Here is a 140,909-nt window from a genome sequence, read left to right on the forward strand (position 1 = left end):
CTCCTCTTCAACATAGTCCTAGAACCCTTAGCCAGGGCAATAAGGCAAGAAAAAGACATTAAAGGGATCCGCATAGGGAAAGAAGAAGTGAAACTATCCCTTTTTGCAGACGACATGATACTATACCTCCACGATCCCAAAAACTCCATCCCCAAACTTTTAGAAATCATAAGTCACTTCGGCAAAATAGCAGGATACAAAATAAACCCACAAAAATCAGTTGCCTTCCTATACACTGATAACGCACAGGAAGAGAGGGAAATAAAGGGAGCAACCCCATTCACAATAACCTCCCCAAAAATAAAATATTTAGGAATTAACCTAACCAAAGATGTAAAAGAACTATTTAATGAGAACTATAAAAAGTTAAAGAAAGAAATTGCAGAAGACACTAGGAAATGGAAAGACCTCCCATGCTCCTGGATAGGCCGACTTAATATAGTAAAGATGGTGATACTTCCAAAATTAATATACAAATTCAATGCAATTCCTATTAAAATCCCAATGACGTACATCACTGAAATACAGAAAACAGTCCAAAAATTTATATGGAACAACAAAAGACCTAGAATAGCCAAAACAATTCTAGGGGATAAAGACAATATGGGAGGGCTATCCATGCCGAACTTCAAACTCTACTACAGAGCTATAATCACAAAGACAGCATGGTACTGGCACAAAAACAGACCCGAAGACCAATGGAACAGAATAGAAGATCCAGATATAAATCCACAGGCCTACAGCCAGCTGATATTCGACAAAGGAGCCAAAGACATACAATGGAAGAAACACAGCCTCTTCAACCGCTGGTGCTGGGAAAACTGGGCAGCCACATGCAGAAAACTAAAAGTGGACCCCAGCCTATCACCATGCACCAACATCAACTCAAAATGGATTAAAGACCTTAACATTAAACCTGAATCTCTGAAACTACTGCAGGACAGAGTAGGAGAGACACTTGAACTAATAGGCACAGGAAGGAACTTCCTGAACAGAGTCCCAGGGTCACACCAAGTTGGAGAGAGACTCGACAAATGGGACTACCTTAAAATAAAAAGCTTCTGCACAGCTAAATCTATCGCAACTAAGCTAGAAAGACAACCAACTAATTGGGAAAAAATATTTACCAGCAATATATCAGACAAGGGGTTAACATCCTGTATATACAGGGAACTCAAGAAACTAATCCCTCCCAAACCTAACAAACCAATTACTAAATGGGCAAGGGAACTAAAGAGGGACTTCTCAAATGAAGAAATAAAAATGGCAAAGAAACACATGAGGAAATGTTCATCATCCCTGGTGGTGAAGGAAATGCAAATAAAGACAACCCTGAGATACCACCTTACCCCAGTCAGAATGTCCCACATCCACAAATCAGCCAACGACAAATGCTGGAGGGGATGTGGAGAAAGAGGAACCCTATTACACTGCTGGTGGGAATGTACACTTATACAACCACTTTGGAAAGCAGTCTGGAGGGTCCTTAGAAAGCTAAAGATTGACCTCCCTTACGACCCAGTCATACCACTTCTAGGCATCTACCCTGAACAACAGGAACCAATATACAAGGACACGTGCACCTCCATGTTTATTGCAGCACTGTTCGCAATAGCTAGGATATGGAAACAACCTAGGTGCCCCACCACAGATGAATGGATCCAAAAATTGTGGTATCTATACACAATGGAATATTATGCAGCCATTAGAAATGACAAAATAATGGCATTTGCAGGGAAATGGATGGAGCTAGAAGGAATCATGTTGAGCGAGGTAAGCCAAGAACGAAGAGACAAACGGTACATGGTCTCCCTCATAAGTGGATGCTAAATCCAAAAGGTTAGTGATACGACAAAACTAACAGGACTTAAGAAACAAAGAACTCCCGCTCATCTGGTTGAACCACTACTAAATATCCTCATGCTGCTGATCACAAATATGGTATATAACATGTGAACACTGTTATATATTACAGACTGTGGTAGACAATTTGCTCCAGGGAAGTTAGAATGAACTTGTGACTTTGAAATTATGTAATCATTTAATCACAATCAAAAAAAAAAAAAAAAAAAAAAAAAAGAACCTCGGGGAAGGGAGGGAGGGAGGGGATGGTAGGGGGAAAACAATGGAGGGGGTAACAATGTTCAAGAGGAAGTGTACTCATAACCTCACTCATGTAACTGTGACCCTCTGTATAGTAGCTTTACAATAAAAAAAAAAAAAAAAAAAAAAAAAGTCAGTTATGTCCCTTCTGCTTGAACTGCCCCTGGGAGCAAGGCATATGGGAAACCCAGAGATACTACCCTGGCATTGAGGTGCCCATTTCCTGCCTTTGAGAAATGAATAAAACAGGCACTGAATCAAAGTGCAAGAGACCAGCTAGGAATGGGACATGGTTAAGGCTTTGTGTGGGAGTGAAGAGGTAGAAACCTGTGAGTGATATAGCACTGGAGGTGTGGAGGAATCCAGGGCCTTCCCTGGGGAGACCTGACATATGGGAAAGACAATTCCTTTGTGTTATCTATACACAAAGCTTGATGGACCAGGCAGTAGTGTCAAAATGATGACAGAAAAGCCTCTCATTTGTGCAGTTCAGATGCAGTTTTGATTTCCTCTCTGCCCCAGCCACTAGACCAATAGGGAAAGAGTTGGGTGACAGAGATCTAGACCCCCCCCCACACCTTGTGACCCCACCGAGTAAGACCTGAAAGGCAGCCACAGTGAACCCGGTGGGTGGATGGCTGTGGCAGCTGGGCAGAGAAGCTAGGAGGCTGTTTACCAAGAGCCAGGTGAATGAATCACTGTGTGTGGACGTTTGTCACCACACCCGAGGTGTCTGAGGCAAAGGACAAAGACAAGCAGCCATTACCAGTCCCTTTCTGCTCCTCCCTCCAGAATAGTGCATACACCTCTCCCCATTCCACGCCTGAGTTCCTAGACATGATTTTGACCTGCATATCCCTGGAAAGGGACAGTAACAGTTTCCCTGGAGTCTCTCTTCTCCAAGAAGCCTTGTTGGCTGTCCGGCACACAGATCTCCATTCCCGATCTGATTTAACCGGCAGCAGCTCTGCAGCTCCTGCTGCCCCGGACTTCTGAGGCCCTGGGCTGGATGCCTGGTGCTGCTTTTGACGGAGGATGGGTATCTTACCTGTCCAGTCTAACCTGCCGGACACCTTGTCCACGTGCTTAGAGTGACTGAAACTCATTTCCTCTTTCAGTGGGTCTTAGAGGCGGGGCAGGGTGGGAGGAAGGGCAGTCATTCTTCAGTACCCTGACTGTGGGAGGTGAATATAAACACTCCTGGGATCCAGTGACCCTGGGAGGGTTCAGCTGACCTCCAGCTGCTGGCTGGACAGGTGGGGGCGGGGAGGGGAGGGAGGGGTAGCAAACAGGGCCCCCAGTGTGCTAACCTTGGTTTTTGTTGCCTCTGTCACTGTACCTGTGCATCTCCCCCAATCTTAGAATGTGGGGCTGTCAAACTGAGAGGAGGCAGATTGTTAGCTCTGGGTGGTTGGCTGGTCAGTCATCGGGTCTGTGGACAATGTGCTCTGGGCTGGAAGAAGGGAAGAAGCAGCCAGGAGGCCTGGGGGAGCTGCAAATGGCTCTGAGACACATGCTGTGCCCTTCTCTCTGACAAATGTCCAATTCCTATCTCCAATGACACCACGCACACACCTGGGAGCTGGTGCTGCCAGTGCTGGGTATCTGACCGGAGGACCTTCCCATCTCCTCTATCCTATCACCACTGTGTTAGCCAGTCTGGGTCTGGTAGAAACCCAAACATATGAGGTCATAGTACTTACAAGTTTTCTTCCTGTTCTCTCTCTCTCCCTCCTCTGGTCCTTGACCAGTGAAGAGCTTGTTCCTCTCAGCCTGTATGGCAGGTCAGCCAGGTATCATTCCCTGCTGTCTTCTTGGAGGAGTGTTTTGCCAGCAGCTGGGTGCTGGTGGCTCATTATTATAAATCTAGCTCCTTAACAGACTAAGATTTGAAGATTGAAGTTCAAAGCCAGCCAGAGCAGGAAAGTCTGTGAGATTCTTACCTCAACCAGCAAAAAGCCAGAAACAGAGGTGTAGTTTAAGTGGTAGAGTGCCAGCCTTGAGTGGAAAAGGAAAGATTGTGAGAGTGGAGGGAAGATCAGAGCTAAGAGCGTCTTCCCCTCAGGTTTGGGTTTGACTCCAAAGTTAGACTCGGGCTACTTCTGCTCATGCCTGTCAGGCGACCTGAGCACAGTTAAATGCTGTCCCTGCTCAAAGCCCTAACCCAGGTCTAACATTGTATTACAAGCTCTATAACTTTGTGTTTATCTCTTTATGACCTGGTCTACCTAATTGTTCTGTTTCCTCCACCTGCCCCAGGGCCCTTATAAACATCCAACATTCCAGTCACAATGGGGTAACCTGTAGCCCCTAAACATGCCATGACTTTGAGACCCTGACATCTTCGAGACCCTCACAGCTGTTTTCTTCTGTTGATACTTTGTTCTCCTATGCCTCCTTCTCTGACTATCAATCCAATATATACTCAATGCCATTACCTTCCTATAAACCTGCTTAGGAAGGTATCCTCTTGCCTCAAAAATACCTAAAGCAGCTGGGTGCTGGTGGCCCAGACCTGTAATCTTAGCTACTCAGAAGGCTAAGATCTGAAGGAAAGTCTGTGAGACTCTTATCTCCAATTAACTATCAAGAAAAGGCTCAAGTGATAGAGCACTAGCCCTGAACAAAAAAGCTCAGGAATAGAAACCAGGCCCTGAGTCCAAGCTCTGGGACCAGACCATGCACGCATGTATACACACACACACACACACACACACACACACACACACACAACCTAAAGCCGTTCAGCAACAAAATATTTCCTTTGTATTATTATAGTGCTTAGTAATATAATACTTCCTTTATATTATTATGGTGTGCTTTGAAACCGAGTCACACTCAACTTTGGACCCCTAAAGTACCTACCACATGTCTGGCACAATTTAAGATTTGTGTGTGTGCCAGTTTTGGGGCTTGAGCTCAGGGTTTAGGTACTGTCTCTGAGCTTCTTCTGCTCAAGGCTAGTGCTTTACCATTTGAATTACAGCTCCACTTCTGGCTTTTTATTTATTTATTTATTTTGCTGGTGAATTGGAGATAGGAATTTCATGAACTTTCCTGCTTGGGCAGTTTCAAACTGTGATCCTCTGCTCTCAGCCTCCTGAGTAGCTTAGGATTACAAGCAGGAGCCACTGGCACCTCGCTTACAAAGTAAGTTCTCAATAAATCTTTATGGACATGTATTAAGCCATAAGTTGAATGAAGGGAACAGTTCCTCAAGAAGGGAAGATGGTACCAAAACAATAGAATGCTGTCCTGCCCTGTCTCCCCACTTCCCACATTCAGTAAGTATGTACAACTTACTAAACAGGCTCGTCGCACACTGTTGCTGCCTTCAGTTCCAAGTCTGAGGCAAAATGCCTGTCTTCTGATTTCCTACAGTGTAAAGGAAGCAGTACTCACGACTGGCCAGCATAACCTGTAACTCTTCAAGTCAACAGCACTTCCTGAAAAACTTTGTAGCCTCAGGTTTCTGCTAGGAACTGTGAAGGACAACAGTTGTCTGGTCCCTACCCTCAAGGTAGTGAAAAAAGATCAAAAGATGGGAGACGTTTGCCGTGGGAAGGACTTGGGTAAGCAGAGCATGGCAAGAGCAAGGAAGAGGAAGGCAACAAAGTGAAGGGCCTCCTGCAGGGGACAGATTATCTAGGCTATAGCTTTGTTTGTTCAGGAGGTAAAGGTGATCTGTTAAGGTAGGCCCATGGAGGAATACCTTGAAATCTCTTAAGTGTGAAGTTAATGCTTTTGCAGGCGAGACAACATTGCAGGGCTCACCCCATCTGCCAGATGAGTGAAATTTAGCAGTGTGAGGGAGGGGAAAGTCTGGAGGTTACAGAAATGGGGCCAGCAGCAATCTAAGACTGCTGTTCTGAGGGTCTGAAGAAGCCGGTGAGTCAGTAAACTCTGGATTGGGAGTCAGTTTTAGTCCCAGCTCTGCAACAGCACCTAGAACATGTAGCTTCCCTGTTCTTCACACTTCCTTAACTGTAAAATTTTAAAACCATTCCAACAACCTTTGAAAACGGATGGCCCACTGGGAACGAGTGGAGCCTTAAACTTGAAGCTGAGAAATGAAAGGAAGTGGTCAGTCTAATAGGCCCTTAGGAGTTCAGAGGGAGCTCAGAGATGAAATTTAGGAGTGTGTGACGTGAGCCCAGCCAGATACAATGGGGAACTGCCAGGGTCAGGGACTGCCAGCTGTCCTGGTGTTTGATTTGGCAATCCCATTTCCAGTTCCCCTTTTTCTTTGCTTTTTTTTTCTGACTTAGCCTCACCGTATTTGGGGAGGGCAGGGCAAAACAGGGCACCCCCTCACCCACCTCATCCCTACTAACCTTCCCCTTTTCTGGCCCTCACAAGATCCTCTTCTTCCTCTGACTTCCCCCAGAGCTAAAGTAGAAATCAGCCTTGCATTGAGTCATCTTCATTTTCAGCCTCCCTCCTAGATAACACTGAGACCTCATGTGTTCCAGGAAAGATGCTGAAAACATGAATGCATTTTTTTTTCTTTTACAAGAATCCTAGCGGGCGATGACTATCTTACTTTATGGATGAACAGAGACTTACAGATCTTAAGTAATCTACACAAGGCCATACACCTGCCATTTGGTGATGCTTTGGGCTGTGACACCCTTAGGCAATAGATGAGAATTCTTGAGGCCTCGCCCCTGCTCACGTGACTTTACCCTTCTTTCTTTCCCCCTCCCCCCTCCCCCCCCCCCCGCCCACGGCACCGCTCCAGCCCCGCCCCTGGCGCCCCAAGCCGCCCCTGGACAACAGGTTGGGGCGGGCGGAGGGACCGGGCCGATGGGGGCGTGCCCCGGAGGGGGCGTGACCGGAAGCCTTAAAGGGGCCGGGGCGGCGGAGCTGGCTGTACCGGCAGCGGGCCTCCGTTCTCTCCTGGTGTCTGAGCTGGTCGCGGTGTCACCATGTCCCTGGCGGCCTCGGCGGGCAGGGGCCCGGGGACCCTGTGGTCCCCAACCCACGTGCAGGTGACGGTGCTGCAGGCGCGGGGTCTGCGGGCTAAGGGCCCCGGGGGAACGAGCGACGCGTACGCGGTGATCCAGGTGGGCAAGGAGAAGTACGCCACCTCGGTGTCGGAGCGCAGCCTGGGCGCGCCGGTGTGGCGGGAGGAGGCCACCTTCGAGCTGCCGCCGCTGCTGGCGTCCGGGGCCGCACCCGCGGCCGCCGCCACCCTGCAGCTCACCGTGCTGCACCGCGCGCTGCTCGGCCTCGACAAGTTCCTGGGCCGCGCCGAGGTGGACCTGCGCGAGCTGCACCGGGACCAGGGCCGCAGGAAGAAGCAGTGAGTGCGGGCCGCAGGCGAGGCGGGGGTCCCGGGACCCCGAGGGGCGAGCGGGGGGTCCCGGGCGGCGGGGAGCCAGGCCTATCGGGGGGGGGGGGACTCGCCTCAGCGAGGTGGCACCGAGCTCGCGCGTCCTTCCGAGGGCGCGCCCCGCCTCTCTCCCCGGGCCTGAACCTTCTGGGCGCCCCGACGCACGGTCCACCTGAACTGAGTTTTTGATGAATTGAAATGGTCTGTGGGCAGCAGACTGCTTAGGTATTACTCGTTTTACCATCAGGGTATTTTACAGAGCAGCACCCTTGAGCTGACGGACCCCTGACCTCGGGGAAAATGAACTGCAGGAGGGCCATCCCATGGTAATGGCCCCCAGAGTAGGGCCATTACCGTGGGGGGGCGGCTGGAGGAGGGGAGGCAGGGGAAGGTGGAAAGCCACCAGTCTGCTTGGCTAACTCCCGCCCCTACCTAAGTTTGTTCCTTCAGCAAGAATAGTTTGGTATTTGCCCCCCAGTTCCAAATTAGTAGGGATTTCACAGCCGATGGATGGCCTCAGTGCCCATCTCTGGGCTGGACTGAACTGGGTATTGGTCCTCTTGGGAGTCTGTCCTACTCTTGGTCTAGGCTGCTCTCTCAAAGTATCTCATTACACCAGAAAGCTGGGCAAAACCCAGCCAAAGCTCACAGTTAGGGATTTATTTATTCTCATTGGCAGGTGTTTGGAAAGGGCAGTGCTCTATCCCATGGAACATCTGTTTATCTAGTGTACCAAAGCTGGTCATGATTCGCCTACCTAGTTACATTGCTTGACCTAAAAGCTACCAGCTAGACATCTCACCACCTAAAACCTTGCAGGGTATTTGAAGCACACTGACTCACCCATTGTGAATTAGATAGAACACTTGTGGTGATTGGAACAGAAAAGGCTGGAGGCTTCCTAGTTACCCTGAGCCTTACTTTAGGGTGGACTTAGTTTCAGGGAGTGTGTTTGGACATGGAATATCTGATCCACTTATCTGGGCACAGATGAATAGGCATTTCTGAACTCAAATCAGATAAAAATGGAGACTCTTGTGAAGATGGAGGGATTATCTCATAGCATCACCGTACAAGTCAGAAGGCTGTTCAGTGTCTTTGCGAAGGAGCAGGTGAAGCAATGCTAATTTTCCATCAGATTAAATGACATTTTGGGGCCTTGGTTGTTGGCTATTGGCCATTCTTTATCTTGCCTCATCTTAAAATGTAAGTATGTTATTCACTTCCGTCTTTGCCATCTGTTTCTCTGTGAATATTTCATCTCTTTGACAGATAGATCACATCTCCCTACCAGAGATGGGGATTTCAGAGTCCTGAGTCTGGTGTCCTCTGTGAACCTGACTCATTGTTGGCTTGCTCAGGCTCACCTGTTTCCCTATTTCTAAATAGAGCATGTTGCCAGACTTAATTGATGTTTGTAAGATGTTTCTGCGATTCTGGACTCAGGAAGCTGGTGTTAAGATTCAAAAGGTTCTGTACTGCTTTGTGAGAGATAAAACCTTTCTAAGCTGTCTTTAAGTTAAGTCTCTACATCTCCATTTTGCTCATCTTCATGGTAATCCTAAACCTACATAGTCACTCCTGTTTCTATTACAAGAGCTGACTGCTACTTAGTCACAGTATGACTTGCTGGAAAAATAGTGCTTAGTTAATGTGTTTGGGTTTTTTTTTTTGTCACTTCAGTGGAAGGCTTCCTGCTCCTCTACGAGTAGTAGATGAAATCATAAGCTTTCCATCTACCACTTCCTGGGGCTTTCCAAAGAGTTGGTGGAACCCAGTTAAACTGAGTTGCTTTCATGCCTCAGTTTATCACTAGGGTACCCTATGTCAGCTGAGATTTGGAGAGTAAGATATGTTCTCAAAGGCAAAAGTTTTAACAGAAAGAAAACAGTTGACCTGGGAAAGTCATTCAAACTAGTTATTAATGGTTTGACTTAGACATTGCAAACCTTAGACATTGCAAACCGGAAACAGAACAAAAACTAAAATCCTGGTCTCTAGATTGTGTGTGTGTGTGTGTGTGTATGTGGGTGTGTGTGTGTTGTGTTACTCCCTAGCAAAGAAGAGTTGCTTCAACAGAGCATGACTTTTGTCATGGGTCCAGTTGCTGAAACTCAAGAGTCATTTGAGCATTAAGAGCCAACTGTGCTAATGTTCCCACTTACTTTCTTGTAAAAGCCTCCACCTATCAAATTAATTTGGAGTCAAGAGAATGTACTTTTTATATCATTTCAAGTTTGGAGTGATGACACACACCTTTAAAACACTAAGGTAACATAGCTGTGATGTATTTAATAGGGTGTGACCTTTAGGTTTGAAATTCATTGTCACATCTGGTAGAGAGTAGGGTCTCAGAGGATCTTTGTTAAATGGGAATCAGTGAAGTACCAGGACCTCAAACAAGGCTCAAGGATATTCTAAAATGTAGCTATTTGAAAGAATTGGATATTCTAAAGTGTAGATAATTGAAAGAACTGTAAGTGTACTCAGATGTTGGAGTAAGTTGACAGTTGAAAAATTGGGGTTACTAAAAAAGAAATAGGAAATTGAATTATGTAACTTGAGGGTAGGGACAGGAAAGGGAAAATGGGAAAAATGATAGAAAAGGTGGCAATGATTAAAATGTATTGTACTCATAGCCTGACTTATGGAATTGTACCCTCTTTGTACAACTATTTAGTAATAAAAATGAAGAAGAAAAGAAATAGGGCTAGGAGGTTGTTTTTCTAGGACAGATTCAGAGAAATGGCTTAGATGTCTGTAGAGATAAATAATTCCCATGATAAGCAATTGGGGTTTGTGCTTATACTTTTAGGTTTTCTCTGCTTAAATTTTTGTAACAGGTTGGAAATTTTAAGCAGTGTTCTTACTGAGTTTGTTTTGTTTTGTTTCCTTTCTTTCTTGGAATTTCTTTTAAAGATAGTATTGGGCTTTCCTGGAAGCCCTCCTACTTATCAAGCCCCACCCACTTCACTGGAGAAAACTAAGCTTGGTGCGCAAGATTGAGTGTTCTGTAGGTTCTGGGGTAAACAACCTTACCTTGCTACGACCAGTAGAGGAGAGTATGTCAAACTTGTCATTAGTTGAGGTGTGAGAAGTTCCTTGTGGTTTTTTTGATGATGATACCTAGCATTTTGTTTGCAAGACTTTCATTTAGCATGGAGGAACTTCCAACTGCTTTTTCATTTCTTTCTCATTTTTACAGTTCATTTAAATACATTTTAATACCTACTATGTATGTGGCAGGTGCTGTATATGCAGAGTAAACCAGTGCTGAACAAGGCAGGCATGGTATTTGCTTTGGAGAAGCTCAGAGCCTTGTGGGGAGTAGACTTTAAACAAATGAACATAAAAATAATCATGAATTGTGATAAGTCCAGTGGAGGAAAAGAACAGGCTATCACAAAAGAGAAGGAATGTTATGATTTGAAGAAGGAGATTATGAAGTGGGGTGTGGTGGATGAAGCCTAGAGTCTCAGTTATTCTAAAGATTGAGGAAGGGAGATTATTTGATCCCAGGAGTTCAAGCCCAGTCTGAGCAGAGGAGATTGCAAGATAGCTTTTGGCATATATCTGAGGAATAAAGAGGACTTCTTCTACTGAAGAGTAAAGCAAGTGGGCCTGGTAAGAAACCTGTGCAAAGGCTCAAAGGCTGGGGCACCTGGGAACTTAGAGGATTGTGTAGGGTGAAGCTGAACAGAAAGGGATAGCTTTATTTAAGAGGACTAGAGCCAGGCCCTAATGCTTAAGCCTGTACTTCTAGTTACTCAGGAGGCTGAAATCTGAGGATCAGGATTCAAAGCCAGCTTGGGCAAACAAATCTGAGATTTTTTTTTTTTAATCTCCAATTAACTAGCAAAAAGCCAGAAGTGGAGGTATGGATCAAGTGGTAGAGTGCCAGCTTCAAGTGAAAAAGCTAAGGAAGAGCTTGAGTTCCCGAGCTCAAGCCCCCAGTACCAGCACCAAAAAAAAAAAAAAAGGAAGAAAGATAATGTAATCCAGTTGTGGATTTCAGAAGTACTTTATGGGTTTAATTGGCCTAACTGACAGACTGAAGTGGTAGGGGGTGTGAGAGAGGAAGTAATAAGAATGAACAAGTAAAATAAAGAGAGCGTGGTGTTGAAAGTGAACCAGGAAGTGTCAGCTGCTTTCTTCCCCCAACAGTCACTTTGTTACTAGGGTGAGGTCAGCATGATTGACAACTTGGGCAGTGCCATTTGGAAGTTGCCTTTCCTATTGTAGCAAATGACTAGGACATGCCATTGAAACTAGGGTGTGTATAAGTCTCCCAGTAGTTACCATTTTAGTGCAGGCCAAGTCTTTTGTTCTGTAATCCAGAAGCAACTGTAATCTTGTTGGAGTACTCTTATGTAGCTGATGATGTCACTGCTTCAGGGACTATAGGACAGAGGAAAAGAAGTAAGATGTAACAGTAGGTGCCAGGAATTGGTGGCTCATGCCTATAATCTTCACTCCTCAAGCTGCTGAGATCCAAGGATCATGGTTCAAAGCTAGGCTGGATAGAAAGTCTGTGAGACTCTTCTCTCCTGTTAACCACCAAAAAGCAGGAAATGGAGGTGCTGTTGAAGTGATAGAGCTCCAGAGCCTTGAGTGAAAAAGCTAAGTGAAAGCTTGAGACTCTGACTTCAAGTCCCACTACTGGCTGGCACACACACATCACCCACCGTCCCCCCTCCACAAAGGATATAAACCCTTGAGTGACAAGTAAAACTCTCAAATAAATGAACCACTTAATGTCATCAACTCTAACATGTATTTTTTGGCATATCTCTTCCTCCCTTTAACCGTATCTTAGATAGCTAGTAAACTCCTAAAGTATTAGTTGCTGTGTATCCTGGAAACTCATACTTTTGAAGGAACAAGTACTCTCTCTGGCTTAGCTCTATCAGGACCTAGGAGCTCAGGCCATATAAATACAAGACTGATAGGAGGTCATCAGAGGCCTTATCTTCTTTTCAGAGCAATTCCCAGGCTGCTCTTTGGTTCTAGATCTTGGCAGGTCTCTATACCTTGAGGTTCTTTGAATTCCAACAAAACCAACACCCAGCCTTTGTGTTGGCAAATGAGTCCTGCTTCCTCTAAGGTGTTCTGTGTTGGCTTTCATGCCATATTGGACTCAGAAGACCTAGCCTGACTTTTGCCATTTTTTCCTGAGGCAGGGATCATTTCTATCTGTTCTTTGCTCTGTGACCTAATGCAGGGGCTCAGTCAATGTCTCTGGAGTGTCTGAGTGGTTGGGGGTGTCCTACAGGCCAGGTGGCAGTTTGCCTGGGTGAATTGCTCAATCTTACATTTAGCCAGTGGATTCAAGACTGGAAATGGTGGGCAAAGTCAGGGACAAAGCTCTGCCTGTTTCAGTTTCCCAGCCTGGGATTCAGGTCTGTGATTGTTTACTGCCCTTTCTTAACACTGAAGAAGCAAGTTTACCTCTGTGACCATGTGGGTAATGATGCCTTTTGCAAAAGAGTCAGTTTGACCCACTAATGAGAAGAGAAATTCTTTCCCTGCTGGGAGAGGTATGTTGATAATCTAGTAAAGAAAAATCGAGGGCTTGAGTCTCCAGGGTATCCCTGGGGGAATACTTTTAGGAATGTGCCTGTGGAGAGAAAAAAGGCAGCTGTGATGATCTGTTTTTGAATTTGGGCCCTTGAATTGCCCAGAGGAAAGGCATTTATGAGAAATATTTCCAGAGGCGTGACTGCCTCTTACATCACTTTTGTAGTGCATTTTTATGAATAAGGACATGGCTAAGCTCTAGATAAGACAATAAGGGTTCTAGATATAATGGTCTGAAAGGGCCTCTTGTCATAGAAGTCATGTCTTCTGTGTGAGCAACTGTGAGTGCAGTTCCATGTTTTGAACTTCTTCTGGGATGTGACCTCCTATAGCACCTTTCCTTTCTTGGTCAGAAAATGTGATTGGTGTACACTGCAACAAAATGAAACTTTTCATTTTACTAATAATTTATTAAAGTGAAATTAAAAATTTTTTTTTCCTGCTTTGGACTTAGTGTGATTGCAAGATAAATCACAGATTCTCTGCTCCCTTGCCAGGAACTCTCAGAAGGGAGTACGTAAGTCTGTTTATGGGGCGAGGAGAGTGAACTGAATGTTCTTTGATGTTGGTCATGCACGTTTGTTTTCTTTTGTCTTGGCCCAGAGATGTGAGTCAAACCATTGGGTTTTCTTTCCCATCCTTAAAATCTCTTCGCTTGAGAACCCCACAGTTGGCAAGCTGTTCTTTGATAGATCAAATATAATGCATCAGTGGCCCTTAGGCCTGGCCAACAGGTAAGATCCTGGATCTAATGGTAGAGTATTAACTTCTGTGTCTTTTTTGAGATATGATCAAACCTTGCAAGTAGATAATTACAGGCACAATAGGCTTACATGTTTTAAAATGAGTTAATTTTCCTAATTCTTAGAGAATCTTCAAATAGTTTTTCCTTCAGTCCACTGAAGAATCTACTGTTGGTTTCTTGGAAACATTGGTTCACATACTTTAGCAAATTTTGCCCTGGAATGTCTGAGTGAATGGGAGCCCTGTTTCTCATCTCTTTTCTTTGCTTAGAAACTGAAGGATTCTGTGAGAGTGGCTATGTATCTCTCAAGAAGTGACAGGAAATATATTCCAATCATAGTGTTTTTTTAAATCCTTATAATTTTGGAAATTATATAATACAAACCAATGTGTAGGTAAGTCTTTTCTTACTCCTTTCAAAGGAAAAATCCATTGTTACTTACATTTGATGACTAAGTTTAAATATTAGAGAGTATAGTCGGAATTATTCATACCTTAGGCTGTGGACATGGTTCAAGTGCTACATAGTGCTTGTCTAGAAAGTACCAGGCCCTAAGTTCAAACCATAGTACTACCAGTGCATACATTTGCTATCCTAAATTCTCTTTCCGCAGCAATCTTCTGAAGGGAAACTGGAATATTTGCACTTCACAGAGTATCATAGTCTTTAGACTCAATGATACCGAGACTATAAGGCAAGCACATGTCATGTGCTACAGACAAAATGACCCGTGCACATAAGTTAAGCTAAAGAATAATTATGACTACAGCTTACAGTCAGACACTGTTTCAAACACTTCTCATGTACTAAACCATCTGATCTTCATGACAGCCTCATGAGGTAGGTGTCCTGAAGCCTGTTTCAGAGAAACAGCTGAAGCCAGAGAAACAAAAATAATTTGCCTAAGGTCTCTTAGCTAATGACTGGTTAGGTCTTGGCAAGAAGAAGAAAATGTATAAAATAGTAATAGATTAGTATGGGATTCAGTGAATTAAATTTTTTCTTCATTTTTGTAAGATGTTTTGATTTAAATTTTTTAAAATTTATTTTGAAATAAGGTCTCACTATGTAGCCTGTGATGATCTTGAACTCTCTGTCTTCCTGCCTCAATCTCCTGAGTGCTGATTCAAGCCAGCACTATGATACTTGGCCATGTTTTAATTCTGAAAGAATTTCTGTACTGGGTGCTTGGTGGCTCAAGCCTATAATCCTAGCTACTCAGTAGGCTGATATTCAAGAATCATGGTTCAAAGCTAACCTAGGCAGAAAAGTCCCTGTGAGACTCTTACCTGTAATTAACCACTCAAAAACCAAAAGTGGAGCTTGGCTTGAAGTAATAGAGCACTAGCCTTGAACAAAAGAGCTCAGGGACAGTCCCCAGGCCCTGAGTTCAAGCCCCACAACTGACTGGAAAAAAAAAAAAAAGAATTTCTATAGGCCCCAGAATGTTTGAAACCTGTTTATATTCTCTTCCTTACCATGTCATTTACCTGTTCTTAGCATTTAATTTAGGTATTCTTCCAGGGCTACTGAGGTACTGTTTTAGAGACCAGGGTGAGAAATGAACATGATTTGTCCTCTGCTCTCAGGATCAACCAGTTCTTCCAGCAGTTGACCATGGGTGAGGGAAAGGTCTAGGGAGGAAAGGTTGGTTGATGGGGCTGATGGGTAATTCTATACTCAAAAGTTAGGCACTAATAGCCAGCTACTTTATTCTATAACAAAACTTGTTAAACTGCATAGCTTTGGTAAAATACACTCTGCCAAAGTTTTATAGGTTTTTTTTAATAGGTCATGTTTATACTTCTAAGCTAATAGGGGAAGAGACTAGGCATTGCAACTCAATCCAAATGGACATAGTGCTCTTTTTAGCTCCCTTTTGGGTTCTTCACACACTAACCATTTAATTAATTAATTAATTAATTCATTTTAAAACTTTATTTTGTGCATGCATTTGCATGCACCAGTGCTGAGGCTTGAACTCAGGACCTCACATTCTCATTTATCTTTATTTTACTCAAGTCTGGTGTTCTACCACTTGAACCACAGCTCCACCTTCGGCTTTTTGGTGGTTAAATGGAGATAAGGGTAGCCAAGGTAGGGTTCAACTGGTAATCTTCAGATCTCAGCCTCCTGAGTAGCTAGGTATGATCCACCAGCACCCAGCACATATTATTTATTGTTTGTTCATTTTTGTATCAGTACTAGCACTTAAACTTGATGCCTTTGAGCTCTTGCTTGACTTCTTTTGTTCATGGCTAATGTCACTTGAACCAAACCTCCAGTCCTCTGCTTTATTTCTAATCCCTGCTGCAGATGGTACCTGAACCCTTTTGTAAAGCACCTCAAGTGAGGCCTGGCACGTACTCTGTACATGAGGTACTACTCTGTTCTTCCTGCTTCTCTTCTCACCTGAGGCCACAATCCCCTGGATGTAGATCCTTCGTTACTGTGGGAATGACTCACACCTCAGGTTGTATTTGAGGTTTGGCCTAAAAAGGAAAGTAGGCAGCCCACACTGATCCTGGAGTCCAAACTGCACACATCCTGTGAGATGTACACTGACCCATCTCAAATATGGCAACCACGCGAAGAGCTGCCTGCCTCATTGGCTTTCCCTTGCCTGGAGCTTCCTAGAGTTTGTTTGAGGATTTGTAGTTATTTATTTTGCTAAATAGTCTCTAGGTAGGTGGCTCTGGTAGCCCCGTTGGGATTTAAACTAGCTGAGAACCTTATGTGCCGTGAAATTGTGTACTTGCTCAGAGTGTCTTTTCCGGTGAAATTATTTTTGTATGCTTCTCAATGACAAAAGTTGCCTTGCAATTATCCCGATGTTCAAAATGAGAAACTAGGCAGTAGTTGTATCAGTGTAGCTGATACTTTGTGATGTGCAGTAACCCACTGTGTAGTCAGTCTACCAGAAGGTAAGCTTGTATGAGCTTCTTCATCGCCGTATCTCTAGTTCCTGGCACGTAAGCATGTGTGTACTGAATCTCAGAAGCCAACGTTTCTCTATATGGGTCTGCCCTCCAGAATATTTTGAAGGAAAAACATGTTTTCTTCAGTTGCAGAAAGACATACCAGACAGCCCTTTGCCAACTAGTATGAAAATCCTATCTGTCTGCAGGGATGCATCAGGAGACTGTATTTCCCTGTCTAGGAATCACATTGCCTGGTCCAGTGAGAGGCCCCTGGATCTGCTTTTTTGTTGTTGTTGGTTGTGGGCACTATACCTGAGCTTTTGTGTTGAAGGTTAACACTATCCCTTTGAGCTACAACTCTACTTCTAGTTTTCTGGCAGTTCTTTGGAGATATTCGTCTCATGGACCTTCCTACCCAGGCTGGCTTCAAACCACAACCCTCAGATCTCAGCCTCCTGAGTAACTAGGATTATAGATTTGAACTACTAGTGTCCAGTCTGAGATCAGCTTTCTGTGTGAGATGTCGGCTGTCTGTTCTTCTGCAAATGGGCCCTAAGGATTGAGTGTTTTGGGGTCCCAGAATGACTGATAGGAGTCCTAAAAATGTTGAGCTAGCCTACTCAATAGGCATGTCCTGGGTCCAAAGCCTGTTTCTCCATGTGGACACCCAACATGTGTGTCTTTTTTACCTCTCTCTGCATTGCTTCCTTTTTTTCCTTTTATTTCTCTTCTCCTCCCCCCTCCATTGTTTTTGTTTGTTTGTTTTGTTTTTGAGACAGGGTCTCAATATGTAGAGGCTGGTCTTGAACTTAAAATATGCCTGCTTCGACCTCCTAAATTCTGGGATTACAAGTGTGGTTATTTCTCTTCTCATCCCTTTCTGAACTATGGCCTTGAGCTTGCTAGACAAGTCCTCTATCACTTGAGCTGGGCCCTATTACTCTCCCTAGTCTCTGTCCTATTACTCTCTTTGAAAGTATAAGAAAATATAAGAAATGTAAATGACTTTCTGTGTATTTTTAGCTATTGCCTTGTCTTCCCATTGCCCCCTAAATCAACACAAATGACAGCAATAGAGTAGGCCATTTGGATGACACAGTTTTGCTTGTATATGCCAAGACTGTTACTTGGGAGAATATAGAGTTGATAACAATTATCTCTGCGAAGAGGACTGAGGGGCCAAAGGAATGAATAGTTCATTCTGTGTGGTTGCAATTTTTACCCTATACCTGTTATTACTTTAACAGAAGGTTATGGGGCAGAAGGTAGGGCTCAGGGATAGAGTGTATACTCAGCTACCACTCACAGGGCCTGAGTTTCATCCCCAGCAAGACCCCAAAAAAGACATAAATCACCTGTCAATTTTGTATGTTCAAAGATCTTTATAATTTTTTTTTTTTAACTCAGGGCCTGGGTACTGTCCGTAAGCTTTTTTGTTGAAGGCCAGTGCTCTATCGAGTATGCAACAGCTCCACTTCCGGCTTTTTTTTTTTCTGGTTATTTGGAGATAAATGCATTTTTCCTGTTTAAGCTGGCTTCAAACCAGTTCAGATCTTGGTGCCCTCTTGGTGCCCTCAATAGCTAGGATTACAGGCCTAAGCCACCCATACTTGAGGAGCAAAAGGCTGGGTTTTAAGTATAAGTTAAAAAAAAATACTGATTTATAGAAAGGACCATTTAATTAGGTTTTTTTTTTTTGAGGGGGGAGGAGAGATGGATTGAAGGTTTTTTTTTTCTTTCAGATTATAGGCTTAAAAATAAACTTGTTATCTTGCGATTATACCTTTCTTTCTGTACTCTGCCCTTTGGACAGGAAAATGAACCCAGCCTTGATTTCTGAGATAAGTCAAGCTTTGTGGGTCTGTGTGAAAGGAGTGCCGGGCACGCCCATGCTGCCACCATATGCTGGGTAGCCATGCTGTGACTGCATTATTTATAAATTGCTCTTCTTATGTGAACTGGAAGACACAGAGACACTGAGAAACTGAACGGATCTTTTTTTTTTTTCTGTCGGTTTGGGGTCTGAACTGTGGGCCTGGGCCTAGGCTCTGTCCCTGAGCTGTTCAGCTCAAGGCTAGCGCTCTACCACTTGAGCCAACGTGCTACTTCCAGCTTTTCCTGCATATGTGGTGCTGAGGAATTGAACCCCGGGCCTCATGCATGTAAGGCAAGCACTCTCCCACTGAGCCACCTTCCCAGCCCCCTGAATGGATATTAATGTGAAACCTACAACCTGCTGTTGATTTGGGATTTCTAGGGTGAGACATTCATGGACAGTGGCCTACACTTGTCTTCTGCAGTTGTGTGTGTGACAGACATCTGTCACTTAGCCTATCTTTCCCTATCCATCTTTAATGAATCCAACACAGAGTTTAAGTTGAACGATTTCCTGGAATGCCTATCTGCCTATGACTCCTGGTCTGTTTTGCCATCCTTACAACCACTATAGCTATACTTGGCTGCTTGGTGTTTGGTTTTAGGTTTGCTTGGGACAATTGACAGAAAGAACTGGTTGAGTTTCTGGTTGAACCTCTTAGTGGTCCTGGAAGCTTTCTAATTTAATTTCACCTTATGGGTGAGGTTGGGAGAGATAGTAGAGAATGATGGAAGGGGTGGCATTGGTCATGATGCATTGTACTTACAAATTGAATCCCCTTGGGTCCATGCCTGTAATCCTAGCTTTTGAGGAGGTTAAGATCTAAGGATCAGTGTTCAAACCCACCCTGGCCGGGAAAGTCCATGATACTCTCCAAAAAGCTAGAAGTAGAGTTGTGGTTCAAGTTAACCTTGAGGTGAAAAAAAGAAAAGACAAGGACAGTGCCTAGGCCCTGAGTTCAAGCCCCAGTATCGGCTTGTATACACATGTATCACACACACACACACACACACACACACAGCCTCTCTCTTTCTCTCTCTCAGATAATTAAAACAAAAGAAAATAAATCCCACTTTAGTGCCCAACCAAAGCATATGGCAAAACTAGCTCCTACGCAAGATTCTGGGCTTGATGGTAGGTTTGCTCAAAAGAGACACTGGCCCTATAACTTTTAGAAAGACAGACCTGGTTCCCGAAGTGGTCAGGTGGCATTCTTAGAAGAACTGTATAGTTTCATCTCTGGGGAGAAGGGCTGGCAGAAGCCGGTGGGGAAGGGCTGGGGAAGGGCTGGTGGGGAAGCCCTGCAGCCCCTCTTCCCTGGGTGGAGGATGTGAGGCCTCTGTTCCCTGTGGCCTATCTCCTTTGCAGGGGCCTACAACTGGTGTTTACAAAAGCCAAACCCCCTTCATCACCAAGCTACTGTGAACCACATGACCACCAGAGGAGAAAAATACAAATAATCCTCTCAACATCTAAATGACAAATATGCAAAGTATTCCAGGCCAGGTCCTAGAAAACACAAGGCTGATTGGGGAGAGAAATTGGCTCCAGAGACCTTGTATCTTCTAATACTGAATACTTTTCTCTCTTTTTTCTCATAAAAGCTTCAAAATAAAAGGTTCAAAATAGTAGTTCACATCTTGGCTGTATTTCGTCACTTTACATTTATGTATGTATGTATGTCGGTATGTCGGTTGTGGGGCTTGAACTCTGGACCTGGGTGCTGTCCCTCAGTGCTTCAGCTCAAGGCAAGTACTCTACCACTTGAACCACAGTGCCACCTCTGGTTTTCTGGTAGTTAAGGATGTTCCTGCCACGTCTGGCTTTAAACCACGATTCTCAGATCTCAGCCTTCTGAGTAGGTAGGCATGAGCCACCGGTGCCCTACTTTACTTTAATTTTTTAAAGATAGTGTATTAGGCTTTATATAGTCATATGATTTATTATTGATAGCAGTTATAATGGGGTTTTCAAATTCTTTCCTTACTGGGGGCCATTTAAATTAAGCTTATAAGCTAGAGGTGGTAGAGCACTTGCCTAGCATGCTCAAGGCCCTGAATCCCATACCCTGAAGAGCAAAACAAAAATTTGAGCCATGCTCCAGTATCACAGACCTGTAATCCTAGCAACTGTGGAGGCTGAGATCTGAGTATCATGGTTCTAAGAGCTTAGCCAGCAAAGTCTGAGACTCTTATCTCCTATTAGCCACCAAAAAGACAGCTTTGAGTAAAATAGCTAAAGTTCAAGCTCCAGTAGCAGCACAAACAAAACAAAAACCATGTGAATATACACACAAATCTTAAGCTTCTTCAAAAAGAGTTGAAATTTGAGACTTCTCCCTTTTCTCTGCTACAAAAGATGGATTAGGAGAGGATTTAAAGTAGAAGCCTTGGTGGGGAGAAAGAAGAGCTTTGGAAAAATGCAGAAAGGATTTAGAATCCTAGCCGTCTTCATACTAGCCATGGGATTTTGTACCAATGAGCCACTTTGTGAGCTCTGATTTCCTCATTGGGGAAGTGGGCATAATATCCACATTGTGTTATTCTTGTGAGACTTATAGGAGGTTGTCTGTTAAGTGCATATTGTACCTGGTATGCTGTCAGTGCTGGTCAAGTGTTAGCTTTCTACTTTCCTCTGCCCCTTGCATTTCTGTATAGAACAAGCCAACTATTGGGGCCTGCAATCTGCCCTTTGAGCCTGCTGCAGCTGAAAGTGAGAGAGGAAGTTATATTCATTTGGACAAAACCATCATTTCCTTAAAGCCCATCGCCATTGGTTCTTAAATAGGTCACTGAAAAAAAAAACATCAGAATGTAGGTTCTCCATTTGCAAGGTGACCTGTGGATGGCCCTTGTTAGGCCAGGTTATTTGGTCTTGGCTGTCCCTTAATGGTTCTGTTGGCAGATAGGCCTCATGGTTCACCAAAGGTGTTGAGTTTCCAGCTGGAAAATGGATGCCAAGGAGATTGCTTTTCCTGAAGTTTTCTTGTCATCTGAGTGGGGCTGCTATAATGTCATTTACCACATCTTGAGGTAGTTTGTTAAGTGATTAAGTGAAATACTTGAATGATATTTGAAATATTCTTTTTTTTTTTATAATAGTAAGCCAAAGTGTACTACCTTCTTTCTAGTTTCTTCCCCCTCCCCCCACACCAAATTATGGTAAAATAATTTAGCCTTTTGTAGTACTGAGAATAGAACTCAAGGCCTTGTACCTAATAGACAAAAGCAATAGCACAGAGCTACACTGCTAGCCATTTTTGTTTTTGAGAAAGTGTCTTACTAACTTTTGCTGAGACCGGCCTCAAACTTGTGAATCTACTGCCTTTACCTCCCAAGTATCTAGGATTATAGTTGTGTGTCATCCTGCCCTGCCCAGCTTTTTAATATTTATTGATTTATTTATTTAGTGCAGTCTTGGGGCTTGAACTCAGAGCATGGGAGCTGTCCCTGAGCATTTTTTTTTTTTTACTTAAAAAATTGTTTTTGTGTAGTTGATATACAAAGGGGTTACAGTTGTTACAGTTACATGACTCAGGTACAATCAGTACAATTCCTTTTGAACCATTTTTCCCTTTCCGTGGCTCTCTCCCAATCCTTCCCTTCACTCCCCACCCATAAGATATCTAGTCATTTTCTACATAGTGTCTGGGTGAGTATCACTGTTGTATCTGTTCATCTTTGTTCCACCTTTTATGTGCCTTCCTTTACTCTTCCAATGCAAACCAACTCACATTACAAAAGAAGAGAATGAAAACAGCAACAATAGCAACTAAAGAGTGTCTCTTGTTTCCTTTTTTTGGAGTTCATTTCATAAACTATTATTTTATATGATCATCTGTCCATAACTATTGAACCTTTGCCTACTACTATGCTTGGCTTCCTTGGGCCTCTGAATGTGAATGATTAGGGTCCTATATAATTTATCATGTCCCAATTTTATTCATTTGTTTTGGTCATTCAGTAGATTTATAGGCACATTCTAGTTACCATAAGTAAGGGAAACCATGTAGCCTATATTTCTTTGGCTCTGGCTTACTTCACTTAATATAATTTTTTTTCCAAGTCTATTTCCTTACAAATGAATGGTACAATATTATTCTTTCTGATGGATGAGTAGAACTCTATTGTATGCACACACACACACACACACACATACAAATTTTCTTGTTCCATTTGTCCACTGAGGGCCATCTAGGTTGATTCCATATCTTGGCTATGGTGAACAATGCTGCAAGAAACATGGTTGTGCTGGTGGCTTTACTTTGGCCTGGTTTGTGATCCATTGGATAAATGTCCAGGAGTGGAATTGCCAGGTCATAGGAAAGCTCTTGTTTCCTCTTTTAAAGAACCTCCATACTGCTTTTCAGAGTGGTTGAACAAATTTACATTCATACCAACAGTGTAATAAGGTTCTCTTTTGGCCATATCCCACCAACATTTGTTATTGTTGGTTTTCCTGAAAATGGCTATTCTAACTGGAGTAAGGTGAAATCTCAATGTTGTTTTGATTTGCATATCTTTTATGGGCAGAGATGTTGAACATTTCTTCAAGTGTCTATTAGCCATTCTTTTTTCTTCTGGAGAAGTCTCTCTTTAGGTCTTTGGCCTATTTATTGACTGGATTATTGTGGTTTTGAGGGTTTATTTTGGGGGAGGGTTAATTTTTTGAGCTCTTAAGTATATTTTGGATATGAGGCCCTTGTCAGATGTATAGCTAGTGAAGCTTTTCTCCCTTTCTGTGGGCTTTCTATTTATCTTGCTAGCTATGTCCTTTGTTAAGCAGAGGCTTTTCGGTTTGATACAATCCCATGCATGCAGCCTTTCTTTGATTTGTTGTGATTCTGTGATTTTGTTCAGGAAGTTTCACTCTGCCTAGAAGCTTTAGGGTTCCCTACCTCTTCCTGTAATATTTTTTTTCTTTTCTTTTTTTTTTGGTCGGTCGTGGGACCTGAAATCTGGATCTGGGCATTGTCCCTCAGCTCTTCAGCTCAAGGCTAGTGCTCTACCACTTGAGCCACAGTGCCACTTCTGGCTTTTTCTGCTTATGTGGTGCTGAGGAATCCAACCCAACCCAGGGCCTCATGCATGCAAGGCAAGCACTCTACCACTGAGCCACCTTCCCAGCCCCTCCTATAATATCCTCACAGTATCTGATCTTACATTGAGGTCTTTGATCCATTTAGAGTTGATTCTGATGCAAGGGGATATATGGGTTTCTAGCTTCAGTTTTCTGCATGCAGATACCCAATTTTGCCAGCACCACTTGTTGAAGAGGCTGTCTTTCTTCCAACCTGTGTTTTTGGCTCCCTTATCAAATATTAGGTGGCTGTATATTTGTGAGCTTTTTTCTGGCTCTTCTATTCTGTGCCATTAGTCCTCAGGCCTATTCTTGTGCCAGTACCAAGCTACTTTTATTACTATGGCTTTGTAATAAAGCTTGAAGTTTGGTACTGGTATTCTTCTACCACTGTTCTTCCTGCTAAGGATTGTGTGGGTCTTTTATTATTATTCCATATGAATTTTTGGATTGGTTTCTGTATTTACTTGAAGAAAGTTGTTGGGATTTTTATGGGTATTGCATTGAATTTGCATATTGCTGTGGGCAGAATTGCTATTTTTACTATGTTAATTTTTCTCAAGGCTAGTGCTCTACCACTAGAGCCACAGCTGTACTTCCTACCTAGCTGATTTTGAACTGTTACCCTCAGATCTCAGCCTCCTGAGTAGTTAGAATTATAGGTGGGAGCCACTGACTCCCAGTCCAGCTTTTTATATTAATTAATTAATTAATTTTGACAAGGTCTTGCTCTGTTGCTTAGGCTGGCCTGAAATTTCTATGCTCAAGTGACCCTCTGTTTCAGAATCCAAGTTAGTTGAGATTATAAGTGTGACCCACTGTGCTCAGCTTTTTAGTTTTAGAAATAGCTTTTAATGGATCAGGATTTTAGATGATTATAAGGGCTGGAGGTATAGCTCCAGCTTAGCATGCTCAAGGCCCTGGGTTCATCACCAGCACACAAAAATCAATTAAGAAATAAAGGTACAAATTTTGCCCTCAGCACCCATTTCACCAAAGAGAAAGCCTAAAAATGCATTTGTTGAAGAGGTTGGAGGAGCAAAGAGGAGAGGCCCGTTAATGGGGATCATAAGCACTGTTGTAAACTCTTGCGCCCAAAGGTAACCTCTCAGCCTCTCTTCCCTTTAGGTGGTATACCTTAAGATCTAAGCCAGGAAAGAAGGACAAAGAGCGTGGAGAAATTGAGGTGGATATCCAGTTCATGAGAAACAACATGACTGCTAGCATGTTTGACCTCTCAATGAAAGACAAACCTCGGAACCCATTTGGAAAACTGAAAGACAAGATCAAAGGGAAGAATAAGGATAGTATGTCTGATACGGCCTCTGCCATTGTCCCCAGTGTGACACCCTCCATAGACAGTGATGATGAATCTTTTTCAAAAGACAAGAAAAAGAAATCAAAGATCAAGACTTTGTTTTCCAAATCGAATTTGCAGAAAACACCGCTTTCCCAGTCTATGTCTGTCCTGCCTACTTCAAAGCCAGACAAAGTGCTACTTCGGCCTGGAGACTTCCAGTCTCAGTGGGAGGATGATGACAATGAAGACGAGTCCTCCTCCGCCTCAGACAGTAAGTCCCTGCTGCTGCTTCTCATTTGGCTTCTCTTTTCATTTCCACCTTGGCCTCCCTTGCAGTATCAGATGTGCAGAGAAAAGACTTTAACTCAGCATTTTAGTTCCTGCACTGATAGTGGTGGTGTTGGTGGTGGTAGTAATAGAGATGGCGGTGATGTCAGTTTTGGTTGAGAGCCATCTTTATTTCTAAGTACTGTGGTTTCTAAGAATGTGTAAATGCCTTCTCCAAAATATCTGGCTCTGCATCAGTTTGGAGCTCATAGAATGAGTTCTTTATGTTCAGGTTTTACTTTTTTTTTTTTTTATGTTGTTTTGTTTTTAAGGTAAAGCCATAGAGCCACCAGTGCTGGTGGCTCATACCTATAATCCTACCTACATAGGAAGTAGAGATCTGAGGATCCCAGTTTGAAACCAGCCTGAATAGATAAATCTGAGACTATTATCTCCAGTTAGCCAGTTAAAGGCCAGAAGTGGAGGTTCAAGTAGTAGAGTGACACCTGTGAGCTAAAAGAGAAGTGAGAGTAAGAGGCCCAAATTCAAGCCAAGAAAAAAACAACCAAAGACCTGGGCATTAGTAGCTCACACCTGTAATCTTAGCTTCTCAGAAGGCTGAGATCTGAGGATCATGGTTTGAAGCCAATTTGGGCAGAAAAGTGTATGAGACTCAAATCTCTGCTAGACTTGAACAAAAGGGCTAAGGGACAACACTCAGGCCCTGAGTTCAAACCCCAGGACCAGCACACATACATGCACATGTGCATGTGTGCGCTAAACAAATGAAAAAACAAAATATGGAAACTTGTAATTCTATTTCATTAATTCATTCAGTAGTTACTGAGCTCTGTTATGGGCTTAAAACGCTGAGATACATCCCTAATGGAAGCTCAGGAAATCCTGTTCCCTTAACACAAAATTAATTGTGTATTTTTGAACTTTAACTTATTTTAATATTCATATTTGCATTTTGTTTTTGAATTTCAATTTCTTGAACTAATTAATTGTTTTTCTTTTCTGTGTGTGTGTGTGTGTGTGTGTGTGTGTGTGTGTGTGTGTGTGTGTGTGTGTGTGTGTGTGTGTGTGTGTGTGTGTGTGTGTGTGTCTCCTAGGACTTAAAACTCAGGGTCTGCCTTTTTGCTCAAGGCTAGTACTCTACTACTTGAGTCACAGATCTACTTCTGGCTTTTTTGTTTTTGTCAGCTGTAGGGCTTGAACTCAAGGCCTGGATGCTGTTTCTGAACTTTTTTTTTTGGGCGGGGGAGGGGATCCAGTCGTGGGACCTGAACTCTGGGCCTGGGCGCTGTCCCTCAGCTCTTCAGCTCAAGGATAGAGCTCTACTACTTGAGCCACAGCACTACTTCCAGCTTTTTTCCTTTTTTTTTTTTGCTTATGTGGTGCTGAGGAATCGAACCCAGGGCCTCATGCATGCAAGGCAAGCGCTCTACCGCTGAGCCACCTTCCCGCCTCATGTTTCTGAGCTTTTTTTACTCAACTCTGGTGCTCTACCACTTTGAGCCACAGCGCCACTTCTCGTTTTCTGGTGGTTAATTGGAGATAACCGAGTCTCACAGACTTCCCTGCTCAGGCTAGCTTTGTACTATAATCCTTAGATCTCAGTCTCCTAAGTAGCTAGGATTATAGGCGTGAGCCACTAGCACCTGGATACTAGTGACTTTTTGATGATTAAATGGAGATAAGACTCTCCCAGACTTTCCCGTCCAGGCTGGCTTCAAACTATGATCCTCAGATCTCAGCCTCCTGAGTTGCTAGGATTATAGGTGTCAACCACCAGCACCCAGCTTAACTTATTTTGGGGACCAGGTCTCCCTGTAAAGTCCAGACTGGCCTCAAAGTCATAATTCTACTGGAATTACCATTATACTTGGCCTTGAACTTTAATTTCAATGGCTAAATTTCTGCTGTTTGAAAAAGGCTGCCCTTTTTCATTTTTTAACAAAACTGTATCCAGCAACTGACAAACGTCTGCCCATTGTAAATCACTCATTTTATTCTTTTATTCACCCTTTCCTTTTTTACTGGGACTCAAACCCAAGGCTTTAGGTATCCTAGGCAAGGACTTTACCAATGTGCCACCTCTTCAGTCCCCAATCATTTAATTCTCTGTCCCCTCTCTGCATTCCTTCCTAGTCATGTCCCAAAAGAGAGCAGTGAGTGCGGATCCGAAACAACTGAACCAAATCAACTTCAGCCTTCCCAAGAAAGAAGGGTTGTCCTTTCTTGGGGGCCTTCGGTCCAAGAACGACTTCCTTTCCCGCTCTAACATCTGTATCAATGGGAACCATGTTTACCTGGAGCAACCAGAGGCCAAGAGTGAAACCAAGGACAGTAGTCCATCTAATTCCCCATCACCCCAGGGCTTCCGGAAGAAGCATTTGTTCTCCTCCACTGAAAACCTTGCCATACGGTCTTGGAAGGAGGCTGGGGAAGGTGACAGCACCTCTTCAGACAGGCGGCTGTCTGAGACCTCCACCAAGGGCTCTCCAAAGTCCACGGACTCGCTGAAGTCCATGTCTCTGCCATCCTACCGTCCTCTGGCCAGTGGGGACATTAGGGAAAACATGGCTCCAGTGAACTTGGAGGTTGTCAGAGAAACCAAAGATAGCAAAAAACCAGAGAGCAAGAAATCCTCTTTGCTTTCTCTGGTGACAGGAAAGAAGGATGTAGTGAAGGGCAGTGAAAGTGAAAGCCCTCATGCTGTCCCCTCCAAGGAGAAGGAAGGCATGCTTGTAGAAGCCCAGCCCAAGGAGGAAGACCCGGTGAGAAGGTCGGAGAAAGATGCTGCAGATGTTGCCTCCAGACAGGGCAATTCCCTCAACCCCTTTGAAGACGTGCAGATCTCAGAGCCAGAAGTGGGACAGGAGACCACGTGTGAACCAAAGCCACCCATTCCTTCTGCGAGGGCTCCGCAGACCAAAGCTGTGAAGCCTCGGTGAGTCTTGACTCCTCTCACACCGGGCTTGCCCCTTTTCTCTGTGGGACTTAGAGGAAGGCCTCTTTCTACTAGAGCAAACCTGGCCTGTCCCATGATGGCACAAAGATTTGCCAAAGGTTTGCTGTCTGTTTTCCCTAGTCCCTACTGAGGACCAGCCTGGGCTTGCCTAGGCTGCATGAAGGCAGCATGTTTCCCAGCGCAAAGCTACCACCCAGTAGGTGTGGCCTGTTCTCAGTAAGCCAATAAGAGCCAATGCTGAATTAGAATGCAAGGCTGGGGTTGTGGGGTACACAAACTGTGTTTATTAAGTTTTTATTGAGCGTTTCCCTTGAGGAAGATGCTGTCTTTGATTGTACAGTGTCATTGCTTTGCTGGCATGAATGACCTTTGAGTGTGCCTGTGACAGCTTTCTGTGTCTCCTCTGTGCCCGGATCTCAAAACCTTTGTGAGCCTGGATAGCCTTCTGCTTTCTCACGTGACACGTTCATGCTCAGTGTTTCTGTAGTCTGGGAAATCCAACCTTTTTTTGGAGATCTACTTTCCTTGGACACACACGCATGCACACATGTCCTTTCTCTTTGAAATCCAGACCTGTTGCCTTCTGTTACATTTCTTACTGAACTTTTTAGATGAACTTTAAATTTATAAAAATTTTTCATTTTTAGGGCTGGGAAGGTGGCTCAGTGGTAGAGCGCTTGCCTTGCATGCATGAGGCCCTGGGTTCGATTCCTCAGCACCACATAAGCAGAAAAATTTTTTTTTTTCATTTTTAGTATCTTTATTGTAAAAGTGATGAACAGGGGCTTGCAGTTACATAAGTAGGTAATGAGTACATTTCTTTTTAAAAACTATTACTCTTCTCATTTTCTCCTGTTTACCCCTCCCTACTCCCTTCTCCCCCAACTTGTATAGTTCATTTCCAACATAGTGTCAAGTGAGTATCATTGTTGCATTAGTTCATCTTTTGCCCTGCTGTTTCTGTGATTCCCTTTCCCTTCCACGGATTGAATAAATTTATATATAAGACAAAAGGTACAGCCAGGCGCCGGTGGCTCATGCCTGTAATCCTAGCTACTCAGGAGGCTGAGATCTGAGGATCACAGTTCAAAGCCAGACTGGGCAGGAAAATCGTTGAGATTCTTATCTCCAATTAACTACTAGAAAACCAGAAGTGGCGCTGTGGCTCAAGTGGTAGGTGCTAGCCTTGAACTAAAGAGCTGAGGGACAGCACCCAGGCCCAGAGTTCATGCTCCACAACCAAAACCAAAACAAAAATCAAATAAAACAAAACAAAAAGAGCCAAGACAAGAGTACAGAAAATTAAAACAGAAAAAAAAATAGAAATAACTGCATACAGGACATAATAAGAACCTCCTGTTTTCAATTCTTGGAGTTCATGTTGATACACTTAGATGAACTTTTTTTGTCCTGCCATAATCAAGTAGTAATCTGGAATTATTGGCTGTTACCTTGGCTGGATTTTTCCATTCCTACTGCAGTAGATGTTGGTGTGGCAAATGTGCTTGGTGATAAAGGTACCTTTTATGTATGCTGGGAGCATATAAAGCTCAGTTGCAGAGTGTGTGCTTAGCATGTGTGAGGCCCTATGGAAATGAAAAGTACATTTTTTGTATGGGGTGGGTATTCCCTAACTTTCTAACATAACCCCAAGTATATATTAAAAATCTCTCCCTCGTAGAAAAATTTTAATTTTACATGTTTTTTTGTCTCTCACAATGCATCTGCAACTGACCGGCAGATTTTATTTTGTCCTTTTTGCAGACTGGAAGTGTCTCCAGAGGCTCAATCTAAAGCCAGGTTTCCTTCTTCCCCCAACTCTCCTCTTCTTTCCTCTGCTCTTCTTCCCAGCTCTGGTCAGACACTTGACCTTTCTGAATTAGGACATGGTTCAGAGACAGACTCCTCTGAAAGTCCCTCTGTCTCCTCATCTTTCTCATCCCCCATTACAGCTCCTATTTCTACATCCACTCCAATTGAACACTGGGCCCCCACGGGCGAGGGCCAGATCAGTTCTGAAGAACCACCTTTGCTCCTTAAGGCAGGCTGGCAAAAGGAGAGTTCAGCACCAGTTCCAAACACTGGCTCCTCTGCGTTGGGATCACTTTGCAAACAGACACCCATCGCAGTGTGGGAAAAGACAGGAGATTCTCCAAGGAGCAGGAACAGTGAGTCTGACCTGGTAAGGGAAGCTAGCAGTGATGAATCAGGAAATCATCTTCAGGAGCAGCAAGAGGCTCTGAGGGTTTCCTGTCAAGAACAAGAGGACTGTGTCCACTGCCCTGAAGAGGCTCACAGAGCACCATTTGCTGTTTTCCTCAGCAGTGGCACAATCACAGGTCTTTCCCAGAAGTCTGTAGCTGAGGGAGATATAGACGTTGGAAATCAGTCTAGATCTTTGAGGGAGAACAGAGTTAGGGGTGGTGGATTGACTCCTATAGTCAAAGAATTAGCATCTCCCCTTCAGGTGGAAGAAGTAGCCCTCCCATTGGACACCATGACACAGAAACATGAAGAGATGGATCTGAACACCAGTGAGGCTCCAAAGAAAGTAAAAAAGCGTGTGTCCTTTTCTGAGCAGCTCTTTACACAAGAGGAGGTGGAGAAACCCACAGGATTAGGAGCAGAAGACAAAAGGCATCCCCAGAAGTTGGCCTGTGAGGAGGCTGTCCCGGGAACCACATCTAGTATGGAGTCCCTCAGCCTTCCTCACACAGATGATACAGAGAAGGAGCCTGTGGACACAGAAGATCAGCTCCTCATCCCCTCTCATGAGGAGAGCTCCCAAGACCCCACGAGTGAAGCAAGCTCAGTAAAAGGCAGCCTACTTTTCCAGATAGAAGGGGATAATACCCTCACAGCTCAGTATCAGAGCAAAGCCAGCGATCACGAAGGCCTATTGTCTGATCCCCTGAGTGGTCTTCCATCTGCCTCTGATGTGAAACCTCCCCCTATGGCTGATCTGAACTTGTCCCTTCCTTCCATTCCTGAAGTGGCCTCAGATGATGAAAGAGTAGATGAGGTTGAAGGTATGAGGGAGACAGCAAAGCCAAGAGTGCCAGAAGTAGAAGCTCCATACTTCGGTGGGTCTCCTCCCTTTCCTGCGGAGGCAGGGGGGCTGAATGGTGGGGTGTCTGGGTCTTCTTCCAAAGAGAATCTGCTTGTCCTAAGGCTACAAGCCTCCAAAGCAGACAGCAGACTGTCTGTAGAGCAGACAGTAGCTTTGGGAATTCATAAATCACATCTTGACATAGATGAGCAGCTGCCAGGCCCTGATACTTGTGAAGAAACAAAGGCCAAGGAAAGTGGGATGCCGAGTCAGCCTGCTGGCTCATCTCTGGACTCTCCTGTACTCAGCCCCTCCCTCTCTGAGACCTTTCCTGCTACACATTCTTTCCCCAGCTCTCCACATTCCCACACTCACCACACCATTGCAGCAGAATCTCAAAAACAAGCAACAGCAGAGGGCTCCGCTGCTAAAGTTGACAATTTTGGCAAGAGGAAGCCGCTTCTTCAGGCCTGGGTCTCACCCTCAGAAACACATCCAGTCTCAGCTCAGCCAAGCACAGGAACGGGGGCAGCCAAGCACAGGTGAGAGATGGGGAGACTGTAACTCTTTGCTTTTATCTGCAGTGGTCTTGGCTTCCAACCACCGAGCTCCTGAGCCCCCAATGTGCCTACCTGGCTGAGAGGGCCTGTCTTACAAAAGCTGTGGCTTGTGGTGGGAATACCTGAAGACCATCGCATGAGTAGCAAGATCATGGTAGGAGTTCTCAAAAATAGCTTAGGAATCCTGCAGAGTCAGGAGCCAGGAATCAGATTCTGGAGCCCTCCATCTGTAGAAATGTTCCTTGAAGAGGGTCAGGAAGAAGCCAAGATGGAGCAGTAGAATCACATGGTGTTGAAGTCTGTCCAAAGAGCAGCTGTTGTGCTTGTTCTGAATTGTAAGCCCATTGGAGTCTTAGTGACAGGATATAGTTACCTTCACATATAAGAGACTTTCTGAGGTCCTTTTAGGTAGATGTGTTTGGGATTGAACCCAAGACCCATGTGTGCTTGGTACTTGCCTTGCCACTGAGTTTCACCCCAGGCCGTAAAGTCTGTCTTTAATCCCTCCTGATTGTCTTAACCTGGCAAAAAGCTAATGAGAACATCAAGATACCTGGCCCAGGATGTGCTTTGCTGGCTTGTGTGTGGCAGCCTTGTCCTGTCTGCTTTCGATTCCACAGGAGCTGAAACATTGGAATGGATCCTGGACGACAGATGTGAACAAAGTGTATTCTACTCTCTCCTCTCTCATCTGTTTTGCCAGCTGCCATCTTTGAGATGGGCAGTTCTCAATTTTGTGGTTACAGGAAGGTTTCAGAATCTTCTTTCCCTTTTCTTTAGACTCCAGCCTGTGAAACCAATGAATACAACAGCCACCAAGATCACCAACTCCAGTTTGGGAACTGCCACCATCATCAGTGAGAACCTCATCAATGAAGCAATGATGAAGGTATGGCATGTTGGCATGTTACAGACCTATAGCTATCATGTGTAAAGTCATCATTATAGCTTAGCATGGCAGTTCAGGCCTATAATTCTAGCTACCTTGGAGGCTAAAGGGAGAGAATTACTTGACTCTATTAGTTTGTGACTAATCTAGGCAACACAGCAAGATCCCATCTCAAAAGGAAAAATGAGCCAGGTACTAGTGGCTCATGCTTGTAATCTTAGCTTCATGGGAGGCTGAGATCTGAGGATCAAGTTTGAAGCCAGCCTGGGCAGAAAAGTTTATGAAACTTATCTCCAACTAACTATCCAAAAAGCCAAAAGTAGATCTGTGGCTCAAGTGGTAGAGTGCTGGCCGTGAGCAAAAAAAAAGCTCAGGGACAGTGCCCAGACCATGTTCAAACTCCTGGACTGGCTCCCTCCCCCCCCCCCCCCCCCCACACACACACACACAAAGTGCTTGCTAGCATACATGGACAATGCCTTGGGCTTAAATCCTAGCACCAAAAGTCACCATTGAAGACATCTCTTTGAACACCAGGCAGTGGCAGGAGTTACCTAATAATACCAGCTGATGGCTTTGGGACTTTGGGGTAATTTCTGGGAGCTCCTAGACTTTCCATTGGATGAATAATTGCTTATTCTTATATTGTTATCTATTGCTTTTCTTTGTGTGTCAAGCTGATGCTGGAAATCTTGTTCATCCATTCATTTGGTCATTCATTTTATCTTTTTTGAGCCACCCTCCCAGGCCCTGGTACTTCTTTTTATTCAGAAGAAAAACCTGGCCTGTTCATGTCAGATGCTTTCTTTCTTCCTGTTTCCTTTTTATCTCTCATGGGAAATGTAAAATTCTTGAATTGTAATTTATTCCATAGATGACTTGTTTTGTAACTTTGTCTTGAAATTATTTCAAACATAACAAAAGTTGCAAGAACAGTACAAAGAATCCTTGTAAACATTTCCTCCGGATTCACCAACTGTTCACATTTGACCAGGTTTGCGTTATCTCTCCCCCTTTCAACTTCCTCTCCCTCCCCTGCTCTCTGTGTATACAGACAGCCATGCGCTTGTCTTTTTCTCCCTGAATTATTAGAAAGTAAGTTGTATAAATACAGGACATTCATCAAAATCTGGAAATTTAACCTAGACATAGCACCAATTTGTCATCTGCAGTCATATTTAGGCTTTTGCCAGTTGCCCCAGTAGTTTTTTTCAGTTCTGTTTTTTTCAGTCCAAGAACCAATTTAGGACCCCTCAGTAATCATAAGAAATAATTGCTGAAAACAAGTTAGCATCATCTAGCCCCTTTGCTCTCTTGATGAACATGCTAATAGGGCAAGTGGTAAGCATTGTTCTCAAAAATATTAGCCACTGCCAAAACTATGTACCTACTACATTAGCCTAGAAATTTATCCTTACTATAAGTCTATCCCCTGGGCTTTGGTGTCTCTGTAGTCATCGCAGGTAGAAACATCAACACTATCTTCCTAGAATTAATAACATTTATCAGGAAATGAGGCCAAAGAGCATCACCAAGGTGGTGATAATGGAAGACGGTCATTTACCAGCCTCCCATCCTCCCTTTTACGTGGAATGCTTTGTGGTCCTTTCTGATTATATTTTTACTTTTTTTTTTTTTTTTTTTTTGATGCTGGGATTAAACCCAGAGAGAAACAAACACCTCTTTTCCGGGAAATTAGCAAGACTCTTGGCTCCCATTTTATTTAGTCTGTAAATTGCATTTAAACCAGGGGCTTATCTCCTAGAACAGATAAAGAGAATAATTTACCTCCAAAAGTAAGGCAACTCTGCTTATTCTTGCTTATGATTTGTAAGCCTGGCAGCTACCCCTCCACCTTCCACAAATCTCTTAGTCCTAGATCCTCCCTAAGAAATGTTCTGGAAAGTTCCCTGGGGACTGTTTGTGGCTTTTTTTGTATAATGGGTACTTTGTACTAAACCTAAAACAGTACTTAGAAAAATAACTACTCTTCAGAATGTTGCAAAATAAGGGAGAGGCTGGAGAAAGAAATTGCATAGGTAAAGTTATGGAAAGCTACCTGGATCATTGCTACCATGATTTCTCCCCCAAGCCCTTGAGCTATTGTTTTAGGATCCCATTTTTCATATCTGGTTTATTTTTTACCCAGGTGGTTTTTCATATCTGGTTTATTTTTTACCATATTATTTACCCAGGTGGCATTAAGACTTCAATTATGAAACAGGAAAGCCAAGTAGATCCAAACATTTTCAGTTTTATTGAAAAAGTTGGACACTCATTTTAAATGTATGTCATTATTGCAACTATGTAAAAAGTAAAATTCAGTGTAAAAAATCCTGGTAAGAAGTGCATGACAGTGAACACCAACCTTTCTTGCATTGGTGAATATTTTCTCTGTGCTTTAGTTTCTCCATAGCCCTCTTATTTTCTATAAGGCTGGATTGTTTTACATATTTTAAAAAACCCATAACTAGGGTCTTCTAATGATTTTGAAGTCCTGTATATCTTCTTTCCTCTTTGCTTACAAATTCCACGGTGAGTAGTCCACCTCAGTTGGTTGACAGTTTGTATGCGGTGACTTAATATGTTTGCCTTTTCAATCCTAGGTATTTATCTTAGAGAAATATTTAGAGATATGACCAAAGTGTTTTGTTCATGTTCTTTTTTTGTGTGTGCCAGTTTGGGGGCTTGAACTCAGAGCCTGAGCACTGTCCCTGAACTTTTTGCTCAAGGCTAGTGCTCTACCTCTTGAGCCATAGCTCCACTTCTAGCTTTTTTTTTTTTTGGTAGTTAATTGGAAATGAGAGTCTCATGGACTTTGCTGCCCAGGCTGGCTTTGAACCGCAATCCTCAGATCTCAGCCTTCTGAGTAGTTAGGATTATAGGTGTGAGCCACCAGCATCTATCTCTGCTCATGCTTTTTTTTTTTTTTTTTTTTGGTCTGTCCTGGGGCTTGAACTCTTGGCCTGGGTGCTGACCCTGCATTCTTCAGCTCAAGGCAAGTGCTCTACTGCTTGAACCACAGAACCACTTCCAGTTTTCTAGTGGTTACTTGGAGTTAAGAGTCTCACAGACTTTTCTGCCAGGGCTGGCTTTAAACTGTGATCCTCAGATCTCAGCCTCCTCAGTAGCTATTACAGGCATGAGCCACCGGCACCTGGCTCTGCTCATGCATTTTAATAAGGCTATTTTACTTATAGAGGTTGAAAACAACTGAAATATTTAGCAATATGTTGAAATCTAATGGCATTATAAGTAGTAAAACAATTTTAACTGAAATTTAATGATGGAAAAATACAAACTAATAGTAATTTTCAAAAATTATCAAACTCTTTATCTCCAATAAACCACTCAGAAAACTGGAAGTGGCTCAGTGGCTCAAGTAGAGCACTAGCCTTGAGCTGAAGAGCTGAAGGACAGCACCCTAGGGCCCAGAGTTCAAGCCCCATGACCGACAAAAAAAAAAAAATCAAACTCTATTATATTTGATACTGTTTTACCTTGTGAAATATACTATAAAGAAACCCAAGGTATGAAAAGAGAAGCTTCTGTGACTGGTTAGAATTCTGGGGTAGAAGCATGCTGGAACCATGGTATTTGATACATTCTGACTCCTGAAAAGATTTACAGCCTAAAAAAGGTGTTATTCCATAAGTCTGGCCTTTAGTTGGTGAAGATACAGTTTAAGAGTACTTGGGGCGGGCTGAGAAGGTGGCTCAGTGGTAAAGCGCTTGCCTTGCATGCATAAGGCCCTGGGTTCAATTCCTCAGCACCACATAAGCAGAAAAAGCCAGAAGTGGTGCAAAAAACAAAAAAGTACTTGAGGAAAATAAAAGTAATATTTCTTTTTGTTTTGTCAGTTGTGGGGTTTGAATTCTGGGTCTGGGTGCTATCCCTGAGTTTGCACTGAAGAGTGAAAGGCTAGTGCTCTACCACTTGAGCCACAATGCCACTTCCAGTTTTCTGGTGGTTAATTGGAGATAAGAGTCTCTCGGACTTAACTGCCAGGGCTGGCTTTGAACTGCAATCCTCAGATCTCAGCCTTCTGAGTAGCTAGGATTACAGGCATGAGCCACTGGTACCTGGCTAAAATTACTATTTCTAAGGGGAAAAAAAAGAAACCCATGAAAAATAAGAAAGGGACTCACACAGTATTTGTTGGAATTATGGATAGTAGTTTTGTCCTTCTGTATTTGAGATTTTTCACCATGAACAATACTTTTCTTTTTCTTCTCTTTTCTTCTTTTCTTTTTTCCTCCTGCCCTCTCTCCTCTCTTTCTTCTGTCTTCCCTTTCCCTCCCTCCCTCCCTCCCTTCCTTCCTTCCTTCCTTCCTTCCTCCACAGGGTCCCACTTTGCTAAATGTAAGATTCTTTAGCCTCAGCTTCCCAAGCGCTGGATTATATGCATGCTGTGTCATGGTTAAATATTCCTTTTATAGTTAAAAAAATGTTTTTGGAGGAGAAATGAACCTTATTTATTTTGAAGTTTGAGAGATTGAACCCAAAATCTCACACATGCTAGCCAAGTGCTCTACTACTGAGCTAAACCCCAATTCATTGTCAGAGTCTGGTTCAGACAGCACTTCTTTGAACTTGTCTTGGGCACCTGGGGAGCAGTGATGTTGCTTGTCTAGGCTTCTAGAGCACATTACACTGCCTGGACTCTTACCTCTGACCCTGTATTACAGTCATTCGGTGCCTGAGTATCCCAGACAGTGCTTCCTCATCTCTCTGCCTCTAAATTCCCTCTGTAAACTAGCTTGTGCTTTTTTTTCCTTTTGTTTTTTCCTTTTTTCTTTCCTTTTTTTTTTTTTGGTTGGCTGTGGGACTTGAACTCTGGGCCTGGGTGCTGTCCCTAAGCTCTTCAGCTCAGGCTAGCACTCTACCACTTGAGTCACTCATCACTTCCTGTTTTCTGGTGGTTTATGGAGATAAGAATCTCACAGAAGGGGCTGGGAAGGTGGCTCAGTGGTAGAGAGCTTGCCTTGAACTGAAGAGCTGAGGGACAGTGCCCAGGCCCAGAGTTCAGGCCCCACAACCGGACCCAAAAAATAAAAAAATTAAAAAAAAGAATCTCACAGACTTTCCTGCCTGGGCTGGCTTTGAATTGCAATCCTCAGATCTCAGCCTCCTGAGTAGCTAGGATTACAAGCATGAGCCACTGGCACCCAGCTTTTTCTTTCTTTTAAGAAATAATGCCAGGGGCTGGGAAGGTGGCTCAGTGGTAGAGCGCTTGCCTTGCATGCATGAGGCCCTGGGTTCGATTCCTCAGCACCCCATAAACAAAAAGAAAAAAGCCAGAAGTGGTGCTGTGGCTCAAGTGGTAGAGTGCTAGCCTTGAGCTGAAGAGCTGAGGGACAGCGCCAGGCCCAGAGTTCAAGCCCCATGACTGAGGCAGGGAGGGTGGGGGGAGAGAAGCTCTGGCATTATTTCGTGTGTGTGTGTGTGTGTGTGTGTGTGTGTGTGTGTGTGTGTGTGTGTGTGTGTGTGTGTGTGTGTGTGTGTGTGTGTGTGTGTGTGTTTTGGGCCTGGGCGCTGTCCCTCAGCTCTTCAGCTCAAAGCTAGCACTCTACCACTTGAGCCACAGCGTCACTTCAGGATTTTTCTGCTTATGCGGTGCTGAGGAATCGAACCTAGGGCCTCATGCATGCAAGGCAAGCACTCTACCACTGAGCCACCTTCCCAGCCCCCAATATCAGAGCTTTAACCCAAAGCCTCACACATGAAAACTATGTGCTCCATCACTAAACTACATGCTCAGTCCCTAATAAACATTTTTGGATATATACAATCCTTATAGAGTAGAGGTGTAGTCTAAAAAACATTGAGGGCTAGGCATGGTGGTATACACCTATAATCCCATCACTCAGGAGTCTGAGGCAGGAGCATCTCAAGTTCAAAGTCATCCTAGGCTACATAGGGAGATCTTGTCTCAACCAAAACCACCAATCGAAACAATAACAACAATAAAAACTCCTTGAAATATTCTTGGCCTTTATTGGCAAAAATGTTTTTTTCTTGATATGAAATATAATTAGACATGCAATCTGCTATAATTAATATATGAAATATAATGAGACATGCAGTTACATGTACTGTAATTTTTATTACGGTAAAATGTAATACAAAAATGTACCATTTAAGTTTTCTAGAGCTATTGTGCGGCCAGTCTCCAGAACTCTGCATGCATGCAACTTTTTGGTTGTATCTAGTTTCAGAAGTCACAAATAGAGTGGGCTAAGGACGTAGTTCAGTGGTATATCACTTGCCTAGCCTGCACAAGACCTGAGTTTGATTGCCAGCATGCCAGAAAAAGAAAACAGTAAGTGAGGTTCAAAGGATATACCCTGTGAATGTATGCTTTCAACAAATTTAAAAGGGAGACAAAGGAAAAGCAGTTTTGAAGCAAGTAGTCCAACATCTCACCTACTTATGTACACCCTGATTTGGGTTCAGACCCCAGTCAGATGAAAATACCAATGTGTGTTTCCAAGATAGCATTGTCATCATTGAGCTTTTTCTTTTTCTTTTCTTTTTGTGCTAGTTGTGGGGCTTGAACTCTGCCTGAGCACTGTCCCTGGGCTTTTATGCTCAAGGCTAGTGCTCTACCACTTGAGCCACAGTTTCACTTCTGGCTTTTTGGCGGTTAATTGGAGATAAGAGTCTCATTGGCTTTCCTGCTTGTGCTGGCTTCAAACCAGGACCCTCAGATTTCAGCCTCCTGAATAGCCCAGATTACAGGTCTGAGCTACTGATACCTGGTGAAATCATTGAGCGTTTATTCCTGGCTGCAATGGGAGGATGAAACTCCTTTCCCTGATTTCTGGATTGTATGCAGGCAGTTTGCGTCAGTGACTGGGACAGGGCCTCCCATCATGCTCTTGAACGGTGATTCTGCCCTTGACTGACCTGCTTAGAGAAGGTCTCTCATTGACCCTTGGGTCAGTGAAACTGATACTCCCTTTGAGTTCTGAGGCAAAACCCATTTATAGTTTCTTTAAATCTTATTTCTTTCAATTTGCAAATCTCACAAACAACAGGTTATCAGAAATTTTTCTTCTTATTTCTTCCTGGAGTCCTGATACAGAATGTTACTTCTAAAACAGATTATCAGAAATTTCACTTATTCCTTCCAGGAGACTTGATACACCATGTTACTTCTTCAACAGAGTATCAGAAAATTTACTTATTCCTTCCTGGAGACTTGATACAGCATGTTACTTCTTGTTGTGTTTCCTTTCATGGTTCAGCTCTCTTTGGCTTGCAGTAGGACTCATATCATCCCATCATCCCAGATTATAAGTGTTGGTTAAAAATTACTGTTCAGGGTGCTTGCTCTCATCTGAAGAAGGAACACTCAGTTCCAGGACGGGCCACTGTGTACCCAAAGAATGTCCTTGGTAGCTGTCAGAGATGATAGACCTGGTAGCGCTTGGCTTTGACTCTGCAAGTTTTTGCCCATATGAAATGAATTTTTTGGAGAGGTGTCTCTGAGTGGTCACTCCATTCATCTGATCACCAGATTCTTCTGCGGTGGTTTTCTCTGTCTCTCTCTCTCATTCTTGCTATGTCTCCCAGCTGGTTTCTTATGCCACAGCCTCCCAAGTAGCTAATGTAGCAGATATGTAGCACCATGCCTGGCTGATTACATTTCTTTTTTTTTTTTTTTTGTCAGTCGTGGGGCTTGAACTCTGGGCCTGGGCGCTGTCCCTCAGCTCTTCAGCTCAAGGCGAGCGCTCTACCACTTGAGCTACAGCTCCACTTCCTGATTACATTTCTTTTTCTCTTTCTTATCTAGTTTTTGGTGGCACTGGGAATTGAACTCAGGGCCTCATGCATACTGCCATCGAACTACATTCCAGCCCTTGATTTTTATACTTTTGAAGGATCATAAAACAAAATAAAGAAGTACATACAAACCTGGTTGTTGGTGGCTCACACCTGTGATCCTAGCTACTCAGAAGGCTGAGATAGGAGGATGAAGGTTTGAAGCCAGCCTGGGCAGAAAGTCCATGAGACTTTTTTTTTTCCCCAGTCCTGGGGCTTGAACCTAGCACCTGGGTACTGTCCCTGAGCTTCTTTCGCTCAAGGCTAGCACTCTACCACTTGAGCCACAGCACCACTTCTGGCTTTATATCTTTATGTGGTACTGAGGAATCAAACCCAGGGCTTCATGCATGCATGCTAGGCAAGCACTCTACCATTAAGCCACATTCCCAGCCCCAACTCATGAGACTCTTATCTCCAACTAACCACCATGCCCAAAAACAAAGTGGAGCTGTGGCTCAAGTGGTAGAGTGCTAGACTTGAGGGAAAAAAAAAAAAACACAATGCACAAAACAGCTCAGGGATAGTGCCCAAGCCCTGAGTTCAAGCCCTAGGATTTGCACACACACACACACACACACACACACACACACACACACAAAACAGACAAAGAAGTACATACAACAGGAGCTAGAGGTGGTTTTCAAAGTCTGAAATATTTGCTCTCTGACCCTATATAGAAGCTTCATAAGAGTCAGCCATCAATGACTCGTTTCTGTAATCCTAGCTACTCAGGAGGCTGAGATATAAGGATGAAGATTTGAAGCCAGCATGGGCAGAAAAGTCCGTAAGACCCTTACCTCCAATTAGCAACCAAAAAGCCAGAAGTGGAGGCATAAGTGGTAGAGCCTTCCATGATTCGGGGAGGGGAGGGGGGCGGGAAAAGCCTGGCAAGAGCTGAAGGCTTTGATTTGAAGCCCTAGTACTAGAATAACAAGAAGAGAAAAGAGAATTCCCAAGAAACTCAGATTACTAATAATATTTTCCTCTTTTGTTTTTGTTTTAGGTAGTTGTGTCTATGCTAACTTTATAACCATTTTCCCCCTTTCTTCTCTCTCCAAAGAAATACAACCCTTCAGACCCTGCCTTTGCCTATGCACAGCTGACTCATGAAGAGCTGATCCAGCTGGTCCTCAAACAGAAGGAAACCATAAGTAAGAAGGAGTTCCAGGTCCGAGAGCTGGAAGACTACATTGACAATCTGCTAGTCCGGGTCATGGAAGAAACTCCTAACATCCTTCGCGTTCCGGCTCAGGTTGGCAAAAAAGCAGGAAAAATTTGAATCACCAGAACCAAACACCTAGATGGTTTTGTGAGCCTGTTTCTACCAGCACTTGATATCAGGCCTTGGACTGTCTCATAACCAGCCAACAGACAGCCTACCAGTCACCATCTCCCTTGCATCTTATCTGGAGAGAGTTAATTCTACCAGCTGAAGTCAGATTAATTGTTACAACAAATCTTTTATTGTATATTCCCAGGGTTTTAGTTTTAAATGCCACTGTGCCTTTAATTGGGTTAGAAGTACTTTATGCCCACCAGAGATATAGTCAATAAGAACTGATCCTGAGCCAGAGGTTCGGATGGTACCAGAAGTACTGATATTTTAACACTGAAGTGATTATTCTTCCATAATGAAACTTTTTGAATACTAATCTCCAGCCATTAAAATTTAGAATGAAATGAGAAAGTGCCCCTGAATTTGGTGCTGAGTTTTGCCTACTTTCTTGTTCTTTGAGCAGCTCAAGTATGTGACTTTTCTGCTGTAGATTTAAATTTTTGATACCAAATAAATTGACTAGGCTTCTCAGAATTTTTTGGGGGGGGCTAGGAAGGGACTGGAAAAGAACTTCTGTGTGTGTGCCTCTTTCAAACATCAGTAGCCATCATTCTCTAGCCTTAACATATGAACCACAGGATCTTCTCCTAGATACTTAGAGAAGAATAAGGCATTAAAGAATTGCTTTCACTCGGTTGGGGGGGAATTCAGTGAAAGCTCTCCTCTGGTGACAGGTGAGTATCTGCTGGCTCCACTGGCCTGTTTAGTGCCTTCACCCTCATAAGGGATGGGTAAGCCTACTAAGACAGTTCTAGGTTATAGAGAACTATTTCAATAAGTCCCTTTAGCTATTTCCATTAGTGTTTTTGCTTGGCCCGAGCAGCATTTCCTGGAGGGCAGCGGGGCCCATTGACTCCTCTAGATGAAGGGTGGGCCAGGCTGAGGAGGTGGCTCAGTAGTAGAGAGCTTGGCCAGTATGTGTGAGGCCCTGGGTTCCATCCCCATCATCACATATCTTGCCTCCTGAGTACCTTGCTTGAAAGGAAATCCAAGTTATGTCTTGGATATAGAAGAAGTTACAATGAAGGATTTAATATAGTTAGTAAAATTTAAAAGGCAGTAGAGAACAGAAATGCCTCAGCTTTTAAATGGTTGCATCTTTTTAGATAATAGATTCACAGATATTTTACTCTGGTTAGAGGAGCAGGGCTGGGGTATAGCTCAGCTTACTTATAATGGCGTGAAATGCTGGATTTCTCCCTAGCACCATAAAAATCATAAAAAAAATTACAAGTAGCAAGAAGATGATACTTATTTTTCAATTGCTACTTTTTGTTTTGAGTCAAAGATTTACTATTAGGCCAGGCTAGCCTCAATGGATGCTCCTGCCTCGGCTTCCCAAGTGCTGGAATTACAGGTGTATGTCATACACTTGGTGGGTTGCTATATTTTACAAACTAGGTTAATATACATGTATATTTTTAACTAGGGCACTGGGCCCTTTCTTAATAGCACCGCATCAGATTTTTAAGATAATAATTTCACTACTGGTCACCTCATGCTTGAATTAGAAAGTTTTGTTTTGTTAATTTTTTTTCCCTCCTGGTTGTGATAGAATCTCAAGTCTTGACAATTCTCTTGGGAGAAAAATTATGTCAGACCAGTGTCGAGGGCAGGCTTTAGAGTAAATTTAGAATCTCTTCTGGAATGCTCTTGTCATGTAGAGGGTAGAAAGCAAGATGGCTGGCAGCCTAAACCCTTTTCAGGATTGTGCTTGCCATGACATTGTTTAGATTGGAGCACTTTAACATGAAGGTGACACTGTATGTTCATCTAGCTTACTGGCTTTTAATGACACACAGCTATTTAATTTAACTTAATTCTCTCCTACAGTACCAGGGAAACACTGTAAACTTCTCAGATGACTTGTATTTTTATAGTGCTATGAAAATTATTGATAAGCCTGTAATGAAAATTGTATACTCGCTTGAACTCTGAAAATGTACATGGATATGTATCTGTTCTGCATCCTGTTTTTTGTTTTTTTTTTTACTTGATATAAATATATTTGACTGTGACAACCCAAGGGCACTGGGGAGCAGGTGTGCTTAGCTTCTCTTCCTTGGAACAGATGAGGTATGGACCTGCCTTGTTCATTAGGAGCTCAGAGATACCTGCTGCTAGGATCTGAGTATGTGGAGAGTCATCTAGCTGGAGGAGTGAATTCCTGTGCTCTGAAATGCCACTTGGGAACTCTGAAGAATGAAGGACAATTTACTTCATGGGTGTCTGGCTTCTGCCAGAGCTGGAAGAAATTCGTTAATAGCATTCCTGTTACCATATAACATAGATAACCTGGAGTTGCTAACTGTTGATTCATTGTGGGCCCTGGGGAAGGGGCTTATCTAAGAGAAGCTGTACCTTGCTCTGCTAGCAGCAGAGGTCTGTGAATTGGAGTGTTGGAGCTCCTGGATCTGGCATATGCCAGTGAGCTTCATTTGGATGTCATCTTCAAGAAAAATGTCACCTATGGCCCACTTGTTTCATAGCATCTTATTCCTTAGCAGATGTCCTGTTCTCCCCTTTTGGTTTTTTTTTTTTGGGGGTCCGGTCGTGGGGCCTGAACTCTGGGTCTGGGCGCTGTCCCTCAGCTCTTCAGTTCAAGGCTAGCCCTCTACCACTTGAGCCACGGCGCCACTTCCGGCTTTTTTCTTTTTGCTTATGTGGTGCTGAGGAATCGAACCCAGGGCCTCAGGCATGCAAGGCAAGAGCTCTACCACTGAGCCACCTTCCCAGCCCTCCCCTTTTGTTTTCTTTCTCTTTCTCTCACCCTCCCTTCAGTTCTGGAGCTTGAACTTGGGGCTTTGTGCTGTTCCTTGGCTTTTTTTGTTCAAGGCTAGTGCTGTACCGCTTGAGCCACAGCTCTGCTTCTGGCTTTTTGCAGGTTAATGCGAGATAAGAGTCTCATTGATTTTCCTGCCCACGCTGGTTCTGAACTGTGATCTTCAGATCTCACCATCTCCTAGTAGCCAGGATTAGAGGCATAAGCCTCTAGCTCCTGGCTCCCTCTCCTTCTTAATGTGGTCATCTTAATGAGGTGATGTGCTCAGTAGCTGTGGACCAATAGAGGGCTGTTCATGTGCACCTGTGTGAATGAGGTGAGCTATCTGCCTCCCAGCCGGAAGTACAGCACTGCAGAGAAAGAGTCCATGATGCTTTACCACATATTGTATTGAGTCAAAGACCTGTTAATGTTGAAATAACATAAGATCTTTCTTCCTTGCATCCCTTCTCCCAGCCAGCCTTTTCCCTCTTTCCTTTCCCTCTGGGAGTTGAACCCAGGGCTCTGTGTAAGCTTAAGCACATGCTATACCACTGAGCTACACCTTAGCTCCAATGTCTGTTTGTTTTTCTTCTATAAGGATCCCCAATGCTGAAAAATTGTTTTAGATGGAGAACTCAGTCTCCTAGTATCTGTACCATTCTCAATTCTGGATTCTCCTATTTACTATGTAAGTTACTAAATTGACTTTCCCTTCCCTACATTTGAAGGATTGCCCAGTGTTTTTGGATTATAGGATTATTATTTTCTGCTTTATTACTTTGGGAGGTTTGAATTTCTTTTTTTTTTTTTTTGGTCGGTCGTGGGCCTTGAATCCTGGGCCTGAGTGCTGTCCCTCAGCTCTTCAGCTCAAGGCTAGCCCTCTACCACTTGAGCTACAGCACCACTTCCGGCTTTCTGGTGGTTTATTGGAGATAAGAGTTTCACGGGCTTTCCTGCCCGGGCTGGCTTTGAACCGTGATCCTCAGATCTCAGCCTCCTGAGTAGCTAGGATTACAGGCGTGAGCCACCGGCACCCCGCGTGAGGTTTGTATTTCTTTGGTTGTGTTTGTAAGAAGTAACCTAAAGTTTCCTATAACACTAAATAAAATGGTACTACCTTTCGAAGATCTGTGTTTGCATTTTAGTGTATGTGTGATGTTTCTTCTGCCTTGCTGGAAAACTTCTTGGAGTGATGTGTGACAAGTTTCTCATCCCATGGGGATCTGTCACTTGAGCTGCTTCTACTTTGTACCAGGGTACCTCCACCTCCCACCCTCCAACTCAACTGTTTGTTTTGGTTTGGGGGTGTTTTGGTGCTGAGATTGAACCCAGGGTCTTTTGCATACTAAGTAAGTGAAAAGGTAAAGACAAAGTAAAGAAAGACATAGATACCTGTAGAGTTTTCTAAGTAACATCATAACATGTTCTTGGAAAAGAGAATGAACAACAAAACTTGAGAGGTGCTACTCCCATCTCTCACCAAGGCCAAAGGGTCAGCAGTACAGTCATCCTTAGCCCTTGAGTCCAAGCCCAGTATCTAAACAAAAGATCAGGCACCATCTTTTGGGCCTGGGAGTCTTGCTTTCTGATAGGGCTCCAGCCATCACTTCCAACTCAAGACTGGCTTTCTTGGCCCTGTGAGGCTACCATCTCCCAAGCCCCAAAATTCTTGAGGCCAATGTCCTCAGCCTTTTGACTCTCCACTATTTTACACAGAAACCTGTTTATTGAGCCCTGCGAAGTGTTTCCTTGGTAACACAGACAGGCTCTCACAGTGTTGTGGAAAGGCTGCCTTTATCCATATGTATCAAATATTCTCTTTAGGTTAAGCCTTGACTGCAACAGGAAGACTAGAAGGCCAATATGACTTCTTGCCATTTGCTTAGCACCTAACTACTATTTCTAATACTTGTCATGATAAATGATGATCCATTAGGCATATAAGAAAACTGAGAAGGTTAACTCTGAATGTTAGTTGGTTGAAGCACACCAGAGCAGTTAAGTAAGGATTTAGCATGCTGTGTGTCTGTGTGTGTGGTCTAGGAGGGGAAGATCAGGATAAATGATTCATAAAAATAATTCAGAAGGAACTATGAGGACAGTAAACACAATATAAGAAATCCTGGGGCTGGGAAGGTGGCTCAGTGGTAGAGCGCTTGCCTTGCATGCATGAGGCCCTGGGTTCAATTCCTCAGCACCACACAAGCAAAAAGAAAAAAAGCCGGAAGTGGTGCTGTGGCTCAAGTGGTAGAGCGCTAGCCTTGAGCTGAAGAGCTGAGGGACAGTGCCCAGGCCCAGAGTTGAGGCCCCATGACTGGACCCAAAAAAAAAAGAAAAAGAAAAAGAAATCCTGGTCACGTACTATGATTCCACACCTAGTTAGTGTTGGGAAGAATGAGTGTCACCGAAGAGCCAAGGTGGTGGGAAGGAAATCTAGTGAGAGGCTCCAAGGCCTGCCACAACCACCAGGCTCAGGGTAACAATGAGAAAGTTTATTCCGTGCTCAGAGTGAAACTGGGTTAGTCACAGTTTCAGTCAAGTGAGCTGGGAGGAAGTCAGAGGTGGTGCCTGGTTACAACCCTTGAGGATAGCCAGGCTCAGTCTCAGAGATTACCTACTCTAGATTAGAATGATCCTACCCCTTAAGAATTCCATCAATTTGGTGCTTCCACCTAAGACAGGTTTTCACCAGAGTGGAACATTCTTTTGAATTCTGGCCTTCCCCATGATGAGAAACCCAGGGAGGTCCCACACAAAGACTTGCAGATGAGAACATCAGCCAGGCCAACAACTCAGTGGAATATATACACACCTCACCAGTGGAGGCTGGGCAAAGCTTCCTTCGGGTGGTAGTCCACCCTCCTTCAGTGCCTCCCTTTCTAGTCTTCACTCCAGAAAGTCCTGACTTCAAGGCCAACATTGCACATCTGCCTGTTTGGACTTTGGCAACAACCCTTCTTGAATTCTGGGCCTCAAGCTTTTGCTTGGCTTATTTTGCTCAAGGCTGGAACACTAAACACTTGAGCCATATCTCCACTTGGGAGATTAACTGGACATAAGAGTCTCAAACTTCTGGGCTAGCTTCAAACCTTTATCCTCAGATCTCAGCCTCCTGGGTAGCTAGGATTACAGGCCTGAGCTATGGGCACTTGAGGCACTAGTACTTGTGCCTGGAAAAGATAATTGTTCTTCGAATCTTTAAAGTTGTTGGTAGGAGGATCATAAAATTGCTATTCCACCTTATAATAGAAAGAGTAGAACGACTACAATGTAAAAATCCTGGATTTTGCATGCCAATTCTAGGACTCAAACTCAGGGTCTTGACAAGGTTCTTGAACTTTTTTGCTCAAGGCTAGCTCCCTACCAGTTGAGCGATAGCTCCACTTCCAGCTTTTTGGTGGTTAATTGGAGAGAAGAGTCTCATGGTTTTTCCTGCCTTGGCTGGCTTTGCATTGTCATTCTTATATCTCAGCCTCCTGAAAAGCTACAATTAACAGGCATGAGCCACTGGCACCTGGCAATCCTGGTCTGTAATTTTTTTTCTTGATATTCAAGATGTACACATGAAAATCACACCAAAGAAAGCATCACAGTGTTCTGCTGCTATTCTGTGGAACAATGTAAAGAAATACTTCCTGTGCTAATTACATTGTTTTTAGGGACATGTTTCTCCTCCCCAGTAAGAATGTTGAGCTTGCTAAAATGAATGGATGTCCCTGAGGGGTGATATGTCTTAATACTGACCTGCTAGACAACCAGCTATCAATCATCATCCATAGCAAGATCCATCCATGGGGCTGGGAAAGTGGCTTAGTGGTAGAATGCTTGCCTAGCATGCATGAAGCCCTGGATTCAATTCCTCAGTACCTCATAAACAGAAAAGGCCGGAAGTGGCGCTGTGGCTCAAGTGGTAGAGTGCTAGCCTTGAGCAAAAGAAGCTCAGGGACAGTTCAAGCCCCAGGACTGGCCAAAAGAAAAAAGAAAAAAAAAAATATATCCATCCAAGGCTACTGTGCCGAAGCCCCTTTATAGTGTGGACAACTGATTCAAATTTAGGGAAGGTTTGTCGGGGATTACTGTATCCCTCAGCCAGTTGGAGGGAAAAGGAGCCTCCCATGCAGTCAAGCTCCATGACAGTGGGTGAGAGTTCTCTTAAAAGGAGTGATTCTCACAATGAGTAAGCAATCTCTTGGGAAGGAAGTATGGATGTAGACTAGAAGGGATATGTTTTAAAATTTTCTTTTCTAGGTTTGTTTTGTTTTTGAGACAAGGTTTTGTTATATAGCCCAGCTTGGCCTCCTATCTTTCTACCTCAGCCTCCCAAGTGCTAGGATTATCATGCTTGGTATTGGTGTTTGTTTTGGTTTTTCATGTGTTCCTCTTCAACTGTGAAGACTATCTTCTGAAATGTTTTGTCTTAGAAATACTTTTCAACAACATTCTTCTACGTTATGCTTCTCAACCCTTCATCAAAGGCTGTTAGCAATCTCACATAATCCTTATATGGAAAATTTAATGATGTCAGTTTAAATGCTTTGTGTTCATGGGTCAACAGAGAACATCCAGTACATGAATTTAGGACCACATACAACACATTTGAATTTTTTTTTTTTATAGTAGGTCGTGGGGCCTGAACTCTGGGCCTAAGGCTAGTGCTCTACCACTTAAGCCAAAGCACCACTTCCGGCTTTTTCTGCTTATGTGGTGTTGAGGAATCAAACCCGGGGCCTCATGGATGCAAGGCAAGCACTCTACCACTGAGCCACCTTCCCAGCCCAAAAGATTGTGTTTTTTTTGTTTTTGTTTTTGTCAGTTGTGGGGCTTGAACTCTGAGCCTGGGCGCTGTCCCTCAGCTCTTCAGCTCAAGGCTAGTGCTCTACCACTTGAGCCACAGCACCACTTCAGGTTTTCTAGTGGTTTATTGGTGATAAGAGTCTCATGGACTTTCCTGCCCGGGCTGGCTTTGAACTGCAATCCTCAGATCTCAGCCTCCTGAGTAGCTAGGATTATAGGCATGAGCCACCGGCATCTGGCTAAGATTGGTTTTTATTGGAGGCTTTGTGGTGTACTATAGTAACTTTGGAATTACAATCTTGGAACATCTTGTTTGTAGTGGTTTGGCAGTCCTGGACTTTGAACTCAGGGCTTTACATTTGCTAAACCAGTATTCTACTCCTTGAGCCAGGCCTCCAGCTCCCCCTTTTTTGGCTAGTTCCTGGGGCTTGAATTCTGGTCCTAGGCTCTGTCCATGAGCTTCTTTTGCTCAAGACTAGCGTTCTACCTCTTGAGCCACAGCACCACTTCTGGCTTTTTCTGAGTAGTTTATTGAAGATAGGAGTCTCACAGACGTTCCTACCCAGGTGCCTCCAGCCCTTTTTGCTCTCATTATTTTTGAGATATAGTCTTGATTTTTGCTTGGCCAACCTAGAACCACAATCTTATTTATGCTTCACATGTAGCAGGAATGAAAGATGAGCAACACTGTGCCCTTTTGCTAGGTTGGGATGAGAGTCTTGTGAACTTTGCTTCCTGGGCTGGCTTCAAACCACAGTCCTATCAATCTCAATGTCCCAAAAGGCTAGGATTCTAGATTATTATGTGAGTCATCACACCAGATTGGATTTTGGATAGTCTTAAAGCTCAAAGTTTTAAATGCATCTGAATAAATCTGCTTGCACCCTCCATTTTGCCAAAAGCCTAACTACACCAAATTATTTCACTTCAAAGTCCATTTAGGCATTCCCTTCCTGGCCTCTGAGGCCATCTTGAATTTGCCACTCCAGATTCTAATTCAATTCCCTCAATTTACAGTTGAGAAAAACAGACATTTAAGAACAGAAGATGAGCCGGTGGCTCCGGCCTGTAATCCTAACTATTCAGGAGGCTGAGATCAGAGGATCCAGGTTCAAAACGAGCCCGTGCAGGAAAGTCTGTTGGACTCTTATCTGCAATTAAGCACCAGAAAACCAGAAGTGTCGTTGTGGCTCATGTGCTCACCTGGTGCTGAAGAGTTTAGGGATTAGCGCCCCAGGCACAGAGTTCAAGCCCCACCATCCACATAAAAAGAAAAGAAAACAGACAAAAAATGGAAGAAGCTGGGTGCTAGTGGTTTACTGAAATTTGGGGATCATGTTCGAAGCCAACTTGGGCAGGAAAGTTCGTAAGACTTTAATCTCTAATTAGCTATCAAAAAGCCAGAGGTCAAGCGGAGCTGTGGCTCAAGTGGTATCGTATTAGACTTGAGTGAAAAACTGGAGGACAGCGCTCGGGCCCCAGAGTTCAAACCCCAGGACCGGCAGGAAGGAAGGAAGGAAGGAAGGAGGGAAGGGGGGAAGGAGGGAAGGAGGGAAGGAGGGAAGGGAGGGAGGAAGGGAGGGAAAGGTAGAAAGGAACTTACCTATGCAAACAGCTCGGGAAAACAGAGCACAATTTCTCTTACTACCGCACTCTACTTTTAGCGATTTCCTACTAAGACCAAAATCAACATTTGTTACCACAGACAATTGAAAACCTGCGATTCCACTAGCGCTTAAAAAAAAGAAAGTGTGTCAGGAATGTCAACAATTTCCTGTAGGTGCCTCTAGTCCAAGTAGGTAGAAAGTTTATCCAAATTCCAGCCCCAGGGCGATGCCTCAAACTACTGAGGGCCGAGAACCTGACACGCAGCTCAGGACGGGAACCTCCTTTCCTAGCTCCGGTTTCTCTCCGAGTCCTCAGACGCGTAAGACCGGAAGTGGCGCGCGCAAGCGCGGGGCGGGGCGAACGCTCGCGTTCTCGCTCGGGCCGGAAGCGTTGCCGCCTCTCTCGGGGTCTTCCCTGGTTCCTGTCGTCGCGCGGTTCCTGTTGGGGAAGTAGGAGTGGGCGAGCGGGGGCTTCCGGGGCGCTGGGCAGGTAGGAGCGATGCCGAAGGGCGGCCGCTGCCCGGACTGTGGCTCCGCTGAACTCGTGGAAGACTCGCACTACTCGCAGAGCCAGCTCGTGTGCTCCGCCTGCGGCTGCGTGGTCACCGAGGGGACCCTAACCACTACCTATACCGATGAGGGCAACCTTCGAGGTACCTACCCGTGCCCCCATTTCCGGGCCTGGGGCCGTGGAGCCACTAGCCCCAGATTCCCCATTCTATCCCCTTCGAGACCCTGAAACGCAGTCAACCCCCCTCCCCTAGAACAAATCTGCAGCCGGGAAAATTGCCTAGCTTGGATGATTGGGAATTTAGATAGACTGGAGCTGTTGGAGTTCGTTCACTGTGGAACTAAACCTTCACTTTGTGGATTTGGTACTGCCCTGAACTCAGAAAACCAGACGGGCCTTTTCCTGTGCATCCTTGAGCATCTTATATGAGACAGACAGCAGATGCACACTGATTTGAATTCTACTTTCTGACCTTGTGTAGTGGGAGAGCATAGGACTAAATGTACTATTGGTTGTTCATTACTTTTACAGAAATACTGGTTTTTTTTTTTTCAGAAATAACATATTCTTTTTTTTTACAGAAATAACATATTCTCGAAGCACCGGGGAAAATGAGCAAATTAGTCGCAGCCAGCAACGAGGTGAGAGTCAACTTTTTACAATACAGTAGTAACTTTAAAGAAATGATCCTGAAGCCAGGGGCTACTGGCTTATGACTGTCATCCTAGCTACTCACGAGGCTGAGATTTGAGGATCTCAGTTCAAAGCCAGCCCAGGCAGGAAAGGCCATGAGACTTTTATCTCCAGTTAACCACCAGAAAACCCAAAGTGGAGCTGTGACTCAAAGTGGTAGAGTGCTAGCCTTGAGTGGAAAAAGCTCAGGGACAGTTCCCTGGGCCTTGAGTTCTAGCCCCATGGCCACAACCACCACCACCAAAAATCCTGATGGTCTTTTCTATCTTAGTGCATTTCCTGGTGTGAGGTGGATTAGAAGAGAATAGTAATTAGAAATAAAGATTTGGTAGCACGAGTAAATCTGAGAACATTGTATCCATATGTGGATATGTTGAAATGAAATTCCCTTTGAGCAACTAAATGATGCTTTAAAAAAAAAAACGTAAAGAGAAAGCTGGGTGCCAGAGGCTTATGTCTGTAACCCTAGCTACTCAGGAGACTGAGATCCGAGGATCTTGATTTGAAGCCAGCTAAGGCAGGAAAGTCCATGGGATTCCTATCTCTAATTAGCCCCAAAAAGCCAGAAGTGGAGCTGTGACTCGAGTAGTAGAATGCTAGCCTTGAGCAAAAAAGCTCAGGGACAGTGCACAGTGCCCAAGCCCTGAGTGCAGGTCCTAGGACTGGCACACATACAGGCACACAAAAAAGGAAAAAGAAAAAAATTGGAGTATCTTGGCACTGTGGTACATTCCTATAATCCCAGCACTTGGAAGTCTGGAGCAGGAGCAAGAACCTCAGGTTTGATTCTAAACAAACAGTAACAAAAACCATAACATTAGAAAAGAGAAAGAGGCAGGCACTGGTGGCTTACACCTTTAGCTACTTGGGGCTGGGATCTGAGGATCATGGTTTGAAGCCATTCCAGACAGGAAAGTCCAAGAGACTCTTATCTTCAATTAATTACAAAAAAAGCCTGAAGTAGTGCTGTAGTTCAAGTGATAAAATGCTGGTCTTAAGCAAAAGGAGGTAAGATACAGCACCCAGGACAGGGTTCAAGGCCTAGGACCAGCAAAAAAAAAAAAAAGTAAAAAAGCAAAGCAGAAAGAAAGAATGGGGGATGGTTCTAAGAGCTGTGGTAATCAAGTATAGGATGTTTGTGGTAGCCTCAGGAGCTTGGCTAAAAGTTTGCTAGGGCTGTTGCTTACTGGTAGATGGTGTGCCTAGCATGAATCCCCAACGCCTAAAAGTGGATCAGCTACAAATAAAACCAGCCTCCGAAAAATGGTGGGTTGAATATGACTTCTCTTTCCCCAAATATTTCTGTACCAGTGAGAGCTAGAATGTAGCTATCTTGGTGGTAGTGAGCTTGTATAGCATGCATGTGGTTCTGGGTTCCACTATCACCCAAGGGGAAAAAATAAAACCATTAAAAAAAGAACTGGCCGGGCGCCGGTGGCTCACGCCTGTAATCCTAGCTACTCAGGAGGCTGAGATCTGAGAATCGCGGTTCAAAGCCAGCCTGGGCAGAAAAGACCGTGAGACTCCTATCTCCAATAAACCACTAGAAAACCGGAAGTGGCGCTGTAGCTCAAGTGGTAGAGCGCTCGCCTTGAGCTGAAGAACTGAGGGACAGCACCCAGGCCCAGAGTTCAAGCCCCATGACCGACAAAAAAAAAAAAAAAAAGAACTGCAGAAAGTGTTCTCCAGTCCTCCAAAAAGATATGTTATTTACACATCTTGTATCTGCTAGCAGCACTAATTTGATTCACAGCAGAATTTGCTAATAGGTATTTACTAGTTCCTTTGACCTTAGTGTGTGTGTGTGTGCGCGTGCGTGTGTGTGTGTGTGTGCGCGCGCGTGCGTGTGTGTGTGCGCGCGCACGCGTGCGTGCTGGATCTGCAGTCTGAACTCAGGGCCTGAGTACTGAGTCTCACAGACTCTCCTATCCAGGCTGGCTTTGAATTGTGACCCTCAGATCTCCCCATTCTGAGTAGCTAGGGTTACGGGGTGAGCCACCAGCATCCAACTTGACCTCTGTCTTAACTCTTGCTATGGGTTTTCTTAGGTCTTCGCCGAGTGAGAGACCTTTGTCGAGTGCTCCAATTACCACCAACGTTTGAGGACACAGCAATTGCCTATTACCAAAAGGCATACAGGCACTCTGGCATCCGTGCTGCCAGGCTCCAGAAGAAGGAGGTGTTGGTGGGCTGCTGTGTTTTAATCACCTGCCGGCAGCATAATTGGCCCCTTACCATGGGAACCATTTGCACCCTGTTATATGCAGACCTGGATATGTTTTCTGGCACCTACATGCAGATAGTGAAGCTTCTGGGGTTAGATGTGCCATCTCTGTGCTTGGCAGACTTGGTGAAGACTTACTGCAGCAGGTACCTGTCTAGGAGGCCACCGTGGGATGGGATGTGTCTTTTGCTTATGGCTGCCTGTGACCAGAGTCTATGTGATAGGATCTAGTGCTTACCACTAATGAGGTTAACTGGTATACTTTCCTAGAGTGCTGCAATTTTAAATACGTTTGTCACCTTAGCAACCTGGTGATGTAGGAAGAAGTTTCATGCTGTGGCTCAGGGTTGCTGAGTTGCACTGCTCGTACATCAGTGTGCCTTCTGAATTGCAGGCCTGTGGCATGGACACGTGTGACTGTGTGTACTTGGGAACACAGCCAAATAGGATAGTAGTTGATGGTAGAACTGAGGTTAGAAGCTATGTTCTTTTGTTTGTTTTTAAGTAACCATAGTCTTTCTTATTTAAAAAAAAATCAATTACTGCAGATGACAAAGGCTTTTAAAAATGTTACTATTGGCCAGATGTGGTGGAACACATCTGTAATTCTGGCAGAAGCTGAGGCAGGGGCTGGGAAGGTGGCTCAGGGTAGAGTGCTTGCCTTGCATGCATGAGGCCCTGGGTTCCATTCCTCAGCACCACATAAGCAGAAAAAAAGCTGGAAGTGGCTCTGTGGCTCAAGTGGTAGAGCTACGCTAGCCTTGAGCTGAAGAGCTGAGGGACAGTGCCCAGGCCCAGAGTGCAGGCCCACGACCAGACCAAAAAAAAAAAGCTGAGGCAAAAGATGAGCACAAGTGGCTTACATATTTAATTCTAGCCTCTAGGGAGGCTAAGGTTTAAGGATCCAGGTTTGAAGCCAGCCCAAGCAAAAAGTCTGTGACTCTTACCTCCAGTTAACCATCAAAAAGCCAGAAGGGGAGCTGTAGTTTGAGTGGTAGAATGTTAGCTTTGAGCAAAAAAGCTGAGGGACTGTACCAGGCCCTGAGTTCAAGGACTTGCAGGCACACAGAAAAGAAGCAGCAGCTGAGGAAGGGGGTTCAGGACTAGCCTGGGCTACATCATAAGACCGAGTCTCAAAATAATAAACAAATAGTTGATATTTGGTTACTTTTTAGCTGGATACCGGGGCAAGTTTTTTCCAACTCTATACATAGCAGAGTACATTTCTCTTTTTTCTTTTCTTTCTTTTTTTTTTTTTTTGAGTACTGGGGTTTGAACTCAAAGCCTTGTGCTTACCAGGCAAGAGTTACCATTTAAACTACTTGCCTAATCCTTAATAGGGTACAGGGCTAACAGGAAGGTTCTGCTCCTTGCTGCTTTCTTCTGCCTGTCCCTTGGCAAGGGGAACCTACATGCAGTTTTCTTTCTCTACCTCTATGAACCTGCTACCCAGTGAGTATTTCTGCTGCCTGCCCAGTTCTGTCCCAAGAGGACAGGGGACAGAACTACCTCCCTGTCTTGAGTAGAGTGTCCTTCTGTAGATCAGGGCCCCTCCACCCCACCCTGTCATTACTGAGACCTGATCCTCATTTTGTTTTATTTCAGCTTCAAACTGTTCCAAGCCTCATCTATGCCAGCCAAATATGTAGAAGACAAAGACAAGATGCTGTCTCGGACACTGCAGCTGGTAGAGCTGGCCAATGAAACATGGCTGGTGACTGGTCGGCATCCTTTGCCTATCATCACTGCAGCTGCTTTTCTAGCATGGCAGTCTCTGCAGCCTTCACATCGGCTAACGTGTTCCCTTGCCCGATTTTGTAAACTGGCAAATGTGGACCTGCCCTACCCTGCTGCCTCCCGCTTGCAGGAACTGCTGGCCGTGCTGCTGCAGATGGCTGAGCAGCTGGCCTGGTTGCAGATTCTGAAACTTGACAAGCGATCTGTGGTTAAGCACATTGATGACCTTCTCCAGCACCGACAGCTGCTAATCCGCATGGCCTTTCGAGATGGGACAGCAGAAGTGGAGTCCCAGGAGGAGGTGCAGGGACAACAGCAAGAACAGGAAGAAGTGGAGGACAATTCCTTAGATATGCCCAGAGGGAAGCGACCCGCCAGTCCTGCCCTTCTCCTCCCACCCTGCATGTTGAAGCCCCCAAAACGGATCCGTAGCACATCCCCTGTCTCCACAGTGACTGGAGATGAAAACATTTCTGATAGTGAGATAGAGCAATACTTGCGGACCCCTCAGGAAGTAAGGGACTTTCAGAGAGCTCAAGCTGCTAGCCAGGCTGCCATGGGTGCCCCTAACCCTCCTTGATGCTCTCCATTTGGGGGTACTTTGTCTTATTGTGAGCAGCATGATAATAGGCCTGTCATGGCACGGGAAGTAAGTGGACTTGAATAGTATCTTGTTTGAAGGAACCAAGGGTGTCCAGTCAGCTGGTCCTGAGGTCCTGGAGTAGGAGCTGGGAGGAACAAGTTACAAATGTTTTGCATTCTGTGGGGTGGTTTTTTCCCTAAAACACTTCTGGAAAATGCCAGACTCTCCTGCCTCAGTTTGAATTCTTCACTGCTCTTGTGGAGCAGCTGGCATTCCCAGTGGTACCAACCTTAGGAGAAACAGTAGCTGGGGAAATCTTGGCTCTGTCCATTCTAGGCACCACATGTATGGTGTTAAAAGATCCTCTATCTCATTAAGAAATGACTGGGTGGATTGCAGCTATAACTCAAAGGGCTTTGCAAAACTTTAATATATTAAAACAAGAGGCATCTTCTAGAAAACATTTCTATTGTATAAAACCCAAGCTTTTTAAAAACATGTTTTCTTTGGCACTTTTCATTCCCTCCCTCCCCTTTCCCCAGCGTATTGCAAAAAGCTCTCCAGTGCTAAGGCATAGGCGGGGTATGTAAACAGCAGCCAGCATATGTGGAAGAATAATACAAAGCATTTTTTCTTCTAATATCGTCTGTGCAGCAAGCATAAATAACAGGGCTGATCTCGAAGAACATGGTTTCTCCCCTCCCTGCAGCTCTCTTCCACCTGACCACGTGAGGGTGACATGAAGATTGAGAGGGACCCGGGCCAGATTTGGGCTCCCCGTTGCTCTTCAGAGGCCCAAGGTTCCCTGTACTTCCATGCAGCCCTATAGTGAAAGTCTGGGGATTGCTTTTAGATAGGGAAAAATACTGGTTGGTGCTGGGGTTTTAGAGTAGTGAAGACAGAGGCCTCTTGGTGAGCAGCAGGAACCCTAGCTGTTGGCCTAGGGCTTAGCTTGGGCTCTGTGAGCTGGAAGTCTGGTTTGACATGTTGACGTTTTCTCCCTACAGTGGAGTTAGATCAGATTATAGGGTTGCTTCTATATGGCCTCACGGAGGCAAGGAGGTGCTCTTCCTTGGTCCCTTGGGAGTTGGGAGGCTGAGACCAGATGGCAGATGGCTCTTAAAATTGAGCATTTAAGTGCCTTTCCAAACCCTACCTGCCATTAGGGTAGAGCCACTCTTCCAGAATGTTGTTTTCAGGTACTGCCCAGATCCAAGTCCCAGCTCCTTCGGCTTGTCAGGCACCTGGCTCGGCAGCTTCTCAGGTGTGGGTTTGGGCTTTGTCGCGAGGCCCATCTCAGTTGCAAGGAAGGTTTTTGTCCCGCTTCCCGGGAGTGGTGCCCTTAACTGCGCCCTTCCCACAGGACCAGTTCTCCAGAGCTGCCTCTCTTGCCGCCCCACCCCACTCTCCTTGCATGGTTAATCTGAAAAGCAGCACCTGTTACTCCCCTGGGCCTGACACCTGGCTCACCTGCCAGGACCGTAAGGAGAGAGGGCAGTCCCGGCTCCCCTTAAGGCAGTGTGGACCAGAGTGCGGGGAGCACTGAGGGAGGAGTCCGCCCTGCCTGGGCTGGCTCTTCCGCTCTGTTTGTGGGCCACTCCGCAGTCAGGACTTCTCCTCTCCTTGGGAGGACACCGGAGAAGTTGGCGGTCGGATGTGGATCTTGCGTGTTTCTGGATTGCCTGTCGCTGCCTCCGGGTCGGCGCGCCTGGCACGTGGCAGCCCCTGCCCCTGCCCCACAGCCGGTGGCGGGCGGGCGGGGTGCGGCCTCCGCCGTGCCTTACCGGGACGGCGCTCGTCTCCGCCGGCGCCGCGGAGGAGCGGCCGGCCTGCCCCACTGCGTCGCCCGCCCACCCTGCCCTAGACGGTGGTCTCGCTCTTCCAGAGGCCGGTCTTCATGCAGCCGCCCCCGGCAGCCTCGGCGGCCCCGGGGTCGTCGTACTTGCCCCCCTTCGGGGCGCCGTTGAGCGGGTACGAGCGGCGCTTGCTGTCCTTGTCGGGCGCGCCGCCCCGGAGGTTGTCGCGGCTGGCGCAGCGGCGCTGGCCCGGCCGCGCGGCCTCGGGGAGCGGCGCGCTCGTGTCGCTGCCCTCCGACGGCGTGAGCATGGGCTCGGCCTCCAGCGGGAGGCTGCCGCCCGGGCCGCTGTCGGACGGACTGTGGCGCAGGCTGCTGCTCTCGCTGGACGGCGGCTCGGGCGCCCCGGGCGCCGCGCCCGCGCGCAAGGCCTTCAGCCGGCTCCGGCCGCCGACCTCCCCCGCGCGGTGCCCCTTGGCCCGGCTCTTGTGCGCGCGGCGCCCGTGGTGCACGTTGTTGGGGTGTCGGGGAGCCAGGCTCCCCCGCGGGCCGGGGGGCTCCGGCTCCGCCGCGCCGCGGGCCGCCAGCCCCGCGTCGCACCCCTGACTCTGGGCCAGCTGCAGGTTGGTGAGTTTGCAGGGACCCGGCGCCGGCGTAGGGCCTCCGCTGCCGCTCGGGGAGGACTTGAGGGAAGCCGGCCCGTCCCCCAACACTGGGGAGCCGTCCTCGTGGGCGGTGGGCAGGGCCCGGCCCGGGGCGTGCGAGCCCGAGGCTGAGGCCGGGGGACAGCAGGCGCGCCAGGAGGCCCTCACGTCCCTGCGCCTGGCACAGTGATGCGTGAAGACGAAGAGACCCAGCGCGGAGGCCGCCACCCCGTACAGACAGCTGCACACCACGCGGGGCAGCCAGCGCTGGGACACGGCCAGGGCCCCGCAGGCCCACATAGCCAGGTACAGGAAATGCGTGGTCATCAGCGCCCCCAGCTGGACCCCTGGGGAATAGAGGCTGTCGCCGTCCTCTGGGGGCCCGGGAGTCACCACTCCAGCACTCCCCGCAGCCAGGAGGGAACCCGAGTCACTCAGCAGGGCGCCGCTGCTCCTGAGCCTGGTGGGACCTCTCGGCTCCTCCCCCGGCTCCAAGGAGAGCCGGCTGTTGCCCGCCTTCGGGCTCTGCGCCAGAGGACCCCGTAGGTGCAGCCCAGCACACAGAAAGTAGATCCAGGTGATCAGCAGAATCAAAGCCACCGGGATGTAGAAGGCACCCAGGCTCGGCCGCCACACCAGCCAGCAGCTGAGGGGAGATAGAGAGGTGGTGGATAAGTAGGGCTCACAGGTTGGGTGGTCCATAAGCTGGATATGAATGGGGAGGCAGAACCCAGTGTGCTTAGCATGACTGGGTTAGGGGAGGGTCCCTTGCTAGATAGGCACTGGCAGGTGCCCTCGCCAGTGGAGGGGAAGGTACGGGGAGGGGTGGCAGGCAGGCAACGGGAACAAAAGTGATGCTCACTAGGGACTGTGGTCTCGGTAGTTGTGGATATTGACAGCAGCTGTGATGCCACAGATGATGAGTGGGATTCCTCCAGCGATCAAATAAAACCTGGAGGGGGATAGGGTTTGGAGGTCAGAGAAACGAGAGAAGGAAGAAGCAGGTGCTCAGAATCCTTGCCTTGGTGTCTCTGTTTCTTTTTTCCTCCCCTGTCAATCTGTCGCAACAGGGTTTTTTTTATTGTTGTTGTTTGTTGTTTTGGTTGGGTTTTTTGCTTTGTTTTTGCCAGGGATGCAAGGCCCATAAGGGCAGGCCTGACAGGTCCTTCCAGGATTTGGTCAAGACTATTCTAAGAAAGACCTTGAGAGCTGCAGAAGCCAGGGAATGCTGCTCAGCTGCTCTGGATCTCCTGTCGCCTCTGGCCCTCAAAGCCAGCAGGACACGCCCACTCCACAGCCTGACATCACCTGGCTGCTCCAAGGTCTCTGAGTGATCCCAAGGAACCTTTGGTTTACCCTTCATTCACCCCAGATCCCAAGGCAAAGCTGGCAGGTGAACATACGAACCGGAGCATGGGGCGGGGAGCAGGCAGGGTGGAGTCCCCTTCTTGCGGAGGAGGTACCCTCCAGGTCAGCTCCTTGTGCAGGACTCGAGCCTTCACCCCCATCCACAGCAGTGTGGACAAGGAAGAGTAGTGCAGAGTAATGCCCACCTAGGGGGTGAGGCACGGAGGCTGAGGGCCTGGGCTATGCCACCTGAGCCATCCTGGAGCCTCAGTGGCTGGGATGCTCCCCATCCTCCCATGTTTCCAGCACCCTCACCCACAACGTCCTCTTGACCCAGTCCAATCCCATGGTACCCATTAAGCTTGTCCCTGCTGCTGTCCTTTCTATTTCCATCTAGCTTCTCTCCTAGCAGAGATTCTCCAGAACCCAGCCATTGCTGCCTCCCTCACCCCTAACCTCTCCTCCATTACTGTTCTCCCTCTCCATTTTGAAGCTCAGTCTCCAATTTTCTCTGGCCTGGTTCTCCATATCACCTCTTCTCCCCTACCCCTTTCAGATGGGCACAGAGAACAGTGGAGCTGGGGCCTGTTCCCATGAGTCTATTCTTGCCGCGCATCTCCCTACTGTCATCACTCATCTTGTAGTTCCTTCTGCTTACCGCCTGGCAGACCATCTGGTAGTTGGTAAGTGTGATGCCCCCCGCAAAGACAGCAGAGGTCATGGCCATGTGGAAACATAGGTTCAGCAGCATGTGCCAGCCCTTCCGGGACACGTGGATGGAGCTGCCCCAAAAGAATGTCGTTCATTAATAGGCTGCCCAACCCATAGGATCTGAGGCTACTATGATAGTCACAAAGGGGAAGGTATATCTATGTATGTGCTTGCATGTGTGTGAATGCAACCCCTGGCACCAGGAGGAAGTTCTTAATTCACAAAAAGTATTCTCCAAGCCCAGAAGATTCAGATATAAGCAAAGCAAGAACCTGGGCAGATCACATGGACCTCCCTAAGAAACACCTGCCAGTCCTTGATGAGACCTGCTGTCTTGCTCCCCACCTTCCTTCCCTGAAGAACAGCTCCCACCTGTGGTTGAGAATGTAGGTGATGATGGTGGAGAAGAGGCAGAGCAGCAGCAGGGCGGTGCAGGGATAAACGACAGGATGCAGGCTGGCCCCAGAGCCCCCTGCTTCCCTGGGGAAAGCATTCAGCTCCTGGAAGAGAGAAGTAAAACTACAGAGCTGCCCCACTCTGGCCAATTACCTTCTTCCTAAGCCCCATAAGCTTTGGACTACCCCTTGGTGCTTAGTCTGTCCAGGTAGACGTGTGGACATCCACTCAGGACAAGCAGCCTTAGGGAACAATGACAGTGACCTGCTTTACTTTCTTCCTCATAGTATCTTGCCTTTATGAGGATGTTTTAGAAATGAGGAAAGAGCTGAAGAAGTTTGTCTGTGACACAGCTGCATACCTGCTCAGTGGGTGGAAAAACGGGATATGAAATGTGATAGGGTTGGGAATGATCAGAAAGAGGAGAAATGATCCCAGATTGCTTTTCGATTTTAAGAATTCAGGTCTCAGAAAGTACAGTACAGCTGGGTGCCTGTGGCTCACACCTGTAATACTAACTACTCAAGAGGCTCAGATCTGAGGACCATGGCCAGCCTGGGCAGGAAAGGCCATGAGACTCTGATCTCCAACTAACTTCCCCCCAAAATCCAAGAGTGGAGCTGTGGCTCAAGTGCTTGTCTGCTAGTCTTGCATTAAAAAAAAAAAAAAAAGCTCAGGGATAGCACCCTGAGTTCAAGCCCCAAAACTGGCACAGGGGGGGAAAAAGTACAATATATAAAGACTAAGCTAGGTAGTTCTAGATTTATCTCTCTCTAGACATGAGAATGGAGGCAGGCTTTCCCTGTCTGCAGGAAGAGGGAGAGGTGTGGGAGACCGCTGGGCTATTTCCCACAAGTTGTGACAGTTTGAAGGCTGTTGTCCTGATGAAGATGCACTGTGTACATAAATGGACATGTTAAAAATGAAATTTACTTGTATGACTAATTGGTGCTAACAACAACAGTAATAACAATAAAGAAAGCTGCTGTTCTCCTTCTATGTCTCTGTGGCCCCAGATGACCAGAATACCCAATCCTTGCTCTCATGCTTTGTTCCCTCACCTTTCCACCAGACCACCTACCATGAGCACAGCCATGTTGCCCAAGTGCTGGCAGTGCAGGGAGCTGACATTGGGCTGGCTGGAGCGGAGCTGGCAGCCTTCAGAACTCCAGCCCCCAGACCCCTCCTGGCTCCACCAGGCTGCCATGGGGTCAGCCCCCTCGGCCCAGTGCCGCAGTGAAACAGCCACTGGCTCTGTCAGGTTTCCCACGCCACAGCCACCTACAGGAGAGGAAAGTCCATGTGAATACACAGAAGGCTGTCAGGAAAGCTGGCTGGGCCACTAAGCAGCTGCTGCAGCAGCCAGAGTATGCATGAAACCTGCTGGACTGGTCTGGTGTTGGATGCCAAGCACAGGCCTCAGTCTACCTGGGGAGACTGCATGGGGGAGAGTGGAGGGAAAATCAAGGTGCACGTGCTAGGAGACATAGACCATTTTAGGTAAGAGGTGATGAGATGCTCAAAAAAACAACAACAACAAAATCCAACGACTTGAACTGTGGTACTCATGACAGGAAGAAAGGCGTGAATGTGGGAATAGCAAAAGACCAGGTGAAGGTGGCCATCAGGAAGGGCACTCTATCAGGAAGGTGGGATGGAAGGGAGCAGGAGGAAGAGCAGAGCTGAGAGGGAATGTGCTGGGACACGTGCGACCCCCAAGAATCCACCTCTCCCCTCGCACTTCACATTCATTTCCACACATGGCTGCTAGCACTTTGACCCTTCAGGTAACTTATCCATCAAGTCTTGGGGGAAGTCTCCGTGTTCAGGAAAGGTCTTCCTGGCCCCTAACAGGGTTCAGCTATTGTTGGCAATGCTCTGCACACTTCGCACTGCTGCTCACTTCACTGCCTGTCTTCTCTGCTAAAGTGTGCACTCTTTAAGGACAAGGACATAGCTGGCTGTGCACACGTGTTTCCCAACCTCAGCAGCCTGGCACCTGCAAGGCACTCAGTGAGTGTTTATACAGAAAATGGAAAGGTGCAGGTCCCTTCTAGAAACAGGAAGGGATCCTGGTGTAGTGACAGCAACACCTGGGAATGGGAGAGGCCTAGAGTCATGTCACAAAGGACCCTAGAGAGCATGTGGAAGAAGATAGGTATTCTGATGATGGGGACCACAGAAGCCTTGAAGGTTTGGGGCTCAGATGTTTCTAGAAGGTGAGTCTGGTGACAGTGTAGCAGACAGTCAATGGAAAAGTGTGAGCAAAGGTGGACTCAGGGCTAGGAATGTGGCTTACTGGTAGAGTGCTGCTTAGCATGCATCAAGCCCTGGGTTCAATCCCTCAGTACCACATAAACAGAAAAAGCCAGAAGTAGTGCTGTGGCTCAAGTGGTAGAATGCTAGCCTTGAGCAAAATAAGCTCAGGGACAGTGCCCAAGCCCTGAGTTCAAGCCCCAAGACTGGCAAAAAAAAGTACAAAGGTGGAATCACAGGAAGAAAAAGAGCATGGGCCAGCTGAGGCTGGAGCTACAGACAATCCACGTAGTTCCTGGGTGCCAGAACTCAGTTCACTGTCCCCAGTGTTTCTGGTTCAAGCAGCAACCTCCAAGGATATTTTCATCCTTATAACAACAGCAAAGGTAGTGCTGAGCTTTCGGTAGGCACTCATGCAGTGTTGCTTGTCTGCCTGGGACCTGTGTGGCCAGTGGGTTGAGGTCTATGCTTACAGCTCTTTTGAAATGTAATACACCTGGGGTATAAAATCCATGTTGGGGATGGGAATGTAGCTCAGTGGCAAGTTCTTCAGCACCATCCCTAGTGCCCTTCCCCTCCCCCCATGAGAGTATAGTGGCATTCAAATCCTACATTTGCCTTGGTCTGGCTTATAAAGTCCTGAACCTTGCCTCCACCAATCCCTTCCTGCACAGACCATGTCTGCCTCCTCCATCCTTAGGAAATGAGGGACCCATCATCCTCTGCCAAGTTTACCAGGGCAATCGGTACTGTAGGGAGTGTGGGTACAGGAAGGGCAGGGTGAAGGGCACAGGGAAGATGGACATTCAGGAGTTCAATCCCTTACTGGTTCCTGCAAAGATCACAGGTGTGGCCACTCCGCGCCTCTTGCCAGGCCCAGTGGCTCCGGGGCGAGAGGTGTTGCCATGGCTTCGGAAGAGGCGGCCATTTCGGAAGACAAGCAGTTGCAGGGTGCAGTCTGGGGGAACTGGGGGAGCCAGGGCAGCCGGAAGGGATGAGAATAGGCTGGGGGGCAGCTGGATGGAACCCAGAGCCACACTGTTCTGGGGGGTGAGGGACACAGGAACTCCTCAGAGACACTCAGAACCCATGAAATCACATTTCCTGTCCCTTCCTGGCTTCACTTTGCCCCATCTGCCCTCCTCCCACTCTCCAGACCCCACCTTCTCTCATACCTACCCCCCCCCACCACACACCCATCCTCACACCCCTTCCTCTGTGCCCACCTTGATGTGGAAAGATGACAGAGAAATGTTGGGTCTCCCCGTGGTGCAGCGGAAGCGCAGCTGCTGGTCAGCTGGGGGCTCAGGCTCAGGTGGGGCATTCTGGCCAGGGCTGCCCAGCTGTACGCCTGACATGCCTGCCTCCTTCCTTTGGAAGGCTGTGCAGGTCAGGCCCACATAGCTGTGTGGCTTGATGAGGTAGGCCTCTAGGGCCACATTTCTCGAGTTCTGGGGACAGGGAAATTGTTACTCCACTGTTTGAGACTTTCTCTAGAAAGCAGCTCAGGCTGCAGCCCCACCCCAGTCCTACCATCTTTTCAAAGTATGGCCAGTCTTGTGTGTGCTGTGGGAGTCTCCACACCACACATGGCCATAGGCATTCTCCTTCCTCTGAAGGGCCAAGTGCTCTTGTGTGTACCACATCTTACCTTGCTCACACCCTCACTCCGTCTACTAATTCTATTGTCCCAACTCAACTGAAGTGCCTAGACAATATCTTGAATGTATTTCTACTAGAGTTTTTTTTGTATGTATACCAGTCGTGGGGATTGAACTCAGGGCTTGGGTGCTGTCCTTGAGCTTTCATACTCAAGGCTAGCACTCTACCACTTGAGCCACAGCTTTGTTTCTTTTAATTTTTGGTGATTCACTGGAGATAAAAGTCTTATAGACTTCCCTGCCTGGGCTGGCCTTGAACCACTATCCTCGGATCTCAGCCTCCTGAGTAGCTAGGATTACAGATATGAGCCACTGGTACCTGGCTCTATCAAACCAACCAAATTAGAAAGATCACCCTCCCCTCATGGCACCTCATCATTCCTTTTCTATGAGTGCTGTCAGCTGGAGATCAAGCCCTCCTCCTGTTCCCTCTACTCCTTCTCAGCTTCCTCTGATTTATGTCCAGCAGGCTGGACATTCCGCTCAGCTCCCTCCAACTCAAGCCCTCCAACTCATGTATGACTTCTTCGTCACTGGCCCCTCTCCTTTGTAAGCCCTGTTTGCTGTTTTTGACAGCTGGTGCCTGGCAGGTACACTAGAGAGAGAGAGAGGGAAGTGTTCTTTCTATAGATCATGCAGGCTTGGCCCTAGTCAACTTCAGGTCCTTCCCAGTGCTCCCTGTCCCATCCTGATCCACATTACCACAGAGATGTGCTGAGCATGGGGGCTGAGAGCAGCACTCCCAATGCGCTCCAGGGCACCCACAATGCCACTGCAGGCCTTGTCTTCACGCTGGGCCAGCCAGAGCAGGTGCTCGTCCACCAGCATCAGGTTGCTGGCCATGTCCACCATCACCTCCACCAGCTGTGGCGAGGGCAAGAGAGGAGAGTCACAGGGAAGGAAGGAGTGGAGTTTAGGATCTAGGGGCTGGGCTGTGGGAGAGGCCCAAGGTAGTGGGAGGGTGACTCTCAGGGACCCAAGACTCGTTGAATCTTACCTCTTTGATTTGGTCTACGTAACCCAAAAATTTCTGAATCATCTGAGCCACATAGACCACATCCATCATGTCTGAAAAGCTGGCAGCCTCAGCTGTGTATACTCTCAGTTGGTGGGCCAGGGTTAGTGCATTGGAGGCATTGATGGGCATCTGGGGGTGTTGGGAGGGAAAAGGATCACTCCATCTTCTTCCTTCTGCCCCAGAACTACCCTAAGGAGCCCTTGTCCTTGGTACTGGTGCTCAGAGCTATAGAAGCCTGTACCACCTACTATAGAGAGGACCCTGCTCATCACAGTGCAAGGCTGCCCACTTGCAGCATCTCTGGGTAAGGACAATGACAGTATGTCCCAATGCGGAAGGATAATGAGGACCCGAAGTAGCTCTGTGGGCATGAATCCCCTGCAAGAGGACAGCAGCTATGGAGAGGAATGGAGTACCCCCTCAGAGCAACCTTGGGCTGGGCTCCCTGCCCCCATGGGGCCTCAGTCTTCAACCCCAAACCAGAGCTGGAGGGGTGCCCCACCCTTCCTCTCCTAGCCTCACCAGCACAAAGGTGTAGAGCACTCGGGTGATGTCATTGGTGTACAAACAATGGGAGTAGTCCCCTGGCTCCCAACGGCCAGCTCGGTCACACCGGCGAGAGGCTCGGGTACCTGGGGCACCCCCACTCAGGGGCACTGAGGTGAAGGGATACTGTAGGCAGGACTGGTAGGCTGTAATACCAGCTAGAGTTCGAGGCCACCTGTGGACAGAGGGGGAAGGTAATGTGAGCCAGGCTCCTCAGGACCATTAGCTCCCGCCCTTTGAATTGTGATGCCAAACCCTTGGGTGTGTGGGTACAGATGACCCTCAAGTTCTACTCTGTAAAGTTTTCTCTGACAGTGCTATCCCAAGTGATATAGGGGTGCACTCAGAGTTCTGAGTTCAAGTCTAATTCTGCCACTTAATAGCTACAGCCTTAGGCAAGCCACTATGCTTTCCGGTGTTTAGTATCCTTAACTATAGAATGGGGAAAACAATACTGACCCTGACATTCATAAGGGGTCACAGTGATACTAATATTAAAATATGACGGTACCAGTGGCTCACGCCTGTAATCCTAGCTACTCAGGAGGCTGAGATCTGAGGGTTATTCTTCAAAGCCAGTCCAGGCAGAAAAGTCTTCTCTCCAATTATCTACCAAGTGAAAAAAGCTGGAAGTAGTACTGTGGCTCAAGTGGTAGAGCCTAACCTTGAGCAAGAAAAGCTCAGGGAGCTGGGTTCACTGGCTCCTGTAATCCTACCTCCTCATGAGGCTGATATCTGAGGACTGTAGTTTAAGCCAGCTCAGGCAGGAAAGTCCATGAGATTCTCATCTCCAATTAACCACCAGAAAACTGGAAATGGAGCTGTGGCTCAAAGTGGTAGAGTGCTAGTCTTGAGCACAAAAGCTCAGTGCCCAGGCCCTGAGTTCAAGCCCCAGGACTGGCACAAAAATCAAAATCATGTTTGGAGGAGACCTTTACAAACTACTAATGTGAGGAAGCAATTTAAGCCTTTGTGGTCTGTGCAGCACATCTCACATGATGACTGTACCCCTGAATGTAAGTTCTCTTGAAACACAAGGATAAGACTTTGGACTGAAGGAAAGAGTAGACAGGGAGCTTCTGGTCATCTTTGCTCTCAGGTACAAGAGCAGGGATGAAGGGCAGGGACTGCATGGGGTGGGACCATAGTCAGATCTCTGGTGCAGCCCTCTGCAGAGCAGAACAACAGAACCTGAAGTCCCCGCGGTTGTTGGCCACACGCTCAGCTGGGCAGTAGGAGGCGGAGGTCTCCAGCACCACAATCTCCACCTTCTTGCTGGTGTTGCCCTGGGCCGTGGACACCAAGCATTCCCATTCTCCTGAGGCCCAGACGCTGATGTGAGACAAGGTCAGCTCGCTGCAGACAGGGGTGGGGGCTGGCTCATTAGGATGCTCCAGGACCAGCTCCACACTACCACAGTGGTCCTGGCCATCCCCTGTCCCCCTGAAAACACAGGCTCCTGCCCTGGAGTAATACCATCAGGACCTTTTTCTCTATTGGAAGGAAGGATACAGGTGTACACTTTTTTAGTTTGACTGGCCTTATGGTATTGTTTTCTGAGTTTTAATTTCTCTGTCTTTATAATGGAGACAATCACTTCTCTTATAGATCTACTGTAGAGATCAAACTAGACAATACAGGTGAAGGCCTCTTAGACATGATAAGCATGAGAAAAAGCTGGGTGTCAGTGGTTCATGCCTGTAATCCTAGCTACTCAAGTGGCTGAGATCTTAGGTCAGTGATTTGAAGCAGCCTGGGCAAGAAAGTGTGAGAGACTCTTATCTTCAAATAAACACCAAGAAGCCAGAAGTGGAGCTGTGACTCCAGTGGTAAAAGCACCAGCCTTGAGTAAAAAAGTTAAAGGAGAGTGCCTAGGCTCTGAGTTTAAGCCCCAGTATGGGCACAAAAACAACAGACATACACACAAGAAAAACCCTGGAAATGGCACTGTGGCTCAAATGGTAGAGCACTTGCCTTGAGCTAAAGAGCTGAGGGACAGTGCCTAGGCCCAGAGCTCAAGTCCCATGACCAACAACAACCAAAAAAATCAAAATCAAAACAAAACACAGTCAGCCGGTTGCAGAATCTACTCTTAACTACCTGTGATGGAGATAATGGCCTTTTGCTGGGCACCTGTGGCTCATGCCTGTAATCCTAGTTACTCAGGTAATACTCGGGAGGCTGAGATATGAGGATCATGGTTCACAGCCAGCCAGGGCAGTAAAGTTCATGAGACTCTTTTTTTTGGGGGGGGGGGTCCGGTCGTGGGGCCTGAACTCTGGGCCTGGGTACTGTCCCTCAGCTCTTCAGCTCAAGGCTAGCGCTCTACCACTTGAGCCATAGAGCCACTTCTGGCTTTTTTCTTTTTGCTTATGTGGTACTGAGGAATCGAACCCAGGGACTCATGCATGCAAGGCAAGCGCTCTACCACTGAGCTACCTTCCCAGCCCCAAAGTTCATGAGGCTCTTATCTCCAATAAACCACCAGAAACTGCAAGTGGCACTGTGGCTCAAGTGGTAAAAGAAAACCTCACTAGAGAAATGTCAAATGTCATTTATTTTTCTTTTTTCCTTCCTTCCTTCCTTCTTTCCTTCCTTCCTTCCTTGCTTGCTTCCTTCCTTCCTTCCTTTCTTTTTTTTTTCTTTTGGTCAGTTGTGGGGCTTGAACTCTGGGCCTGGGCGCTGTCCTTCAGCTCTTCAGCTCAAGGCTAGAGCTCTACCACTTGAGCCACAGCATCACTTCCGGCTTTTTCTGCTTATGTGGTGCTGAGGAATCGAACCCATGGCCTCATGCATGCAAGGCAAGCGCTCCACCACTGAGCCACCTTCCCACCCCTGTCACTCGTTTTTCTATCAGATGTTAATTTCTAATCTCTGTTCAGGCTATTTATGGTTGTCTTAGCTTTCTAGAAATTCACATGTAGCTACACATAAATGCATGCACACACGCACACACACACACACGCACACACACATCACACATACACACACATTTCCAGGAGAAAGTCTGGGCCTGGCTGTTTGGTGTATGAAATGGAAACCATGGCTAAGGAGCAGCAGGGCCTACCTGGTGATGAAGGTGCAGTCATGGATAAGGCTCTGGGCTAGGACGATGCCTGCCTGCTCATCCCCCTCCACTGGGGCCCGATTGTGGTACCAGCGAATGCGTGTGTCATTGCCCAGGTAGCTGGCAGAGCACTGGAAGGGCAGCCGGTCACCTTGGAACACCACTTGTCGCAGCGATGGAATGAGATGGTGTGTGTGCAGCTCCAGCGCCCCCTCTGTGGAGGAAATGGCTCTGTGAGGCTTGACTACACAAGGAGAGAGAATCCAGCAGGGAAAGGCAGCCCTCTGTCTGCAGCCTGCTCAGGCTGGCAAGGAAAAGGGTCACTAGAAAGCCTCCAAGATTAGAGAGGAGGAGAGGGGCAGGCATGTGGCTGTATCCTGGGATGTGGGACCAGATAAAAACAGAAATAAATAAGCAAGTAGTCTTGAAGGAGGCTTAGAAGAGCTGAGAATATCACTCACTAGTAGAGATTTGCCTAATTGTTGACCAAGGGCTGCCCCCCCAGTGGAACAGAGGGAAAGATCCAGAGGACACACCCATCACACCAACCACACAAACACTTGGGGGCCTTAAGCCTCTGGGTGTGGATGAAGGGCAGGGCTCTGTGCCTGGGCCTGGAGTCAGGCAGGTGGTCCTTGGTGGATATACAGACCCAGGGTTTGCTCACCACAGCACAGCTGGGACTCCTGAAGGCTACCCAGGGCCTGGGCATGCAGGGAGCTGGGGTAGGCACAGAGTGTGTGCTCTGACAGCTGCAGGGAGTGATTCCGAGCCCAGGGAAGCAGCCAGCGCAGGTGACAGTCACAGGTCAGGAACTCAGTGCCCAAGTCCCTGTGGGGCCAGCAGAGGGGTCATGGAGTAGAGCAGAGGTAGTGGGAGTTTCTGGGGGTGGGGATGGGACTGAGCCTGGCAGGGCTGCAGGGGGCAGCCTTGGCACGTGTGTTCCCCACCCCAGATACTGTGAATCTGGCAGTGTCTGGTTGCCTGCACAGCAGGCCGCCCATTGTGGCTATGATCTTAGCTGTCTGTCTCCTCCAGAGCCAAGGGCTGCTCCTGGCTAGGAAAGATACTCACACCACTTTAAGGGCTGGTAGTTCATCAAAGACCCCAGGTTGCAGACTGGAGAAGATGTTTCCAGATATATTTCTGCAGGGGGCAGGGAACAGTGGGTCAGGATTTTAGGGTCTCTCTGGGGCAGAGGGGAGGGGTGGGAAGAGAGAATAACAAGTCCTGTAAGGGTCTGCATTGCTTCTCCCTCCTGGACCTTCGGTCCAGTCCGTGCTTCCCTCTCCCACCTCTCACCCTTCCTCCCACATTACCCTGTCACTCACAGTCTCAGAAGCCTGGGGAGGCCTAGGAAGGTCTCGGAGGTGAGACAGCCAATCCGGTTGTTGGAGAGATCTCTAGAGAGACACACTCAGGAAGTTGGTTACATGGTAACACAAGGATTCACTTGTGAGGAGCACACGTGGGTGGCTGGGGCTCATGGGGGGGGCTTGGAACGAGGGCCAAAGTGGGCCCAGGAATGCCCACACATTTGGCCCCACAAATGTCCTGAGTGAAAGTTGGTAGGCTGAGAAGGAACAAGGGGTAGGGGGGGTAGGCAGGATGGGTGGATGCTCATGGGATCTGGGTCTTTCTCCGGGGGGAGGGGTTTTGGGGGGGGAAGGCTAGGTTTGGTGGGGGGCCATGCCACTCACAAGCGCTTCAGTTCCCCCAGGCCTAAGAAGGCTCCAGGCTGCACCATACTGATGACATTGTTCCTCAGGTCCCTGTGGGAGACAGTGGGGAGGCTCTCACCCCTCTCACCATCTGGGGGCCACTGGATGCTTCCTGGGCGACCATTGTCACCACAGGTATTAGCTTTCTTTGGGACTTTGTTTCCTTCTAAACCTCTGTTCTCAAAGGCTGGATCCTATTGGCCCTGTAATCTTTGCTACTCAGGACTTTGAAACCTGAAGGTCAAAGTTCAAAGCCAGTCAGGGTAGGAAATTCTGTGAGACTCCAATTAACCAGCAAAAAAAAAAGCAGGAAGTGAAGGTGTACTAGAGTGTCAGCCTTGAGCAAAAAAACTAAGAGACAGCACCTAGGCTGAGTTCAAGCCCCAGTATCAAAACACATGTGCGCACACGCGCACGTGCACACACACACACACACACACACACACACACACACACACACACAAAGTAATAAACCTCTGCTTCTCCTTAGATAGATCTCTTCAGCCTGCCTGATTACCACCAAGGGTCAGAATAATGTTAGGGATGGTGGAAGAGCTTGAGAGGTGGGATGAGAAGGGCGTGGAGGAAGGAGGAACTCTGGAAATGGAGTGGACAGAGCTCTGGGCTGGGAGCTGGGAGCCGGGAGCCTTTACCTCCCATGTGGGTCTACCTCAGGCCTCTCCGTGGACCCTGGAAGGAAACAGGTCAACTGGCTTGTAGCTAGGCAACTGGAATCTGCCCAATCTAAGCTCCAGGCAGGGTTGAGATCATCAGTCCAGCCTCCTCACTCTTCAGATGAAGCCCAGAGGGCTATTGCTTAGCCAAGCTCCTTAGCCCTACCTTTTCCAGTCGGGTTCTTCGAAGCCCAGAGCTAAAAGAAGGGAACAAGGAAGGTGCCTGAAGACTGAGCAGGTCACAGGACAGAAATGGCCCTGGGTGCCAAACTCCATCTGCATGGAGGGCTGAATTGCAAGCAAATACTCACAGCAGCCTCTGCCTTAATCTGGTCTCTCAAACTCTCTGCTCTAGACAGTTTCTGACTACTGGCACCTATTAACTGAGAAGGCCCACCCTACCACTTGACACACAGTCCTCTGGGCTCTTAAGCGGACCACTGAGAGCCCATCCAGCTTCTGTACTGCATCCTCCATGCTGGGCATAGCCAGGAAGAGAGGTGCTTAGAGAGTACCATCACTCAAGGGCCACCCTGGCTTTCCCAGGCCCCACAGGGCACTTCCCAGGGGCTCACTGCTCAATGGGCATCTTTTCTGCCCCACTTAAGTGCCTTGGAGAGAAGGCAGAAGGCAAGGGTGGGAGACTGCTGGAATAACCCCCATCAGGGAGGGGCTGCTGAGGCAGGAAGTCAGGACAGTGACAGATACCTGGGGTCAACCAGCTTTCCAAGGCCCTGCCACCCCTGGCTCATACAGGGGCTGGGAGTCCTTGGCTCTGCTGGCCACAGCCACAGGAACAGCTCTGGGTGTGGGCGTGAAGGAGTTAACAGAGTCAGCTCCCTGCTGGGCAAGAGGAAATGGGTGTTGGGCAGGGATGAGGGAGGTGCTGTCCCAACAGGGGGCTTGTTTGTCTATTCCCAGTTGGGGATTCACAAAGCAGGAGGGAGGGAGGAAGGGAGGGAGGGAAGGAGAGAGGGGGAGAGAAGAGGAAAAAAGAAGAGGAGAGATTGAGAAAGATGGGGGGAGAGCAGGGTTCCTCTGCCTCAGTACTATTTCTGTGAAGGGCTCAAATGGCCCCCAGAGTCTCCAAAAAGGAGGGAAAGCCACCAGCAGGGCCAGATTCCTAGAATCCAGAGTGCCAGGAAGGCATCCTCAGCCCTGGCCACCAGTGGCGAATGTGCTAGGGAAGAGCCTAGAACGCACTGCCTGTGGTGTAGAGGGGACAAGGGATAAATGCTCCCTGCCGAGGCCACTCTCCCTAGAGACCCCCTTTGACTGCCAGGCTCCACCCCCTCCTTGCTTGCCCCTGTGCCCCTTGGCCCTTGTTGGGGTCTGGCCATTCTCAGAGCCCTGCCTCCCACCCCCATACAGGACAGGCAGAGGGAAACACATTCCTCATTGTGTCACTTCCCTTCATGGGCTGCCAAGGGGCTGAGGCCACAGCCCCCCACCCTTCCCTCTCTGTGTTTATTCTCATTTCCTCCCTGGCCCCCTCATGAGCCCCCACCAGCCTGTCCCACGGATGCTTTGCAGATGGGAGAAAGAAGGCCCCTCAACCCTAGTTCCTCTCCCTGCCCTGTTTCCTGCAGCCTGGACCACGTGGGGCCTCTCTGACAGGACAACTTCCACCAAGTTTGGTGTTCTTTCCCTGCTGCCTCTAGACAGCCTGCAGAACTCCCCTTGAGTTCCCTACAGAGTGGACCAGTGGGGGGCTGCTCCCAGGCTGAGCTCTGACAAGCCTTTTGAGTCATAGGCTCAGGGCTAGGCCTCCTAGATTCTCTGAGTCAGGAAAGTAGCTCTGGGGCTGTATTCCCCTAGGGGCAGGAAGAGATGCCACCACAGGACTGGGGTATTTTTAAGACTAGCAAGGAGCCTGTCAATTGATTGAATCCTTCTTCTTCCTTTTTCTTCCTCCTCCTCTTCCTTTTCTCCTTCTCATTCTTTTGTGGTGCCAGTACTGGGTCTGGACACTGTCCCTTAGCTTTTTTCCATCAAGGCTGGTGCTCTACCAATTGAGCCACAGCTTTACTTCCAGCTTTTTGGTGGTTAATTAGAGATGTGTCTCACAGACTTTCCTAACCAGATTGGCTTCAACCTGAAATGGTAGCTAGGATTACAGGCCTGAGCCACCAGCAGCACCTGGCACAACCTTCTGGAAAAGCTAGTTAAAGCTATGGCCAAAACAATGCACTACTCCCATCGCTGTGCACTCAATTTCTGGGGATCATAGGCCCGCGATTAAGAATCCCAGCCCTAGCCAGGTGCTAGTAGTTCATGCTTGCAATCCTAGCTACTCAGGAAGTTGAGATCTTAGGTTTGTGGTACAAAGCCAGCCTGGGCTGGAATGTCCATGAGCCTCTTATCTTCAATTAACCACAAAAAGCTAGAAGCAGTTCTGTGGCTCAAGAGGTAGAGCATTAACCTTGAACAGAAAAGCACAGGAACAGTACCTAGGCCCTGAGTTCAAGCCAAAGGGGCGCGCGCACACACACACACACACACACACACACACACACACACACACACACACACACACACACACACACACACACACACACACACACACACACACACACACACACACACACACACACACACACACACACACACACCCAGCTCTAGATTATCTAAGATAGCCTCTTTCCGGAGGTGAGGCCACAGACTAAGGTAGCCTATCCAAGGATATACAATGAGGGATCCCTCACTTCCTGTCTGCTGCCAGAGAACCTAGGAAGGAGGCAACATGTGGATGGAACTTTACCTACCCACTGCCTTTTGCCTAACCTGAACGATGCTGTCATTCCCTTGGCTCCAGGATATCTCTGTCCCAGTATCCACATCAACATAGTGAAGAAGGGTCCCTAAGGCAAAAATGGAATGACGTCTCCTAGAAGCAATCATATCCTATGCCATTTCTTGGGAAAACAGCACAAATAATAAAAGAGAAGACAGGGTGAGTGTAATGATGCACTTCTGTAATTCCAGCATTTAGGAAGCTGAGGCAGGAAGATTAAGAATTCTAGGCCAGGTGGTCACAGTGGCTCATACCTGTAATCCCAGCTATTCAGGAGGCTGAAATGTGAGGATTGTAGTTCAAAGCTAGCCCCGGCAGGAAAGTCCTGTAAGACTCTTATCTCCAATTAACCACCCAAAAGCTGGAAGTGGTGCAGTGGCTCAAGTGGTAGAGCTCTATAGCCTTGAGCTGAAGAGCTGAGGGATAGTGCTCAGGCCCAGAGTTTAAACCCCAAAACTGACAAAAAAAAAAAAAAGCTGGAAGTAGACGGGTGGCTCAAGTGGTAGAGTCAACTGTGAGAGAAAAAGCTGAGGGACAGTGTGAGACTCTTAAGTTCCAGACCTAATATGGACACACACACACACACACACACACACACACACACACACACACACACACACACAAATAAGCAGTATTCTGGAGAATGTAAATGAGGGTGAATATGGTCAAAGAACTTTATTTGTACATATGAAACTATAATAATGAAACTTGTTGATTCTGTTTTAAGAGTCATGAGTAATAAAAGGGATGAGGCTGGTACATTGTATATGTAAGGAAATCTCACAATGAAACCTCCCTTGTACAACTATTTATGATAGTAAAAAAGTTCTAGCCGGGCGCTGGTGGCTCATGCCTATAATCCTAGCTACTCAAGAGGCTGAGATCTGAGGATCATGGTTCAAGCCAGCTTGGTCAGGAAAGTCCGTGAGACTTTTATCTCCAATAAACCACCAGAAAACCGGAAGTGGTGCTGTGGCTCAAGTGGTACAGTGCTTGTCTTGAGCTGAAGAGCTGAGGGTCAATGCCCAGGTTCAGAGTTCAAGACCCCCAACTGACAGAAAAAAGAAAGAAAGAAAGAAAGAAAGGAAGGAAGGAAGGAAGGAAGGAAGGAAGGAAGGAAGGAAGGAAGGTGGATAGATCTAGCTGTGTACTGGAGACTCAAGTCTGTTATCCTAGCTACATAGGCTGAGAATCGTGGTTCCTGTGCAGGAAAGTCTGTGAGATTCATATCTCCACTTAACCACCAGAAAACCGGAAGTGGAGCTATCCTTGAGCAAAGAGCTCAGGGACAGCACCCAGGCCCAGAGTTTAAATCCCTCAACCAAAAAAAATAACAATCCTAATTTTTAAAATGCTGCTGTGTGTTGGTGGCTGACACCTGTAATCTTGGCTATTCAAGAGACTGAGCTCTGAGGATCACAGTTAAAAAGCAGCTCAGGCAGAAAAAACTTGAGACTTTTTTTTTTTATCAGTGGTGGGGCCTGAACTCTTGGGCCTGGATGCTGTCCCTCAGTCTTCAGCTCAAGGTGAGCACTCCACCAACTGAAACACAGTGCCACTTCTGACTTTTTCTGCTTATGTGGTGCTGAGGAATAGAACCCAGGGCCTCATGCATGCAAGGCAAGCACTTTACCAGCTATCTTCCCAGCCCCAAGAATTTTTATTATTTTGGTTGGTCGTGGGCCTTGAACTCTGGGCCTGGGTGCTGTTCCTCAGCTCTTCAGCTCAAGGCTAGTGCTCTACCACTTGAGCCACAGCGCTACTTCAGGTTTTCTGAGTGGTTTATTGGAGATAAGAGTCTCATAAACTGTCCTGCCCAGTCTGGCTTTGAACCGTGATCCTCAGATCTCAGCCTCCTGTGTAGATAGGATTACAAGCATGAGCCACCAGTGCCCAGCTAACATGATACTCTTATCTCCAATTAACCACCAAAAAACTGGATGTGGAGCTATGACTCAATAGTAGAGTGCTAGCCTTGAGTGAAAAAGCTCAGGGATAGTGGTCAGGCTCTGAGTTCAAGCTCCATGACTGTCACTCATCACACACACACACACACACACACACACACACACACACACACACACACACACACACACACACACACACACTGAGTATATTCATTATCATACAGTGTTACTTAGCTACAAAGAGGTATGAAGTGCTGATGCATACATACATGGATAAGCCTGGAAAATACTATGCTGAAAGAAGCCAGTTATTAAAGATTACAGGTTGCATGAGTCCTTTTATATGAAATGCCCATTATAGGCAAATCTATAGAGACAGAGCAGATTAGTGGTGGAGGAATGGAGACTGACAGCTAATGATTCAAAGTTCCTTTTGTGGATGATGGGAATGTTCTAAAATTAGATTATGGTGATGATTACACCATTCCTCAAAACTCCAGTGAATTATGCCATTTAAAAGGGTAGACTTTATAGAATACAAATTATATCCATTAGAGCTGTTAAGTGTTTGAGTTGGGGTGTGTGTGTATCTGTGTGTCCACATTCAGGCAGGGTGGGGTGGTACAAATTGGCCTTCTGGCCCCTACAGACCTCCCTGCTTGTGGGTTTGAAAACCAAATTATAGGTTTGTTGGCCGCAGAGCAGCTTGCCCTGGGCTTCATAGGCTTCCAGTGCTCTCTAGAAAGTGTGGGCTGGCTATAAGGGAGGCCAGACGCTTCTGTAAGTACAGAGGCCATGTGCTGGATTTGGGAGACAAGCCCTGGGGCCCAAGGAAACCCACCGTCCCAGCCTCCCCCCCAACACACTCCTATCTGCCTCTACTATCATCCTTTAGGTATTTATTGAGCACATACACTGTGCCAGGTACTGGCACTTCCACAGCTGTCCCTGAACCTGTCAGCCTTTCTTCCTGGGCCACAGCAGTGCCAGAGCCCAGCGCAGCTTCGGTTGGCCATTCCTCCTCAGTGTTGTAAGGGATGGGAACACAGGGAAGGACAGAACCTCAGGCATCACTCTTGGACCCACCCACAGATTAATGGAAACCACCTGGCCTGTGTGAGTGAGTCCCAATCCACCCCCAAGCCTCTACTTGCCTGCTTTCATTCCCATGAGCATCTGCTTCTAATGAGTGCCCGAGCACCCGCTGCATACCAGCCCCCAGGCTCATTAATCTCATTAGGCAATGACAAATCATCCCTAGGCTGACCAGGCTCCCCTCTCCAGGCCTTTTTCTCCACCTCCCACAAGCCTCTGCTGCAGGCCCTGTCCACACTGAACCATAAACCAGAGTGCATGCAGACTATTGCTCCACTGGTCTCTTCTGAAACTTGTAGGGTCTGTGGTCTAGGGGTGTCTCTCTGTGATCAGAACACCCCTGGAAGGAGCTGGGAAGGTGGCTCGGTGGTAGAGTGCTTGCCAGGCATGCATGAGGCTCTGGGTTCCATTCCTCAGAACCAAATACACAGAAAAAGCTGGAAGTGGCACTGTGGCTCAAGTGGTAAAGCGCTTGCCTTGAGCTGAACAGCGCCCAGGCCCAGAGTTCAAGCCCCACGACCAAAAAAAAAAGAACACCCCTGGAGCTCCCAAAGTCTTCTCAAGACTTTGTAGTTGATGAGGGATCAGAGGTAGCAAAGGATCATTTATTTCTGGTGGTGTGGCTCAGTGGAAGAGTGCTTGCTTAACACATATGAACCTGGGTTCCATCCCCAGCACCACAGAAGAAAAGGGTATGGCAGGGGTGCTCTGATGGGGTAAGGGATTTATATTTTAGATCTATCATCACCTGGACATGCTGAGAAGTTTGGATAACTCTATAAATGACAAACAGCCAGTCCAACTTTTTCCAAGTTGGAGTTCTTCCAAGGTCAGGACACCTAGAGGAGGGCTCAGGGATAGGCATTCCTGGGCTGACCATTAACCACCTCTGCTGGTCCTATTACAAGTTTTTCTGGTCCATAGTACTCAACTCTGGGTGAGTCCCTAGCTCTACTCTCTTAAGATCCCCTCAGACATATTCAACTGAGTCTGCTCTGTCTCCCTTCCGCTGTCCTTCCTGCCAACCCTAACACATATGTCACCATCTACCTGCCTACACCCTCCCCAGCCTCAGTCAGAATCCTACACTGTAAAACAGATAGCAGAAAAGCCTACTGCCCACTCTTAGCCAGCACGGTGACCTCCCACATTTACACATGGCCCACTCGCAATGGTCTGAGGAGCTCTCGGCACCAGGAGGCACATAGGCACATTTTAAAGTACTCTGGACCTAACAGTGCAGTAGTTAATAGCCTAAACCCCAAGCTCCCAAGGTCTTGCTGCCTGTAGACTATGGGATAGTAAGCAGCCTCCTCTGACTCAATGCTTTAACACTTCTAGAAGTGGGCTACAGGATTTCGAGTCCTCTCCTCACCCTGGTGATCGTTTGTTTTGTGTGTCAGCTTGGCCAGGCTATAATACCCAAGTGATTTAGTCAAACACTAATCTAGCCAGGTGCAGTGACCCACACATGTAGTTCTAGTTTACTTTGAAGGCTGAAGCACAAAGGGTCAGGTTCAGAAGTTGAAGCCAGCCTGGGCTACGTAGCAAGACCCTGTCTCAAAAACTATAAAAACAAAACAAAACAAAAAACCTACAAAAAGCCTGAACATGAGGGTACCTGCCTGTAATCACAGAACACAGGAGGTTAAGGTATGAGTTAAGTTCAAGACCAGTCAAGGCTACACAGCAAGACCTTGCCAAAAAAACAAACAAAAAAGCCCTAAAAGCAAACAATCACAAAATGTCATTGACCTAGACCCTGTGAAGGTATTTTTGTGGATGAGGTTAAGACCAACAATCGTTATCTTTTTTTTTTCTTTTTCTTTTTGTCAGTCATGGGGCTTAAACTCTGGGCGCTGTCCTCAGTTCTTCAGCTCAAGGCTAGGGCTCTACCACTTGAACCACAGCACCACTTCCAGTTTTCTAGTGGTTTATTGCAGATAGTCTCACGGGCTTTCCTGCCCAGGCTGGCTTTGAACCATGATCCTCAGATCTCAGCCTCCTGAATACAGGTGTGAGCCACCAGCACCAGGCACAATCAGTTAAAGAGATTATCCCTGACAATGTAGTCGAAAGTCTTAAGAGGAAAAACTGAGGTTTCTTGGAAAAGAAATTGTGCCTTCAGACAGCAGCAGCACCTGCTGCCTGACTTTCAGGTCTACTGGCTTGCCTCGTCCTCATTTATATCAACACAGTAGTGGTCAACAGAATGGGGACCCTGTGCCTCACCATCCCGGTTCAGACATTCTCCCGATCCTGCCATACACAGCACACCCCTCTGCCTGGAAACTCCTCCAGAGAGCCTGCCTAGGGTGTAGCACTGAGAGCACCACTCAGATCCAAGAATCGCAAGATTTTTTTTTTTTTGAGGGGAGTGCAGCATGTTACTGGGTATTAAACTAAAGGCCTCACGCTTACTAGGTAGGCACTCTACCACTTGAGTCAAAGCCTCCAGCCCCCTTTTGCAGGCAGCCTGGACTGCAATCTTCTTCCTTGTAGTTCCTCATGTCGCTAGGAAGGACAGGTGCACAGCAATGCTCCCAGTCATTGGTTGAGATGGAGTCTTGTGAACTTCTTTTTACCCAGGCTGGCCTCTAATCTTCACCTCCCAAGTAGTTAGGATTATAGCCTTGAGCCACCTTGCCTGGCCAGATCACAGGATTGAAAAGCCACAGTGCACCTTACAAATCCCTCTGCCTCCTGCATATTTTTACTATGAGAACACTAAAGCCCCAGCACTGGCCCCCGCCCCTGATCACTCTGCCCTTGACTCCTACCACTTTTCTTCCCCTTGTTCCCTTTCACTCACACTCTCCCCTTCCCCTTCCTCCTCCTCCTTCTCTTCCTTCTTTTTGGTTTCTTGCCATGTTGCCCAATCTGGCTTCAAACTCCTAGGCTCAAGTAATCTTCTTGCTTCAGTCTCTCTAGGAGCTTGGACTACAGCTGTACACTGCCTGGCGTGTCCTTCTCTTCTGTTTCTCAAGCACAGGTATTTCCTAGACTGGGCCTTTGTCATGACTGCCGTCTCGTCTCCATGCCTCCCTCCAGATAGCTATGCAGCTTTCTCTCTCCAGCCCTTCAGGTCTGGATCACCTGATCAGCAAGCCCTTCCTTGCCCTCGCTGCATTAAATAGCACCCAACCTCTTGCCTCTGTTTCCCTTACCCTGATTGATTTTCCTTGTCCCTCAACACATGACAGGTACTAGCTGTTCCCTGGGCTCTGGCAGGACAGGGGAGTGACATGGAGGCAGCATTTGCACTTGGTGGGCCCCAGGAACAGAGCCCAGCACATGGTGAGGCTCCATAAACATCTGTCAGATGAGTGAATGGAGTGATTCATAGCAGCAAGGGCTCATGCTCAGGGTTGGGAATTCTTGCTCTAGTGCCCTTTCTCAGGCCCGTGCTCCTCCCCTACCCACGACTCAGCACTGAGTTGATGCCCATCTCTCGTGAGTCTCTCGATTGTCCTCCACACTAGAGTCTTTCCCATGCTTTCAATGCCCCTGCTGTGTGGGCTCCTGGTGGCGGACAGAGGGCTAGGATTCAGTACATTAACATGCAGGGGACGGGGGGATGGGGGAACTCATCTTTTTATCCTCATCAGAAAATTGTGCTCATGGGACTACAGGACCAAGGGAAGGGGGCAGCTTGAATGAGAGGATGGGGGATCGGGAGGATTGCAATGAGATGACCTGAGGCTCAGAGCAGTACTTGCCTACTGGCAGTACCTGAGAAGAAGGAGTAACTGAGGCAGCACTGGCGCGTGGGGAATGGGAAGGAACCAGAGATTCAGCTGCAATTCATCTTCCTCCAAAAAGCCCCAAAGGAGCATTTGGTTTCCGGCAATTGCTGTCTAAGACCAGGCCTGTCCAAAGGAGGATTCAGCTCCAAATGCTTAATGATTTGTAGGAGGATTTAAATGTTCCCCATTGAACCTAAGATGTGGAAGTGCTGCAGAGCACAGAGCCGCGTACATGGGTCGCCCTCACCAATCAGGACTCCCAGAAGTTCCGACCCCAAGCCTGCCCCACATTGGGATTTTCTGCCCGTATGTGGACTTGGATGCTGGGCTGGGTGGGGGTGTGGGGGGGAGGATTCTCATAGAGTTCTGAAAATACCACATCATGTTAGACAATCTCCAGTGTCCTTAAGCCTTCCAGCCTTCACAGAAGCCTCCCTTGAACTTGACAGAAAGAAGCCCCCAACCTCCTTAATACAGATGTAACTGGCATCATTTGAAGTCTCCACTATACCCGAGTCTCCCATTGAACTATCTTACAGAGTTTGAGCAAAATGGTATTAGACCTTGCCGAAGGACCTGGGAATGTCTTACCACAGAGATGCCAGAGAGGATTGGGGGTAGAGAAAAAGCAAGAATCCATCTTCAGGAGAGACAAGAGAGAGGTGGAGGGAATGCGGACACAATGTGGTTGGTACAGGCTGTGGTTCTGAAAGCGTGCTAGTGGAAGAGGGGATTCTGAGGGACTGATGCAAGCTTCTCACTTGGCAGCCTAGTGCCTGGCCCAAGTGGTAGAGTCAGATGTCCAGCTCAGGCTTATCCCGCCTCTCCCCTGTCCTCTGAACACCCTTGTTGTGGCTGAGTAGAGCTCAGGCCTTTTGCAGGCATCTGGACAATGCACCTCAGCCTCTAGCTCCTCCTCACTTTTCCCCAAAACTGGCTGCAAACAGACCTCAGGGGTCCCAGCCTGGTGGAGGGGTAGGGGTGGAGGGAGGCTTCAATTGGGCTGGTGGGCCTAGGCAGCCTGCAGGATACTGCTGCCCTAGGTTGCACCTTTAATCCAGGGCAAGGGTGGGGGAGAGGAGGCTGAGAGAATCAGCTTGGCCACCCTCAACCCAGAACTCGGCCCCCCTCCTGCCTTTGTTTGTTGATTTGTTTTTCTGGAAGGAGGAAAGAGGCCTCAGTCACATTAAGGCTCTCTCAGCCCTTTCATGCTGAGCCCCCAGCTGGGAGGAGGAGGTCAGCTAAAGCACTCAGCCCTCTCAGCTAATTGCTCATTAAAGAGCGTTAATGAGCTTCCCTTAGCTCCTCCCTGCCTGTACAAGAGAGGACTCCCTTCTTAGCGTTCAGTCACCTGCTGGCCAGGAGCTGATCTCTCCCAGCTCAGCCCAGCCCACCCTGTCCTTAGCTGGTAGTCAGGTCCTAGCTCTGAGGTGGGCCTGCAGGTCTGGGATCACTCAGAAACCAAAATTTCTCAAGCTCCCCACAGCCAGCTTGCCCCCCCCCCCCCCCCCCCCGCCCCGTGGCCGACACCTCCCCACCCCACCCTCTTAGCACTTACAGCTTTTCCAGGAGAGACAGTCCCAGGAAGGAGCCATTGCGGAGCACAGTGATCTTGTTGTTACTCAAGAGCCTGAAGGAAGAACACAGACAGAGGGTGCTGTAAGAGGCCCGCCCTCAGGTACAGCTGCAGTGGGACCCAGGCGCACACCAGGCGTTGGTTAACTATCCCTGGAGGTGTGCAGCAGATGCCCCACTCTCCACTCCAGAAGACTTAGAGTGAACAGTGCAGACACGACACAGACATTTCACTGCCCCGAGTCTTCCCACAGACAGGATTTGACTTGGGACTCTAGGTGCAGGTAGGCTGAGCTCCTTTTCAACTCTGAAGCCCTGGGACAGACATCACCATCATCATGGTTGTCACAGAGCCCCCCTTGTTCCAACTTCCTGCTCTATATCCAGAGCAGAGTGGAGTTGTGGAGGGGTGTGTGTGTGTGTGGTGTGTGTGTGTGGTGTGTGTGTGTGTGTGTGTGTGTGTGTGTGTGTGTGTGTGTGTGGTGTGGGGAGCTGACCTCATCGTGTGTGTGTGTGTGTGTGTGGTGTGTGTGTGTGGTGTGGGGGAGCTGACCTCGTGTGTGTGTGTGTGTGTGTGTGTGTGTGTGTGTGGTGTGGGGAGCTGACCTCATCGTGTGTGTGTGTGTGTGTGTGTGTGTGTGTGTGTGTGTGTGGTGTGGGGGAGCTGACCTCATCGTGTGTGTGTGTGTGTGTGTGTGTGTGTGTGTGGTGTGGGGGAGCTGACCTCATCGTGTGTGTGTGTGTGTGTGTGTGTGTGTGTGTGTGTGTGTGGTGTGGGGAGCTGACCTCATCGTGTGTGTGTGTGTGTGTGTGTGTGTGTGGTGTGTGTGTGTGGTGTGGGGGAGCTGACCTCATCGTGTGTGTGTGTGTGTGTGTGTGTGTGTGTGTGTGGTGTGTGTGTGTGGTGTGGGGGAGCTGACCTCATCGTGTGTGTGTGTGTGTGTGTGTGTGTGTGTGTGTGGTGTGTGTGTGTGTGTGTGGTGTGTGTGTGTGGTGTGGGGGAGATGACCTCATCGGGGCCAGGATTTGGCTCCAGGTAGACAAGCAGCCCAGCAGTTCTGGAGAAAGGTAGTGTCCCTTGAACACACTCCCCGCTGGAAGCCAAGGACTCCACAAGAGGGTGACTATGGAGAGCCCGGGTTTACTGTTGCTGTACCCCTGCTTCTCTAAACCTGTCTGCAGCCTGGCAGAAGACTGATCAAGCCTAAGGCTGCTCCAGACTTTGTATTGCCCACTCTGAGTTTTGTTTATTTACTCATTTGTGTTTAGAGGAGATTTCTGCCTGCCCACTCAGCCTTTCCCTGCCAGAGTCCCACAGGGAAGAGGGAAGTTCAGACTAGCAAAAGGGCTCATCTTGGACAGTTAATTGCTTATTAGAAAGCTTTAATGAGCCTCTCAGCTCAAACTCTTGCCTGCCCTGGGCTGGGCAGAGTTTCCTTTTTTTTTTTTTTTTTTCCTTTTTGTCTGAGGCCCTGACTCAAACTCTGTATCTGACGCTTTTGCTCATTGGCTGGAGCTCTACCACTGGATCCATGCCTCCAACCTCAAGAGTTTCTTTTATCAGTTCTTACTTGACGGAGTACTGAGCAGACGACCTGAGGATCAGACCTCAGGCATTCTCTAGAGTGGGCAGCCTCTGGGCTGGGCAGTTAGGGCAGGAAAGGTGACTCGGCAAGAAGAGCAGTCAGATATCTGCCCCAGACTTCCTGGAGGTGGGTTGGAGGATCAGCCCAAGATGAGGCTGCCTAAGGCATCCACTGGGCTAGCTGCTCCTTCTTCATTCTCTCTCTCCCTCTCTTCCTCCTCCTCCCTCCCTCCTTCCCCCCCCCCATCCCCCCTCCCCAGGAATCAGGACTCAAACTTGTTACCTGACACTTTTGCTCACTGACTAGAGCCAGCCAAACAATCCCCTTCACTTTTTTTTTTTTTTCTTCTCTAAAGTATGATGCCTGGGACAAGCATGCTACCAGTGAGCTACAGCCCAGCTTCCTGCTCCATCTTCAACAGGTTCCCAGATAATGGCCAAGATGGAAGTAGATGGAGGTGGCTTTCTGTGTCCAAGGAAAAGGATAGAGTTTTCAATCTCTCCTTTCCTTTTTCCCCTTTAGATATACTTCCTCCACCCTTCTACTCACAGTCTATGGTACCTCTAACTGTGAGAGTTTCCCACAGGGCATGAAGAGTGACTCAGGGAGTATTGCTGGGTTTCCAAAATACACACACACACACCACCACCACCACCACCACCACCACCACCACCACCACCACCACTACCACCACCATCATAGTCATCATCATGTTGCTATTTCAAAAGGCATATGCAAGGGCTGAGGATATAGCTTAGTGGAAGTGCACTTGCGTACTGTGCATGAGACCCTGGGTTCCAACCCAGCAATGAAGGAAAAAAAATTTACTAACAGTACTTTAATATAAAAACAAGAGCTTTGCTGGGCACCAGTGGCTCACGCCTGTAATCCTAGCTACTCAGGAGGCTGAGATTTGAGGATTGAGGTTCAAAGCCAGCCCAGGCAGGAAAGTCCATGAGACTCTTATCTCTAATAAACCACTCACAAAACAGGAAGTGGCACAATGGCTCTAGTGGTAGAGCGCTAGCCTTGAGCTGAAGAGCTAAGGGACAGTGCCCAGGCCCAGAGTTCAAGCCCCATGACCGACCAAAATAAATAAATAAAATAAAAAATAGAATATGAAAAAGTTTTCCTACTTCACAATCCCCAAGATTAAAACCTAGGATCCCCATATGAGAACCACATTCAAAGAGGTTCAGAGGGCTCAGCCCAGACGATCAGTCATCACCCCTCACCCCTTTCACTTTACTAAATACTTCAGCTTACAGCTGGCCCTTAGAAATAAAAAGAAAACTGCAAATTCATACGTCATTTTAAATTTTCAAGCGTTACATTAAAACAAAAACTTAAAAAATAAAGAATTAGCTGGGTGCTGCTCATGCCTGTAATTCTAACTACTCAGGAGGCTGAGATCTGAGAATAACAATTGGAAGCCAGCGTGGGCAGGAAAGTCTGTGAGACTCTTATCTCCAATTAACCACTAAAAAGCCCAAAGTAGAGCTATGGCTTAAGTGGTAGAATGCTAGCCTTGACCATAAAAACTCAGGGACAGTTTCCAGGCCCTAAGTTCAAGCTCCAGGTCTGGCACACACACACACACACACAAATAAAAAGAATTTTATTATTGGCCATGGTGGATCATGCCTGCAATCCCAGTTGCTGAGAGATCAGGAGGATCAGCTTGAGGTCAGCCCAGGCAAAAAGTAGTGATACTCCACCATCTCAATTAAGGAGCCAGCCTTAGAGGTGTGTGTCTATGATCTAAGTGGATGACCAAAGGTAGGAGGATCACAGTAGGAGACCTACCCAAATAAAATATTTGAGACCCTGCCTGAAAAAATAACTAAAGCAACTGGGTGCTTGTGGCTCACACCTGTAATCCTAGCTACTGAGGAGGCTGAGATCTGGGCATTTCCATTCAAAGCCAATCTAAGCAGGAAAGTCCATGAGACTCTTATTTCCAATAAACTACCAAAAAAGCTGGAAGTGGAGCTGTGAAGTGTAGCCTTGAGCAAAAGAAGCATAGGGACAGCACCCAGGCCCTGAGTTCAAGCCCCAGGATTGGCACTACCACCACCAACAAAACCTAACGCCAAAAAGGGCTTTGAGGTATAGCTCAAATGGTAGAGTGCTGACTGGAAGGCCTTGACTAAGGCCTGATTATTGTGCACACGAGTGTGTATGCGTGCTTGCACACACATATACACAGCCCAACTCTCCATAGGATATTATCATTTCAGAATGTAATTAATATGCAAAATCAGGGGCTGGGAAGGTGGCTCAGTGGTAGAGTGCTTGCCCTGCAAGCATGAAGCCCCGGGTTCCATTCCTCAGTACCACATACACAGAAAAAAACTAGCCTTGAACAAAAGAAGCTCAGAGGGGCTAGGAAGGTGGCTCAGTGGTAGAGTGCTTGCCTTGCATGCATGAGGCTCTGGGTTCGATTCCTCAGCACCACATAAGCAAAAAGAAAAAAGCCGGAAGTGGCACTGTGGCTCAAGTGGTAGAGCGCTAGCCTTGGGCTGAAGAGCTGAGGGACAGCGCCCAGGCCCAGAGTTCAGGCCCCACGACCGGACCAAAAACATAATTTAAAAAAAAAAAAAAGAAGAAGCTCAGAGACAGTGCCCAGGCCTGGAGTTCAAGCCCTAGGACTGCTGCGCGCGCGCGCGCGCGCGCGCACACACACACACACACACACACACGCAAAATCATTAATAGGATACTTTTCTTCATTGTATGTGTACAGTGTCATGGGAATTGGAATGTATTGTGTTCAATTGAAATATCTCAACTGACAGCCACACTGTAAGTATGCACATCTGTCTGTAGGGCCAGAAGGAGAGGGTGGGAAAAGATAAAGGAGCCTTTGAGGCAGGTCCTGATGAACCTCTGGCCCAGAACAACTCATCTCTAGACCTGCTAGGCTGCAGGGCCAGCTCCCAGCCACGTCCCACCTCCTCAAGAGCCCAGATTTCTTTCAGGCTGGGCCTTCTCTGTCTTCCTCTTAAGACAGCCTGTATGTGCTGGGAGAGGGCACAACAGGACTTGGGGGCAGCTACAGCCCACACTTAGGCTTAGCGAGCCCAGCACAAACTACAGCCCTGAAGTCTCAAATCACAGGTTTTTTTTCTGGCTACAGAGAATGTATTCCTGACCTCTACCCTCTCACCCATGCTAAAGGGCAGGCTTCAGAAGACAGAAGTTCATCCTTTTCTTGCCATGGATCCTCTGGCCTCATTGCCAGCTCTTGGACAGATGACTGTAAGGATCTTTTGCCTTAACTACCTAGAAAGTTCTGAGGAAATTTACTTTAGACATAGATTATCAGAAGAGTGCCCTCAACTGTGTCTGTGGGTTTTGTTCTCAAGCGGGTAGATCTGGAGATTTTCTTTTATTGGTTCTGGGGATGGAACCCAGGGTCTTATATATGCTAGGGAAGGACTCAGCCCTATGTCTGGGGGCTTCTTGAGCAGGTGGGAAACTGGCAGTTAAGGACTGTGGGTGGGGTAGATGAACACACTCCATGTTCTCCACCTAAGGAGGAGGAAAAGGTCCCCATGATTTGAGGTGGTCTCATGGAAGGAAAATAGGCAGGATCTCCATAAGAATTGGACCAAGGGACCTGGGAACTTTAAGCCTAGCTAGTTTGTGCAGCTGTCCCAGACACAGGGCCAGCCTGGGCTCTCTTTAACCAATCCCTACCCCCCACACACACACACACCAGGCAGACTCTCTTCTCTGCCTGCACTACCTTCTCAGGCTACTGCCTCCCAGGGAGCCAGCCTGGCGGACCTCCTTCCAACCACGCCGCCCTGTGGGCACCGCAGAGTCCTGGTTTCCCAGCCAAGACTCCAGCTTCTTTCCTCCCTCTTTTTCCCACCCCAACCTCAAGCTTTCTATGGGAAGGAGGCCCAGTCCCTGGGGTCCCCTGTTCCTTACTCCAGAGTTTGATATCTGGCCAAACAGAAGGGGCACACTCAGTCCATTCCAGAACTCTTTCCAAACTAGGGTCTTATTTTAGGGAAAAGAAGTGAGCAGAGTCACCACAATGGAGACTGAAGGCCAAGGGAGCGAGTGGCTGGCGTCTACAGAGAGTCCCTGTGGCCTCTGGGCAGCCACAGGAACTCACCAGATACCACCCTGACATCAAAGGTGACCCTATAGGCATCACATGACCCTGCTCTGTGGGGCATGGAGCCAGCACGTGCCTGTACTGAATGATTCTCCCAAGTGCTGGCATACATGTCAGCCCCTTTTCAAATCATGCAGACAAGGGGGGTAGGGGGCAGGGAGAGGCACAGCTATGACACTGGGGATCTGTACTCTCTAGGGAATCCAAGATGAGTCCAGATCCCTAGCTGAACCAGTCTCTCCTCAGGATTCTAGAATCTCCAAGCCCTGCATCCTGCCCCACACTTGCTGCTGGTAACTTGGCAATGTCTTTAGGAGACAAACAGTTAGGGAAGGAGGTGGTCTGCTTGTTGATAGCCCACCCTGAACTGGCCAGAAGAAACCATAGCTCCCAGCCTGTCCTTTATACACAGACCCTTTGAGAATTTTCAGGGCCCACAAGAATGTCTGGAACCCAAAATACAATTATCACCTCTAACATATAAATACTGTGCTGGGGATAGAGTACTTGCTTAGCATTCACAAGGCCCTGGGTAGGCTCTCTAACACCATGAAAAAAATGGACAAGGGCTGGGAAGGTGGCTCAGTGGTAGAGCGCTTGCCTTGCATGCATGAGGCCCTGGGTTCGATTCCTCAGCACCACATAAGCCAAAAGAAAAAAGCCAGAAGTGGCACTGTGGCTCAAGTGGTAGGGCGCTAGCCTTGAGCTGAAGAGCTGAGGGACAGCGCGCAGGCCCAGAGTTCAGGCCCCACGACCGGACCCCCCAAAAAAAAAAAGAAAAGAAAAGAAAAAATGGACAAACAAATGCTACAAAAGTGAACATTAACAATGCTTAATTACATATAGTAAATGGTATAACTTATCAATAAACAATAATTCTTGTGTTTAAAGACAGTTTAGTATGGTTGATAGGACATTAGGGTCTCCAAGAGACCCGCTGTCCACAGGCGCTGCTTCAACACAGTCTGGCCAGTGGCTGTACTTCTGTGTATCCCCTTCCCTCCAGGTGGTTCTTCATGTCCATTTAGACTAACAGCTGGGCACATAAATGTTGGAGTGGTTATGCAGGGTGCCTTGTCCACTCCTGAAATTCCTTACCATCCCTTCCCTGGCCTGGAAGCCTGTCTAGTCAGCTCCAAACACCTGCAGGCACTAGAAGACCCATGTAGGGCCTTCCTTCCCAGGTCCTGAGACTGACTGTCCCTGAACTCAGCCTAATAGTGGGGCCAGCTAGGGAGGGTAGGCTGTAAATGACAGTAGTTTAAGGACAAGGCCTTGCGCAACTACTGCTTGTCTGCTTTTTGTGTGTGTGTGTGTGTGAGAGAGAGAGAGAGAGAGAGAAAGAGATACTAGGGCTTGAACTCAGGGCCTCTCATTCTCACTTGGCTTTTTTGCTCAAAGCTGGTATTGTATACTACTTGAGCCATGCCACTAATTCTGGCTTTTTGCTCATTGAATGGAAATAAGAATTGCTCAGATTTGTCTCCCTAAGCTGGTTTCAAACCCCCATTCCCAACTCAGTCTCCTGAGTTGCTAGGCTTACACAAGTGAGCTACTACCACCTAGCCTTTGTCTGCTTTTTCTTTCTTTTTTTTTTTATGTCGGTCGTGGGGCTTGAACTCTGGGCCTGGGTGCTGTCCCTCAGCTCTTCAGCTCAAGGCTAGTGCTCTACCACTTGAGCCACAGCGCCACTTCCTTTGTCTACTGTTTCTGAACTACCTTTTCTTGTCTGCTTTTCTCTAACCACCCTATGGACAAGGGCACTCTATTTGTCGGGGTAGGCAAAGCTTAGAAACTAGGGCTCAGATGAGAAGGACTGGCCTTGAGCTTTGGGATCAAATCTAGAGGCAGAAAAGGTACCACGGATATGTGGGGGGGGGGGGGGGTGATGAGAGTGGGTTGATGGAGGTTTGAGGGTCCAAGCACCTTCATTTGAGAATAAGGAACTAGAGCCTACTGTAATGTAGACTATATGTTCATTCATTTACTCATTCCTCACATAGAGCACCCATGTGTGCTCAACCCTAGGTGACATGCTACTGCCATGAACACATAGGGTATCTTTTCTCTGTGTGCCAGTACTGGGATTTGAACTCTGAACCTTGCCTTTTTTTCTGGTGCTCTACCATTTGAGCCACACCTATAGTTCTTATTTTTACTGGTTAATTGGAGTTGACTGAATTTGTCTGCATAGGCTGGCTCTCTGAGATCTCAGCCTCTTTTAGGATTATAGGCATGAGCCACAGGGCAAGTTTATCCTTGTCTTTTTATTTCTTTTTCTTTTTTCCTATTTGGACATGGAATCTCATGGACTTTTCTTCCAGGGCTGGCTTCCGACATCAGTCCTCCAGATTTCAGGCTCTAGAGTAGCTAGAAATACAAGTGTGTGCTGCCAACATCAGGGTTACTGATTTACTGATTGTGGTACTGATCATCAAACCCAGAGCCTCTTAGCACTAAGAACATATCCCATCACTGAACTACACCCCCTGAAACATCCATTTATATTTTAAAATAGGTATGATTTCTTTAGCCAAAAATTTGGTAGGATTTTACACCCTGTGTGGACAAGGTGATGAGGGTAAATTGCCAATTTCTGTGTGTGTGTGTGTGTGTGTGTGTGTGTATACATGCACACACACTGTATACTCTGTAGAGTGTGTTTCCCTCCGCCTTCTTGAAGGGAAATTTGTCAAAACAACATGTGTCAAACCTGGACCTAGTGGTTTACCAATGTAATCCTAGCTACAGGAAAGCTGAGATTGGAAGGATTATGGTTTAAGACTAGCCTGGGGAGAAACATTTAAGAGACCCCTATATCAGTAGGCACTGGCTGAATATAGGGACAGAGTTCCCTGACATGGGGTGCTCAGTGGACAGAGAGTTTACTGTTGTAAACCCTGTTGTTTACAAGTAAGCTGTGTTGTTACAAGTTTGGGGGGGGGGCAGTTTCCTTCTCCCTCTCATTTCTCCCCACTTCCTACCCCCATCTCCAGGACAGAGCACCTAGCCTCTCCCTCACTAGCTTGGTGCCATTGTGTGGCCCTCTGGGACAACATGGCCATCCTGAGGGGTGGCAGAGCTGAAACACCTGGAAAAACACTTGAAACACTGAAGTCACTGGGTCAGGCTGACTCCCAGCATTCTGTGCAGTGACTTGGAAGAGGATGGATTGGTGGATCTGTCCTGCCCTGTTCCCAGTATTTCTGCCCGACGTGTGTCCTCCATATGTCCACTGTGTGGGGCTCTGTCCCTCCCATGTTGACAGTGAGCTGAGGATGCCTGCCAGGTGGAAAAGTCTGACTAAAGCCTTTGTCACTGAACTTCTCAGAGAGGTATTCCCAGCTAGTTTTGTTGGTTTTGGTTTGGGTGCTTTTGTTGTTGTTGTTGTTTTGAGATAGTTTCTCATGTGTAGCCCAGACTGGCCTGGAACTTCTGAGCCTTCCAAATACAGCATATATAATATATATATATATATATATATGCATGCCTGGCTACCAATCAGACTTTATCAATAATAAAACATTTTTATTTTCTTGTGTGATAACTTTTTAAAAAAATATCTCAAAAACCCAGCTCAAGTTCAGAAAAGGAGAGTTATGTTTTGGGTGCCCTCAAACTCCAGTGCTATGTGCTTCTGTGCCCAGCTGCCTGGGGCAGGGTTAGCATTGGGAGGCAGTGAGGAGAGCCTCTGGAGAGAGGCTTGGGGAGTTTCACTGTCCCCAACCCTCCAAGCCCTACTTCATGGGAGCTGGCTCCATTAGCTGGCCTTGCCTCTGTGTTCCCACTTGTTGAAGTGACTAGGGGTCAGGAGTCCTGGGGTCTAGGTATGACTGGCTGATTAGGAACTATGTGAGCTAGGGCAAGTTAGCCCCTCTCTGAGGGTGGCCTGCTCAATACAGAGGAGACCCTAACCTTGTCTTTGGTAGTCTGTCCCATCCTGAGGCCCGAGTCGCCTTAAGTCTGAAGTCACAGTGTTTCTGCCTCACCACACAACTAACCAGGCCAGGAGTGACGGCGGCCGGCGGGGAAGGGGGAAGCCAGGAGGAGGGGCACGCGCAGACCTTGCCTTCTCTTTCCAGCTGGGAGCCGTCTGGCCCCGGTGAAGGCTGGAACTCCCTCCTCAGGCCACACTCTCCGCCCCACTGCCTGCTGCTCTGTGACAGATGGGTTCCCCTGCCCCTCACCTGGCCCCATCCATCTTGCATATCCCCTTAGCTCCCCCACTGGGGCCCTCCCTGGCTCCCAAGGGAGAGAAGGAGGCAAAGCCTTGGGGGGGTGGGGAAGGGGGCAGGTTCTGGGAGGCTGCCTGAGTTCGCTCACTCAGTTTCTCTGCTGTCTCCTCTCCTCCTCCTCCCCCTCCATTGCCCAGTCCTAAAAGCAAAGGAATGTTCTGGAGTTTGGGAAGGATGGGGGGGGGGGGCACAGAAGGGAGGAAGGGGAGGAGGCAGCCTCGTCCTGTCAGTGTCTGAGCTCTAAATAGAACACAGAGGCTGGTCTGGGGGAATGAAAATAAACAGCCCCTCTAAGCAGCCCTTCCTAGCAGTCACCGGATTTTCCTTTTGGTCCCTCAGCCCAGGGCCATTTCCCTCCTCTCCCCTCTTCTTGTGTCCCCTTCCAGGGCAGTCTCTACCTCAGGAATGATGGAGAAGCTGTGTGGCATAGGCAAACTCAATTCTTCTCTCTGGGCTTTGGTGAGAGCAGCTAGCCCCCTCTCCCCACCCCTTTCACTGAGTGGAAAGACCTGGATCAACTCAGCAATGGCTGGAACTTTTTTTCTGGCAGAAAAGGGTTCTTATCCCAATGGCTCCCATGTGGGATAAACTTAGAAACACTCTCTCACTTTAAAAACATGACCCCACATTTAGGGGTCAATCTATGGTTAGTTTCAAATTACATTGGTTTGCCTCTGCCTTTGGGGGGAAATTCTCAGACTCACCCCCAGGACTAAGGTTGCCCCTTTCCCTCTTCAATCAAGGGATGATGTACGGCAGCCAGCAGCAAGGCATTTCTTTGGGGCTCAGGACTGGCTAGGTTCATAGACATCTCCTGATTAACTCAGGCTAAATGACCCCCTCTGGGTCCTAACCCTTTGGGGCTGAACTGTAAGTACATCTGTGGGACTCAGCTGATGGCCTCTCGACTGTCCCAGCAAACTGGGGGATTCTGTTCTCTCTCTGAGACAGGGCCACCCCACCATCTTGCACCTGAGGATGCCTCCAGGCAGGGTTTTCCAAGGCCCAGAAAAATGGCAGCCAAAATTGCCGGAGCCTGGGCACCCAACTTTAAAGGAGGTGGAGGGGAAGAGGCAGGCAGGCCTTGATGGATCCATCTGAGTCCCGAGTTTCGAACTGGCAGAGGCAAGGGGTTTCAGAAGCCCACCTGGAATGCTGTCACTGCTAGCTGCATCCTAGAGGGTAAAGGGGGCACTGGAGTCCCCTGGCTTCCCTCACCTTCTCTGTCTCAGCCTCTTCCCTCTTTTCTTTCCTTCTTTCTCTCTGCTTTCCCCCTCCCCCTCCTCTGTTCACAAAAGCTCTCTGTACACAGCCACTTCCTCTGGCTGCTGTCTCTGAGCCCAGACCTTATGAGAACCATATGGGGAAAAAGGGTGGACGAGAAGAGGGTGGGGGAAGCCGGCTGGGCCCGCCTCTCCAGCCAGCATCTTTCCACCGCCCTCCGCTATGAGCATGGCGCTTGGCACACTGTGCCCTAACCTTCTCTAACTGGATCCTTGTGGCTTCATGCATGAGTCTCAGTCCAGAGCTGGATGGAGGCCCATCAAGAGATCTACACAAGAACCACCTCCCTGAGGCACGGGCACTCAAAGCACAGTAAATGGGTTATGTGGTATCCACACACCACCCATCTCCTACCTCCCCTCCTACTGCCAAACTCCCAGCACAAATAACCAGCCAGAAGTGCCTGTAATCCTAGCTACACCAGGAGTCTGAGATCTGAGGATCAAGATTCAAAGCCAGCCTGGGCAGGAAAGTCCTTGAGACCCTTATCTCCAATTAACCACCAGAAAAAGTGGAAGTGGTGCTGTGGTTCAAGTGGTAGAGCACTGGCCTTGAGCTGAAGAGCTCAGCGACAGCGCCTAGGCCCAGCGTTCAAGCCCTATGACCAAAAAAAAAAAGCAGTGTGGGCATATCTGATTATTTGATTGCTAATGACCCCTTCTCCCCAATATCCCTAACCCAGCAGGCTATGTGGTCAGCAACCCTCCTCGCAGTGGGAGGCTTTGCCTGTCTCATGGCTGCCTTCCTTCTCACCTAGCCTACAATGGTCTCAAGTCAAAAAGGCCTGGGCCTGCTGGGAGAAGGTGGGTTTTTAAAGGAGCTTTTGTACTCTCTATGTGACTATGTAACTGCAACCCCTCTTTACATCACCCTTACAATAACAAAAAAAAATTAGTTTCTTAATTAAGTTCCAATGGCTTACACCTACAATCCTAACTACTCGGGAGGCTGAGATCTGAGTATCATGGTTGGAAGCCAGACAGGAAAGTCCATGAGACACAATTAAACAGTAAAAACCCAGAAATAGAGCTTTGTCTCAAGAGGTAGAGCTCTATGCTTGAGCAGAAAAAGCTAAAGGACAGTGTCTAGGCCTTGAGGTCAAGTACCAGTATTGGCACAAAATAAAAATATAAGTAGTTTTTGTGTCCAATCAGTCCCCAAATCCAAGTAGGACCTTCTTGACAGAAATGCTAAGAGAACTCTACTACTTAATCCCTTACTGACCCCACCTGGTGCTAGCTCTCCACTCCCTAGGTAGCGGCCTGTTTGCTCAGCAGTAAGAGTAGGGGCAGGACTTGCTTATCTGTAAGACCCTGTTCCGAGCAGACAAAGTAGGAATTTATGACACTCAGAGGCTACTCAGATGACCTGGGAGGTCTTCCCAGGAGATCCTCAGGACTTATCTGATATCAGCCCTGTTCTGGAATTCCTTATTCTCAGGCCCTTCCCCCTCCCTCTAAATCCCAGAGCTGAGAACCAGAGGGCAGGCCCTCAGCAGCTGCCCAGAAGCAGGGGGAGGCATACTGAATCCTCCTACAGTCAGCTCCTCCACCTCCCTGTAAAAAGCCACCAACTCTGGGACCTTTCTCCTCAGGGGAGGCCCATAAAGACTCCAGCTCTGGACAAGAGTATTTGTGCCCACAGCTGCCTTGCATACTAGGTTAGGAGGCTGGGGGTGGGGCAGATGGATCAGGAAGGAAGCCAAGAACTCAGCTTTCCTGGAAAACTTCGAATGAAAAGTCCACAAGAGGAGAAAATTAAGGGGAAAAAAAAAGACAAAAAACAAAAAAACCCAAAACAAAACAAAACAGAAAATAAGCAAAAGGGTGTGGGGAGAGGGAATAGAGTCTACAAACACAGAAAGCAGAGTTGAGATAGTAGGATGCAGGTAAAGCAGGCTTGCTTAGTGAGATCAACACAATTGTTCACAGAATCCCTTGGAACTGGTCAGAGCTCTCTGTAAACTAGGAAGGGAGGCCCCTGTAGACAGGGACTTTATCTAGCACTTGGAGTCCCAGCATTCATTATCTTCTAGGCTTTCTAAGGTGGAGTGCTAAGTCCTGGGAGGATGGATGGGGAAATAAGAGATTTCTGGGGACGTAGGGGTGATGGGGATGTTGGGGAAGGAGAGTAGTTACAATGCAAACATAGCTCAAGTCCTGTTGCTTGCCCCAGGTGACAAGTCATAAGGTGAAAGGGAAAATCTATGTGGAAAAGAAATTAGGAGAGGGCAGAAGAAGAAATGGAAGGCACATCATTTTCTTCCTATTGTTTGTTTTGAGAAAAAGGCTACTTATGTAGAACAAACTTGCCTCAAACTCTCAAGCCTCCTACCTTCAGCCTCCTGAATGCTAGAATTACAGGCATAGAATTTACAAGCCCCAACATACTCTTGGCCTTGTGTTCTGTTGCCTGGTAGAAGTGGCAGCTTCTTCCCAGCCCTTATCTTCTTTCTCTCAACATTCTGGGGCATGGTGGAATGCTAGGACAGAACCCCAAGGAATGCATGCCCAGCTTCTGCTGGAGAATCTGGGTTCTGTTTTCTTCAGAGGCCAATTTGGGGGCTTAGGAGACAGACAATACCAGGATCACAAATAATGCGGGGTTAAGAAACATGTCTGCCTGGTAATTCAGTTGAACTCATAGTTGGCAAGCCATGAGCTTCTCAAGGGCTCCCAGGTCCTATCTGATCCTTTGTCACTATGGGGATGTACAGCCAGGCTGGGAGGTGGGGTGGGAAAGGTACCTAAGGCAGCTAGGTCAGTGGGGAGAGAAGAAAAGGGGAGCCTTTCCTCTAAGGAGGGTTTGGGATGGGAAGATGAGCTAGGAGTCGCATCTGCTGCCACCCTGTCACAATATATTCTCACCAACGATTGGCCCACTCTCTCCTTGGAGTGGCGTCCATGGGAATTTGCCACGGCTGGAAAGCATTAGTTGCCAAATCATTTTAAGATGTACTACAGAACCAGTTTTCTACCCCCCGCCTCCCCTTCTGCTTTGGCTATGTTAGGATTCCCTAATTCCGACCAACAGACACATAGGGATCACTCAAAGGAGAGTGTGCACAGACACGGAGCATGCGTGTAAAACACACCCCACTCAGCACTGAACTATCATTGTGTGGCTGTGGCTTGCACAGACCCCAGCTCCACTATTCCACACAGCCAGCCTTTTAATTTTCCTCCTCCAGAGGTGAGTGGGTTCCTGGGGAATGCCTAGGCCTGAAGGGACCCTTGAGCACCAGTGCACACTTGGGGGGTTGGGGTGGGGGGTGTGGTGCTGAGCTAACGGCTGGTCCCTTCTCTGCCATTGTCATGTCCTTGAGCTGAAGGAGATCAGAGAGGGCAGACCTCACGCCTCTTCTTCAAGGCACACATGCACACACACCCCAGCTGGGAAAAACGCAGGCCAAGCAGTAAACGTCATAGGCTGACCAGTTGTGTCCTGTCAGGAAGCGGGCAGCCTCTGAACTCACCCAACCAGAGGCGTTACTGTATTGTTCTGGACACAATCGAATGGAAGTAGCCAGCCCCAACTCCAGGCAAGGTGGGTGGAGAAACAGTTGCCACGAGGGTCAGGAGGACAGGGAAGGGGAAGCAGCTTTTAGGACAGGAAAGTAAGGGGCAGCGGCTAGGACGCTACCCTCAACGTCCACGGCGTGAGTGGAGCTCGCCGCACATGGTCAGTTCAGGAAACCGCGGGGCTGCGGAGGGGTCGCGAATGCTGAGACCTGGGGTCAGGCTGTGCTGCGGAGCCCTCGCTGGTGGCCAGCAAAGCAAGGGCTGGACGGGGCCCTGGGTTGAAATGAGAATCGCAATCACAGAAGGAGGCCAGGAGGCACGCGCCTCCCTTAACCGTTTCTTTCTTCCTTATCTTTGCGCAAAGAAGGCAAGGAGTCCAAGCTCGAAAGAGCTCAAAAGAACAGACAGGGCCGCAGGACCGGGCACAAGCTCACCACACAAACGCTCACAAGTGGGAAAGGGGACCCAAAGAGGAGTCGGGGCGCTGGGACCTCACGCAGACCAATAGCACCAGACTCCCCAAGGATAGACGTTTCCAAGCTCACCCTCCTGGCTCTCGTGAGGAGTCGGGCTGGAAGACGGACCCACAGGCCCGCAGCCCCAGGGAAAGGATGGGGTTGATCCCAATTGGAGGTGCCAGACCCGCCCGGTAAATCCGGGAGTTTCCTCCGGAGATTCAGCGGCGGCGGTTAAGGACCGCAGTCACTTATTGGGCCGCGGGCGTCATCTTTCAGCAGCCCTCTCCACGCCCGCCCGCTCGGGTCTCCAAAGTACGAAACCAGCCCAGGCTTAAGAGGAGGAGCGCGGGCCTCCCGCTAGCGCGCCTTCCACCCACCTGTGCAGGTGAGCGGCGCGCGCCGCGCCTCGCCGGGGCGCACCGGCGCTCCCCTCCCTCCGGGCTCCACAAGCCTCCGCCGGCCTCGACGTCTGCCAGCTCCCCGGCTCCGGGCCTCGGGCCTGTCCTCAGCCCCCCCCGTCTCGCCCTCCCGCACCTCCGTTCGTGCAGTGGGTAGGGTACTCACAGGGTAACGGTGCCGTTGGGCAGCAGGCTGGGCTCGGGAGGCTCCGGGAGGTCTCCGCCACCGCACACCACCCTTCTGCGCGCCAGGTTGGGGGCGCCGCTGCCCAGTCCCTTGGGCCGCTCCCCAGAGCACTTGCAACTGCGGATGGGGACGGGGCAGCCGGGAGCACCCCCAGCCTCGGGCGCCAGGAGCAGCCACAGCAGCAGCGGCAGCGGGAGGCTCGCGGACGCCCTCCGCATCCTGCGTCCCCCCAAGCCCATCAACCCATCGCCCCGCGGGGACCCGCAAGCGCTGGGGCCGGGCTGCGCTGCCGGCCGTCGGGACCCGGGCGTGCGGGGCGGCGCGCTCAGCGGGGGCCCGGGGCGCCCGAGGGAGGGGCGGGGGGCCCTGGGCGGAGGCGAGCCCTGGGGTCCCAGCCGCCGCGCCCCGGGGGCATGTCCTGCGAGCTCCCCGCCGTGGAGGACACGGGCGCGGCTGTCAGCGCCGCGCGGGAGGCCCCGGGCGGTGCGGCCCGACTCTCAGCGCTTCGCGCTCCGGGGCTGGTGGCCGCCCGGCGTCCGTGCGTCGCCGACTCGCTCAGCGCGGGGCTGGGACGTAGCGGACCGCGCTGGTCTCCCGCCGCCGCCGCCGCCGCCGCCGCCGCCCCGTGCCATGGATGGGGGCAGCTCGGCGCCGCGCCGCTCCCGCCGCCTCCAGCCCCCGCCTCCCCCCTTGCGCCTCGCCACTCCGCGAGGCCCTAGCGCCTCCCGACCTGCAAGCCTGTCCGCTGTCCTCTCCACAATCCAGCCCCAAACAGCACTTTTCACAAAACCCTCCCTGGCTCGTGTGCGTCCAGACTGCAGGAACAGGCTTCCGGAGCTTTGCATGACCTACGGGGCTCGGCTTGAGATGTCTGGGGCTCTGTTTGGGGTTGAACTTTGCTCGCGATCAGAGGTTTCCATTCGCCTCCGTGACATGAGAGGCCGGTCTAGACCTTGGCTCTCACAGTCACAGCCCTGCTCCTGCCCACAAACTTTGATTGAGGCCACCGCAGGAGGATCCAAGCCACAGATGAGGAAGCAGCTGACCTCACCCAGTGAGCAGTGACCTTGTCCAGTGGGGGGTGCATGTTGTTGGGCCAAGGAGAGGTCAAAGGCCAAGACAGGCCTTGCTAGTTCTGACCATCCCCCCCCTCCCCTTGTGTGTGTGTGTGTGTGTGTGTGTGTGTGTGTGTGTGTGTGTGTGTGTGTGAAGTAGTGAGTGACAAACTGGGAAAATGAAAAGAGGGATCGGTGCCAGGATATGGGCAGAGCACTGTGCAGGGAGTTAGGACATCCCATTCTAAACTTAGCTTTGCCTTTTAATTTATTCACTGTCTGACTTTGGACACACTGATGGAACATCTTGGAGGACTAGTCTAGGGGTCAAAATGAGGTCCTGACTACCCCCTACTTTATTCCTGTAAACTGTGGCATGAGAAGGAGGAAGAAAGCCCTGCGCAGGGTCTGACCTTGAGAAGGGGAAAGAAGGATGAGAAATGTGCTGGAAACTCCTTGCCCAAGCATATAATCCCAGTACTTGGGAGGCAGAAGGATCCTCAGTCAGAGACCAGCTTGGATTTAGTAGTGAGACTGTCTCAAGAAAACCAAACATCTGGGGCTGGGAAGGTGGCTCAGTGGTAGAGCGCTTGCCTTGCATGCACGAGGCCCTGGGTTCGATTCCTTAGCACCACATAAGCAAAAAGAAAAAAGCCGGAAGTGGCGCTGTGGCTCAAGTGGTAGAGCGCTAGCCTTGAGCTGAAGAGCTGAGGGACAGCATCCAGACCCAGAGTTCAGGCCCACGACCGGACCCCCCCCCCCCCAAAAAAAAAAAAAGAAAACCAAACATTTAAAAACAAAACAAACAACTGGGTGCCCATGGTTCACACCTGTAACCTTAGCTACTCCGGAAGGCTGAGATTTGAGAATCAAGGTTTGAAGCCAGCCTGGGCAAGAATGTTTGTGAGACTCTTATCTCCAATTAATTGCCCAAAGCTGGAAGTAGAGTTGTGGCTCAAACTGTAGACCACTAGCCTTGGGCATAAAAACTTAGAGACAGTGCCCAGGCCCTGAGTTTAAGCCCTGGACTTGCACAATAAACACCCCCCCCCCCCACAAAACAAACAAAAGAACCTTCTGTGATTAAGATGTATTGTACTCATAATCTGACTTATGGAATTGAAACTTCTTTATACAACCACTTAATAATATTTTTAAAAAATGCTTCTGGGGGGACTGGGAAGATGGCTCAGTGGTAGAGCTCTTGCCTTGCAATGCATGAGGCCCTGGGTTCGATTCCCCAGCACCACATAAGCAAAAAGAAAAAGAAAAGCCGGAAGTCGTAGAGCGCTAGTCTTGAGCTGAAGAGCTGAGGGACAGTGCCCAGGCCCAGAGTTCAGGCCCCACAACCGGACCCCCCCCCCAAAAAAAAATGCTTCTGGGTATTGCTTCTGGATTGCATTGCAAACTGGAAACCTGGTTGGGGGAGTGTGGCTTATGGTGTCTGCCTTCTTAGATTTCCCACAAAGGATAGCCTTTCTGTCATTTAATAGAGCCTTGATGGCTAAGAAACCAACTGCCAGGACTGGAGCAGGACTGGTGTTTCCATCCTCACAGGGCCATCAATGTGCCCCCATGATGGCCACCACCCTCTTCCATGAGCTTGGCCCTGCCGTGGTGAAGGTGCCTTTTCCAGTCCTACTGTGCCTGTCAGCCAAGCCTCCCAGCCCCTTTGCAGGGAAGTGGCTTCTCCCTTTGGCCTGCTGGCAGCAGGCCTTGGGGCCTGATACTGCTGGCCCCCTTGCTTTCCCTCCCTGGCTCCTCATCCCTCCCAGCTGAACTTCCAAAGATAAATAAATAGTGATTGCAAATGGAGGAAGGGAGATGAGGAATGGCCTTCCCCAGCAGGAGCCCTCAGCAGGCCTGGCTAAGCCTGCATTCCTCAGGAAAGGGTCAGAAGATCCAGCCACAGCTACAGCCCACAAGCAGGGTCTGCCCACCCAGACTCCTGCCGCCCACCCAGCCTCCCGGGTATCCATAGGCCACGAGGAAGAGGAGGAGAGGCCTTGGGCCCAAGTCACAGCTTCTTTTGACTTCTTTTTGCTAAATGAAGACACTCAAAGTCTGGAAAGGAATTCTTCTGTCCCCCCCTACACTTGCAAAAGCTAAATAGAGACCAGATGACATTGACATGACATTGAGGGGAGGCTTCTACTTGGTAGAGAAAATGAGATGCCTGGTGGAGAACTTAGCCCTGTCCTGAGGGCTATCATATTTGACTTTCATAATGGCTGAGATGACATAGTCAGTAGGTTAATCCCACCCCCACCCTTCTTTTTTTTTTTTTTGTTGGTCCTGGGGCTTGAACTCTGGGCATGGGCGCTGTCCTCCAGCTCTACTACTTGAACCATAGCACCACTTCCAGTGATTCTGGTGGTTTATTGGAGATAACAGTCTCACTGACTTTCTTGCCTGGGCTGGCTTTGAGCCATGAATCTCAAATCTCAGCTTCCTGAGTAGCTAGTATTACAGGTATGAACCATGGGCACCCCGCTAATTTCCCATCTCTAAGTCATACAGAGGTAAAGGGCCTGGGGTCTAGGATCCCTTAGGATTGATTCCTTTCTAGGTTCTGTCCAATCTACTTGAAGCTTTCCCCATAGACTATTTCTTGCTACTGTCTTCAGGTACAGAGGAGTGAGTTTGTTTGTTTGTTTTCTTATTTTGCTAGTACTGGAGTATGAATTCAGGGCCTGGCCACTGTTTCTTAGCATTTTTACTTTTTTATTTTTATTTTTTCTGGTCCTGGGGCTTGAACTCAGGGCCTGGGCACTGTTCCTGAGCCTCTCTGTGCTCAAAGCTAGCATTCTACCACTTCAGCCCCAGTGTCACTTCTGGCTTTTTCTGTTAATTTTACTGAGGAATTGAACTCAGAGCTTCATGCATGCTAGGCAAACACTCTACCACTAAGCTACATTCCCAGCCATCTTAGCTTAAAAATTTTTTTTTTTATTTTACCAAAGCCTAGTGCTCTAAACTTTGTTCCTCAGCTCCACATTTGGTAGTTAATTGGATAAGAGTTTTACGGACTTTCCTGTCCGCCCTGGCTTTAAACATTGATTCTCAGATCCAGCCTCCTGAATATCTAGGCATAAGCCACTAGTGCTTGGCTAAAACCTGGGGCTGGGAATGTAGCTTAGTGATAAAGTGCTTGCCTAGGATGCATGGAGCCCTGAGTTTGATTCCTCAGTACCACATAAACAGGAAAAGCCTGAAGTGGCACTGTGGCTCAAGTGGTAGAGCACTAGCCTTGAGCAAAAGAAGCTTAGGGACAGTGCCCTGGCCCTAAATTCAAGCCCCAAGACTGGCAAAACAAAAACTCATAAAAAACAAAACAAAACAACATGCAGGGTCACAGTTACTTGGGAGAGCGAGGCAGGAAGATCATGGGAGCTTTGAGTCCCAGGCTAGTGGGGTGACGTTGTGATATCTTCTCTGTTAAATAAGACAAAATAATTACAATAAAAGTATCTTGTTTTGAGGTTTGGTTGAGATAAAAAGATGACTCAAACTTAGTTCCAAGTCAGGCACTGGTAGCTCACGCCTGTAATTCGAGCTACTCAGGAGGTTCAGATCTGAGGATTATAGTTTGAAGTCAGCCTCGGCAAGAAAGTTGGTAAGACTTTTTTTTTTTTTTTTGGTTGGTCGTGGGGCTTGAACTCTGGGCCTGGGCACTGTCCCTCAGCTCTTCAGCTCAAGACTAGCCCTCTACTTAGCCCTCTGCTTATGTGGTGCTGAAGAATCGAACCCAGGGTCTCATGCAGGCGAGGCAAGCACTCTACCACTGAGCCACCTTCCCAGCCCCAAGACTTTTTTTTTGTCAGTTGTGGGGCTTGAACTCTGGGCCTAGGCGCTGTCTCTCAGCTCTTCAGCTCAAGGCTATTGCTCTACCACTTGAGCCACAATGCCACTTCTGGTTTTCTGGTAGTTTATTGGAGATAAGAGTCTCACCGACTTTCCTGCTTTGAACTGCAATCCTCAGATCTCAGCCTCTAGAATAGCTAGGATTACAGGCGAGAGCCATCGGCGCCCAGTGGTTAGACTCTTATCTCCAATTGACTTCCAGAAAAAGCTAGAAGTGGAGCTGTGGTTCAAGTGGTACAGCACCAGCTTTGAGCAAAAGAAGTTCAGGGACAGTTCCTAGACCTTGAGTTCAAACTCTCAGGATTGGGACAAAACAGAGTATCTGGCTAGGAAGTCTGACCCATGAAAACGTACTTTTTAATTTTTTAATTTATTTATTTTTATTGTGCAGCCTTCGGGCTGAACCCAGGGCTTTACATTCTAGGCAACTGCTATACCACTGAGTTACTCCTCAGCCCAGAGTCCAAATTTGTAACTGTCAATCTATAAAATGACAGTTGTGGGCAGAGAGAAACTCCCAATGATTCCATCAAGTGTTTTACTTTCCCTTGAGCTTTGCTCTCTGATTCTCTGGCTTGTTCTGAGTCATACCAGTGAAGATGCCCACTTCTAAAGCACATGGGGAATAGAACCAGTGACCCCTTTACCTAAATCCCCAACAGAGGAAGAGAAGGTGGAAACTTTCCAAGTGAGCTGACTACTAAGGCAGGAGAAGATAAAAGGCTGAATAAGAAATCCAGAAAACAGGCTGGGAGTGTAACTTAGTGGTAAGTACATGCCTGGCCTATGCCAAGCCCTGAGATCAATACTCAACACTGGAAGAAAAGAGAAGAAAAGCACAACAAAAACTATAAGCCCTATTAGCTCCCTTAGCACTTCCCAGGATGGTCCTACTGGACAGTCCTCCTCTACCTTGTACTTTCCTGGGGACCAGGCTGAGCTACTGACGTGTAAGAATGCTCCTCTTGAGTGTTCAGGACAGAAAGCCAATGTCCAACCAGAAGGGAAGAAGCAGAACTGTGGGAAGCTACCCAGGTGACATGTGGATCTGAGACCGCTTCTCTTTAGTAATTAGATTCCACCACATGAAAAGGACATGGTATAATTTAGACTTGCCCACAAGGAAGAGTCATCGTTTGTCTCTACTGAAATCCAGTTCACTCATGAAATGGAATCCATGCACATTTCCTGCACAGGACACAGTGGCTAAGAGCTTGGACTCTGAAGCTGGATTCAGGTCCTGCTATTTTACTGACGGTGTTATTCTAGGCATGGTTTGCTGGTCTGTGAAGTTGGATAAAATAGTGTTCAAAACCATGAATAGCCAGGTGCTAGTGGCTCACGCCTGTAATCCTAGCTACTCAGGAGGCTGAGATCTGAGGATCACGGTTCAAAGCCAGCCAAGGCAGGAAGTCCTTGAAACTCTTATCTCCAATAAATCACCAGAAAACCAGAAGTGGCGCTGTCAAGTGGTAGAGCGCTAGCCTTGAGCTGAAGAGCTGAGGGACAGCGCTCAGGCCCAGAGTTCAAGCCCCATGACCGACAAAATAACATGAATACCTTTTTTTTTTTTTTTTTTTTGCCGGTTGTGGGGCTTGAACTCTGGGCTTGGGAGCTGTGCCTGAGCTCTTCAGCTCAAGGCAAGTGGGCTCCACTTGAGCCACAGCACCACTTCCAGCTTTGTGGTAGTTAATTGGAGATAAGAGTCTCACTGACTTGGGCTGGGAAGGTGGCTCAGTGGTAAAGTGCTTGCCTTGCATGCATGAGGCCCTAGGTTCGATTCCTCAGCACCACATAAGCAAAAAGAAAAAAGCTGGAAGTGGCACTGTGGCTCAAGTGGTAGAGCACTAGCCTTGAGCTGAAGAGCTGAGGGACAGCGCCCAGGCCGAGTTCAGGCCCAGGACCGGACCCAAAAAAAAAAAAAAGAGTCTCACTGACTCTCCTGCCTGGGCTGGCTTTGAATCGTGATCCTCAGATCTCAGCCTCCTGAGTAGCTAGGATGATAGGCATGAACCATGGGCACCCAGTTGTTTGTTTTTATATGTTTGGTTTTCTTGAGATAGTCTCACTACTAAGTCCAAGCTGGTCTCTGACTGAGGATCCTTCTGCCTCCCAAGTACTGGGATTATATGCTTGGGCAAGGAGCTTCCAGCACATTTCTCATCCTTCTTTCCCTTTCTCAAGGTTAAACCCTGCGCAGGGCTTTCTTCCTACTTCTTTCTCCAGTAGTGTCCGGCTACTATGTGTATAAGTGTGTTTGTTTGTGTGTGTGAGCATGTGCATGTGTGAGTACTGGGGCTTGAACTCAGTTGGCTTTTTTTACTGAAGCAGAGTGCTCTACCACTTAAGTCACACCTCCACTTCTGGCTTTTTGGTAGTTAATTCGAGAGAGGATTCTCTTGGACTTGTGTGCATGAGCTCGCTTCGGAACTGAATCCTCAGATCCTGAGTAGTAGGATTACAGATGGAGCAACTGGTACCCAGCTTGGGAGGTTATTTTTTTTCTGTTGCTATTTTCTTTTTTGGTGTGATGTTTATGATTATAGAGTCAGACAACAGATTGTTCAATTAAATGAATATGTTCAGCAGAGGAGGTTGGTTTTATAGACCAAAAAGGGCAAAGGAAAGCAAAAACAAATGACAATTAAATACAAATGACAAACAAAAACAAAAACATGGGTGCAAGTGAAAATTGTTAAACTTAAAGGTGGGGGAGATTTTTTTTTATCATGCCAGCTAAAACTGATTGTTATAGCTCACTCTCCTAACTCCTAAGAAGGCCAGATAAGATAAGCTTAATTCTGCTTTGAGACAAGGAATTTATCAGGATTCCATTTTGCTGTAGTCTGTTGACCTTAATGCTGGAGCTCAATCCAAATCTATCTATCTACATATATACATATTTCTGCTGTGGTGCTAAGGATGGAATCCAGCTTTTTTGCATGATAGGTATATGCTCTGTCACTGAGACCCATTGCTAGCTCAATTTAATATTTATAATTGACTTGGGGAACTGTGATTTAAACAATAGGAGTTATATGTCTGTTTGGTGGAGTATTTTGCTTTGGTGCCTGGTTCCTAACAGAGATTCTGAAACTCTTGGATTGTCCTGTGAATTGGATATTTTGTTTGTTTGTTCTGGATCTTGTTTTTCATCTTATTTTGTTTGTTGAGATGGGGTCCCACTATGTTGCTCAGACTTATCTGCTGGAACTCTTGGGTTCAAACAATCTTCTTGTCTTAGCTATTTAAGTAGATGGGACTACAGATTCATGTTTTATAGAATTCCTTTGTATCTTATTGAGCTTATGCAAATGAGAAGACTCAGGATAAGTCCTCTAATAGCTTTAGAAAGGAGCTAGTCACTGGAAAGACCAAGTTAGTAGACAGTTGGAACTTGCAGCTACCCTGACCCCTGGTAAGGGACTGGGCTGCTGGAGGTTCTTGAAGCTGAGTGCCCATGGCTCGGCTCAGGCCTGTAATCCTAGTTATTCAGGAGGCTGTGATCTGGGGATTATGGTTTGAGGCCAGCCTGGGCTAGAAAGTCCATGAGGCTCTTATCTCTAATTAACAACCAAACAAGTCAGAAGTGGAGTTATGGCTCAAGTGGTAGACTGCTAGGCTTGAACATAAAACTCAAGGACAGCACCTAGGCCCGGAGTTCAAGCCCTGGGACCATCATGTACATATATAAAAGGCTCTTGAACAATGAAATCAGAGTTTTCTCTCTGGATAGTGGACACATCAGGGTGGTGGGAAAGAAAGCACAGAAACTCTGTGTTACCTGTTCTCCACAATATCCCATTTTTATGTGTGTATGAGTGTGTTTGTGCTGGAACCCAAAGTCTACCACATGCTAAGTATGTGTCCTACCATTGAGTTATAGGAATGTTAGCCCAGGAATGCTTTTATTTGTTTGTATATCCCTCAGGTCTTAGTAACCAACAAATAATTAGAGATGATTATTTTCTTATCAACACATTGTTATTGAGGTCTTAGTCATGTATCTTTTTGTGTCTGTGTGTATGTGCTAGTCCTGGGGCTTGTACTCTGGTCCTAGATGCTTTCCCTAAGTTTCTTTGCTCTCTTCTGGCTCTTTTGGTAGTTAATTGGAGATAAGATAAGAAATATATATATTTTTTTAACCAGTCCTGGGGCTTGAACTCAGGGCTTGGGCACTGTCCCTGAGCTTCTTTTGCTCAAGGCTAGTCCTCTACCACTTGAGCCACAGTGCTGCTTCCAGCTTTTTCTGTGTATGTAGTACTGAGGAATTGAACTCAGGGATTGCTAGGCAGGCACTGTACCATTAAGCCACCTTCCCAGTCTAAGAAATACTTACTTGCTTGGGCTGGCTTCAAGTCATGATCCTCAGATATCTGAACATCTATGATGGGCCGGAATATTGTTTCAGGCACTGAAGATATAGCAGTCTGAATTTCATGAGCTCAGGTGACAGCAGAAGGAGATAGACAATGCATAAATAAAGGAGGAGATATTAAAAAGTAAAGCTAATGGAGCAAATCCCAACAGAGTGAGGGTTGAGAATGATGAGGAAGACTTGATTGGCAAGATGTCTCCAGAGCAAAGTTCTGAAGGAATGAAGGAGTAGTTGGGAGACAAGGCATTGCATGCCAAGGGGGCAGTTAATGGTAGCAAAGCAGGAGAGTGCTAGGGGGTTAGGGGTGGAGTATAGGGAGCAGGAAGGAGAGCTACCAATTGGAAAGACATTCAGTTTTCACTAACCCAAAACCAAGCTCTGTAATGAGGAAGATGACTGAAGAGTTAAGCTGGCAGAGATGGAATAAACATCCATCTTCCCCATGATATGTCTATGCCATGTGCTTTCTTTCTCTGATATATATATATATATAATTTTTATTTTTTTAATTTTTTGGTTGGTCATGAGGCTTGAACTCTGGGCTTGGGCATTGTCCCTGCACTCTTCAGCTCAAGGCGAGCTCTCTACACTTGAGCCACAATGTCACTTCTGGTTTCCTGGTAGTTAATTGGAGATGAGAGTCTTTCAGGCTTTCTTGCCTGGGCTGGCTTTGAACTATGATCCTCAGATCTCAGCCTCCTGAGTAGCTAGGATTACAGGTGTGAGCCACCGGTGCCTAGCTATACTGCCATATTTCTTCTCTTTCTCTATCTTTCCTTTTTTCTTCCTTCCTTCCTTCCTTCCTTCTTTCCTTTCTTCCTTTTTTTGTGCCAGTCGTCTTTCTTCTTTCCTTCTTCCTTCTTTCTCTCTCTTTCTTTCTTTCTTCCTTCCTTCCTTTCTTTCTTTCTTTCTTCCTTTCTTTCTGTGTGAGCTAGTGCTGGGGCTTGAACCCAGGGCCTGGGTGTTGTTCCTTAGCTTTTTGACTCAAGGTTGGCACTCTACCATTTGAGCTACACTCAACTTTTAAATTTTTTGGTGATTAATTGGAGACAGTCTTAGAAAGTTTCCTGCCCAGGCTGGCTTTGAACCATGATTCTTGGATCTCAGGCCTCCACAGTAGCTGCGATTATAGGCATGAGACACCAAAATTCTTGCCTTGAACTCTTTTATTGTTAGACAAAAGGACTGAGGTTGTTTAGCTGTCCTAAATTTTCTGGTAACACATTGGGTGAGTTGGCCAGGAAGTTAAAGATTAAGTACATCTTTAACTAACTTGGACTCATCAAATGGTTACGTATTTTGGTGCTGTGACTAGAATGGACTGTTCAGGTTATCCTTTGAATCATGTCTAGTGATAGGGAAAGGACTTTGAATTCTGCGTAAGAAGCCTAGAAAGTTAGGAAATTTAGGAAAGAGGAATACATTTAAGTCATCTTTCAGCTGGAGGATCAACTAACTCTAAGAGTGAGCGGAGGGAGCAGGAGACATTAGGGAGACTAGCTCTCAGTCCACTAAGAAATCATGATGTCTTAGACCAAGCTGGTGGTGAAGGAGACTTAGAGAGGCTGGATTCTGAATGTATAGAATGATAGTATGGAATAAATATTTGGTCTTGTCTCACTTCCTGGCATAGTTTCCTGAAATCCTTGGAATCTCTTAACTGATAAGTGTCTTTTGTATGCTGATGAGTTGATTAAGGGCTGGCAGTCCCTAAGTAGCCCGTGGAGGGAGCTGAACGCAGGAAAGACCCAAGCAGGATTAGAGGGTTGGGCTTGATTCAGTTCCCTGACAGACGTCCGGGGAGGGGAGGGGTGAAGGTTGAGCTGATGGATCACTATGGCCAATGATTTCATCAGTCATGCCTAGGAAATAAAGTCTTTTTTTTTTTTTTTTTGGGTCCGGTCATGGGGCCTGAACTCTGGGCCTGGGCACTGTCCCTCAGCTCTTCAGCTCAAGGCTAGCGCTCTACCACTTGAGCCACAGCGCCACTTCTGGCTTTTTTCTTTTTGCTTACGTGGTGCTGAGGAATCGAAACCAGGGCCTCTGGCATGCAAGGCATGCGCTCTACCACTGAGCCACCTTCCCAGCCCGGAAATAAAGTCTTCATAAAAACTCCATTAAAAACTCTGACCGGACGCCAGAGGCTCACGCCTGTAATCCTAGCTACTCAGGAGGCTGAGATCTGAGGATGGCGGTTCAAAGCCAGCCTGGGCAGGAAAGTCCGTGAAAATCTTATCTCCAATAAACCACCAGAAAACCGGAAGTGGCGCTGTGTCTCAAGTGGTAGAGCACTAGCCTTGAGCTGAAGAGCTGAGGGACAGCGCCCAGGCCAGAGTTCAAGCCCCACGACCGACAAAAACAAACAAACAAAAAAACCTCCATAGAAACAAGGCTTGGTGAACTTCAGGTAGTTGTAGGAAGGGGAGGAGAGGGTTTGGAAACTCTTTTCCTGGCTCTCTGCATCTCTCCATTGTGTTCCTTTATAGCAAACCAGTAAGTATGTTTCCCTGGATTCTGTGAGCTGTCCTGTCATCAAAGCAAGGAAAGGTTGTGTTGGGATCTCAAGTATGGAGGAATTTGGGAGCTTGAGCCCTTGCCTGTGGGATCTGATGCTGTCTTCAGGTAACCATCATAGCTCTTAACTGAATGACAGGATACCTCATGGTGGTCCTAAGGCAGTGATACTTGCTGGTAAGAAGAAACCTCCTCAACATTTAGGATTTTAGAAGTCTTCTATGTTGACTGGTAGGAGCAGAGGAAAAATAGTTTTTTTCTACTCATGGAGTCAAATGGGATTTTCTGCCTATGGGTAGAATAAATAATTGTCAACCAGGCATGGTGGTATACCTCTGTAATCCCAGCTACTCCAGAGGCAGCGGCAAGAGGATGGCCATTCAAGGAAACCCCAGAAAAAAGATGGCAAAACTCTAGCTCAAAATGAATTACTTTTATTTTGCTGATTAATTTTAAAAGGTGCAGGGAAGTGGCTCATGTGGTAGAGGTCTGGGTTCCAACTCCAATAGGAGGGGAGGCATTGTTAAAGTATTTGGCTTAAATGGTAGAGTGGAATTGTAGTTAAGTTGAAGGGGAAGGCTCGGGAAGGGGTAACGTCTGATCTGTTGGGGGCAGTAGGTGGGTGATGAGTCCTGGAGGAAAATGAAGTTGAGTCCTCCACTCTACTAGGTGAACAAAAAGGGCAGATTGCTACCCTCAGGGAGTTGACTAGTAGAAGAAGTAGTTCCTGAACAGAGAAGGAAGGTGGGAGGCCAGAGGTATACCAGCTCTTGGACTCCTTAGCTTTAAAGCTGTAGGAAAGAAATCAGAGGAAAGGGAGGACCATGGGGACTGAAGGTCACCAGGACACACCCCTCATACAGGATTATTTTGTTGTTGGTGGTGGTAGTGGTGGTGATCTTTGGATTGAGGGCTAGGGTACTATCCTTGAGCTTTTTTGCTCAAGTCTAGCACTCTACCTCTTTGAGCTACAGTGCCACTTCCAGTTTTCTAGTGGTTATTTAGAGATAAAAGTCTCATGGACTTTCTTACCTGGGCTGGCTTTGAACCACAATCCTCAGATCTCAACCTCCTGAGTAGCTAGGATTACAGCCTGGAGCCACCAGTGCCTGGCTCATGCACCTTTCCCTTCTCCCACCTGGGGCTGTCACTCTTTCACAGAGGGAAACTCAGAGGCTGTGTTATGCAGGCATAAGTGTGCACGTGTGTGCAGACACATGTGGGGTGGGTAGTCTTCCTCCTGGGCGGCTCCCACTCCTTTACATGCTCTACAGGCCACTGGGTAGGAGCTACCTGCTGCCTTGGGCTGTGGTGTCTTGGGTGTGGACAGGGGGAGCTCTGGATCTCCTACCTCAGAGCCGAGACCCCCTGACCTTCAACCATCACAACAGTACCAGCAGAGGACCAGGTCAACGCTGAAGAAAGGGAAGAAATGGAGAGGAAGAGCATGTGGCATAGCACAAAGCACTGCCTAGCACACCAGGCCCTAGGTACCATCCCCAATCTGGCAAAACCAACAAAACATTAAGAAAACTGGAGAGGAGAACAAAACCCCCCTGGGTAGTGAGCTACAGGCCTTTTCTAGCATGCAGAGTATTAGGGAGCTCAGAGCTTGGGGTATCTGAGGCTTGGGGCACTTGGCTGGGAAGGCTCATGAAGATGAGGAGAGGGCTTTCCTTTACAGCATGTGTAGTGGGGAGCCTGAGTTTGAAGCAAACCTCAAAAGCTTGTCTGGAGTTAACCTGCTTTCAACACTATTTTTTTTTTTTTTTTTTTAATTAAATCACTTTTAGCTCAGTGCTGGTGGCTCACTCCTGTAATCCTAACTACACACGAGGCTGAGGTCTGAGGCTCAAGATCAGAAGGCAACTTGGGCAGAAAAATCTATGAGACTCATCTCTAACTAATCAACCCTCTCCGCCAAAAAAAAAAAAAAAAAAGGGGGGGGGGGAGAAAGCTGGAAGTAGAGGTGTGGTTCAGGTGGTTAGAGCACCAGCCTTGAATGAAAAAGCTAAAGGACAGCACCTAGGCCCTGAGTTCAAGCCCCAGTACTTGCACATATCTACATTAAAAAAAAAAAAAAAAGAAAGTAGTGCACACATAAGATTAAAAATGGACTAGTGTGGAAGAGTTTCTAATTGGAATCAATGGCCCTTCTCCATCTCACCCATAGCCCCAACTTTTGATTGCTCCTGACTTTAGTTTTTTGCTCCTGGTTCAAGCAGCCACAAAATGAACTACTACCCAGGCTAATCAATGGCAGTTTTCCAAATCTAGTTTCAGGAGCTGTCCCCCCCCAGCGGTACCTATCTCAGCCCCAGGACCTTCCATAGATTTCCAGAAGAGCTCCTCTGGGTTCTTGTAGCTGTTTCTCAACAACAAGCCTCAACTAGGAATGTGAGCCTCATCTGTCATGCTGGCCAAACAGAAATGCACCCCATCAGCTCACAGCCCTCCTGATCAGCAGTTGGGCCACTTTATTTATTTATTTTTTTCGTTTCTGCCAGTCCTGGGGCTTGAGCTTAGGATTTGGGTGCTGTCCATCGCTAACCCTCTAGCACTTGAGTCACAGCCCCACTTCAGTCCTTCAGATTATGTCTGTAACCTTAGCTCCTCAGGAGGCTGAGATCTGAAGATTGTGCAGAAAAGTACATGAGACCCTTAACTCCAAATTAACCATCAAAAAGATGGAAGTGGAACTGTGGCTGAAGTGGTTGAGTACCATGCTTGAGCAAAAGAAGCCAAGCAAGAGCTTGAGATCCTAAATTTAAGCCCTGGTATCAGCAAGCAAACAAATAAAAAAACCCCAGTTGTGTTGTTTTCTGGCTGCCAATTGCTCTCTGTCCCAAAAGGTGAGAGTTTGAGGTTCCAGGGCTGAGAACATGGTGGTGCAAGTGGTATGCATGTGGTATGCTGTTGCTGGAGTCTGAAGGACCAGTGTACTGGTATGAGCCAAGGGTGTGGTGTGAGCCAGGGGTGCTAATTCGCATTTCACTTGGGGATAATGTTGCTGTTTTAATGCTGCTCTCCCCTCCTTCCCCTTTTTTGTGCCAGTCCTGGGGCTTGAACTCAGGACTTGGGTACTATACCTGAGCTTTTGTGCTCAAGGCTGGCAGTCTACCACTTGAGCCACAGATCCATTTCTGACTTTCTGCTGGCTAATTTGAAATGAGAATCCCACAGATTTTCCTGGTTCTGCTGGCTTCCAACAGCAATCTTCAGATCTCAGCCTCTTGAGTAACTAGGATTAGGGCATGAGCCACAGCATTGGGCCATAAAGTCTTTTTGATGTCTGTACTCCTTGAAGAGGCACAGTAGAGCCCCAGCTCTGAGACCTCAGCTCAGAGGTCCAGTGGCACTCTGGTTACCAGACGAGATCTGGGTGAGTAGTGCCATGCAAGGGACCATGAACCCCACTGTGGGGCATATCCTCAGTCTTAGAGACAAACACATGACCAGTCACAAGAAGCCACAGAGATGGCCGTGAAGGTCCCCTCTTTGTCTCCAGGGACATAGTAGACCTATGTCTCCTAGTCTCAAACCTGGACTGGAATGGATCCAGACACAGGCAGAACCATCTTCCTGCTGGGTTCTACCAAGGGCCTGTCATTGACAACCTGTAATCCCCTAAAGTCCCAGCAGCCCCAGTAGCAGCTCCAAGGCACTGGCTAACTTGTACTTCCTGCAATGAAGTCAGTCACAGTAGCCGAGCTGAGTGTGGTCACACACATCTCTACTTTGGGGTCATCCTGTCTCCAGTGGACTGTGGGAGAGGGTGACTGAGGGAGGCCAAAGGGAAAAGCAGATTGAGATAGGCAATGGAGAGAAAGAAAGGAGGAGAGAGGAATACAGGGACCCCCATTTCCCTTTCTCAAGTGTGGGAGTTGGTCCACTCTGGACCAGCCCAGGGTGAGAGGAAGTTAGATGTAGCCACAGACCCTAAACAAAGTTTCTTTGCAGTTTCAGTGGCCCAGCTGGGAAACCCCTCTCCTGAGCCCCAGCCTGCTGGAGTTAAGGAGCACTGCTGGCAGAAGAGGCCTCTCCAATCTCTGGCTTTATCTTCCCAACACATTGAAACCATCAGGCCCAGCCTTGCCGACTGTCGGTTAGTCTCAGGACATGGTTCTTTCACCGAAACCAGCCTGCCTGCCTGCCGCCCTCCTCCTCCTCCTCTTTTTCCTCTTCTTCCTCCTGGTCCTCCCTCTACCCTGCAGGGAACAGGGAGGCATCTCTCCCGTATCAGTGATCCAGCTTCACTATTGTCCTTCATTTCCATCTCCCCTCTGAAATGTGAAGGCTGCCTTCCACTCGAGGCCCCTTGCTCTGCCCTTACTTATCCTCCAAAGGGAATTTGTGTGCTTGAAACATGGCGTTCAGCCCCCTCCTCCCCCCTACCCCCCCAGTATGAAGCTGCTCCATCAAAGCAGCAAGCACCCTTCAGTGCCTCATGTTCTGGAGAAGCCAAATCAAAGGCAAACCCTGAATTCCTCTTGCTCACGGCCAATAAAAACCTTGCTTCGTGCCGGCTTCCTTTGCTGAAATCAGATATCTTAGTGTAATAAACAAGCTGAGAGGCAGGGAAAGCTCTCACTTCTTTCTGCTGATTAGTTTTTCAACTTTAAAAGAAGGCCTCTCCTATAACAGGATGCCTGCCCCAGAAACTTGAGCACAAAACTGCACCCTGCTCTGTCTGGTCCTGTGCAAAACTCCCCCCCCCCCCCCCCCACCTTCCCCAGGGCTCTTGCTGGTGGGGTGTGGCCAGTTTCCGGAATATTAAACTGTTTAGCTTTAAAGGCAGGTCCAAAACGGGCTGGGGAAGAAATCCTCTGCTGCCATGTTGCTAGTTACAGGGTAACAACAGCAAAGGAGAAGCAGAGAAATGACAAGTGGGGATTTTTCTCTAAATGGTCCTTCTGAATTTATGTACCAGATGGCTAGAAAGAGCCCAGGACCAGCACCTGGGGCTCACTTCTTTTTTATTTTTATTTTTGTGTGTGTGGGTACTGGGACTTGAACTCAAGGTCTGGGCGCTGTCCTTTAGCTTTTTGCTCAAGGCTAGCACTCTACAACTTGAGTCACTCCACTTCTGGCTTTTTGTGGTTAATTGGAGGTCAGAGTCTCACAGCCTTTCCTGCCTTGACTGGCTTGTAATCACAGTCCTCAGATCTCAGCCTCCTAAACAGCTAGGATTATAGGCGTGTGTCATCAGCATCTGGATGGAGCTTTTTGTTGTTTTTGTTGGTCTTGGGCCTGAACTCTGGGCCTGGGCGCTGTGCCTCAGCTTTTCAGCTCAAGGCTAGCGCTCTACCACTTGAGCCACAGCGTCACTCCCAGCTTTTTCTCCTTACGTGGTACTGAGGAATCGAACCCAGGGCTTCATGCATGCAAGACAAACACTCTACCACTGAACCACCTTCCCAACCCCCAAGAGCTTTTTTTTTTTTGATGCCATGGGGCTTGAACTTGGTCTGTACACTTTCCCTCTTCAGTGCAAGGCGAGTGCTCTACTGCTTGAGCCACAGCATCACTTCTGGTTTTCTAGTGGCTTATTGGAGTTAAGAGTCTCTTGGAGTTTCCCGCCTGGCTGGTTTTGAATCTTAGCCTCCTGATTCGCTAGGATTACAGGTGTGAGCCACCAGCACCTGGCTAAGGGCTTATTTCTTTATTGCAGTTCTAGGGTATGTGTGTGTGTGTGTGGGGGGGGGCTTATTTCTTTATTGCAGTTCTGGGGTGTGTGTGTGTGTGTGTATGTGTGTGTGGCCCAGGTCTTGTAGATCCTAGGTAAGAGCTTTAGCACTACACCTCTAGTTTTCATGGGCTTTAATCCCCTCATGGTGGCAATGACACTCAAGGCAGACTCTGACATGTCCAAGTGGATGGCATTGCAGAGAGACTTGAAGTTTGTTTCCTGAAACCACCTTGTCCTTGCCCATCAGCCGTTAGGGGCCCTGTCCTGTACTGCCCAGCCTCTGGGTAGATGCAACTCCACATGTGCTGTGCTTTGCTGTGAGAGGGCCCTTCTCTGATAGACTGACATCTCTTCTCTATCTCCCCCCCCCCCCCCAGCCCCCAATAGGATTTTAAGTGACTCTGCTGTCAGAAGATGCTATTCTGTTTGTTTTTCCTTCTGACATTATCTCTCTGGAGGGTTTCTGGTCAAGAAATTATGTTGAGGCTGCAGATTGTGAGAGAATTGTGCTTAATGGGGAACAGACAAGATATCTTTCATGTCTAGCCAAGTTTCTTTTCCCTCCTCTTTCTCTCTCTCCCACTTCTCATCTTCCCTTTTTGGCTTCAAAGTTGGCCCGGGTTTGTGCTTGTTTCATCGGTACATCTGCTGAATAAGGTCACACATTGATCTTATTTGGGAGATTGGCAGCCTGGTCAAGCTAAGCTCTGGAGTTGGAGAGCAAGGCTGCTCCATAGAGGGTCAGCGGGGGTAAACTTGGCACACAGTTGGCTCCTAAAGTGACCTGAGCAGTGTGAGAAGCCCCAGTATCCAAAGTGCCTGCTTTCCTGGCATCTCAGCGCTCAGGAGCTCCAGGTGTAAAATAGAAGAAAAGTCCCTCTTTGTGTCCGCATCACACACCATTTAGCTGATCTGTGCCAACTTTGTAGAAAACAAAGTGTGAGCTGTGAGGTCTCTGAGGCCCTCAAAGTGATTATAGGAGAGGGACATAAGTTTAAGGACCTTCTACCTTGTAAATGGTTACTCAACCAGGCAGAGCCATGATATAAGCATGTTGATAGGAACTAGATGGAAAAGAAAGCCACTTTGTTGGACTGGAAGTGTAGCTCAGTGGAAGAACGCTTGCCTCAGTTGTACAGGCCCTGAGTTCCACTCCTCCACCCCACGCAGCCCTCCCCTCTCCAAAAGCCATTTTCTCACCTAAGCGCTCCTTGGGATAGGCAGATTGGGAAAACATTTGAGAGGCCAGTGGTGGTTTGGATTCTTTTGTCCTTAGTCATGAGGCTGATGTGACAGCATCCAGCTGATTTCATGGTAAAAACAGTCATGGCTCCCCACGTAAACTATTTCCAATTGCACCACTGTTAAAGGCCCACCCTATTGCAGCCTTTCACGAATGGCTCTTCCTTCCTCAAAACGCTGGTGGGAAGTAGAGGGTTACTCATTTTCCAAAGGACAAAGATGTCTTGGGTTTTAAGAATGTCTTATTTGACCTCATTCTTTCTGTCTAGCCTCAGGCAACAGAATTCACTGCTGGTCTCGCTTAGAGTGGGGAGGGGGCACGGTTTTACACGTTCAACCACATAGCACAGCCTGTGGGAGTTTGAATCTGGAGCAGGAATGTGCGTGCTAGGGAAATGGGATGACAGAGGGAGGCTAATCCTACTCAAGGCTGTGCTTCATTCTCTCCTTCCTTCTCACCCCCACTGCTTGTGGTTTCCGAGTTTGTTCAACATTAAGATGTGCCAGTTCTCAAGTAGTACAATAGAGTATACTGTACATTTCTTTTAGGGCAATACAAGTTTCAAAGTATGGTTGCAAATCTAAGAATATATGTTCCTTAAGCTGGGCATTGGTGGCTCACGCCTCTAATCCTAGCTACTCAGAAAGCTGAGATCTGAGGATCAGAGTTCAAAGCCAGCCCAGGCAAGGAAAGTCCATGAGACTCTTTTCTCCAATAAACCACTAGAAAACTGGAAGTGGTGCTGTGGCTTAAGTGGTAGAGCACTCGCCTTGAGCTGAAGAGCTGAGGGATAGCGCCCAAAGCCAGAGTTCAAGCCCCACGACTGACCAAAAAAAAAAAAGAATATGTTCCTTAGCAGTGCTTAAAGCCAGAGACAGGGGCTGAGGATGTTGCTCCATGATAGAACACTGACCTATCACAGATGAGGCCTTGGTTCAATCTAACACTTAAAAAAAAGAAAGGGGCAACAGGTCATCCCAATACGTTAGGAGGCCAAGGCATGCAAATCTTGAATTCCTAGCCGTGCAGGCTACACAGCATGACCTTGCCTAAGAAAAGTCAGAAAGTTGGGGCTGGGAAGGTGGCTCAATGGTAGAGTGCTTGCCTTGCATGCACAAGGCCTTGGGTTTGACACCTCAGTACCATATAAGCAGAAAAAGCTGGAAGTGGCGCTGTGGCTCAAGTGGTAGAGCGCTAGCCTTGAGCTGAAGAGCTGAGGGACAGTGCCCAGGCCCAGAGTTCAGGCCCCACAACTGACAAAAAAAAAAAAAAGAAGAAGGTGAGAAAGTGGGGCTGGGAAGGTGGCTCAGTGGTAGAGCGCTTGCCTTGCATGCATGAGGGCCCTGGGTTTGATTTTTCAGAACCACATAAGCAGAAAAAGCTGGAAAGTGGCACAACAAAAAAAAGAAAAGAGAAAAAAAGAAATTGACTGAGTATGCCTGGGTAGTGTAATGAGCAAGCTATGGACCAGGCATTAGGAGTCTTGAATTTGTTTTCGCTTGCCATCAATCAGTTCTCAGACAAGGAGGGGCCCATCCAGGGCCTCAGTGGCCTTGTCAACATAGGTATGGCCATATAGACTAAAATACCCCACCATTTTGAGATTAGAATAAGACAGAATAGGAAAATACTCAGAAGCCATGATATCACATCATCACCATCATCATCATCATCATCATCACCACCACCACCATCAGCAGCAGCAGCAGCAGCAACAGCAGCGAGGGTATTTCAATTTGAATAAAAGGTTGATTTAAGTAAGGCTGGGTGCCAATGGCACACACCTGTAATACAGGAGGCCGAGATCTGAAGGTCATGGTTCCAAGCCAGCCTAGGCTGGGAAGCTCCCTGAGACTGTAACCTTTAATTAACCACCCAAAGAAAGCTGGAAGTGGAGTTGTGGCTCAAGTACTAAGTGGAATGCTAGCCTTGAGGAAGAGATCTCAGGAATAGTTCTCAGGCCCTGAGTTCAAGTCCCAGGACTGGCAAGAGAGAGAGGGGGAGAGAGAGAGAGAGAACTTAAAAGCAGAGTACTTGCCTAGTATGAATTAGACACTGGGTTCTAGCTCCACAGGGCATGGGGTAGGGTAGTGGCAGGTGATAAAAATCTTTGAGGAACCCCTGACCCAACCTTGATGTATTGTTGGTATGTGGGGGTGTCAACACCCCAAACCTTTACAAGGCTGGCTTCAGGACAGACAAGGGCTACTGACAACATGGTTAGAAGTGTTTAGGCTGCTTGGGTGGGTCTGACCCAGGAGAGCATGTTGTCACTGAAGAAACTTGCCCTGGATGCTGTTACTGCATTCATGAAAATCTGGGCGTAACCCAACCAGCTGCCAGTGGTGTATAAAATTGAGTCTGGCTCACTTTTCTATGAAAGATCTTGCTCAGCTGTGGATAAACTGTATATATACTCTGCTTCCCCTTTAATCTGGATTTGATTCAGCTCCCCTGACTTGTATCTTGTTCCTCATATCCAGGCACAAGCCAGAGATCTTTTTTTTTTGTTTTGTTCCAAAGAGTTATACTAATATAGAGATGAGGAAGCTAAAGCTCCTAAGCCATCTGTAAAGTATGCTGTAGTACTTGGAGAAAGTTATGTCCTCTCTGGCTTCCATTTCTGTCCATAAAAGGGGAATGGGACTAAATTACCAAAAGTACCTTCCAGGGCAAACTTCTGACCTGGGCCAACATTCACCAATCAGGTTGGCTAATGTTGCCATCTAGAGGCAATTCTAAAGCGTTCTTCAGCAAGAGAAACTTTATAAAAAAAAAAAAAAAATTTAGAATCTTCCTATGTAGCCCAAGCTGGCCTCAAACTTGAAATCTTCTGCGGTACTAAGATTACAGGTATGCACCACCACACCCTGTTAAGACTTCTTTTTTCTGATGGGCTCTGGTGATTCATACGTGTAATTCTAGCCACTCAGAAGGCTGAGATCTGAGGACTGCAACTCAAAGCCAGCCTGAGAAAGGAAAGTGGGTGAGACTAGTATCTCCAATTAACTACCAAAAAAGTTGGAAGTGAAGCAGTGGCTCAAGTGGTAAAGCAAGCACAAAAGCTTAAGAATAATGCCCAGCGCTGGTGGCTCACATCTGTAATCCTAGCTATTCTGGAGGCTGAGATCTGAGGATCACGGTTCAAAGCCAGCCCTGGCAGGAACATCCATGAGACTCTTATCTCCAATAAACTACCAGAAAACCGGAAGTGGTGCTGTGGCTCAAGTGGTAGAACGCTTGCTTTGAGCTGAAGAATTGAGAGCCCAGGCAAGCCCCACAACTGACCAAAAAAAAAAAAAAAAATGTTCCCAGGTCTCATGTTCAAGCCCCAGGACTGGCACAAAAAACAAAACAACTCCCCTCCCCCTCCAACCTCCCCCCCAAAACAAAACCCTTCACTTTTCTTGCCCTTTAAGTCTCACAAACCCCTTTTCAACGATAGCATGATATATCCCATGGCACCTGTGACCCAGTGGTAGCCCTCCCAAAGCCAGGCTGCCATCCCAGAGAGGGAAGCAGCTGCTGCTTACAGGCTCCAGTGCTCTTTTGGTATATTCAGTCATCACACCAGATCATAAAAAATAAATCTTTTAATTGCTTTGTACTTGGCACAGATGGTATCATTCAAACTCACATTTTTATTTAATGGGCTGAAATATCACACTGTAGCTTTGAAACAGTACAGGGTTATTTTACAAAATTACATTCAGCAGCAGCAATATGTTCTGAAAATTAATCCATAAAATTAAGATTGGGGGTTGAATAAACAAGGAAAAAACTGTCTAGAAAATAAACTGAAGCTATCTGTTGGGAATAGTTGAGAATTGTGCTTTGTTTTTTGACAATCTTGCCACTTTATGAATAACTGAGAACTGTAAAATCCTGGCATATGAATACAGAGGGTAAGCTTTAATGTGTCTGGAAAGTGTACCCCTGGAAAGGAAAACACAAAGCAAGGCCTTGTTGAAACCATGTGCCTGTCTGAGGGGGATGAGATTCATTGGTCTTTGCTAAACATCACTAGAAAAGAATCATGGTGGAGAAATCTCATTCAATTCCCACTGCTATAGGTCCTAGAGGAAGCTCAAATCCGGTTGTAAAGAGGTTGTCAGAAAGGCTTACCTCTTAATTACAAGTACTCCTGGAACTCCAGGACCACCATTACAACTGTCAGTGACACTTTACTAGTGACAATTGGTGTTTGGAGCCACTGCTTGAAGTTACCTGTATGACTGTTCCTAGCAAAGCATACCTTCCAGATATACTGTCTAGAGAAAACTAGGGACAGAAACCACCTTATTCCAGAGCAGCAATGGCAATGGTTCAATGAAGAATTTCCTATTAAAGTGGGATGAGAAATGGCAATCCATCTGATTTCCCTGATTAGAGGCATCAGTGACCCAAGTTTTATCCGGGAAAAGGCATTCATGGATTGATTGGTGCTCCTGGGAAGAATTCAGTATTGAACTTAATTCCTGGCTACTCTTTTGCAGAAGTGTCTGCATTTCTCAAATCTGATCCAAAACTACTGCTTGAAGCCAGCTTCTTACAGCAAAGACTAAGCACAAATGGTTTCTTTCCATCAGCACATGTGATCCTCAGCACTCTATCCAGAGCAGGACTGGGCTGGAACATGGGGTGTATCAAGATGGAAGCCTAGCCGGGTGCCGGTGGCTCACGCCTGTAATCCTACCTACTCAGGAGGCTGAGATCTGAGGATCAAGGTTCAAAGCCAGCCCGGGCAGGAAAGTCTGTGGGACTCTTATCTCCAATAAACCACTAGAAAACTGGAAGTGGTGCTGTGGCTCAAGCAGTAGAGCGCTTGCCTTGAGCTGAAGAGCACAGGGACAGTGCCCAAGCCCAGACTTCAAGCCCCATGACTGACAAAAAAAAAAGATGGAAGCCTAGGTTAGTGCATAGTTGGTCTTCTTAGCTGTCCTTAGCTCAGTGTTCCTGTGTCACCCCCACTGGGCCCTTTAAGTCTGCTGTGGTCTTGTCTGGAACAGGTTTCTTTGAGTAATCCCGCTCTCCAAAAATGGTGCTCCCTATTCGGACATTTGTAGATCCTACTTCAATCTGTGGGAAAGAGAAGAAAACATCAAGGACAGAGTTTAACAGTAAAATGTGCTACTGTGTCTCTTTTTCTGGCTTCCCAGAGACTGTTATAAAGAACAGTGGGGTGCTGGGAATGTGGCCTAGTGATAGTGTGTTTGCCTAGCATACATGAAGCCCTGAATCCGGCACTGTGGCTCAAGCGGTAGAGTGCTAGCCTTGGGCAAATGAAGTGCAGGGACAGTACCCAGGCCTCGAGTTCAAGCCCCAGGACTGGCAAAAAAAACAAAAAACAAAAACAAGAGTGCCTTCGAGTGCAAGGTCCTGAGTTCACGAACCCAGAACTGGCACAAAGACCAAAAAAAAAAAAAAAAAGACTGGCTAAAGCTAAAGACTGCTAGGAACTGTCCTTGGAACAGGACTGCCTTAAAGTGGGTATTTGAGTAGCAGTAATTAATCCTTCGGTTGCCACAATGGTTGGGGAATTTGATGGTATTGGGTGAGGACCAGGGATGTTGGATGTCTTGAGGTATGTGACAAACAACTGCACAATAAAAGAGCTATTTTCGCAGCCCATTTGCCTTTCCAATGTGCTGGTTAGGCAAATGAAAACAACCTAATACTTATCTAAGCACACAAGCAAATGCCATGTTAGTTATAAGCACAAATATTTTCAAATTATATAATAATTATTAATATTTTACATTACATATGGTATATATAATCATCTGGAAGCAGAATGCAAATTTATACTTTAGAACTTTTTTTTTTGCTGTCCTGGGTTTATTCTGGGGCTGACCCTGAGCTTTTGTGCTCAAGACTAGCACTCCACCACAAGAGCCAAGGCTCTCAAGGAGTCTCATGGACTTTCCTGCCAGGGCTGGCTTCAAATTGTGATCCTCAATCTTAGCCTTCTTGAGCAGCTAGGATTATAGGTATGAGCCACTTGTGCATAGCTGATTTTTAGAATTGTTAATCAAGTTATTTACTATTTTAGAAACACATGTATCTGAGTTGCCATCTTATTTATAGTTGTTCTATTTTTACTTTATTTCTTTTTGTTTGGGGATCAGTTTCTCTCCCTCTGTTTGGGGATCAAAACCTAGGACTTATTACATCCTAAGCACACACTTTACCCTTGAACTATAACCCCCCTACTAGCTTATAACTTAATTTCTTATTTTTCTCATTTTACTTTAGGTTATTTCCTTTAAGGGGATTATACTGAGTTAAAAAAAAAAAAAACAGATGCAGGCTATAATTTCTGTAAATTACATTCCAAAAAAGCAAGATATGAAGAAGAGGGAACACTGGAATAGTAGAACCACTGCAACTGGGTACTCTGTTGCTTTGCTTAGAACTTTACAATGGAGGTTGAGGACACCAGGATACTTACTGCATGCTGGAAGTCACCGGACATGCCCATGCTCAGTTCAACCTGGTCAGCAGGGATGCTCAGTTTTTTACACAGCTCCTTTCTCAGGGACAGTAATACCTGACAGAAACACAAATGTGAGACTGTTCTACTCCTGCCGTCTCCAATTGTGTCTAACAATGGCTAGATCTGCTGGGCAAGGTAACACAAGTCTGTATTCCTAGTACTTGGGAGTCAGAGATAGAAGAATCTTGACTTTTTTTTTGGGGGGGGGGGGAGGGGGTCAGTCATGGGGCTTGAACTCAGGGCCTGAGTGCTGTCCCTGAGCTCTTTCTGCTCAAGACTAATAGTCTACCACTTTGAGCCACATAATTGCTTCTGGTTTTCTAGTGGTTAACTGGAGATAACAGTCTCATGGATTTTCCTGTCCAGGCTGGGTTTGAACTGAGATTCTCAGATCTCAGCCTCCTTAGTAACTAGACTTACAGGTGTGAGCTATTAGCACCAGACAGGAATCTTGACTTTTAATTTTGCCTGGGTAACATATCAAGATCCTGTTTCAAACCTCTCCTACCACAAAACAAAAACAACCAACAAAAAAAGAAAGCAAATGGTCAGATCTGAACTTCTCTAAAGATTGTTTTTTGATTCTTTTATGATTCTGAGGCCTGTTAAAACTGCTAGAAGTGCTGGGCAGGCTCACGCCTGTAAATCCTAGCTACTCAGGAGGCTGAGATCTGAGGATAGAGGTTCAAAGCCAGCCAGGGAAAAAAAGTCCATGAGACTCTTATCTCCAATTAACCAACAGAAAACCGGAAATGGTGCTGTGGCTCAAGTGGTAGAGCGCTAGCCTAACCACTGAGGGACAGTGCCTAGGCCCAGAGTTCAAGCCTCACAATGGACAAAAAAAACAACAAAACAACAACAACAACAAAAATTGCTAGAAGTTATTACATGGGCTTTAAGCTTTCAGTTTCCTTAGCTTTCAAGAAAACTATCAGGGCTGGGGTGTATCAGTGATAGAATGCTTGTCTAGTGGCTCTAGATTATATCCTCAGCACTGAAAAGAAAATCAAACAACAAAAAGAACACTAAAACAAAACAATCCAACCACAAAATAAAACTACAAGCATTAGGGGCGAAGGGCTCATTATTTGTAAGAATGTAGCCATTCCACAAGTTGAACTACTTCTGGGATGTCTCTGAACTTACTACAGTATTCCACTGTGATACTTCTGTTCCATTGTGGATACCGGGTATCAAACCAGGATCCCACACATGCAAAAACATATGCTCTATGAGCTGCAGTATGCTTTCACACATGAGCATCATCCCCAGCTCCTGGTACCTGAAAGTCTGGGTTTGGTCCTTGACTAAGGTCATGCCCAAAGCTTCCTATGGTCATCAGCCCCACAAATTCCAGGTTGGGGCACTTGGCATTGATGTGTTCCACCACTGCTATCATCTCAGCAGGCAGAAGGCCATGTTTACCTTCACAAAGGAGACAGAAGATGCATTTGGAGGTGAGTCCTAAAGAGCCAGAGGAAGGTACCATTCTCTTCTCTTCCTTGTAGAAGTGATACAGATGAATATCTTATGAAATAACCTACACTCAAGTCTTGTTTTTGGTGCTGGTCTTGGGACTTGACCTATGGATCTGGGCACTGTCCCTGAGCATGTATGTTCAACGCTAGCACTCTACCACTTGAGCCACACCTCAGCTTCTGGCTTTTTGGTACTTAATTGGAGGTAAGAATCACATTTTCCTGCCTAGCTGGCTTGGAACAATGATCTCAGATCTCAGCCTCCTGCGTAGCTAGGATTATAGGCGTGAGCACCCAGTTTGTCTTTTCTATTAGAGCTCCTCAGTGTTGTTCCCCTTCAGGTTCAGCTCTGAATTTCTCAAGGAGAAGGATGTAAATTTCATTCTCTTCACTACATCCCAGGATGATAACTTTTTATTTATTTTTGGTGGGGCGTCTTATATTCTTAGTAAGTGTTCTATTCCTGAACTATACTGCTGGCCTTTCTCAGGATTTTAGCTGAGACAGCAAGGAGAGGGAATAGAAAAAAATAATCTAACATTTCTTGGGACACCAGAAGAATCACACAGCCAAAATCCCAGATAAACCTGGTAACTATCTTTCTACATTTGATAGCTGTGGTTTTATTGATGTATTAACAGAATTACAACATAAAGTGTATCTATCTTGAATAGTTCTATTTAAAAGGCTTAACAACCGAAGGAAGTTATTTATGACCATTCACTTCCATACTAAGTTGGGGTGATTCACAGCTACTTGTCAAGAAATGATGTAATAAAGTTGACATAGAGTCAATCCGAGAATTGCCTATGTAACAATGTCATGTAGCATGTGTATACAGTACAATGGTAATTGTTGAAATCCAAGTCTGAAGAGTTTTTCATTTAATATAATAATAGCTCTAGGAGTAAGTTTTCCTACAAGCCCCATTCTAAAGATGAAGAAACTGTGACACAGGGAGGCTAAGTGCCTTTCTAAGGTCAAACAAACAGCAACTGCAGAAGTGATATTTGAACGCAGGTAGCTTGACTCCAAGGCATATCTGGAAACAGATGCCTATACTGTGCCCCTTCATGCTAAGACTCAATGAATATAGTTGCCTGGATGGCTGTAAGCAAATGCATGATATTCAAACATTTCTTTTCTTTCTTTTTTTTGTGCTGGTCTTGGGGCTTGAACTCATGGCCTGTGAACTGCCCTGTAGCTTTTCCACTCAAGACTAGCAGTCTCTCCTTTGAGCCACAGCTCTACTTCTGGCTTTTTGGTAGTTCAAGATGTCTTTCTGGACTTTTCCTTCCAGGGACAGCTTTCAATCTAGATCCTCAGATCTCACCCTCCTGAATGGCTAGGATTACAAGTGTGAGACATCAGCTCAAACATTTATTTTTATTTTTTGCCAGGCCTGGGCTTGAACTCAGGACCTGGGCACTGTCCCTGAGCTTCTTTTGCTCAAGGCTAGCACTCTGCCACTTGAGCCATAGCACTACTTCTGGCCTTTTCTGTATATGTGGTATTGAGGAATTGAACTTAGGACTTCATGCATGCTAGGCAAGCACTCTACCATTAAGCCACTTTCCCAGCTGTCAAATGTTTATTCTGAATAGAAATCTAACAAGTAAGATGTTTAAGGTTCTGTGTTCCCAGCTTTGCTTGCATCACATCCAATCCTCACCTCACTCTCTGCCATGGGTATAATTAGGCCATTGCCATACAAGCAAGTTATAGAGAGGATAGGTCACTGACCCAAAGTTCCAAAGCTCAAAATAAGTATAGCTCAAGCCCTGCTTAACTGATATCAAAGGCCATACTTCTCCCTGTTAAGAGTGTTAACCCAATCCTCCTGACAGTCTCCGACTTGTGCTCAGCTTTCCCTTTGTGTGTATGTGTGTGTGTTGGTACTGGAGCTTGAACTTAAGGCTCTGTCCCTTAGCTTTTTCACTCAAGGCTAGCACTTGAGCCATAGCTCCATGATCCTTAGCTCTCAGCCTTCTCAGTAGCTAGGATTATAGGCACAAGTCACTGGCACCTCTTTTGTTTTTTTCTTTTTGGTTGTGGGGCTTGAATTTGAACTCTGGGCTTGAGCACTGTCCCTGCACTCTTCAGTTCGAGGCAAGCGCTCTACCGCTTGAACCACAGCGCCACTTCCGGTTTTCTAGTGACTTATTGAGATAAGAGTCTCACAGACTTTCCTGCCTGGGCTGGCTTCGAACCTCGATCCTCAGATCTCAGCCTCCTGAGTAGCTAGGATTACAGGCGTGAGCCACCGGTGCCCGGCTTTTTTTCTTGAGTGTTGAATTACAGGAATGTATCACCATACCCAGCTTGATGAAGTATTTTTTCTTATACATGCATTATTTTTTATACACGTAACTATAAATCCTTTGAGGAGTGGTGACCTTTGGGAATTTTTAGGAGATCAAAGACAATCCCTTCTGATTCTTCCTCTCTTCCCACAAATTAAGACGTAACACACATGGTGTATTAAAGAATTATGCAGACTGGCTTCATGTCATTACACTTCTAGATCATACATGAAACAGTGAGTTTCTATAGTCCTATCCCCAGATAGTAATGCTCACCATTCTCTCTGCATTTTAGCTACCCTAAGGGAAGAAACCCTGCAATTCAGATCTGGTAACTTACTCTCTTCTCCACTTGTATTAATCTGGACCATAACTTTTAACCTTTCTGGAGAACTTTTTTTCTGCCAGGAGCTGTTCACTTTATCTGCCAACTTCACAGAATCCACTGTTTCCAGCATGAACAGGTTGGGGACAGCTGTAATGAGAAAGAGGTGGGAGATTCTTTATTTAACCTACTGCAGCAGGCACATGCAATAAATCTTTGAGGTGGTAGAAGAAAAAATATCCCTGGAAAAGAAAGACAGTTAAATCTTCGTTCCATTAAACACACAAATATGAGAGTTTTGCTAAACTCAAGTTCAAAGGTTAGACCATCTTGTTTTATCAGCAAAGTAAATACCAACATACTATAATCAGACAGCATAGGTACCCAGGTGCTTCAAGAAGCTGGTAATTAAAGAGATTGTGAATAGTAGGCGTGATCTAATTATGTATCAGTTCAAACTGAGAAATGGCAAGATGACAATGACCATGTTCTAAAGTTTCTGCAATAGGTCCTTTGAAAAGGACTGAAAACAAAATGAACCACATAGGAAGCAAAGATGCAATTACCAATGATGAAGTTTCCAATCTTGCCTCAGATAAAAGAGTGATAGTGGCAGAGGCAAGCCTGCACAACTTATTTTTTACTCAACACTGAAATCTTTTGTAGAGTATGCTAATGATTCCCTTTCACTTTCTCTTTTCCTTCCTTCCTGTGATGGGGATTGAACTCAGGGCTTTGTGTATACAGGAAGGTGTTTTACTGCTGACCTTTTCCTTTTTTTCTTGAGACAGGGCCTTGCTATGTTGAATAGGATGGCCTTGATCTTAACGATTTCTTTTTTGGTCAGTCATGGGGCTTGAACTCTGGGCTTGGGTGCTGTCCCTGAGCTCTTCAGCTCAAGGCAAGCGCTCCACCGCTTGAACCACAGTGCCACTTCTGGTTTTCTGGTACTTTACTGGAGATAAGAGTCTCATGGACTTCCCTTGACTGGCTCTGAACTGTGATCCTCAGATCTCAGCCTCCTGAGTAGCTAGGATTACAGGTATAAGCCACTGGCACCTGTTTGACCTTAAATTATTTTCTTGTGTGAGTATACTTAGCACTACAGGTAAGTGCCACTGTCCCCAGCCAACATTATTTATTTGCAGTCTTCACCACAGTTCATGAAACATTATTTTTTATTTTTTTTTTTCCCGGTCGTGGGGCCTGAACTCTGGGCCTGGGCACTGTCCCTCAGCTCTTCAGCTCAAGGCTAGCGCTCTACCACTTGAGCCACAGCGCCACTTCCTGCTTTTTTTCTTATGTGGTGCTGAGGAATCGAACCCAGGGCCTCAGGCATGCAAGGCAAGCGCTCTACCACTGAACCACCTTCCCAGCCCTCATGAAACATTATTATCTCCATATAGCAGGGAAAACAGAGGTGCTGAGATCTGATCTAAGCATATTGACTATATTTTTTCTTTTTCTTTTTGTGCTAGTGATCAAACCCAGGCCCCTGCAAATGATAAGCCAGGACTCTATCACTGAGCTATATCCTCCAAGACAGACCCAACCATCTTAGAATCTTTCTGGATAGATATAGAAATGCTGACTTATTTAAAACACTAGCGCTTGGTGCTGGTGGCTCATGCCTGTAATCCAACCAAATGGAAGCTGAGCTATGAAGATCCCAATTTGACGCCAGTCCAGACAGGAACATCCATGACTTTCATCTCCCATTACACACACACACACACACACACACACACACACACACACAAGAGTGGAGGTGTGGTTTAAGTGACAGAATTAACACACACACACACACACACACACACACACACACACACACACACACAGCCAAAAGTGGAGGTGTGTGGCTTAAGTGACAGAATGTCAGCCTTGATCGAAAATGGTAAGCATAAACATTGGTCTTCAGTTCAAGCCCCAGTTTAGGCACAAAAAGAAAAACAAAAACACTAGATGTTGGCCATTTTTCTTTTTTTAGAAATCTGATTAATAAGAAATGGAATTCATTGGGGCTGGGAAGGTGGCTCAGTGGTAAAAAGTGCTTGCCTTGCATGGACAAGGCCCTGGGTTCAATTCCTCAGCACCATATAAGCAGAAAAGGCCAGAATTGGTGCTATGGCTCAAATGGTAGTGCTAGCCTTGAGCTGAAGAGCTGAGGTACAGCACACAGACCCAGAGTGCAGGTCCCACAACAGACAAAAAGAGAAATGGACTTTATTATTTTATATTTCTGGTCTAGATTAAAACACTCTTTGCTTAGTTACTGATCTTTTGTATTTTTCCTCTTTGTAAAATGCCTGTTAATTCTTATGTATTTCTTATAAATAATATAAAGATTGTTTTTATTTATGTTTTGGACAGTAATGTTTCCTCCATTTCAAAGTATTACATTCCACTCAATCTGAACTTATATTTAGCATTGACATACAGAAACTAATTTTTGTTTAATCAAATTTGCTGTTTTTAGTCCCTACTTTTTTTTGGGGGGAGGGGGATTGGTTGTGGGGCTTGAACTCTGGGCTCTTCAGCTCAAGGCTAGTGCTCTGCCACATGAGCCACAGCACCACTTCCGGCTTTTTTTCTTTTTGCTTATGTGGTGCTAAGGAATCAAACCCAGGGCCTCAGGCATGCAAGGCAAGCGCTCTACCACTGAGCCACCTTCCCAGCCCAGGAAAAGGTCTTTCTGAGCAGGACAAAAATCAAGGAACTAAGCCGGGCACCGGTGGCTCATGCCTGTAATCCTAGCTACTCAGGGAATGAGATCTGAGGATCTCAGTTCAAAGCCAGCCCAGGCAGGAAAAGTCCATGAGACTCTTTTTTTTTTTTAATAATTTTTTTGGGTCCGGTCGTGGGGCCTGAACTCTGGGCCTGGGTGCTGTCCCTCAGCTCTTCAGCTCAAGGCTAGCGCTCTACCACTTCAGCCACAGAGCCACTTCCGGCTTTTTTCTTTTTGCTTATGTGGTGCTGAGGAATGGAACCCAGGGCCTCAGGCATGCAAGGCAAGCACTATACCACTGAGCCACCTTCCCAGCCTCCATAAGACTCTTATCTCCAATAAACCACTAGAAAACTGGAAGTGGTGCTGTGGCTCAATCGGTAGAGCACTCACCTTGAAGAGCGCAGGGACAGTGCCCAAGCCCAGAGTTCAGGCCCCACGACCGGACCAAAAAAAAAAAAAAGAAAGACCTTTTCCTAAGTCTCAGAAAATTAAGTACTTTCCTCTATTTGTAATATTTTAACTTTTTTTTTTTTGGCCAGTCTTGGGGCTTGAATTCAGAGACCGGGCACTGTCCCTGAGCTTCTTTTGCTCAAGGCTAGCACTCTACCATTTGAGCCACAGCACCAGTTCCTGCCTTTTGTGCTTATGTGGTAGTAAGGAATTGAGCCCAGGGCTTCATGCATGCTAGGCAATCATTCTACCACTAAGCCATAATCCCAGACCAGTTTACAGTTTTTATTTCAAATTAAGAATATAAATTCCTGCCAGGCACCAGTGGCTCATGCTACTCATGAGGCTTAGATCTGAGGATCACAGTTTAAAGCCATCCAAGGCAGGAAAGTCCCTGAGACTCTTATCTCCAATTAACTCCTAGAAAACCAGAAGTGGCACCGTGGCTTAAGTGGTACAGCGCTACCCTTGAGCTGAAGAACTTAGGGGAAAGAGCCAGACTCAGAGTTCAAGCCCCATGACTGACCAAAAAAAAAAAAAAGGTGTATGTATGTATGCATGTATATTGTGTGTGCGTGTGTGTGTGTATAAAGTTCCTTCACACCTAACATGAAGTATCTTTTAACAATACATTATATATCTCCCAGATAAGACACAGTATAGAAATCAGATTTTCCCTTTTCGTTTTAAAAATACTAGTACTGGAGTTTAAGTTCAGGGCCTTGCCCTTACTACTCAGGTGCTTTACCACTTGAGCCATACTTCTAAGCCTTTTTTTGGGCTTTAGTTTTTAGGTGGGTCTCACTTTTTACATAGGGCTTCAGACTTTGATCCTCTTACCTATGACCTACTGTACACTTGTGATGACAAGTGCGTGCTACTAAGCCTGGCTTATTTTATGGGGATAAGGTCTTAATAATTTTTGTCTGGCCTAGCCTTGAATAATAGTCCTCCCAATCTCTACTTCCTGAAATTATAGGCATGAGCCACCTTGACTAGCTGTCTAATAACCAAATGAATAAAATATATGACATCCATATAAAAGAATGGCTTATCAGAACTAGGTATCATGCAATAAAAATGATCTGAGAGATGGGAAACAGATGAGATGAGCTTCTACAACTGCCCCAGCTTACTCTGAGTGTTCTAGAATATGATGCTAGGGAAACACAAGCAGAGTGTAGTAAACTCCTGGTTGAGGACATGGAGCTGAGCATATGGAAAGACTTAGGCAGCCAGAATTCACCTGTCAGGATGTGGAAGAGGAGAGACCTGCCCAGAGAGAACCCAGTGATGTATCTGCACTAGGCTACTTCAGGTATTCAGCTGGTTACTAGTCAGCGTGTGCATGTAAGGAAAAGATTTGTAAATCATGTTTTTTTGTTTTTGGCTGGTCCTGGGGCTTGAACTCAGGGCCTGGACACTGTCCCCGAGCTTCTTTTGCTCAAGGCTAGCACTTTACCACTTGAGCCACAGAACCACTTCTGGCCTTTTCTGTTTATATGGTACTGAGGAATCCAACCCAGGACTTCATGCATGTTAGGCAAGCACTTTACCATTAAGCCACATTCCCAGTGCAAAAAAACTTTCTTTTTAAGAGAAATAAGTTCAGTTACTCAAGATCTCTATGGTGTCATGTTGTTAAATCTTACTGTAGAAAACTATTAATACTATTTTTTGTGTTGTTGGAGAATTAAATCTAGGGCCTCTATAATCCTAGGCAAGTGCTCTAACAGAGCCACACCCTCATTCATTTGTAGTCAATTCCTAATTTTACTTTACACCTTTTTATTCATTGTATATATACACACACACATATGTACATATACGTGTATATACATATACACGTATATGTACATATATACATGTACATGTATATTATTTTGCTAGTCCTGGGGTTTGAACTCAGGGCCTGGGCATTGTCCCTGGGCATTTTTCTCAAGGCTAGCACTCTACCACCTTGTCCATAATGCCACTTCCAGCTTTTTCTGTTTATGTGGCACTGAGGAATCGAATCTGGACTTCATGCATACTAGGCAAGCGCTCTACCACTAAGGCACACTCCCAGCCCTATTTATTGTTTTTTTGTTTGTTTGTTTTTTTGTTTTGGTCCGATTGTGGGGCCTGAACTCTGGGGCTGGGCGCTGTCCCTCAGCCCTTCAGCTCAAGGCTAGTGCTCTACCACTTGAGCCACAGTGCCACTTATGGCTTTTTTTTTTTTCTGCTTATGTGGTGCTGAGGAATCGAACCCAGGGCCTCATGCATGCAAGGCAAGCGCTCTACCACGGAGCCACCTTCCCAGCCCCTATTTATTGTATTTTATCAAACAAAACCCCACAACACAAATAGTGAGTTGGTGTGTTGTAAAAGTTGCTCTATTTTTTGCTAGAATGGGGGCTTGAACTCTGGCCCCATGGCTGGCACTCTTACCACTTAGAGAACACTTAGAGAACACACCTCCAATCATGCATTTTGTTGGTTAGCTGGAGATAAAGTCTTGAGGACTTTTCTGCCTTGTGTGGCTTCAAATCTCAACCCTCCAATCTCAACCTGCTGAGTAGCTAGGATTACAAGTCTGAACCATAAGTGCCTGGCTGAAGCTATTCTCTCTTATGTAGAAGGTGGTATAAGTCATATAACAGAGTAGGTTTTTTTAAAAATATTTTTTATTTATCAATTGGTAAAGATTTGGATTGTTTGACTCTTGGCTATTGTTCATAATGCTAATAGGTTCAAGTTTTTTATTAAATTAACATATATGAGTTCTACAAAGGGGTTTCATTGAAATATTTCCACAACATATACAATATATCCTAATTAAAGTTACCCAGTCTATGGCTTTCCCTTACTCAAGTCCCCATTTCTTTTTCATTTGTTCTTTGTGCCTATCCTGGGGCTTAAATTCAGGGCCAGAGCGCTGTCTTTATTTTTTTTGCTCAAAGCTAGTCGTGTCCCTTCCTCCCTCCCTCCCTCCCTCGCTTCTCTCCCCCCTTTCCTTCGTGGTTAATTCGAAATAAGAGTTTCAATTACTTTCCTGCTAGGGCTGGCTTTGAACTTTGAACCTACGATCTCAGCCTCCTGCATAGTTAGGATTATAGGTGTGAGCCACTAGCATCTAGCTCTACTCTCCATTTCTCCCCCCGCCTTTTTTTTTTTGCTAGTCCTGGGACTTGAATGCAGGGCTTAGGCACTGTCCCTGCCGTCTTCAGCTCAAGGCGAGTGCTCTACTGCTTGAGCCACAGAGCCACTTCCGGTTTTCTAGTGGTTTATTGGAGATAAGAGTCTCACAGACTTTCTTGCCCGGGCTGGCTTTGAACCGAGATCCTCAGATCTCAGCCTCTTGAATAGCTAGGATTATAGGTGTGAGCCACCAGCGCCTAGCCCACTCTCCATTTCTTAAAACAGTCTCAACAAGATTTTCTGTTCTACTTTCAAAGATATAAATAAACTATTTCAGCCATATTAATCCTCATTAACCCTGTTAGCCCTCCACTGCCAACAGAGCCTATGACAGAGCAGTTCTGCCTTCATACAGTTTTATCTTACCCATCAATTTGTTGACATTTTGTTTCTGTAAGTGGCCAATGAAGTGCCATTTGATCTCAGGACATGAAGATAGAATCTGAAGAGAAAAAAGGTAATTATGTTTGACTCAGACTTTATGTAAGACTTGATGGTCAAAATCCTTGCACAGTCCTGGGAACCTTTCATACAGTTAAATATAGACTCTCTAAGTGTAATAAAATTAGTCTCCTGATGAGGCAAAAGGATCATCAGAGAAAAACTTAAGGCATCTGCTCCGTTTCCCATCAGTCTCTCCATTTCCCAGATACAACTCATCAAGAATGGAGAGGTTCAAGGGTTCAAATCTCACAAGATTTTAGGAAGCCTCTAAAATCACCATTTCCAAACAGCCACAAAAGAGAAAGTTACAGTCTAAATAAAGACAGACAATTGATGGGCTGGGAATGTGGCTTAGTGGTAGAGCACATGCCTAGCATGCCATAAAGCCCTGGGTTTGATTCCTCAGTACCACATATATAGAAAAAGCCGGAAGTGGTACTGTGGCTCAAATTGTAGAGTGTTAGCTTTGAGCAAAAGAAGCTCAGGGACACTGCCCAAGTCCAGAGCTCAAGCCCCAGGACTGGCAAAAAATAAAATAAAGATAGACAATTGAGAATTATTTGGGGCTCAAGGGTAAAGTGGACATTTCAACTCCCAAGCCAATGTCTTCCTCTAAAACTCCACCATCAACAAAGGTTTAATTTTCAATCAAAAAGCCATGATTTACATACAAATGAAGGCATTCTGATGTCTACTTACTTTAGGATTTGATGCTTTTTCTAGTAGCTCCTGCACCTAAAGGATAAAAGCAGAGTAAGTCAGAAGCTTGTTAACAATAGCACTTCCAAAGGCCCTTTGGGAAAGGGTTCTTACATAGTTCTCTCCAAAAGTACGCTGGCCATGATTGTAAGCCTCAATCACCATGTCTGCAGGTTTGGTTTTGCTGACTGCTACAAGCCGGGGTTGGATAGCTGGGAGATCCTGCCAAGAGGTAAAGAGCCACATAAGTGAATGTTTGAGAATATCCCAAGTCCAGTAGGATACATTCTGTAAAACAGACTGCAAGAAAGCTGGGTGCTGGTGACTCATGCCTGTAATCCTAGCTAATCAGGAGGCTGAGATCTGAGGATCACAGTTCGGCCAGCCTGGACAGGAAAGCCAGTGAGACTCTTACCTCCAATTAACCACCAGAAAACCTGAAGTGGCGCTGTGGCTCAAGTGGTAGAGTGCTCGCCTTGAGCTAAGAGCAAGGGATAGCTCCCAGGCAAAGTTCAAGCCCCATGACCGACAAAAACAAGAACCAAACAGACTACAAGAGATCAACCTCAAAGGGTGGAAGCAAATACCTTATATTCAACCTAATGTTAAATTATCTTATTAACAGAAGACATTTCTTTCTCTGGAGTGCTGAGCAAGTTAAAAAAGGATTTTCTTGAGGTGTAGTCTTTGATCAACTTTATCAGCATCACCAAGTTCCCAAGGAGTTGCGATGAATTGACTGGAGAACAAGAAATCTTTTTTCTTTTGGCTTAAAATGTTGAACATGGAATCCAGGGCCTCATTCAAGCTAGATACTCTACCCTAGTCTTGTGAATCTCCTTTTTGTTTTTTTGGTGTCAATCTTGGGGCTTGAACTCAGTGCCCTGGCTCTGTCCCAGTGATCTACCACCTAAGCTATAGCTTCACTTTTTAGTGGTTAATAGGAGATGAAAGTCTCATGAACTTTCCTGTCAGGTTCAAATGGTGATCCTCAGATCACCTGAGCATCATCCTGAGCAGCTAGGATTATAGGTATGAGCCACTAGCACTCAGCTGAGAATTGTGTGTGTGGGAGAGTTGTGGGGCTTGAACTCTAGGCCTAGGCGCTGTCCCTCAGCTCTTCAGCTCAAAATGAGCACTCTACCACTTGAGTGATAGCGCCACTTCAGTTTCCTGGTGGTTAATTGGAGATCAGAGTGTCACAGACATTCCTGCCTGGGCTGGCTCTGAACCACAATCCTCAGATCTCAGCCTCCTAAGTAGCTAGGATTACAGGCGTGAGCCACTGGCATCTGGTGAATTTCTTTTTTGGTCAGTCCTGGGGCTTGAACTCTGGGCCTGGGGGCTATCCCTGTGCTCTTCAGTTCAAGGCGAGTGCTCTACCGCTTGAGCCACAGCTCCACTTCCAGTTTTCTAGTGGTTAATTGGAGGTAAGAGTCTCACGGACTTTCCTGCCCGGGCTGGCTTTGAACTGTGATCCTCAGATCTCAACCTCCTGAGTAGCTAGGATTACAGGCATGAGCCACCAGCGCCCAGCCAGAATTTCTTTTTAATAAGTGATTCTCAAGATGATTCTCCCAAATACTAATTTTGGAGATTTAAAAATCAGTTCATGGGCAGGGGTATGGCTCAATGGTATATGGCTTGCTAAGCTGGGCAAGCCTGAGCTCTGGTTCTGATCCTAACACTTCAACAAAACAAAAAAACTATCACATCATTAAAAACTCAGATTAGCACTTTTGGCTTTTAAAACCCCAGTCAGCTTTGGTGACGGTAGTCTCTTGTAATTTTTCATTTTTTAATTTTGTTGGTTGTGTGACTTGAACTCAGGACCCGGGCACTATCCCTGAACTCTTCTGCTCAAGGCAAGTTCTCTACCACTTTAAGGCACAGCACCACCTTGTTTTCTGGTGGTTAACTGGATAAGAGTCTCACCAACTTTTCTGCCCAGGCTGGCTTTGAACTGTGATTCTCAGATCTCAGCCTCCTGAGTAGCTACAATTACCGGTGTGAGCCACAGCATCTAGCTAGTCTTGTGTAATGTTTTTCCAGTCCTGGGGCTTGAACTCGGGGCCTGGGCACTGTCCCTGAGCTTCCCTGAGCTTCTTTTGTTCAAGACTAGCATCACTTGAGCCACAGTGCCACTTCCAGCTTTTTCTGTATATGTGGTACTGAGGAATAGAACCCAGGGCTTCATGCATGCTAGGCAAGCACTCTACCACTAAGCCACATTCCCAGCCTTGGTGTAATTTGTTTTATTGTTTTTGTTGGTTGTGGGGTTTGAACTCAAGGCCTGGGCACTGTCCTTGAACTCTTTTGCTCTACCGCTTTCAGCCACAGCTCCACTTCTGGTTTTCTGATAGTTTATTGGAGATAAGAGTCTCACAGACTTTTTTGCCTCTTCTGTCTCTGAACCACAATCCTCAGATCTCAGCCTCCTGAGTAGCTAGCTAGGCTTACAGGTGTGAGCCACCAATGCCTGCCTCTTGTGTAATTTTTAATGTTGCCTTCATTCACTCTGAAAGTAGCCTAAATAGGCTAATAAATACACTGTTCAATCTGTGACTCAATCAACTGATGACTGTGACATAATTAGACCTATATCTAACTTCTCCCAGTAGCCATTATCTAAAAGGCAATTTTCCATGCACTCAGCTGCAGCCAAATGTACTGAGAGGTAACAAGAGACTCCTTAAACAGTTCGTTTTTCCCACTGCCCCTCACCCCTACTCATTGTGATTTTCATGGAACCACAGCATGTTCAAGGGCCTGAAAAAGTTAGGACCATTAGTACATAGTATCCTCTTGCTTGCTACTGTGGGAGGGGCTGTCTTTTCAACCTTTTATGAGACCATGTCATAATTTCTAGGATTATGTACATAAATTGATGGCTTCCAGAGAGAAAGTGCTACATGCAGTTGGGCTGGGCACTCCCAGAATGCACCTAATAGACTTTCCCACACCAATATGTATTAGAGTAATCCCTAGGCTTTCCTTGGAGAATCACTGAGGATCACAGAACAGTAAGGCCAGAAGAAAGCTAAGAACTTTCAGAGCCCATCCTACTGCATGTACAGATGAGGAAACTGAGGACCAGTATAGTTAAGTGACTTATTCAAAGCAACATATAAAAGCAGTTAAGTAAAGACTAATTAGAGGGCTGAAGGTGGCTCAGTGGTAGAGTGCTTGCCTTGCATGCATGAGGCCTTGGGTCCGATTCCTCAGCACCAGGTAAGTAGAAAAAGCCAGAAGTAGCATTGTGGCTCAAGTGGTAGAGTGCTAGCCTTGAGCTGAAGAGCTGAGGGACAGTGACCAGGCCCAGAGTTCAGGCCCCATGACCTACCCCCCCCCCCCCAAAAAAAAAAAAAAAGACTAGGTCTTCACTCTTCAGAACAGCATTTTAAATACTTGCTTAGAAGATTTTTTTTTTTTAACCTTTTCTGTTTAGGGCTGTCTCATTTCACTCTATTCACCTTAGCTTGCCTGGAGATGAGTTGACCTCTGGACTTTTGGTCTCATCAAAGTTCAAGAGAAGACAAAAATATATACAGAAGAAAAAGGAAAGGGAAAAAAAAATCTCCCCTGAAACAGCTTGTTGATAGACATCTGACAGCTCCTGGCTACTCCAAACGCCCAAGTGCAGGTTTGTCGCCTGTAAAATCAGGTCAATCCGTGCCCACGTTGGCCAAGGGTGGAAGTGACTGTCAGACGCGATCGTGGGAGGGTCTGGCTCCTTTTCGTGTTTCTGCTATCAGACGCTCCCGGTGCGGCCTCTGGGTTGGGGGCGGCTGGCTCTCATGGGGGCCACCAAGACCCCTACACCGAGCGACAGGAAACGGCCCGACGCGACGGTCCCCCGCGGGACAAGCCCGCCAACCTCGGGGCAGCCAAGCAGGCTCAGCGCGCGGTGGCGAGGAAACCCCACGGCGGCCGACGCCGCGCCGCAGCCCCGGCCCTCGCCCGGCCAGCTGGCCCCGCCCCTCGGGGAGACCCCGGCGCGTCACCGTGACGACCGGGGCGGCGCGGGGTCCCCCTCCGCAGGGCGGCCGCCCGCTCTCCCAGCGCAGTCCCCTTCCTCACCTGCGGCCGCCGCGCCACGGCCTCCTGGAGGCGCTCATTCACGGTCCTCAGCGCGAGCCCCACTCCCAGTTCGGCGGACATCCTGCCAGCTCTCCACATTCTCCGGGGAGCGACACAGAGCGCCGCCCCCCCAACCCCAACCTTCCGCACCCGCGGCGGAGCCCACCTTCCGGTCCCGCCCCCTCACGAACTGACGACCAATCGCAGTTCAGAACCAAGTTGTCTTATTCAATCCATCCCGGGCAGCGCAGGGCGGGCACGAAGCCAGCGGACCGCCCTCGGCGGCCATCTTAGGGGGCCCGTGGGCCCCGCCGCGGGCGTTGTGGGGACGGTCGGGCTCCCTGCGGGGTCGGAGTGCCCCTAGTGCGGTGTCTACGTCCTCTCGGCCCGAGCCCGAAAGCCAACCGGCCTCTTTCCTGCTGTCGGAGCCATTGCGGCTCCCGACCCCTAGGACTCTTCTGAGGGGAAAAAA

General features: G+C 47.1%; 4 protein-coding genes across 5 annotated transcripts; 2 read left to right on the top strand and 2 right to left on the bottom strand.

Annotated features, from left to right (window-relative positions):
• Positions 1-6,967: 6,967 nt before the first annotated feature.
• Rab11fip1 (RAB11 family interacting protein 1) lies at positions 6,968-42,312 on the top strand. 2 transcript variants are annotated; one of them, XM_042701519.1, is made up of 6 exons: positions 6,968-7,408; positions 24,765-25,207; positions 27,358-28,159; positions 29,945-31,771; positions 32,570-32,678; positions 41,569-42,312. In XM_042701519.1, the coding sequence occupies exons 1-6, from the start codon at positions 7,032-7,034 to the stop codon at positions 41,785-41,787; spliced, it is 3,777 nt and encodes a 1,258-aa protein (XP_042557453.1). In that variant the 5' UTR covers positions 6,968-7,031; the 3' UTR covers positions 41,788-42,312. The 2 variants fall into 2 exon arrangements, with proteins under 2 accessions (XP_042557453.1, XP_042557454.1); XM_042701520.1 differs by lacking the exon at positions 29,945-31,771.
• A 9,089-nt stretch (positions 42,313-51,401) lies between these two features.
• Brf2 (BRF2 RNA polymerase III transcription initiation factor subunit) lies at positions 51,402-57,255 on the top strand. The gene is made up of 4 exons (XM_042701185.1): positions 51,402-51,662; positions 52,102-52,161; positions 54,262-54,583; positions 56,043-57,255. Exons 1-4 carry the CDS (start codon positions 51,509-51,511, stop codon positions 56,752-56,754), a joined length of 1,248 nt encoding a protein of 415 aa, XP_042557119.1. The 5' UTR covers positions 51,402-51,508; the 3' UTR covers positions 56,755-57,255.
• Adgra2 (adhesion G protein-coupled receptor A2) lies at positions 57,164-99,791 on the bottom strand. Its single transcript, XM_042701172.1, has 19 exons — positions 99,491-99,791; positions 83,694-83,765; positions 71,899-71,970; positions 71,530-71,601; positions 71,273-71,344; positions 70,866-71,029; positions 70,199-70,412; positions 68,323-68,487; positions 67,108-67,306; positions 66,565-66,714; positions 66,270-66,431; positions 65,133-65,357; positions 64,733-64,949; positions 62,732-62,931; positions 61,627-61,754; positions 61,202-61,325; positions 60,604-60,749; positions 60,059-60,148; positions 57,164-59,842 (listed from the first exon to the last, which is right to left on the bottom strand). Exons 1-19 carry the CDS (start codon positions 99,748-99,750, stop codon positions 58,618-58,620), a joined length of 3,957 nt encoding a protein of 1,318 aa, XP_042557106.1. The 5' UTR covers positions 99,751-99,791; the 3' UTR covers positions 57,164-58,617.
• A 22,041-nt stretch (positions 99,792-121,832) lies between these two features.
• On the bottom strand, positions 121,833-140,551 carry LOC122124995 (pyridoxal phosphate binding protein). Its single transcript, XM_042699547.1, has 9 exons — positions 140,438-140,551; positions 136,472-136,579; positions 136,358-136,393; positions 135,581-135,656; positions 128,872-129,006; positions 126,033-126,175; positions 124,706-124,804; positions 123,162-123,333; positions 121,833-122,913 (listed from the first exon to the last, which is right to left on the bottom strand). The coding sequence occupies exons 1-8, from the start codon at positions 140,534-140,536 to the stop codon at positions 123,202-123,204; spliced, it is 828 nt and encodes a 275-aa protein (XP_042555481.1). The 5' UTR covers positions 140,537-140,551; the 3' UTR covers positions 121,833-122,913; positions 123,162-123,201.
• Positions 140,552-140,909: the final 358 nt, after the last annotated feature.

This window comes from Dipodomys spectabilis, unplaced genomic scaffold (genome assembly GCF_019054845.1).
Source record: "Dipodomys spectabilis isolate Male_0828 unplaced genomic scaffold, ASM1905484v1 ptg000009l, whole genome shotgun sequence".
In the NCBI taxonomy this organism is placed as follows: Eukaryota; Metazoa; Chordata; class Mammalia; order Rodentia; family Heteromyidae; genus Dipodomys; species Dipodomys spectabilis.

What these genes read in the sequence shown, in the direction of transcription:
- Adgra2 (XM_042701172.1), bottom strand. Translation starts at nt 99,750, where the DNA reads ATGGGCTTGGGGGGACGCAGGATGCGGAGGGCGTCCGCGAGCCTCCCG. An exon ending in CTCCCCAGGCTTCTGAGACT is followed by an intron (nt 71,345 to 71,529) that starts GTGAGTGACAGG and finishes TGCCCCCTGCAG; the next exon opens with AAATATATCTGGAAACATCT. An exon ending in TGTCATCTTTCCACATCAAG is followed by an intron (nt 64,950 to 65,132) that starts GTGGGCACAGAG and finishes CTCACCCCCCAG; the next exon opens with AACAGTGTGGCTCTGGGTTC.
- Rab11fip1 (XM_042701519.1), top strand. Translation starts at nt 7,032, where the DNA reads ATGTCCCTGGCGGCCTCGGCGGGCAGGGGCCCGGGGACCCTGTGGTCC. An exon ending in CAGGGCCGCAGGAAGAAGCA is followed by an intron (nt 7,409 to 24,764) that starts GTGAGTGCGGGC and finishes TCTTCCCTTTAG; the next exon opens with GTGGTATACCTTAAGATCTA. An exon ending in ACCAAAGCTGTGAAGCCTCG is followed by an intron (nt 28,160 to 29,944) that starts GTGAGTCTTGAC and finishes TCCTTTTTGCAG; the next exon opens with ACTGGAAGTGTCTCCAGAGG.
- LOC122124995 (XM_042699547.1), bottom strand. Translation starts at nt 140,536, where the DNA reads ATGTGGAGAGCTGGCAGGATGTCCGCCGAACTGGGAGTGGGGCTCGCG. An exon ending in AAATGTCAACAAATTGATGG is followed by an intron (nt 129,007 to 135,580) that starts GTAAGATAAAAC and finishes TTCTCATTACAG; the next exon opens with CTGTCCCCAACCTGTTCATG. An exon ending in CCGGTGACTTCCAGCATGCA is followed by an intron (nt 123,334 to 124,705) that starts GTAAGTATCCTG and finishes TCTTTCCCACAG; the next exon opens with ATTGAAGTAGGATCTACAAA.
- Brf2 (XM_042701185.1), top strand. Translation starts at nt 51,509, where the DNA reads ATGCCGAAGGGCGGCCGCTGCCCGGACTGTGGCTCCGCTGAACTCGTG. An exon ending in CGATGAGGGCAACCTTCGAG is followed by an intron (nt 51,663 to 52,101) that starts GTACCTACCCGT and finishes TTTTTTTTACAG; the next exon opens with AAATAACATATTCTCGAAGC. An exon ending in TAGTCGCAGCCAGCAACGAG is followed by an intron (nt 52,162 to 54,261) that starts GTGAGAGTCAAC and finishes GGGTTTTCTTAG; the next exon opens with GTCTTCGCCGAGTGAGAGAC.